General features: G+C 52.6%; 10 protein-coding genes, 1 long non-coding RNA gene and 4 pseudogenes across 41 annotated transcripts in view; 6 read left to right on the forward strand and 9 right to left on the reverse strand.

Annotated features, from left to right (window-relative positions):
* The window catches only part of GIMAP2 (GTPase, IMAP family member 2), a 4,111-nt gene extending 2,611 nt beyond the window's left edge, over window positions 1–1,500 (reverse strand). The window contains exons 1-2 of one of the 3 annotated variants that reach the window (XM_016129730.2): window positions 1,136–1,500; window positions 89–124 (exon numbers count right to left, since the gene is read on the reverse strand). In XM_016129730.2, coding sequence (XP_015985216.2) covers window positions 89–116 — 28 coding nt within the window. In that variant the 5' untranslated portion in view covers window positions 117–124; window positions 1,136–1,500. The other 2 variants (XM_016129731.2, XM_016129733.2) reach the window with 2 other exon arrangements.
* Window positions 1,501–2,502: 1,002 nt separating this feature from the next.
* On the reverse strand, window positions 2,503–4,237 carry LOC107502460 (annotated as a pseudogene).
* Window positions 4,238–9,726: 5,489 nt separating this feature from the next.
* On the forward strand, window positions 9,727–15,958 carry GIMAP6 (GTPase, IMAP family member 6). 2 transcript variants are annotated; one of them, XM_036230687.1, is made up of 3 exons: window positions 9,727–10,425; window positions 11,543–11,630; window positions 13,682–15,958. In XM_036230687.1, exons 1-3 carry the CDS (start codon window positions 10,243–10,245, stop codon window positions 14,419–14,421), a joined length of 1,011 nt encoding a protein of 336 aa, XP_036086580.1. In that variant the 5' UTR covers window positions 9,727–10,242; the 3' UTR covers window positions 14,422–15,958. The 2 variants fall into 2 exon arrangements, with proteins under 2 accessions (XP_036086580.1, XP_036086581.1); XM_036230688.1 differs by having other exon boundaries at window positions 9,732–10,407.
* Window positions 15,959–19,931: 3,973 nt separating this feature from the next.
* On the reverse strand, window positions 19,932–27,095 carry GIMAP4 (GTPase, IMAP family member 4). Of its 4 annotated transcripts, none has more exons than XM_036230692.1 (3): window positions 27,075–27,095; window positions 24,823–24,885; window positions 19,932–21,734 (listed from the first exon to the last, which is right to left on the reverse strand). In XM_036230692.1, exons 2-3 carry the CDS (start codon window positions 24,869–24,871, stop codon window positions 20,818–20,820), a joined length of 966 nt encoding a protein of 321 aa, XP_036086585.1. In that variant the 5' UTR covers window positions 24,872–24,885; window positions 27,075–27,095; the 3' UTR covers window positions 19,932–20,817. The 4 variants fall into 4 exon arrangements, with proteins under 4 accessions (XP_036086585.1, XP_036086582.1, XP_036086583.1 ...); XM_036230689.1 differs by lacking the exon at window positions 27,075–27,095 and adding an exon at window positions 25,486–25,613; XM_036230690.1 differs by lacking the exon at window positions 27,075–27,095 and adding an exon at window positions 25,187–25,303.
* A 5,897-nt stretch (window positions 27,096–32,992) lies between these two features.
* LOC118610821 lies at window positions 32,993–33,111 on the reverse strand (annotated as a pseudogene).
* Window positions 33,112–35,980: 2,869 nt separating this feature from the next.
* On the reverse strand, window positions 35,981–78,069 carry LOC107500556 (GTPase IMAP family member 7). 7 transcript variants are annotated; one of them, XM_036230681.1, is made up of 7 exons: window positions 77,986–78,069; window positions 77,715–77,903; window positions 77,175–77,283; window positions 76,875–77,077; window positions 72,025–72,697; window positions 69,124–69,169; window positions 66,116–67,746 (listed from the first exon to the last, which is right to left on the reverse strand). In XM_036230681.1, exons 4-7 carry the CDS (start codon window positions 76,931–76,933, stop codon window positions 67,097–67,099), a joined length of 1,428 nt encoding a protein of 475 aa, XP_036086574.1. In that variant the 5' UTR covers window positions 76,934–77,077; window positions 77,175–77,283; window positions 77,715–77,903; window positions 77,986–78,069; the 3' UTR covers window positions 66,116–67,096. The 7 variants fall into 7 exon arrangements, with proteins under 7 accessions (XP_036086577.1, XP_036086578.1, XP_036086574.1 ...); XM_036230682.1 differs by having other exon boundaries at window positions 77,743–77,991; XM_036230683.1 differs by lacking the exon at window positions 77,986–78,069 and having other exon boundaries at window positions 66,116–67,743; window positions 77,715–77,981.
* LOC107500562 (GTPase IMAP family member 1) lies at window positions 51,546–55,818 on the forward strand. 3 transcript variants are annotated; one of them, XM_016125948.2, is made up of 3 exons: window positions 51,546–51,785; window positions 53,525–53,573; window positions 54,533–55,818. In XM_016125948.2, the coding sequence occupies exons 2-3, from the start codon at window positions 53,531–53,533 to the stop codon at window positions 55,396–55,398; spliced, it is 909 nt and encodes a 302-aa protein (XP_015981434.2). In that variant the 5' UTR covers window positions 51,546–51,785; window positions 53,525–53,530; the 3' UTR covers window positions 55,399–55,818. The 3 variants fall into 3 exon arrangements, with proteins under 3 accessions (XP_015981434.2, XP_015981435.2, XP_015981436.2); XM_016125949.2 differs by lacking the exon at window positions 51,546–51,785 and adding an exon at window positions 52,993–53,262; XM_016125950.2 differs by lacking the exon at window positions 51,546–51,785 and adding an exon at window positions 53,263–53,351.
* Window positions 78,070–81,066: 2,997 nt separating the features above from the next.
* Window positions 81,067–84,346, reverse strand: LOC107500557. The gene is made up of 3 exons (XR_001594557.2): window positions 84,165–84,346; window positions 83,610–83,754; window positions 81,067–81,507 (listed from the first exon to the last, which is right to left on the reverse strand). It is a non-coding gene; the product is annotated as an uncharacterized LOC107500557 (long non-coding RNA).
* Window positions 81,802–81,920, forward strand: LOC118611083 (annotated as a pseudogene).
* Window positions 84,347–85,709: 1,363 nt separating the features above from the next.
* On the reverse strand, window positions 85,710–93,249 carry LOC107500559 (zinc finger and SCAN domain-containing protein 2). 6 transcript variants are annotated; one of them, XM_016125945.2, is made up of 3 exons: window positions 92,797–93,249; window positions 89,659–90,561; window positions 85,710–88,045 (listed from the first exon to the last, which is right to left on the reverse strand). In XM_016125945.2, exon 2 carries the CDS (start codon window positions 90,531–90,533, stop codon window positions 89,922–89,924), a length of 612 nt encoding a protein of 203 aa, XP_015981431.1. In that variant the 5' UTR covers window positions 90,534–90,561; window positions 92,797–93,249; the 3' UTR covers window positions 85,710–88,045; window positions 89,659–89,921. The 6 variants fall into 6 exon arrangements, with proteins under 6 accessions (XP_015981431.1, XP_015981430.1, XP_036086590.1 ...); XM_016125944.2 differs by having other exon boundaries at window positions 92,704–92,805; XM_036230697.1 differs by lacking the exon at window positions 92,797–93,249 and adding an exon at window positions 92,634–92,780.
* Window positions 93,250–99,291: 6,042 nt separating this feature from the next.
* Window positions 99,292–113,303, reverse strand: ZNF775 (zinc finger protein 775). 8 transcript variants are annotated; one of them, XM_016125941.2, is made up of 5 exons: window positions 112,757–113,199; window positions 110,000–110,742; window positions 107,879–107,945; window positions 105,500–105,576; window positions 99,292–101,657 (listed from the first exon to the last, which is right to left on the reverse strand). In XM_016125941.2, exons 2-5 carry the CDS (start codon window positions 110,016–110,018, stop codon window positions 100,057–100,059), a joined length of 1,764 nt encoding a protein of 587 aa, XP_015981427.2. In that variant the 5' UTR covers window positions 110,019–110,742; window positions 112,757–113,199; the 3' UTR covers window positions 99,292–100,056. The 8 variants fall into 8 exon arrangements, 7 of the variants coding, with proteins under 7 accessions (XP_015981427.2, XP_036086592.1, XP_036086593.1 ...); XM_036230699.1 differs by having other exon boundaries at window positions 110,000–110,149; window positions 110,488–113,199; XM_036230700.1 differs by lacking the exon at window positions 112,757–113,199 and adding an exon at window positions 111,590–111,613 and having other exon boundaries at window positions 110,000–110,149.
* On the forward strand, window positions 103,437–103,555 carry LOC118611041 (annotated as a pseudogene).
* A 3,536-nt stretch (window positions 113,304–116,839) lies between the features above and the next one.
* Window positions 116,840–121,979, reverse strand: REPIN1 (replication initiator 1). 3 transcript variants are annotated; one of them, XM_016125947.2, is made up of 3 exons: window positions 121,860–121,979; window positions 120,960–121,145; window positions 116,840–119,570 (listed from the first exon to the last, which is right to left on the reverse strand). In XM_016125947.2, the coding sequence occupies exons 2-3, from the start codon at window positions 121,102–121,104 to the stop codon at window positions 117,847–117,849; spliced, it is 1,869 nt and encodes a 622-aa protein (XP_015981433.1). In that variant the 5' UTR covers window positions 121,105–121,145; window positions 121,860–121,979; the 3' UTR covers window positions 116,840–117,846. The 3 variants fall into 3 exon arrangements, with proteins under 3 accessions (XP_015981433.1, XP_036086598.1, XP_015981432.1); XM_036230705.1 differs by lacking the exons at window positions 120,960–121,145; window positions 121,860–121,979 and adding an exon at window positions 121,146–121,596; XM_016125946.2 differs by lacking the exon at window positions 121,860–121,979 and having other exon boundaries at window positions 120,960–121,585.
* LOC118610747 (uncharacterized protein DKFZp434B061-like) lies at window positions 121,250–124,981 on the forward strand. The gene is made up of 2 exons (XM_036230706.1): window positions 121,250–122,038; window positions 123,570–124,981. Exons 1-2 carry the CDS (start codon window positions 121,273–121,275, stop codon window positions 123,716–123,718), a joined length of 915 nt encoding a protein of 304 aa, XP_036086599.1. The 5' UTR covers window positions 121,250–121,272; the 3' UTR covers window positions 123,719–124,981.
* A 7,433-nt stretch (window positions 124,982–132,414) lies between these two features.
* On the forward strand, window positions 132,415–135,658 carry RARRES2 (retinoic acid receptor responder 2). 3 transcript variants are annotated; one of them, XM_016125935.2, is made up of 6 exons: window positions 132,415–132,507; window positions 133,496–133,693; window positions 133,931–134,035; window positions 134,883–134,978; window positions 135,248–135,375; window positions 135,539–135,658. In XM_016125935.2, the coding sequence occupies exons 2-5, from the start codon at window positions 133,520–133,522 to the stop codon at window positions 135,362–135,364; spliced, it is 492 nt and encodes a 163-aa protein (XP_015981421.1). In that variant the 5' UTR covers window positions 132,415–132,507; window positions 133,496–133,519; the 3' UTR covers window positions 135,365–135,375; window positions 135,539–135,658. The 3 variants fall into 3 exon arrangements, with proteins under 3 accessions (XP_015981421.1, XP_015981422.1, XP_015981420.1); XM_016125936.2 differs by having other exon boundaries at window positions 132,433–132,507; window positions 133,487–133,693; XM_016125934.2 differs by lacking the exon at window positions 132,415–132,507 and having other exon boundaries at window positions 133,358–133,693.
* The last annotated feature ends 21 nt before the right edge of the window (window positions 135,659–135,679 follow it).

Here is a 135,679-nt window from a genome sequence, read left to right on the forward strand (position 1 = left end):
ACAGCTGGGAGCTTACACGCGGCTTTTTCCATGAAACAGGCACAGAATGGGGCACGACAGCTGTGCGTACCGGAAGTCGCGTTCTTACCCGAGTGACTGCATGCATTCTGCTCCATCGCTGCTCCTGGGGGACAGAGAGACCAGAGACCAGTAACACAGCAACGACAACCCCGGAAATCGATTATCGTTTAACTCTGAATCGTGAAAGACCCTGACGTTCCTAGCACGTCCTCAACCCCGTCTCCCGTGTCCCCACAGAGCCGGCCAGGTGGGGAGAAGGGGAATGCCTGTGTCAGTTTCACAGAGGAATCGGGTCACTCGCCCAGAGTCACGCGGCGAGTCGGGAGAAGCGTTTCGGTTTGTCGGCCCTGCCTGCTTCTCACCTCCACGCTCACCCCTTTGCTGGGTCCCTTCCTTCCTCTCGCGGCCGCCCTGCCCCCTTCCCCTGCTGTCCCTGGTCACACGCCTTGACTTCCCTCCACTTCCCTTCCGGACCTCCCTCCCGCATGTCTGGGGTCCAATCTCCTCTTCCCTTCTCTCCTTCTCTCCTCGCCTGGCTGCCTTCCTTCCGCCTCTCTCCATACTCCTCCTCCCATTCTGAGTCCTTGCTCAAACACTCGCTGAGTTAAGGATGGGACTCTGCAAACACACACTGCCCTGGAAGCCAGAAATCCACATCGCCTGATGCCTCGATGGCGCACGCCTTCCCCATTGCTCACCAGCCGCCAGGAAGGAACCCTGCCACCTCGTCCCCTTTCCCACGCAGGGAGAAGTACTGGGTAACTTTCATCAGACACGTTTTTCTCTTGCTAAATCTGGCAGCATAGCCAAAGCAACAGGCACAGAAAACTCACGGCCACATGTGAACTGCCAAATTCTTCCCCGTTTGCACTTTTTTATTGGCTTCCTGTTAAGGCAACTCTCTTTGCCAGTGAGCTGTAAACTAAATTATAGGAAGTTCATGGTCCCTGTAAACTGGCTACACTTAAGCCAAAGGCAGTCACTCTAAATCGTTTCCCGTAAAATACGGCACATTTGCTTTAAAAAAAAAAAAAAAAATTTTTTTTTTTTTTTTGGAGCTTAGCCAGGGAACTAGAGATCAACAGTGCGGCACTCTCCCCAAATGAGGGCGTACCTGATTTCCTGATGAAGGACACAGATGGCTCCGCGTTCAAACCTATGACGGGCCAGCTTGGCTCGAAGAGCAAAAGAAAATGAAACACACAGGCACCTCTGGCTCCTTCCCGTCTGCAATGTGCACGCGTCTCCGCCCCCGCCACCTCCCGCCTGCTGCCCTGAGCTTTTTACTTCTTATTCTCTGCGTTCAAGTCTGTCTGGAAAAGAACTCGGTTTCTGGGCGCGCGTGTGTGTGTGTGTGTGTGTGTGTGTTTTGCCAAATGTGAAAAAAAAAAAAAGAGTTTCCGGTCAGGCAAGCTCTGCCCCCGGAGGGCCATAAACCGTCCTCGTATCCATTTGGGGGAACAGTTTTTCTGCTGTCCAAAGGTATAAGCAAGACGTGGCCCAGGTCAAACCAGTGTTGCAGATAAGATACCTTATGCTTCATTGGTGTGACGGTTTGTCCACTCAGCCAGCTTTCAGGCCTGGTCTGGAGAGCATAGTTCAGTTTCAACGACAGACTGTGGGCAGTGTTCATGTGCACTCGGCACGTCCTCAGGAATTCCGCGGCACACAATCGACGTCAGACCGTTTCCCAGAACTGCCTCAAATGATGAGAACGAAACTCCGGTTAACTGATGCGTGTGAGCACGGCACACCCCCTCCTGTTTCCGCAAGTCATTTTCTGTCTCTCCTCCTCCACCTTTTGTCTTCCCTGTCACTTCACGGGATAGAGTTAGAAGGTTGGGTCCGTGTCCCTGATCGGAACAGAAACTAATAAAATGTGAATAAGAGAGCGCAAAGGAGCATGGCGAAATTTAAAAGCCAGAGTTGAGTCTTCGGGACGACCGCTAGAGCCCTGCTAATACTGACCGAAATAAAAGACGACAGTGAACATAGGAAAAACACCGTTAGTTTTCAAAGGAAGACATTTCATATTTTAAAAAGAATCCTATGAATAAATTATGCCAATAAATTTGAAGGTATAGATGAATGGATAAAAAAATATGAAAATGACAAAAAGAAAGTATAAAAAATACAGATGAATGGATAAATAGAAACAATGAAATTTCAGTTATCGAAGAAAACGATGGAATTGTTATTCTCATGAGAGGAAATAATTTCTTGCTCTTTCCCAAATTACGTCCTTTAAACATTTGATCCTTTTAACTTTTTCTATAAATATGACCTATTATAAACGAGACCAATGTTTTCAGAGACCACCGACACTATGCGCCCATGTTCAACAATGACTTAATTTCAACAAACTCTTGTTTTCGTGAAATTATTACTATCCCTCAGATTTTCCCCCTTTGAGCCAAGGTGCTCATTTGACAGTTTATCCAGTTCTCACAGGTTATCTGGAACTCTTCCAGAAGCTTCGACCTCGGATTAGGAATTCTGAGAGAATCGGTCTTTATGTCGATTTCTTATTGCTTGTCCATGTACCCCCAATTACCAGAGAATTTCTGAAAAACAGACTTCATTCTCAGATCAAGCCGTGATCCCTGGAAACAGTCAAAAGTTTTGGTGCTGTCACGCCACAGGCGTGAGGAGAATCCCACCCACACAGGTGCACTTTTACCGTGCAGATCTGAGAGCCGCTGGTGCGTGTGGCGGGACCCTTGGCGGAGGGTAGCGGATGGTCAGACCATCAGGCAGAGAGGGATCGGGAGACGAAACGCCTCATCTGATTCTCTAGGTCCCACACATCCTCTGCTGGGCTCCCCAGTGGCGGAGCTCGAGCAGAAGTCAGAGGACGATGGAACCCACGGGTGTGGTCCCTACAGGTCAGCCTGGCAGGGCGGGAGGACGGCCAAGGATGGAGAGTGAGTATGCGGGGCGCAGGTGGGCGGGGGAGGGAAGCGTTTGGCACGGAAGCTGTTTTAACTCACAGTCTGGGCAGTGTTCAGTTAGCACGTAGGGAAGGACGGAGGAGGAAAGGAGGACACTTGGTCAGCTGGTAGATCTCCAAAGCCACAGGAAGGTGCTGCCAGAGGTGCCTGACGGGAGACTGACGGTGACACAATGACGGTCGTGGGCGGCGCCAACAGTCAACGGAGGATGCGCTCTGGCCTGGTGTTCCTTACAATTGGATCCTTAAACCACGTGCAGTGAATTACGGATCAAACATAGCAATTTTGCGATTTCTTAAATGTTTTGGTGTTCGTGGGGATGGGCTGGCAAGGAGAGGTAGGAAGGGAGCTGCAGAGGTGCTTAACGAACAGTAGTAAATTGAGAAAAATTATGACTTTGTGAAAAAACGTCATACGTTTGAAAGCCGTATCCTAATTCTATCAAAAATTTGGCTAAAGACACTCCTCTTGGCCCCTTCCCTGACATTTCGTAGTTTTAACTCATATTGCGGCTTTAGCGATTGAAGTTTTCTCTCTTTCTCCTGCACAATCTTCTGGCATGGCTGAGTACGCTCCTCTCTTCAAATTTCCTCTTCTCATTTTCCTCAATTGCTCTGCCTGACGTTTCGGCCTTTCCTCGGCGTCCTTGTAGATGGCATCCGAGAAGCGAGCTCCTCATTTCCCTGCACCATCTGGTCTATCAGCCCCACCAGCTCCTGCACTGGAGCATCTCTCTCAGGCGGGCCGGCATCCCCTGTGTTAGAGAAGGCGCAGCAGCGGCCCCCGCACTCTGCCGAGATGCTCTCCAGGTGCACATCCGCACCGTCCATAAAGTCACTCAGCCCCCGATCCTCCAGATCATCTTGGCGAGTGAACAAGATCGTCATGTGCTTCATGGCCGACTCCCCAAAGACACCCTTGAGCAACGGAACGGTGTTCTGGTCCATCTCCGTGTAACGGTCCAGCCTCAGAACCAGGACGATGGCGTGAGGCCCCGGGCAGGAGAACAGGACACAGCGGCTGATTTCCTCACAGGTGGTCGCCAGGGTCTCCCCGGTGTCAAAGAGCCCTGGGGAGTCGACGACAAGAAGCTCCCTCCCGTTCCAGTCCCGCGGTGCTTTCTGACAGTTCTTGGTAACAGCGTGAGCAGCAACTCTAGAATGAAATGCTTTTCTCCCGAGGATGGAGTTTGCTGTGGCACTTTTCCCGTGTCCCCTTGTCCCCACCAGGACGATCCTCTACGTGTTGTCCCATCGGCAGGTCATAATCGTGTCAAGAGGTCCTGTGTGTTCCCACCCCTCCTTTTTTTCCCTTCTTACCCTCCCAAGCATACCAATCATGGAGAGTCTTCCAGGCCAGGCGAAGTTTTTCTTGGTGAAGGGCGCGTTATCCCGACATTCTGCCGACCCCCTCTGATCCTGCTGTGACCAAAGCAGCATTTACAGTCTAACAATCTGGGATTTTACTATTTTTTCCCATTTGTGTGATCTGTGTCTTGTTCTAGAACAGATCCACATTGTTTTTTAAGATACCGGCTCTGAGGAATCCTGGTGGAAGCAGTTAGCCTTCTTTCCCGTGAAAGATGCTCATTCCGAATCATCGGCAGTCTGGACACGTACAGAAAGAAGTCCACGACTGCATGGAGGCAGGTGCACGGCCGGGTCTCATTTCTGCAGCCGACCCAGCAGGCGGTGAGAGACGCGAAAACGGTGTTTAAACCGGCATACGCCATACGGACCAGTGAGTCTTACTTCCTCAAGCTGCACAGAAAAGGGAAGACAGACCGGATGTCGTCACCTTAGAGATACTTTCATACCTAGAAACAATATTCCGTCTCTTATGATTGATAACATAAAATGTCGGAAGTTCAGCAGTCCTCTGGCTCAGTATTTTAGAAGATCGTTCTCATTGATTGGATGAGGAAATCGATCTGCTCACCATGTCTTCATTCTAAATTATACGTCTCTATTGTAGGTAAATACAGTTTATCAATAGTGATCCCAGTGGAGACATAAACATTGAAATAGACCAAAGACCATGGAAGAAATAATAGAGGACACAGTCGAGGCGCTCCCCACAGGGCAGTATCAGCAGAGCACTCTGTTCTGAGTGTAAGGCCCGCTCTCGGGAGAAGCTGGTTAACCAGAGCCTACCCTGCTGGGGTTTATCAGCGCCTAACTGACCTGGAGAGAAATACCCAGCTACAGTCAGCTCTAAGCCTTCCATACAGAAGCGAAATACCCAACCGCAGTCCACGCTAGCTACCTCGTCCCCTAACGGGATGTGGTGAGGCGCCCTGTGCAGAGGCACAGGTTTACCAGAACCAACGCCTAGTCTCGGAGGCAGGGAATCTCTCCCCCTCCGTATCCTGTTGCCTCGTTATGAAAGTTTTATTTACAATGGTTCCTTTCACCCGGTACATCGTGTTCAGCTACCAGACATCCTAAAGAGCAAAAAAACATGCTTCGAAGAAGACAGGGCAAGCGTCAGAACCTGACAAGGTGGGAACGTCGGAATTATAGGACTAGGATAATTTAAAACAACTTTAATTAATATGTCAAAGGCTCTAAAGGGTGAATTGAACAGAGTGCAAGGATGGATGGGCGAGGTGAGCAGAGAAATGGAAATTCTAAGAACAAAAATAATGAATGCTCTAGATGAAAACCAGTGTACCAACAACAGAGATGGCCTTCGGTGGGCTTATGAGACAAGCCCCAATTGCAGTTTCAGTACCATTTTCTGCCAACAAGCAAACAAACAAACAGAGGGACGTTTGGAGAAATTCCTGATTCAAAATTTGGGGTAGGAAATGCATAACATGACCTGCGATCATCTGATTAGACTTTTTTTTCCTTTGCATCCCGATTCAAACAAAATGAACTGTAAATAAATTATAGGATGATCCATGAAATCTAAACACTGATGACAGGATGCTTGATAAAATTAAAGATTTATAGCACCTTAGGTATTGTAGTTACATTCTTTACAAGTAATCTTTACCTTTGGGTGATCCGTACTAAAATATGTACAGACGAAATGATAGGATCTCTAGCATTTGCTTCCACATCATCCGGGGTGGGATGGAGAGTGGTTGGAATACACGCGAATCCTCCCTTTGTCCTGCACGTTCCCGCTGCAGACGCTCCCCACCTGTTGGTCACATAGCCCTCTCCATTGCCGGATCCACTGTCATATCACACGCCTGTGTTCGAGTCACTCTTATCTGACTTCATCACGGCCCCAAAGCGCAAAGCATAGCGGTGCTGGCCATTCACATGTGCCAAAGGGAAGCTGCGAAGTGATTCCTTCCAGTGAAAGGATATCTACATATAGGGATAGCGTAGTGCGTACAGGGCTTGGTGCTATTTGTGGTTTCGGGGATCCCCTGTGGATAAGGGGGTACGACCGTGTAGTCCCACCATCCAATGTTAGAAGCTGTTTAATATGAACTCATTTCCTTCATTTTATGTGTCTTGTTTGTCAGATGGTGCTGTACCAATGATTTTACATTCTGATTTTCACGTCCTACTTATATCATAAAGAATTTATACCCAATTAAAACTTTCGGAGCTGTTCTGTAAAGGTGAGACCTGTGGAGATCTCGCTGATAAACCTCAGCCGCCCACAACCACTGCCTTTCCATGCAGATGCGCTCTGGCTGTGACCCCTGCTGTGTGCCCCCCCCCCCACCCTCTTCTCAGCCCTCTTGCCTTCTCTTGCAGAAGTGGTGAAACCTCAAGCTCCCGGCAAGAAAGCTGCCTGCACTGGTACTTTTGCGAATCTTTGTTTACACAAAACCTCTGGGTCTGCCAACAGGAAACTGATTAAGTAGAGCCGATAAAGAGGGCATTTTGCACTTAAATAGGAAAGAAACCATTTCCGTGTAATTTGATGGGTGCTTCAATTTTGCTAGATGGAACCTTTTCCTCCGAAGTGCCTGCTGTGCCCCCAAAACTGCCAAAGTTGCAGCCACGACTTTGGGTTATGAGTGGGTTCTGGAAGGTCCTGTGAAACAGCCCAAATGTCACTCCGTATAGTATGTGTTACAGTATGCCCCGGAGAACCGCCCGCCACCGAAGCCCCCAGTCCCCCAGGGCTGGCAGTGTGGCTGGCTGCCAGCTCGCAGCTGACTCCCTCCCCTCGACCTAAGCCACCCTCTCACAACCGCTTTCAGCGGAAGGGGTCCCCCTCCTCCAAGATCACCCCCCATTTCCATTCCCAGGGCGGCCCCCGTCTTATGACCGACCGTGGATGTGAAGGTGTTAAGGCCTGACCTCCTGCTTCACTTGCGGACGGCTCTACGGGATCACCTGAGCTCGAGCTCCTGCAGGGGGACTCTTCACAGCCCAGGGTCTCCTTCTGCCAGTCCGGCTCCCTTCAGTCGCCCCCAGGATTGGGTCCCAAGAGCGTTTCTAAGTAAGTTTCAGGCTCCCGTATAGGCATCTCGGATTCTGCCTTCTGGAGAACTCAGGCGCCCACACCCTGAACGCGCTCAGGCTAATCTTCATCCCTGAGTTGAGTGGGAAGCTGGGGCTTAGCACCACGTGGGTCACAGAAGGTAGAGGTTGGGGACATTTCTTAGAGACTATCGTGTGAGATTATTTTGGTCCTTCTAGAAGCTGGCTCTACTTACGGGTGTGTTCACATTTATCTGTACTTTAGAACCAAGTTCCTTCTCCAGTATAAAAGAAAAAATACTGGGGCTTTTTAAAAAATTGACTTGAATTAAATCCCTTGGTACACCTGGGAAAAATTGACTGACATTTTTACGATAGCTTTTCTCTTCAGGTATTTTGCACACTTTTTATTTTTTGGTGCGAGTGCCTGTGTGTGTCCATTAGTCACTTTCTTCCTTTTTTTCAATTTTAAGTTTTTGTTAAAGTATAATATACATAGAGGAAAGGGCTTATATAAGTTTACGGCTCACTGAATTGTTCTTTTTATAAATGGAATCATGTACTATGTATTCTTTTGTGTCTGGCTTTTTGAGGGCTTATCATTAAGTTTTGAAGTTTTTCTGTATCTTAATATATTAGTAATAAATTGTATATTCTCACTGCTATATACTATTCTATTGCGTGGCTGTAACCCAATTTCTATATATAATTTATGATATGAATATATAGTTTACATAATTAACCCAATTACTGTGAGCAATATGGTCTTTTCCTTTTCATTCAAAATTATTTTCCAGCAATGTCATTTTCTGGCTTTGCTGAGGTATAATTGACCGATAAAAACTGCACCCATTGAGGACATGCAACTTGACGATTTGATGGAGGAGTGCATTGTGTAACACTCAGTCCAGCAACGAACATATCCGCCACCTCGCATGGCTACCTTTTTCTCGTCCCTCTTTCTTTTTTGTGTGTGTGGTGAGAACACTCGTTGTCGATGGTCCTTTACATTGCTCTCAGACTTCCTGCTTTTCTGAGTGTCGCCACCATGGAATATTACAGACATTGTGTTTTGTTAAACACGCACACGTTTCCGTTGGGTAAGTGGCTGGATGTTGAGTCTGTGATACTCGGGCTTCCTAGATCAGAGGGTGCACCTACACGAACCCAGATGGTCCAGCCGCTCCACGCCCAGCCTCCCAGGGATGGTCTTTTGCTCCTAGGCAACAGACAAGCCCGTACAGCCCGTTACTCCACGGAATACTCTAGGCAGCTGTGACACAGTGCTGAGTACTTGTGCATCTGAACACGTCTGCACACAGAAGAGGTCCAGTGACAATATGACACACAGTACTTGTCTACAACTGGCAGTGCAGCGGGTGTGTTTACAATGTGTCGTGACGTCATGACGGCCTCAAGGTCACTAGGCCGTGGGACTTTTTCAGCGTCGTTATAATTTTGTGGGACGTCAGTTACATATTTGGGCCGCCGTGGACAGAAACAGTGTGCGGCATGTGACTACATTTCCTCCAGAAAAACGTTTAAAATAGTGTTCAATGTGAAAAGTTTAAACCTCCAAACCTCCATTAAACCTCCAAACTTTTTATCTAACTATTTTTGTAACAGAGCCCTCTCCCTGGGGAACGAACGTCTCAGTTTCAGCTCTTCACGGCAGTTCTAGAGAAAAAAGAGACGGGATGAAGCATTCACGTAACTGAAGGAAATCCAAGGCCGGAGCGTAGAGAAGCAAGAGGCGGCGACAGAACAAGGAGGGAAAGCCGGGAAGGGACCATGTCCGGCCTGTGGCACCTCCAGGCGGAGGGGGAGGAAGAGCTAACAATCTGGTGATCACGGTCCAGGGCCACAGATCACTAAGAGCGTGCTGTGATCCCAAGACCGCACGTCCCCACGCCTTCCCACCCCAGCGACAGGGCTCGGGGGTGGGGGGGGGCAGTAAATCAAGGCTTCGAGAACTGCATTTGAGAGGGCTCCTTAGGGAAGCCCGTGGACAACAAGCGAGATAGAACAGCACAGGCCTGTTTGCTTCAACTGTTAATATATCCAGTAGAACACATCCGGCTTTCAAGAACATTGTCAGGTAATGTCTGAAGACATAAAGCAAAAATTAGGACTGCTCAGATGTGACACGGGTCTTGGGATTGCCAGACAGGATACGTGTGCGCACGTGTGTGTTTGTGTGTGTGCGCGCGCACACACACACACATATAAAGAAATTTATTTATTATAGAGAATATTTATTTATTATAAAGAATTGGCTCACGTGATTTATTAGAAGGACTTGGCTAATGTGCTTACAGAGCTGCCGGCCCCGAGTTCTACACACGGTCGGAAACCCGAGCCCCAAGATTGCTGAAGGCGCCGTTCCCGCCCGAAATCATGCGCCTTAGGACTTAGAAAGAACCGACACTTCAGTTCAAGTCCAAAGGCTTCATCCCGAGAGAGAATAAAGGAAGAGTTAGCGGAAGAAAAGAGACAACGAATGTCCGTCACCGTGGTGCAGGAGTGGGATCTCTGCAGGAACTGGGCCCCCCTCAGAAAAGGCAGGCCATGAGTAAAATACCATTTTCCTGACACAACGTTTCCCAAAGGGCCTGCTGCCTTTCTTTTAGCCTCCGAGGTCTAGTTATGCAGGTTCAGGGTAAAAACAAAAGTCTCGTGTCCTGTGTTTTCTTTCTGTGTGCGGTACCAGGGCTGCAGACAAAGTGCCTATGACAGGCTCTCTGACTCCCGGAGGCTTGGCCCCGGCTGTCCCCACCCACTTCCTGTTTCCTCCTCTCAAGGCCCTGGGCTCTTCTCCGGAGAACAGTTCTAAAGCGGAGCTTTCAACCACATTTTGCCAAAAATTGTAAGAAATGTCCTTCTTGTATTCGTACACTGAGGAGGCAGTGAACTGCGCCCTTGCCCTCGGCTCATGGCTCCTTGGAGCCGGTAACCCAGCCCTGAAAGGAGAAGCCAGGAATATTCCAGAACACACGGCACTGGCAGCTGGGAGCCACGGCTGTTCATCCTACCCGACGGCAAGTCCGAGGGTGTGGGTGAGTGTGTGTGTGTGTGTGTGTGTGTTTGTGTGCGAGTGTGTCGTGGATGTGTGTTCGTGTTCGTGTGTGTTGCGTCTGTGTTCCTTGTACTGCATGTTCGTGTCTGTGTTGTGTGTGCGTGTGTGTCCGTGTGCGTGTGTTGTGTGTTTGCGGTGTAATAGAGAGAGCTGTGACTAAAACGTCACGGCGACTTCGTGCCCTCTGGGCCCTGCCTCAAGCTCACGGCCCAGTCCTGGGGAGAGGCTCCCGTGAGTGTCACTTTCATGCTGAGAAACACGGCAAGGCGACGCGTGTGCTCTGTGTCTGTGCCAGAGACACAGACCACACCAGGTGGCACAGTGTGAGGCAGGGAGGCTGCATCTGGGGACGGCCTCTGACTGAATGTCTCCGAGTGTCCTACGTGTTCAGGAAAAGAGTCTCGGGGCCGAGCCACCCCAGGAGGACACGGAGCGATACGCCGGCCCGGGCTCCTGACGCGGAAGTAGGACAGTCCGCGGGGCGAGGCGGGGTGGGTCGGAGCCAGGACCCACTGCTTTCTCAGCAGAAGGATGACAGGAGTTCCCGGTTGGGGTGACATGGCCCTCTTTGCAAAGAAGAGTAGGAGTTGCTCTAGAAAATGTCATAAAATGTGTTGGAATCTCATAGAGGAAGAAACCCCGGGAACATCTCGAGTAGTCACACTTGTGGGGACACTGAGGCCCAGGCAGTGTGACCCTCCTAACGGATGTTGTGGTGGTCTCCTGGCTCCCAGAAGACTGTCCCCCGCACTGGGAAGTCCCTGTGCGGAGGCCGTTGGCCTCCTCAACTCAGCACCGGCTGCCCGCCTCTCGGCCCTCTGCCCTTGGCACTGCTGTGTCTCGCTCAGAGGTCAGTCCTAGACCCCTCTTTCTAGCACGAAGGCAGACTACAGAGCAGACAGAGACAGAGACATAGAGACAGAGGGACAGAGACCCCGAGAGACAGAGAGACGCGAGGTCCCCGAAGGAGGTAGACAGTGCCCCAGCCCACTCCTGCCCAAACCCACGCAAAACGCTTTCTTCTGACAAGAGAAAAGCAAAGTCGGGCGCCTCTTAAAACTCGGTGGGAAAGTCAGCGAGACGTTTATTCTCTTCAGGGGGAGGAGGAGGAGGAGTATGAGCAGATCCTCCCAGACAAGGTCGCAGAAGCGCTGCCCCAGCAGCCGGAACCACACCTGTTGGAAGGTAAAAGGAGCTTCTCGCATTAGTGACCTCGAGAGAGGTGGCCAGGAGGGCGTTTGACATACCGGCGCAGCGGAGAGTTCAATCCAGAGCCGCGCCCCGTATGGGCGGCCATGCGAGGGCCTTTGGGCACAACCTTCTCTGCTCCACCCCCCTCCCACCCCCCACCAAGTATAAGGGAAAGGCCCCAGCAGGCGCGAGGGAGAAAGGAGGCCAGAGAGAGTCCCAGTCACCCCCGTTACTCCCTCTGTGCCAGTCCCAAGGGAGCCGTGTGCCCTTCCCCGCTCCGGGGGTGGGTGTGCAACGCGAGTCGCCCGGCCGAGGCTGGGCAGCCAGGGGACCGTGCGGCGCTCGGCTGGCCCGGATGTGGGAGGCTCAGGGTCACCGGGGCTCACAGCGGCACAGGGACAAGCGGGGTGCGCTTGGCCGCCGGCTCACACCTGGCCCGGGCCTCCTCCAGGGGGTCTGGCCCGCGAAAGCTGTTTCATCAGGCCAGGTGCTGAACTGTCATGGGCTCAGCTCATCTTCCGACCTGGGGAGGCAGAATTTAGGAATGCTGAAAATCCGTCCATTTTCCTGGCCGGAGGAAATTATCTATGATTCATTAAGTATTCTAACACGGATGATTTTTTTTACTACGTGGACTTTGATGGCCCAAGCCATTGGGAGAAAGCCATATTGGTACCCTGTATAGGAAATTTTCCAGTACGACGGTGGACGCCCGATTTACCCCTCTCACAGGAAGCAAGGTCAAATGTTACTTTAAAAACCGCTTCCCACAGCCTGGGTGATGTGCTCACCTTGAGAGTCCAGCGGTGAGCCCTGGCTCCAGCTTCCGGTCAGCGGGGAGGGCAGGGCGAGCATCACGCCTGCCGGGCCACCCCGAAACCCTGCCGTTCCCTCGCATTCCTTTCGAGCCCCCCAGGGACAGCTGGAGAAAGCCAGAGTCCTCCCTCAGGATAGGCCGGGGGCTCAGCCAGCCGAAGGTCCCCATCCCGCCTTCGGGAGGCTCGGGGCTCTGTCACTGGACACCTTGGTGTCTTCGGCATGTCTTCAGGGAGTACGACACCCGTGTGCCCCTGAGCCATTGAGGCACGGGTCTGGCTGAAGGGCCGCATGCTCGCAGCATTCCCTGTTGAAAACCGAAGGAGGTGATGAGGTCCGTCACCTCAGGGGCAAAGTGTAGATGCGGAGGCCACACACTTTTATCCTCGTCATTCGGGGACACCCAGGGAAGCTCAGGGGCCCATATCCATGACGGGCAGACTCCTCTGTGGGGGAGAACAGGTGACCCTGAGAAGAAGTTTCAAAACCTAAACATAAAAATGTGCTGTTCTACCATATGATCCAGCAATTCCGCTTCTGCTATAGACCCCGAAGAATGGAGAGCGGGACCTCCAACAGGCAGCTGTGCGCTAATGTTCACCGCAGCATTATTCACGCTAGCAAAAGGGTGGAGACCACTCAGGTGTCCCTTATGTGAATAAACTAAACATGGTCTGTCTGTCCGATGGAATATTAGTCAGCCGTGAAAAGGGAAATTCTGACACGTGCTACAGCACGGATGAACCGCAAAAGCACTATGCCAAGTGAAGAAAACCAGACACAAAAGCTCAAATATTGCAGGATTGCACTTTTCTGAGGTCCCTAGAAAGGCGAAATTTGTAGAGACGGAAAGTAGAGTAGGGGCCGCGGGCGGGGAGCATGAGGACTTTCTGGTTCATGGGGACAGAGTTTCGGGTTGGGATGACGGAGACATTTTTGAGATGCACCACTGATGATCATGCAATGACGTGAAGGTCATGCCCCTGAAAACAGCTAAAACAGCAAGCTTTATGCTACGTATGCTTCGCCACAGTAAAAAAAAGAAAGAAAGAAAGAAAAATATTAAACGAAAAAAGGAGTGTGCGCCCAGGGCAGGTCTCGGCCGCAGATGTCGTGTTCGTCCCTCCCCAGGACTGCGTGTCCCCGAGGTCGCGGAGCATTCCCGAGGCGGGTAAGTGGGTGGGGTGGGCTCTGAGCACAACCTCTCTGAGTTCTCGTGATGGTTCTAGGTCTGGGGGAGGAGGAGCAGCCCCCGGGGCCCCTGAAGCTCATCCTGGTGGGCAAGTCCGGAAGCGGGAAAAGCGCCACAGGAAACAGCATCCTCGGCAGGAAAGCGTTTGAGTCCAAAGCCAGCGCCAGGCCCGTGACCCGGGCCTTCCAGAGGGAGATGTGCGGATGGGGCGGGACGGAGCTCGAGGTGATCGACACCCCCGATGTCTTGTGCCCCGCGGTGCCTGTGGAGGTGACAGCCCGTGTCTTCCGTGAAGCCACCGGCTTCGGCTCCCCAGGGCTGCGCGTGCTGCTCCTGGTGACGCAGCTGGGGCGCTTCACGGAGGAGGACCAGGAGGTGGTCCGGCGGCTCCAGGACGTGTTTGGGGAGAGCGCCGTGGCCTCCACCGTCCTGGTGTTCACGCGCAAGGAGGACCTGGCCGGGGGCTCCCTGGAGCGGTACGTGCGCGAGACCGACAACCGGGCGCTCGTGCGGCTGGACGTGGAGTGCGAGCGGCGCCACTGCGGCTTCAACAACCGGGCGGAGGGCGCCGAGCGGGAGGCCCAGCTGCGGGAGCTCATGGACAAGGTGGGCGTGATCCTGTGGGAAGCCGAAGGCCTCGGAGGCGGCTCGCGAACACCCGCAGAGCGGGCGCCCACCGGGCTCGCGCCAGGGCCGGCCGTGCCGCGTGAGCCTCCCGCGGCCCGCGTGCTGGGCGCCCAGGCCGCCGCTGGCCCCGGCTGGCCCGCGGGCCACTGACCACCCCGCCTCCTGCTCGTGAGTTCCCGAGCCCCCGGCGCCCATGCGGCTCCTTCCCCGCGTGTCCCGGAACGCGGGGGTCTCCCCGCGCGCAGCCGCCCGTCGCACCGGCCCGCGCGTCCCGCAGTTTCTGCGTCTGCTCCGAGGGAACCGAGGCTTCCGGGGGACAGGCCTGCGCCTCGTCCCTCCGCGCAGCCCCTCAGCGTCCCGGTCGCTGCGCTCACCCCTGAAACGATGGCAGCGAGTCAGCGTGGGACGTCGAGCGGGCGCCCTCGCACCTCTTGGGCTGTGTCCTGGCCTGTGGAAGGGGCGGGCGCGACGACTCTAAAGTTGCGCGCTGTGCTGCCGGGTCGGGACCCCGCGACGGCTCTGTGGCATGTGCAGAGGGACAGGTGCTGGGCGGGGAGGACAGAGCGAGGGGAGCGGGGAGGGGGCGGGGGCAGCAGCCCTTTAACGCACCCCTGAGTGAAGCCAATGAGCCCCGGGGGACCTCCTGGGAACGAAGGGCAGAGTGGGGCGGGGGGTCCCAGAAGCCAGGCGCGGTCAGCAGGGCGGGCTCCGGACCAGGCTGCAGGCCTCGGTGGCCCCAGGAGGTGTCCGGTGGGGCCTGGGCAGCGAAGCAGCGCCTCCCTGAGTGGGCGTGGCTTAAGGCGCTTACACACCTGTCGCTCACTGCCGCTCTCATTGTCTCTGCTGTCAGGAACCAGGTGGTTTTCAGCCCCTGCTCAGCCTTATCTGCATGTCCCTCCCTTGTCCCCTGACAGGGGTGAGCGCCTGGGCGTGTGACTGGGCCCCCAGCAAGGGGCTCGGGGGTGTCAATGGAGGGAGCCAGAGCAGAAGCGGGACCAGAGAAGGTAGCGGTTGAATGGCAGATGCCGTAGGGAGCAGCCCGCCGGGTCCCCGGGGAGGGCGGCGTCTCATGAGGGTCTCCCAGGTGGCCGTGAGGAACGGGACCGGGATGGCAGTACGCCGGTCTGCTCTGGCCCCCCTCACAAAGGGGCTGATGTGCCTCGGGCGCACCCTGGGGACTTTGACTGCCTGATGGTCACAGGGTAGGAGGGGGCAGGGAAAGGCCTGGTGACGGACCGCCCTTTCCTTTCTCTAAGCTGTGTGGCAGAGGGTCCCTAGCTACCTTCCCCTGGGACGGTGGCACGTGGAAGTGGGGGTGACGGTGCCGGGGGACAATCAGAAATCAGAGACCCTCTACCGTCAGCCGCGCCAGCAGGACCTCCGACCCCCCTGACTCGAGGCCATCGCGCCCTACCCGGACACGCGGGACTCCTAAGGAAGCTGGGAGCATTTCTTTTGCTAAAAGGCTCAGTGAAGTGTCTCGAGGTAGAACAGAAACTTGTTCTGGCATATACTTACGATGGCCATCATGACAGAACTGTTTGTCAAGGAAGCGATTCAGTCCCCACAAACTGAAACACAGCATTTGGCATCTATTAAATTTTCATATGCAGATCCATGTCAGGATTCTTAATTCTCCTTCGACCTTCTACTCCTACATGAATAAAATATTGATTTGATTACGGTGGCTTTGATTTCCTCATTTTTATATTTCCTTTTTTTATTTTCAGGCATTTTTCTTCTCTGTGAAAATTAAAATCACTTGTTTAATTTTCAGAAAAGAATCTTACTGGAAGTCCAGTTGGATATCTCACATTTAGGTTTTAAGTTTGGGAGAATTGGTGACTATTTCAAGGCTATACATGAATCAAGGACATTTTATTTCTAAGTGAACAGGCTCACAACTTCGGAGCTATTGAGTAAAAGGTAAAAGCATTTGCATTTTCATTAGGATAAGAAGATAAATATCTCTTTGAGTGTCTTTTAACTCTGTTAGCTTAATGAGTTTCATAATAGAAAATACAAGCTTTTCACCAAATGACACTCCTTTGGTGTCTCTAAATGGCAAGTCACTCCAAACATGTCGTTCATTAAAAATTCTGAAGGAATAACGTTTAATTATATCAAATATGATATTTTCTCTTCTTTATTACTAGTGCTCCCCACTGCATTTCAGGGGCAGGAACAGACGCGGCCAGGCCGCCACTCCGTCTGGCTGGGGAGGAGGGGGGGCCGGGAATGGCACGCGTGGGTGTGTCCTGTGATGTGGGCGGGGTCGGGGTGGGCAGAGGGCGTTACCTCAGGCAAGGCTACGAAAATAGCCAACTTTAGCATTTGCTGTTTCCGAAAAATATCTCCATACTGGAGCCCAACATGAAAACCAGAGATTTGGGCAATTTGAAGAGTCCAAATGAGTACAAGCTTCTTTCCTCCTTGGTGGGATGAAGCAACTACTAAAAGCTTCAGGGAAGGTTGGCAGCTCCCACTTCTCCTGGGATTACATTGATGACCCATGCAGAACGTACAAAGTAATAATGACTTTAGAATAACTGTCGGAAGGCAAAGGGAAGTGACCGCAGACCGACAGACACGATAGGGAACTGGACCCTTAGTCGACATCCTGTGGTCGAGATCGGGGGACCACACTGCCGCCACGTTTGTGTGATTTGCCCCTGGGAGCACTTCTTGTTTGCTGACACAGGGCCAGGACACGGGCAGAAAGCCACGGTCCCTAAAAGAAAGAGGACGGAGCAGGGGGACTTCCTGGGCTCACTTCCCCGTGCCTCCCTCAGCTTTCTCAATCATGTGTCACTGTCCTCTGTCTATTTTACTCCTTCTGTGTAAACCTGAAATTCAGTTCTTTCGCTGATTTCCACAATGACAACACATAGGACGCATTTTGTAGGCTTTAGCTTCTTCGCCGGAGGTTTCGGAAGTCACAGGGAGGGGTCCCACAGGCAGCACTGGGCATGACTGCACCAAGCGGACCTCTTCCTTCTGGAAAGAGGACGTGCTTATCCCACCACACCCCGGAGGAAGTGCCGGAGGCAGCCCGCGGAGATCGAACAGCACCTGAAAGAGGGGGGTGAAGCCTAAGGACAAAAAGAAAAGTTCTTCGGGAGAGCACGCAGTCAGAGCTGCAGCCCCCAGTTTATGTAGCGTAGCCTTTTTATATGCTTTTTGAATACCATAATCAATCACAACGTTACCATAGCAAAGCACACCATACACATCTAAAACAATGCTTGTCGACTACATGAGATCACACACATCCATGCTTCCATGGTTGTAAAACATTCTACTCCCTAAAAAGGGTGACTTTACGAGGCTCACCAAGGTAACTCGACATCTTGTTTCCTAGAACCATTGTTTGCAAACTCAGCAGCCATGTTATGGCTTCTAGCTACGTGACTTCTTCAGTGCCTCATAATGGCTTCCAACATGTCTCAAAAATGGCTCCTGACAGGGAAGCTACTCTGGGTGACACTTCACAAATTACCCCCTTCTTACAGAAGGCAGAGGGCTCAAGCTCTTTTGGGATGCGAGGCCCTTAGGACATCCATCCGAACACTTCCTACTATTATTTTTACTTTTAAAAACAGGAACAGACACTCTGCTTTCCCTTTTGGCCAGTGGTGACCAGCTATGACCTGCCCTTTGGTTCCTTGTTTCATTCTATAGACAGACCAAAGAAGTTCTCTTTCTGGAAGGTCCACGTGAGTCTGACTCTTCTGGTTTCCTCTTCGCAGACTGTGCCTCTTGGTTGTCATGTGGCCCTGTATGAGCCACTAGCCGCCTTCCATTCAGACAGAATCATAAAGACCCCTAACTTGGTACCTGCTCTGGTCCCCACTCCATCTTTCCTAGGGAATCCTAGACTTCTGTGTGTTTACCTGCCCTTCAGAATCCTGGCAGGGAGGGAGGTCTTCTGTGCCCTAGCTGTACCTGCTAACACTCAGAAACGCCTCGGACATTACGAAGCGACGTTCCCTTTTTCTTTTTCAAACACAGGATATCTGCCTCGGTACAGTCACTCTCAAAGTGAAATCCCAGACCAGCAGCGTCTACAACGCCCGACAGGAATGCAGATTCTCGGGCTTCACCCCAGGCCCATTGAATCAGAAACTTTGTATTTACACGAGCCTCCCAGGTGGCTCTGACGCGTGTTAGTGTCTCACAAAATACAGGGAAAACCCTGCATAAGCAGCTGCTAAGACTAAAAAACTATGGATAGGATTTTGTCAAAAGATGACAGCCCCTGACCTACGGCTTATTTTTGGATCCAGACTCAAGCTCTAAGGTTTCACTTTCCTATCTTTCCCTCGGTTCGTGTGTAGAATGAACAAGAGTTGAGAATGAGTGAAAGGTCGGTTGGGTGATTGCCAAGAGCGCTCCGCGGAGGATGGTGACGCGGCCCGAGGCGGGAGCGGAGCAGACTGCCCCAGGCGGCTGGAGGCACCTGCCGCCTGTCATCTGCTTCCCGGCCACCTCCCCCTTCTTCCTTCCTAGCAAAACTATAATCTCCCTCCCAAAAGCAAGGGGCCCGGGTGAAGTGCCAGACTGCACGGTGTCTCTTACAGCTGGGTCACCCACAGGCCCGTGGGAGAGGAGCGGAAGTCGCTTGGGGACTTCTGGGCTGGCTTCGCCTTTGAGACAGAGGTGCCATCTGTCTCCTTCATTGTTTCTATCTTCTTTCCGTCTGTAATTCGGACCTGAGGCTGAAAGTAAAGCAGTCATCTTGACACTGGGAGGACAAAAGTTACTTGGAGCAGGAAGGGAGAAAAAAATCAAGTCCTTTGGAGAGTTACATTGCTCTGGGCTTAACCACCGTAAACTGGTTGAATATTTAACCTGTATTTACTTCTCCTTGTAAGGCATATGTGGCTCTTTGGTTAAATATTTGCTTGTAGAAGGTCGTGATATAATAGAATGCTAAATTTGTATCTTACATTTTGTCTAAAACTCAATCAATCACAAGAGTCGCAAAGTGCACCTGTGTCCTGCAGAGGAAAACCAAACCCATCACACTCTTAGTGGCTGTTTCTGAAGGAATCGTGAGCTTCTTTAGGTGCCGCTTCTCTTATTCATGGAACTTTGCTAACTTTTATTAAATGTACGGTCTAAAGTCCTTTGTGTTTTGGAGAAGTAATGGACAGTTAAATGTTCTATTTGGGGTAAAACGGTATGAGGCATGGAGAAGCCAATTTCAAGATGGCGGAGCGAGAGCTGGCATGAAACACCAGGGCATGCTGGTACCACATGGAAGAGCGCTTTGGGAACTCCTAGAAATTTTTAGGTCAGGAGTACCCGGTGGAAAAGTAGAAAACGGACAGACTTCAACTATGGTTATCCATATCAATGATTTTTTTTTTTTTTTTTTTGGCACTAGGAAAACCGCAGAGGTCTCAAAAACCTTGGATACGCAGAATTTCTATGAGCACATAGTAAGCGAATCTGTGGAGAACATGGGTTTTGCCAGGCAGAGGGGCTGAGAAACGTGGCTCAAACTTCCAGCGAAAAGGAGAAGCAGAGCTGTCCTGAGGGTAGAGCAAACCCAGCTCCATCTTGAACTTTTACCAGAAAGTGAGATTCCTCCCTGTGTTCTTAGAAGTAGGAGTGGGATTTCCTAAGGTAAAACAGATTCCAGTGTCACACAAATGTGAGAGAACAGAAAAGTTTTATTACAGTAACAATAAGCAAACAATTCAAGTGGGCGGGGCAGCTCTGTGCAAATGACCCACCACCCAGTAAGCAATCAAGGTGCTGGGAAGTTTGGGGGGATGGAGGTGGGGTCCCAACAGAAAGGGAGAGAACTGGTTATTCAGCGAATTGGTGACCTTGAGCTTGGTCAAAGGCTCCCTATAGAGACCTCTGAATACAGCATTGTTCTCTTATCTGTTGAACCTCTGCGTTTTGCTTATTCTGGAATTTCAGTTAGTTGAGTTCTGAGAAATCTCTTTTCCAGGAAATGCTTTGTTCTTCAGAGAGTGGGCAGATGATAAGGAACAATTTGAGTACTTCCATAAAAATTGTCATTAGACAAATTTACATTCATCTAGAAAGATTTCTATAAGTCTGTTTATAGATTACCTAATAGATATAAGTGACTTTTCTAACAAGCCACATGGGTAAAATGATCACAGAGGTCCTAAAGGCAAAACTAAAGGAGTTTCAGAAGCCACGGGGGGAGAATATTTGCCAAGCTGGAAAGAACCTAGAGGAGAAACTTTGACTAGAGATAAACAGAGAAGGCTCAGGGTCATCTTCATGTCTCCTGCATTCCTTTTCTCTGTGCTTTTGAGAAAGAATTCAACAGATGAGGAGCAGCCATACTTTCTGCTTTGGGGTTTTACAAACTTGAGAAGTTGTCCCTCCCCTTTTAAATGAATCAAGTGTCTACCAACTGCCAACCTATTTACTACACTCGCGAGCCCCGAGAGCGCGACAGACAGAATCGGATAGCTCTGACTTTAGTGAATGAGTTATATGCGGCAGGGGCACCAGGAAATGAGCAGGAAATAGAGAATAGACAGATTTTCATTAAGCTTATTTGCCTTTAAACAGATGTGAGAAAATATCAGAGGCAATCTCTAATAGATCCAAGATGAATTCCAATATCCCACTCTGACGCACAACTTCATCTCTGACGCGTTGCTGCCTTACAGTATAGATTTCATCCTTTTCTGCCAATGCCGCCATCATCCTCCCTTTTCTCTGTTCCTTCTCCAGCTCGTCCTGCAGCTTTCTGATTTCCTCTTCATACTCCACTCTTATCTGCCTTTTCGCTTTCTCCAGCTCTGTTCTGTAACGCTCTTGCATGATGCGGACCTGTTTCTGAATCTCCTCCTCAGCCCTTTGGTACGTCTGATGCGTGTAGTATTCTCCGTCGTTTTCCATCAGCACACGCTGGACCAGGGTCAGCAGCTCTTCCCTCTGGTTCTCCTGCTCGGCTCCTATGGCCTTATTGTTGAACGCACAGTAGCGACCGCGAAACTGGCTCACGAGCTCTCCGATGCCTTTGTCGGCTTGCCGTAAGTAATCCTGGATATCCATGCCATCCAGGTCATCTTTCCGGGTGAATAAGAGAATGATGTGCTTCCTAGCGCTGGGCCCAAACATTTTCAGCATCTCTTTCGTGGCCCTGTGGTCTTCCGGTGTGTAGCGGCCCACCGGGATCACCAGGAGCAGAGCGTGAGGTCCCGGGGAGGTCAAGAGGATACAGCGAGCGATCTCATTGCGCGTTTCGGCATTGGGTACCTCGGTGTCGAAAATGCCAGGCGTGTCCACGACGACGATCTCTCTCCCGTTCCACGTGGTGCTCTCTTTCTCACAGACCTTGGTGATGGATTTCGCTGAAATGCCAGAGCGAAACACTTTCTCTCCAAGGATGCTGTTTCCTGTGGCGCTCTTTCCTGCTCCAGTCTTACCTACTAAGACGAGTCTCAGCTGCGAAGCTCCGGGGTCTTGGTTTCAGGAAACAAAAGCCACAGTGTTAGGATTGACCTCCAACTGTTTCCCCCGCAGCCCCGCCCCCCGCCCCCACCCCCCACCCCCGTTTCCTGTTCCAGCTCATCTTCCAGAAACTGGAGCCCTTTTCTCTTGCCTGCTGGGGACCTGAAGCCCTGGGCCTCTTGCCGTTCTAGAGGAACGGGGCACTTTTCGGGCTTTTCTGGAGCTGTTTGCTTTGACCGTTGGTAGCTAAGTGCCCACAGAGGAGGGTAAAATGGTTTAAGACTCTGAGCTGACGCTGGTAGCTGTTCCTCAAAAGCAGAAGCGGGAAGTAACACATGATCTGACTTCAGGACATCACCGTGCAGAAGGACAGACTGTCCCTTTATGTTTCACACATACAACCATGTCATCAGGGATTATGACCCAGAGGAAAATAAAACGCCTTACATTTAAAGTTACCACCTCAGTGTAGACACCTAGGGAAGTTTTTCTCTTTTAAACTAATATGTTGAAGAATTATAGCCGGAAAGTATTGGCAGTTCTGTAGAGTTACTCTGAAATCCCCTGCTACATAATAAATAATAATACTAACTCAAATGGACCGGCTTCAGTAGAGGTATACTTTCTCAGTTTGATTTGGTTAAGCATATCCACTTCTTAGGAAAGTTGAGAGTTAATAACAGGACAGCATAGCATAGCACCTAAAATGATGTTTTCAAAATAACTGTGTCTTAATTTAGACACCAGGTCATCTACGTAGCTCTTACCATATCTGTATTCAGTACTTCTCTGCTTATCTGTTTAATGTGTCTAAAAAGTTGAAGTCTTCGGGATTTGTTACACACAGAGCAAGCCACGGAAGACAACTGATAGCCGCCTCTGGGGGCACATTTCTCCGAGAAGGCAGACCCTTCCAGCACAGCCTCTGAGCGAGACTGTTTGCTGGAGGAGGACTCGGTTACAGCCATCTATCTCTGCTTTGAGATAATGCATACGCTACCACACGGACAATATTATAGATGCTGTTGCCCACTCCACGTGATTTTTCAGAGATATCATCACCATTCATACCCAGTTCCTCAGCCCCCAAATCTGAGGGTCGCCCTTGATTCCACTCTTCCCCATATCCAGCCCCTTAGCACGTCTCGGCTCCACATGCAAACCTGTCCCTTTCCCTCCATGGCGAAGACCGTTATCACCGCCCGTGCCTCACCGGTCTCCTCACTGGCCCCTCTACTTTCATTTTGCCCCCTCAGCCTAGTCTACAGATTGGAATAACCTTTCAAAAATACCCATCAAAGAGAAGAGAGATTTTACAGAACCCACACTCTAGCTTCCACAAAATCTGTAGTCAATCCCCTTCTCCCAGACACCTGATGCGGAAGCTTTTACTGATGCAGGGATTGGTAAAACCGTCCCGAAGGCAGAGTTTCCCACACTGGATAACCGGAATTGGGGATGAAGAGCAGTAAGTTTCCAGGGTCTGAGAGCACTGGATACGGGATGGCTCAGATAAAGGGAACATGTGAGTGGGAGTTCAGATTATTATTTAGTCAGCATCACAATGGAAGACCCGAGCCTGAGGATAACCTGAGAGCATTAGCCGGCCACAGAGAGAGGGAGAAGGAAACTCATAGGAAGTGAAACCGACAGCCACCAACGGCCAGCCCTGACACTGCGACAATTTGCTAACGCTGATCGTGTATGGCAATCTATGTGATGGATTACGGATTCGGCCATGAATTATTCCCCCTCTCTGAACTTGTGCCTCTTTGGGACGTGGATCGGCAGCTCCTCCCATCGGTATGCAGACCCTGTTCCTCCAACCCTGAATCTGGCTAGGCCACGTGACTGCTCCAGGTAGTAAAACGGGGTAGGAAAAGCACGGTGCCGGCGGAGACTCCTAAAGAGCTGAGCGCGGAGGCTTGCTCTATCTTTGGACTCTTCAGAACCCTGCAACTGCCCCATGAAGAGGTCTGGACCCACCTGCCTGATGGGGAGGGACACAGGACCCAGGTATCTCTGTCACCCTGAAATGCCCAAGGGCCTGCTGACTACTGGACGTGTCCATGGGGCTAACTAAAATTATCCAGTTGCTGGATTTTGAGAGCATCATGCTAAGTGAAATATGTCAGACAGAAAAAGGCAAGAACCGAATGATTTCACTCAGATGTGGGATACAAAACAGAAAGCAGCAAATGAGCCAACAAAACAAACGAACTCATAGTCACAGACAACAGTATGGACATTACTACGCAGGAGCAGGGGCAGGATGAAGAGGGCAAAGGGGGTCAGACACATGGTGACGGAAGGAGACTATACTTTGGGTAGCGAGCACACAATGAAATATATAGCTGACGTACTACAGAATTGTACACCTGAAACTTATAGAATGGTATTAACCAATGTTGCCCCGATAAATTTAACTTTTTAAAAAGGTTATCCGGTTGTATACTGAGCCACCAGCTTACCACATGAATGAGTCGGGTTGAGATGAGCCAGGTTGGCCCGGACCCAAGAACTGTTCAGCTGACTCACAAAATCTAGAACCAACGCGGCGGTTGATGTTTCAGGCCACTAACTTGGGGGGCATTTTGCTGAACGGGCAAAAGTCCCACTGCCAGGGCCAATTTCTTCGGACAAGGAAGTAAAGGGAGGACTGCGTGAGAACCCGAGTGAGTCTCCTGTATTTGTTGGTTATGGCGAGGCCACCAGGAGCAGGGAGATTAGCGACCTGAATGACTCTCCTGCCCTTCCTTCTTGAGCCTCTCCCAGGGGAAGAGAGAAGCAGAAAAACAACCAGAGAGGCTATGGCCGGCCGCGCTGGTGTGTCTGCATTGTGGGAAGTGGGAAGTAAAAACATGTCGTCCGGCCTGACTCAATCAGGATATTTTTACCTCTCTTCTTATGCTGCATCACAAGGAGAAAGTGTTAGAGGGTCGAGCGTGTAGAAGGAACGGAGTCGATAAAGGAAAAATAAACAACGGGGATGGGGATATTTTGCTCTTGCTCAGATGAGAATGGCAGACAGGACAGGAGATCCACCCTGCCGGGTCCCCTCCCTCCAGCCTGGTCTGGGGAGCCCGAACACCATCTCACCAGAGGAGGTCCTGAGGCTCACTCTCATGTCGCAGTCTTGAGCTGCCATTGAAGTTTGAATTCCTGCAGATGGAAAAACAGAACTGTCATTATAAGGAAATAGAAAGTAACTGCAACCCGAAACCTCATGGAGCCAACAGCCTCTTATTTCCCATGAACTTGCTACTTGATTTCTCTTTCCCTACTTCCCAAAACTTCTCTACAGTTCCCCATTGTCAGTCCTGTTTCCAAACGGCTGTTTTTTCCTCTGCGCAAACAGAAATACTTCAAGTGCTTCCTCGGCACCGGTTCCGGGTACCCTTTCCCCATCCTCTATTCTGTGAATTACGGTCCCCAGTGCTGTCTGCCGCAGTGTGTAGCCTACTCCTTCCTCACAGTTCTGAACCATTAGATCCAGTCAGCTTCTCCGTCTGGCAAGTTCATGGGCATCTCGAACAGAACTCAGCCAGAATGAAAGCCTCCTCCTCCCCCTTCCCCACAGCCTGGTCCGCCTCCAGATCACATGAATGACTCTGCCCCCATTTCGATAGACGGCAATGAGAAATATCTACTGAGAGCAAGTTTGCTGGGAAGTTCAAGGTATAGGTTTAAGATATAGTCTCCTCTCCACCAAGTCACACATTTCCCTCCCTCACCTGCCCCCCAACTCCTATATTCCTTTACCTGGAAAATCTGGGTCCAGCTCTCTTTTCTAACTCTGAAGGCAATGTTAAACAAGGACACTGAGAAGGAGCAGGAAAGACAAAGTGAGGGGAGGAGCTGTCCAAACTTGCTCATGTCAGAGACCCGCCCACTAAAGGAACTTTTTACCAAGAGGAATTGCTTTGTGAGGCTCAATATGGTAATCATTAGCCACATGGGCAGTTGAGCACATGAAATATGATGAGTGTGATTGGAGAATTCGATTTTTAATTTTTATTTCATTTTAACTAATTTAAAGTTAAAGACTCACGTCTGCCTAGTGGCTATTATATTGGACAATGCAAACTCTCTGCTGGGAGGGAAGAAATATGGGATGTACTGTGAGACTCTGGAAGAAACTGCTGGGTCAAAACCAGAGTGGCCAGTTCTTCTGAAAGAGCCGCTTCTCAGCACAACCGGCCTCCCAGCCCAACAGTGGCCCCTAATGCTTCAGGCCTGTCTCAGTGTAAGCAACTCCCACCTCCTCTCCTTCTTCCCAATTACATGGGAGAGGGAGGGGGCTGTTATTTCCAGATGTGTTGCCTGAATCATCTGCTAGAAGCAAGAGGCTCTCGCTGGTCTTCATCTGACTAATTAGGATGAGCCCAAAGTCACCTTGTGAGATGGTACTAGAACCATCTACAATGACCTAATCATTGATTTCTGACACTAACCGCCATGAAAATGGAAATGATGAGAATATTGTAATGGGGGTCCCGCTTCTCTAGAGACATGGATCTCACTATAAAAGGGATTTACAGAGGTCCAGTCAAGGTGTCGTAGAAGGAAGACTCTGCTCTCACTTCCTCTCACGACCACACCAAAATCATAACCAAACTACAGAACAACCATCACTGGGAGTCGCCTTAGGTCTGGCTGAACGAAAGTCCTACAACTGGGCACAAACATAAGAGGTCACCTCGAGACTGGTAACAGGGATGGAGACGTAAAACGTCTGAGTCCCGTTCCCACGTTGGCGGTTGAGCATTGGGAGGGACGTTTTGGCTGCAAAGCAGACTGAATGAACGAGAGATCCCAGCTCCACATTGGGCTCCGCAGCCTAAGGTTCCAGTGCCGGGAAAAGAAATCCCCTCGACCTCCGGCTGTGAAAACCGGAGGAGATGCTGGCTGAGCAGGCCACGTGAGGACTATACTCACTGATGGACTCACTCTGAGCTCCAGCGCTGAGGCAGCTGCTCGAGGAGCGTCAGGGGCATGCAGGGTGACTCTGAGTTGTTGAGCTTCAGGTTGAGGGCTGGAGAGGCGGCTTTCTCCCAGGCAGAAGTGCTGGCAGTCCCCATTGTTCCTTCGTTGAGCCCTCCCCGCTCCCAGCCTGCAGACACAGGCGGCCGCCATGTCTGATTCTCCATCAGCCTGATTAACACAGGTCACTCTGCCCAGGTGATTCCTTGAGACCCCGCCTCTCCCAGCTTGCTGGCCTGCCCAATCCACCTCCAGGGGTTTATTCCATACAAATGGCCTGACTTGGCTCTTTCTGCAGACTTTCCTAAAATCTCTCAAAGGTTCACAAAACCCAGAGACACAGCATCTGGCCTCGGTTTCCCCCGTACCTTTTGCTGAGCAGTTCCAAGGCCGGCACTAGTGGCAGCCAGCCTCAGTTCCTGGCTCAGCTTCTCAAGATGCCTATAAGCCCAGCACGGGTGGCAGCCATCTGCTGATTGCTTGGTGATGCTCACCAGATGGCCGCAGAAGTTCACAAGCAGCAGCTGAACTTGGCCTGCAGCTGGACCCCTCCCAGGAGGCCCTCGGGCTTGGAGCTGGAGCACCACCCAGGGCCGCATCTGGGGAGGAAACCCGAGGGCAGAGAGGGCAGGCACCAGAGCCCAGCTAAAGCTCTGTAGGGTCAGCCCGTGCACAACAGCCCCTCTACTGATCTCCGCCAGTCCTCACGACCAATGAGCCTGAGGGTCAGTCACTCCCACTGATGAGCAAACAGCAACCAAGGCTCAACTGCGGTAGCAGGGCACACACAACCCACACAAGGGACACGCCTGGAGCACCTCGCTCGGGTGACCGGGGAGACCGCGCCACGGGGCCCGCAGGACACCTACTTCACAAGGCCACTGTACCATGACTGGGAGACTTAGGAGCCCTACATAATACATAGAGACAAGCAGAGGGAGGCAGCCAAAATGAGGAGACAAAGAAACATGTCCCACATGAAAGGGCAGAAAAAGAACTAAAACGGGAAAAGAATTAAACAAAATAGAGACAAGTAATCTATCAGATGCAGAGTTCAAAACACTCAGGATAAGGATGCTCAATGGTCTTGAGGGACGAGTAGACGAACTCAGTGAGAACTTTAACGAAGAGACGGAAAACATAAAAATGGAGATGGAAAACATAAAAGCGAACCAGTCAGAAAGAACTTTGGTAATGACACAGAGTGCTAACAACCTTAAAGGGAGGTATAAGACAAAAATTTCTGAGGATGGTGTGTGTTTAACCAAGTGTAACTCTCCTTAAATAGAGGACCTGGCATAGAATGAATCAGGCACTAGCCCTAAGGATAAGTGACATTCCAGAAGAACGTGACCTAAACGACAAGGATGGCTATGTCCCTAGGTGAGATAGGGGAACAAAAGCCAATCGAAAGAATAGGCATGGTGTGAATGCATCTCTGTGGTTCTGAAGCCAGTGACTTAAAGAGAGAAAGGGTCGGGTTCTATTGTGTCTACAGCTTAAGCCTGGCTAGGCTTGGATCATCCTCTAATTAAGTGTGGGAGTGAGAGCAGAGATTGCTGTGAAATGCAGCAGTTATTTTAAGGACTATTATGAGCCCCCAGCCATTACTTAGGTATTCTTATCTGGATTACAGGGTTCAGTGCATACAGGATCATTCTGAGTTACGGCTTATTTTTGTAGTGGCACCCAGGTTTGGGCTGAATGCTTTCACAATAAAGCGATGTGTAGAGGGAAGTTTCCAGTTTTAAGGGCTTCTATTAAACATGAAAAACAATTTTAAAATAATCCTGCAAGATACCACATTTAAAAATTGGAAAAGAAACAGCAAATTGAACCTAAAGTAAGGAGAATGAAGGAAATAATACAGGGGAGGAATCATTGAAATAGAAAACAGAAAAACGATAATGAAAACAAAAGCCGAGTCTTTGAAAATAATGAGATTGACAAGCCTCTCCCTATACGAATTAAAAAAAGGTAAAAATATACAAATTGTCAGTATCAGGAATGGAAGAGGGAAAGTCACTGTAAATCGTACAGATACCAGAGAGAAACAACCGACAGTAATGAGAAACTTTATGCCAATAAATTCAACTGTGTAGGTGGATTAGACAGGTCCCTTGAAAAGCACAAGCTGGCAAGAGCGACCCAAAAAGATATAGAAAATTGGAAAAGCCCTATATCAAAGAAAAAATTAAATTGTGATTTAAAGCATTCCCACACACACACACACCGGTACAAAGTAAATTCATTGGTAAACGTCAATAAACGTTTAAGGAAAAAAGTTGTATATTAACCTATCACAGACTTAGAAAATAGAAGACAAGGGAACACGTCCCATTTCATTTTAGGAGGCGGAACAGACCATGAGAGCAGAGCAGACGTCCCAAGAAGAAAGGACTACAGACCAGCATCCTTAATGGACATTGATACTTATGACCTTTCTTACCTGTAGAATCTAAAAAAATAACAAAAACCAGCTCATGTAAATCCAGAAAGCAGATTGGCAGTTGCCAGAGGTGAGGGGGTGGGAGAAATGGTCAGAGGATCAAGAATCAAAAAATAAAATATAAACTAAAATGAAAACCTGTCGCAACGTGTACACACACATGCAAGCTACTGGGAGATGCCGACGCTTGTGGGAATCACTTTAAAAAACTGATCCCTGGCTCTACAAGAAAAGGAGTGAAGTGTATTTCAGGCAAATAAAATTTAATAAAGCACGAAATTCGCCGTCATTCAGGTATGACTGGATGTGGACATGGTCATCGGTGATGGCCGATTGATTGTAAAGCTGGCCACGACTGTCACAACACTTCACCGCGACGCCCTTTCCCACCGTGAACTTCTGTCTCTCTCCATCCAGAGGCGGAGTCTGTACCTGCACCTTTCTGACCCTCAGAGCTTCAAAGGCTTTGCAGTTGGGTTCTCAACAATTTCTGGTCTTTTCTGCATTTCCTGTTTTTTCTTCACATTTTGAAAACCCTTTTTCAGCCCATATATTTATTTTCTCACTTGAATTTGGTGGTAAAGAGACCAGAGGGTGGTGTTCACACGTATCACAACACGGTCCCCAGGAAGTCTGTGGTCTATCGTCACCCATTTCTCAGAATCTTCTCACATACTGGGGAATGGAAGCATCGGCCGAAAGAGGTGTCAACAAATCTCTGGAACGCAGGTGACAAAGGGTGAGCCACGGAAGGACATCCGCAGTCAGCAGGACCCCAGAGGGGGTGCAGCGGAGGTGGCTGCAAATGCTGACCGGGGCTCCCCGGTGGGGTTCGGCTTCAGACACCTCAGCGACAGTGCGGCGGGGCGCTGGGACTGACAGCACCCCATGTTTTTCACATTTTATTTCCTGTTTATTAATTAAAATCATGGTGTTTGTATACATTTTTATTTATTTTTTTAAATTTTCCAATTTTGTTTTCATTCCCTAGGTGCTGAAATCCCCACCACCCTCGCCTTCCCCAGGGCAGCAGTGCGGACATGGGGGGCAGGCCCTGGGGAGTGCAGGGCGCCAGTTCTTGCCCGGGGCCTCCACCCTGGGACCTCAGAGGCAGGGACATTATTTAAAAGTCATTAAACAAACAAAAGAGAACATATGTTTAAATAGGAATCCAAGACAGGTGTTCAGGTTCGGTTGAAGATGCCACCATAAGAGAACTGACTCCATAATCCCCTCGCTTCCCCCTAATCCAGAGCCCCACACTTCAAGAAGACGGGTCTTCTCCAAACATTAGCCCCTCTCCAAAGAGAACCCTCGCATTCTGGCATAGGGGCCTGTCCCGCTCTGTCTGTCGCCTCAGCTGAAGCCTGCGGTCACAACCCGCACTCCAAGTTCCAGGCCGCTTTTCTAATGACTTCTCCCGAAGCTGGAAAAGGCAACCAGGGAGAGCTGGCACTTGAAGAAATGCGACATTTTGAAAGGGAAAGAGAGGAGACGAAAATCACGGGCAATGAAAATAACCTAGTGGGAGCCATCAACTCAGGAAACCAAAACGCAACCAGAAAAGGAAGGAAAAGATCCTAACCGAACAAATAAAAGCATTCTTCTCTTAGGTACCTACGTAATTATCCCTCCCACTAAAATCGACGAAAAATTCTGAAACGTATTACAAATACGGTCTCTAAAGCACGCGTGAGCAGGCAAGACAATCAACGTTCACGGAAGCGGAGCGAAGCGCGGGTGGAAAGGGAGATCGTAAGGACAGGACAGCGGCTGGCCGGCATCCTGAGGGTGCATCGCGGAAGCTGGAGGACTTCGGCTTTGCTTCTCAAAGCCCACCGACGTGAGAATCAGAGGCGAGGGCTGATTCAAGGCGCGTCTCATAAACCCCGAAGGGCTACCTCCTCCGAGAAGTTAGTGAATTCTAACTGGTGAGTGGATGATCGGTTTGAAAAAGAAAAGGCCAGAAAGCCATTGAAACTGGCAAAAGGTGTGTATAAAGGGAAAACAGAAGAGACAAAGGTACATAAGTCTTTCAGGAAGTCATGCTTGAGTGCTTTTCTGAACCGATGACATACACCCACCCAGTCAGCCACGGCATCTAACGAATCCCAAAGAAGACAATCAGGAGGGAACTCACACTTGGATAGGGGACGGCGCAGTGGCAGGGCATCGAAACAAAGAGAATGCCTTAACGGTGGCTGGGGAAACGACCTGGGCAGGGGAGAGGACAGGGGAGCCGCTGAGGTCTGACTGGCAACGAAGGCAGCCAGAACACAGCGGGAGCGGACTTGCCGCGCGTCCAGAGACGCCGGCAGGCGCCCCGCAGCTCCAGACTCGGGGGAAACCGCTGCCAGGAAAGAGGGCGAAACAAGCACAGTTCATACAGCAAAGGGGGAGTTTCTGCTATCGCTACAACCTCATGAAAGACATTTCTAAAGAACGTACTTGAAGCAAGAGGAAAGTCCCAGATGGTAAATCAGAGGTTAAAGAAAAAAAACAAACAACTAAATTTAAATGAAGATCACCAATACAAAGTAATAGAAACAGACTCTAGGGTTTAAAAAGAAAATTAAAATACACAATAATAAATACATAGATTGAGATGGAGGATGGAAATGGAATTGAAATGTTCTAAAGTAATTTATTGCATAAGAGGAATACAAATATATAGATTACCATTAGACTTTGATAAGTTAAGAATATGTGTTACGACCATTGAGTGGTCACTACAAAAGTAGGAAAAGTTATGCAATTTCCAAACTAGTAACGCGAAAATAGCATGTGAAAAGAATACCCTCAGAATCAAAATTCAACCACGGTGAAGAAAAAAAATGTATTGTGAAAGAGGTTAGAGAAGTAGAAAGCAAAATATAAAATCTTATAGATGTATCCACACAGATCAGGAGTTATAATTATGAGAAATGCACCAAAGGTTTTAGTCTAAAAAAAAACAAAAAAAAAAAAAAACAAAAAAAACCCACACACACGCAGCTGTAGGAATGGATTGTAAAAGAAATTTAAATCTAAAACATAGAATCAGAGAAAGTTTGAAAGCAGAAGCAGAGGCAAATATAGCATTCGAATTCTAAACAAAGAAAAAGTTTCACATGAAACAGGCTTCATTCAATATTTATTGAGAGCTTACTCTGCGCCAGGCACTGTTCTAAGCACTTAGACACTTTGGCAAATAATAGCAAGTGAATATCCTTGCTTTCTGGATCCCCCGGTGTTCCTTGACAGGACAGAAAATAAACAAAAAAAGGAAGAAATTTATAAATTCGAAAATATATGGGAAGATGTTCACTTACGCAAAAAAGAAAACCACAGAGTGAGTGCGGTAAAAAGGGATTGTGCGTGGAGAAGGCAGGTGAGTTCAGTAGTGCGCTCAGGACACAGCTACAAAGTCCCACGCGCCGCGCTCAAACATGGCTTTGTATTTACACGGGCCCCGTAAAGAGTCTCACAGTTACACAGAGAGTCACTGAATCACAAGAGAAAACACACAGATCAACATCTCTCTGTCATTGCCAGAACAGGCAGATAAAGATCCAAAAAGGACACAGAAGATCGAAGCAACAGGATTAATGACCTTGATCCGAAAGACACATACAGACTATTTCATAAAATTGCAGTCAGCTGTTTTCAAGCACACAGGAGACCCTTCACTAAACTGGTGTTATGTTTGTCCTAAAGAAATACTCTCAAAGTTTTATACGATCGAAATGACATAGGCCACATTTCCTGACCCCAACGTAATTGAAGATATAGAATCAAAATGCCTTATGTTTGCAATTGGAGAACAAAGCTTTATTTTTTTGTGTTGTGTTGTTTACGCCACGACGGCACCTGGTCTTCCTAGGTGGTCTCCCATCCAGGTACTAACCAGACCCGACCCTGCTTAGCTTCCGAGATCAGATGGGATCAGGCGTGTTCAGGGTGGCGTGGTCGTAGGCCAAAGCTTTCAATAATGCCTGAATCAAATGAGATGTAACAGAAATTGACGTTTAGAACTGAAGCATAATTAGAATACTTCCTTTTAAAGCTTACAAGATGCAGCTAAAAGAGTAATTACAGGTGCAATTTTAGCTTTAAATGTATATATGAGGAAGACAAGAACGCGAAATACATCTTAAGCGATAAGAATATGACAAAAGAAGGGTAAGCGATGAACTGAGAGGAAGCGTTTGTTTCTTTCACATATCTGACAAAGCGTTTGTAAATATATTTGATAAAGAGCTGACAAAGGACAGAATACATAAAGAACTCTTACAACCTATTAATAAAAACACGACACAATTTAAAATGGGCAAAAGTTATGAATAGGAATTTTTGACATATAATGAGCTGCATAAAATAGGACATAGAATCGAATGCATTTTTGCATACGTATCCACCAGTAAACCATCACCGCCACCAAGATGCCAACTCTGCGCATCGGCCGCCAACATTTCCTCACGCCCCTCGTCCCCACACCCCCGACAACCGCCTGTGGACCGAGCCAGCTACACAGGGCGACCGTCCGCTGACGTGGACGGGGGAGTGGCCGCCACCCAGGTGCGGCACTGAGAATGCTCCTCTGCGACGGAGAGGACGATGGCGACGATGACTTCCTGCGAGGGGCAGCGCGTTCATTCCACATCCCGACTGGGAAAGAACTGTCGAAAACCTAGCGCTTCTTAAACGAAAGACAGAACGCGAGGACCACTGCGTTAGATTCTACATCTTTTATATTTGTTTCCAAAGCCGAAACCTCTAGGGCGTAATCTGAAACCAGCCCCGATAGGAAGGGCAGGGAGAACCCCAGGAAGAGGAGGACCTCCGCAGAGGGGCAGGTGGCAGTTTTGTGAGTGCCTGAATAGACATGGAAGACCTGCCTTGGGTGGCCCTAAGGCAAGGAGTGTTCCCGCCTGCCTGCCAGATCCCAGGAGTTTATGCAGAGGCTTGAACTAGGCCGAGTCCCATTAACATCCTGACAGTGTCAACAGCACCTTAGGCTGTGTCCTTCGGGTGGCTCCTGGCAACCGAAAGGGCAAGCTGAACACGCACTCCAGGAAAGAGTGGGGGCGCGGGGACAAAAAGGGTGGGATTGGGAGGGAGCCTCCGATCCCCCAGGTCCAGCTTCCAGGTCGATTGGAGGTCATGTCCTCTCGAAACCACCTCCCACACCACACAAGGTAACTGAACACCGTGGGTTCCCCTCTGGGACTGTCTAAGCCAAAGGAACACAAGTCTTGTGGGCAGAAAAAGTTTCGTTTTTGCGGTGACAAGTAAAGGTGAATCGTGGCGAGGCTCAGCCTCCTGAAGGGAGGGCAGCCATGGCTTCCGTGCAACACCCGGTCCATGGCACGTTGGGCTGCAGCTGGCTACGCTCACGAGTCGTTCGCTGCTCAGGCCAAGTTCATCCCCTCCGAGCTGCCCCTGGGCACGTCGCGCTACATGTTAGCATTGAGTGAGAACTGCCCAGACCTTGAGACTTCTGTCATGCCCGCCACCCACACTCCTCCCCTGTGACGGGCTCTCTCAGCTACAGAGAATTCTGCTCCTTGATGTGCCCTGAGGGCTCAGCAGAGGATTTCACTCACAGGAAGGGGCCTCCTTCGTTGGCTGGAGGCAGTGGCCACGGCAACAATATGCCACAGACAAGAGAAAACTCAGGTTAATAGACCCCTCCCCACCCCGAAACCAAGGACGTCTGATTTCAGCCAGAACCCCACGACCCAAACCATTGACTTAGCAAGTACCCTGGGCTTGTGTCCTCATTGACTCAGTAAGATGATACACACTAGCAGACTCCTCGGGTATGAACACCAAGCTACCCGCTTGATTAATGACAAGAAAATCATTCTTATCCTTGAGGGAATTGAAAATAAAAACAATAAAAAAGACCAGGGGATGTCTGAAAGACAGGAAAGTGGGCGTCATTTCGACGTATCACTCAGGATTTAGCAGAGGAGATGGCCCGCTCTAATTAGGTCCTTGGAGAGAGTCCCGTGTGGGGGCCGCCTGCAAGCCGTGGACACAGGGTATGGGAACCAGGACGAGGGGGAGTGTTAGTAACGGCAAGAAAGTCACATCCTAACCCTAGGGGGCTGGTGAGAACCGCATCCCTGAAGGAGACTTGGGCGGAGAGCAGACCGAGGAGAACCTGGGACCTGGGACCCGAGGCTTAGGGGCCTGGCTCATCGCAGATGACCCTGCCGGAAGCGAAGCAGCCGGCCAAATATCCTGACCGCTCTGCCACCCCCGACTGACCCTGCTTGGACTTCCCGGCAGCAGAGGCCAGAGATGCCACTGACGGGGCCCACATTCATCAGCCTCCTGGGGCGATGGGGTAGGGGATAGAAGGGCCAAGTGCGCACCTGCGAGGCAAGCGAAAGTGTTTGGCCCAGAGGACACTGTTAAGTTACTGGCCGGGGCATTTCAAGGTAGAGTGGTACCCAAACAGGAATCCAGAGACCCGGTAAGAGATTTTCTCAACTCCCAGACCCCCGTGAACCACGGAGCCATCTTGCAGGAGAAGCCGGATGCTTCACCAGCGACGGGCCCACAGACCTGGACTGAAATGACAGGCGGCCCCAGTGGGGCTGACACCTGACGTGCGCGGGATTTCTCATTCCGATTGTCCTCGACGGAGTCTTTGGACTCTGCGTGACAATCGTTGCTGCTCGGGCCAATTTTGTAACTTCTTACATCTGATGGGCTTGAGGAGGGGGGTGGGCGTTTGGGTGGGGTGGGCGGTTAGGGGGATGGGGGGGTTTGGGGGCGATGAGCTGGGAAGATGTTTCCGTTTAGCTACGACCGCATAACAAACCATCCCAACGCTTAGCGCTTAGAAACAACGGCAGTAATTTATTTTTCCTCGCGAATGTGCAGTTTGGGCAGGACACGCAGTGGGGATACCCCGCCTTCGCTCTTGGCAGCTTTGTGCGCCGGGGCTCGACTGGCGGCCGCGGAAGCCACGTCCGAGTCGCTGAACGTGTGCGGCTGGCCAGGAGCTCCGGCTGGCAGACGCAAGGCCGGCCAGGGGGCTGCGCCAGCCACCTCAAGTCCTCTTCACGTGGCCTCCCGGTGGGCGCCGCGGGCTTCCTCACATGGCGACCACGGTGCAAGGGCCGGCACCCCGGGAGAGCAGGGCCGTGCTGCCTCTGTCCAGCCTTAGGAGTCACGTGGCATTGCGTTGACCGTCTGCTGTGTCTCAGAGCGGTCGCCATGTCTACCCGGCGTCAGGGAGGGGACACACACGCCGAGACTCGACAGAAGGGTGAGAAGCCGAGATCTAAGCAGAGCAAGTGGTGCAGAAGACACCGCGGGAGCCGCTTTCGGGAAATGCAAAATGCCACACTAAGCACTGAGGGAGAATTAGGAGGGACAATACGGGTTACTTAACTACCAAAAACGATGCCATATTTTCAAAATTATGTTCTTCATATAGTTGAAAAGACTTTCAAAGACATTCTTTTCAGCTTCTTCCCTTATATTTTTAATTCGTTCTTCATAGGCTATCTTTAGGCGTTTTATTTCTTTCTCCTTTTCTTGCTGTGTTTTATGACGCATCCCCTCTACCAATTTAATTTGCTTCTCTAATTGATCTGCATAGATTTTCTTCAATTGCTCTGCCTGACGTTTCAGCTTTTCCTCGGCGTCCTTGTAGATGGCATCCGAGAAGTGAGCCCCGTCATTTCCCTGCACCATCTGGTCTATCAGCCCCACCAGCTCCTGCACTTGAGCATCTCTCTCAGGCGAGCCTGGCTTCCCCGTGTTAGAGAAGGCGCAGCAGCGGCCCCCGCACTCTGCCAGGATGCTTTGCAGTTCCACACCCGCATCTTCCATAAATTCTCTCAGTCTCCCACCCGGCAGCTCTTCTTTGCAAGTGAACAAGACCATCATGTGCTTCATGGCCGACTTCCCAAAGACGGCCTTGAGCAATGCAACAGTTTTTTGCTCTTCCTCCGTGTATCGGCCCAGCCTCAGAACCAGGACGATGGCGTGAGGCCCCGGGCAGGAGGCCATGACACAGTGGCTAATTTCCTTACAGGTGGTCTTCAGTGTCTCCTTGGTGTCAAAGAGCCCTGGGGTGTCGACGACAAGAAGCTTCCTCCTGTTCCAGTCCCGCGATGCTTTCTGACAGGTCTTGGTAACAGCCTGGGGAGCAACTCTAGAATCAAATGCTTCTCTCCCAAGGATGGTGTTTGCTGTGGCGCTCTTCCCGTGTCCGGTTTTCCCCACCAGCACAATCCTCAGCATGTTGTCCTGACAGCCAGCCCTGTTCGAGTCAAGAGATCTGGGGTTTAGGTGCCCACAAACCGTTCAGGAAGGGAAGGAGAGGGAAAAAGGGTCAAATTAGGTAACTGTGGAAACCATTCCAGTCCTCTTTTTTTTCCTTTTCCTCCTTGAACGTTTATAATAATCTGTTATTCATATTGATTCCAGTAGAGACAGAAAGGTGACACAGTTAAATTATTATGGGAAAAATAATAAAGTGGTTACATCTCAAAGATTCTTAGACTATTTCTGATCATAAAGAAGAGAAAGAAATCTTTCCAATTTATTTCCTATGAATCAAGTATAATATTGATCCAAAAGACTTCACCAATAACTAGAGCTACAGATGTATCTCATTTGCGAATATTGATACAATAATTCTAAATAAGTCATCGCACACTACAAAAGTAATACACCGTGATTAAGTGTGATTTATTTTAAAAATACTAGGGTGGTTCGACATGAGAAAACTGGTTGTTACAACGTGTCCCATTAATAGATCAAGAAGAAAAAGACCCAGGTGCAGAAAATACATTTGACCAAATTCAACAGTGACTCATGTTTACAGCATTTCATAAAACAGCAATGTTTAGATAGTTCTTTGACACGCTTTGCTAGAATATGAATGTAAAATTTTGTCATCACCTTTTTTCTCCGACAGTGAAAATAATGGATTATTATAAAGTTCATTGGATGAGGAGGAAAAGATTAGCCTGCGCCGTTAAGAGAAAGAACAGAGGGAATGCTAGCTTTCCTGGAGAGTCAAACTTTGTGGTTTCCATCATTAAAGCGTGTGATCCTGGTGCCTGATGAGCGGGAGCAGGGAAACCAGAACAGAAGATGCAGAAATCCACCCAATCAATCACATTATATTCGCTTATATTCAATTCAGTTATATTATGTTACATTTATATTCGATAAGGCAGCATCTCACAGTAATGGGGAAAAAAGATGGACCGATAAGCAAGGTCGGGGTAGCTATACAACTATACAGAAAAAGATAAATCTGTATTCATTACCTCACGTCATTCAAATGACGAATATTAGAGATTTCAATGTAAAAAATGAATCCATATAAATAATAGAAAAAAACCATGAGTCCATTTTTTATAACTGGGGGATGAGAGAAATATTTCTGAGATTCAAAATGGAGTAAGAAAAGGACTAATAAATTTGATTACATGAAAATCTAAAAGGTAATGCAAGGCAAAAAAAAAAAAAACACCATAGACAAATTAAAGCACAAAGGTCAAGCAGGGGAAGAAAAATTTTCATAAAAAAATTGTCATTTGCTTACAATTCAACTCTATCTGGGTAGGTAGATTCACCAAAGAGGGTGAATTTTCCTATTATACAAAGAAAGTCTAAAAGTAGAGAAACAAAGATCGACAACTCAATAGAAAACAGAGCAAGAGATATCATTAAACATTTCAAAGAAATAAAGCGTAAATATGCCTCAAATATATAAAAAGATATTAACGTTTATTCATAATAGAGATGAAATCAAAACACACACAAAAACAAGCAAACAAACAAATAAATAAAATGAAAATGACACCTCTGTTTCTGAGATAAGATACTATTTCTCACCTACACGTGTGGCAACACCCCAAACGTTTGCTGGCACAATCTGTTGGTAAAGGTGTGGGGGAAAAACAGGTCGTCTCCTGTGTCACCATGAGAATGGGAAAAAGGTCCAAAACCGACAGAAGAGATGTGTGCAATGTTTCGCAAAAGTACAAATGCATTTTCCCATTGTTTATCAATCCCAGTTTTAGAATTCATCCCAAAGCTACACTGACCAAAAACAAACAAACAAACGAAACAGAAAGAAATGATGCATAGGGCTATTTATCGCATCATTATTTAGAACAACATGAAAGACCAAAAACCTATCGAATGGTCATTGGGAGCGGACTGTCGAATAAACAAACTAAGGTACATTCGCACGGGGAAGTACTATCCATCCGTAAAAAGGAATGAGATGCATTGTTCTATACCAGTATGGAGAAAACTTCAGATTATATCTCAAGTGAAAATTAGTGAAGAAAATAACGTGGAGTTTGCCTACCATTTCTCCAATAAGGAGGAATATGAACTACACATATTCATATATATGAAAAAGCAATGGCAGGATAATCTGAAAACTAAGCCAACAAAAAAGTTACTTATATGGGGATAAGAGAAATGGGTTGGGGGCAAGACAGGGCTAGAGCTTAAAATTGGATGTCTCTAAGTACACTTAGATTTCATAGAGTTGATCTTGGAACCACGTAGACAGTTACACATTTATACAACAAAATTATATTTTAATTTTATATTAATACTAATATTGAAATTTATATTTCAATACTAGTAAAAATTAAAAGCAAATAAAACAAACACACTTTCATTTTGTGTGGCAGATGAACCACAGAAAGAATTGGTCTGAGAGATTGAAAATGCAATAATTTCATTGTCCAACTTTAGTGAGAAATATCTTCAGGACAAAAACGAAAACCAAAAACCTCCACAGCACCCTCCTTACCTCGTAACCACGGGTCGCACTGTGAGGGTCGCAGCGTCTCCCTGTTAAATATTAGGGGAAAATCAGCAAGCCGACTTCTAGATTTCCTGCGCCATTAATGACATGAATAACCCCCAGAGAGTCGCCACACTCTGTGGGATCCAGCTTCTTCTGTAAAACGAAGGCTGTAGACTGGGTGGTCCCTAAATGACTCCGGGGACCTGCTTGAGGACACTAATTTCTTGCGAAGGGAAAAGGACGGCTTATCAGGCAGCCCTCCGTGTGTCTGTCACAACAGCAAATGCCTGGAAAGTGCGCTGCTCGGCACAGGTTTGTCCTGTCTGGGACGAGACCTAGGGACCTGGTGCTGCGAATGCTCCTTGCTCCCCTGCACCACCACCGCTCTGCGGCATCGGCCCCCGGGTGCAGCTGGCACACACCTCGTCCCTGCTCAGACCAGAAGCCACCCCCGGGCACACTCCCTGCACCTTACTGGCCTCACAGCTCTGTCGCTCGGCGGACCTCTTCTGGGCCGGGCTCACTTTTGCTTCGGCGAGGTGACGAGTTGTCAGGTTTTCTCCAAAGAAGCTGTTCAAGCTGGTGCTTTGGCTTCACGTGTGAAGAACACAGGCTTCTGCTCTCCAACTCCTCAGAGCCAGCAGCTCAGAAGGCGTGGGGCCAGGGGAGGAACCGCTGGTCTTTAAAGAGCCAGGAAGCTCGCCCTGCCCTTTGGTGGTGGCTGCAGTGTGTCAAGGTAAAACCTTCCCTTCCATGTGCCTTCCGACAGCATAAACACCTCCCAAAGCAATGTTTGTTGTTTTACATCACGGTGGTGGACACAAAAGGCACGAATCTTGCACAGTGTCCGAGCATCGTCCCTGGTGCGCGGGGAGACTGCGGGTGATTCTGGAAGAAGGAAGCCGGGCGTGTGACTCGGTGTCCCCCGGGCAGCTTCCTACTGATTGAACAGTGGACGCTGTGTGAGGCGGGGCTGGCTGTCAAAGCTCTCACACTGGACAAGATGTTCTAGTTGTCACTGTAAATTGTGTTTATTATATATTTTGGCTCACTAGATTGAGAAACTAGATTGAGAAACCAGATCAGTCGCCGCGTAAGCCGGCGGCACCGCCAGGGCCAGACGCAGCGGGGAGTAGCGGACAGCGGGCTGGCCACCCACGGCGGGGAGCGGCTGGACTTCGAACGACGGGGTTCAGGGCAGTTTCCATGGGCCAATTATTGGCATTAATGATGTGGGTCCCTGGTGACAGTTTTCCGACTTCCGCCAAAGGCACAGATTGGGACCAGCTCCAAAATTCGCGAGATCTGGCACGGAAGGGAAATACGGGGCCCTTTGCTTAAATATCGTTAAGAATTTCAAGACGACATCAACGGGGCGCTCGACCAAGCGAGGGGCGCTTGTGAGCACACGGCCCCAACTCTACAGCTCACAACCAGTGAAGCTCAGCTTGACCGGGCTGCCCATGTGGGAGTCTACATGTGGGAGTCTACAGCAGAAGCAGATCCACGTCTCCCGCTCGAAACATCTCCCCCACTGCCCGGTTCCATTTCATTCTACCTATCCCTTGAAGGGAACGGGTCCTGCCGCAGGTGTCTTCCATGTGTTCCTGGGCAGCTAATTGCTTGTCCAGGTGCTACGTGCAGGTACACTGTTACGATGCCCAACGGAGGGAGGAAGCGTTGAGATGGGGGGAGGATGCAGGGCTGGGACGTTGACAGCCCCGAGGCCACTGGCCACGGAGGAGCACCTGGAACACGGCGGTCCCACCAATGAACCCTAGCTTAGGGGGCGATCGACCCCTGGAAGATTCGTGATGAATGGCGGGGTGCCTCGTACCTCTCCTGGTTTGCCCACCTGGGCCTCATTGCTACGAGCTCCTTCCCCCCTCAGCCCCGCTGCGAGCCACCCGTCTCCCTGCGGCTGGTCCCCACCGGCGGGTCCGTGAAGGTGACCCCTCCGCACGATGCCGCTCCTTCCACGCAGTCAGAAGCAAGGACAGGAGCGAGGAGACAGCCTCGGCTTCCTGTTTTACATTGTCCTCTTACTCTGTGTATCTCACACTCACAGCCATATGGATATGTGTGAATCTTCTGAAAGGTTGGAGGTAATTAAAATACATTTCTTTAAATCCTACAGGAGTCTGCCTCATGGAAATCAGGGATTTTCCTGTGCTATGGCCTAGATAAATTCAAAGCTCAAACTTATTAAGATATTGGAAAAATAATAACAGGAGAATGAAAGCGAGGGTTCCTCACCATCTCCCGCCTCTTTCACAAATTAACAATCACCCTTGGCGTATCAGCCTCCTATTGCTGCCACGACAAAGCCCCAAAAAGTTAGTGGCCTTAGACAACACAGATGTATTCTCTTACGGTTCTGGGGGTCAAGAGCCTTAAGTCAGCTATGCAAAAATAAAATGAAGCTATTAGCAGGCTGGGTTGTTTCTGGAGGCTCCAGGAGACAATTCGTCCTTTGCCTCCTCCAGCTACTAGAAGCTGCCAGAATTCCTTAGCTTGTGGCCACATCGCTCCAATCTGCTGCCATCATCCCATTCCCTTCTTCTTTCTTGATCTTCTCGCCTCTCTCTTATAAGGATCTTTGTGATTACTCAGATAATGAAGGACAATCTCCCCTAATCTCAAAATCATTATTTAATCACACCTGCAACGACCCTTTCACAATAAGGTAATAATTCACGGGTCCCAGAGATTAGGACATGGCTGTCTTTGATGCTGGCCATTATTCAGCCTCCCTCATGTGGATAAATTAATCTCTCTTGCAACTCACCCTTTCTTGCCTGATCTGTAAAATGGAGTACTTACTTCCTGGGGTTATCGTCAGTCCCAGGAACTGGGATGCTGCTGTAAAAAAAAAAAAAAAAAAAATGCGGAAATGGTTTTGAAAGAAGGAGATCTTTGAGCACATGATGGGATACTGCTGGATTGCCCTGAACAGACTGCTGCTGGACATCTGAACGTTACGGGTGAGATCTCAGACGGAAGTGAGGAGCGGACACTGGAGGACAGGTGATCCTTGTTACAAAGGGGAAGAGGAGTCGCTGAATTATGTGCTATTGAGCATTTAGCTGCGGAGATTTCCAGGCACGTGTGGGAGGTGCAGCCTGGTGTCTCCTCGCTGCTTATAGGAAAGTGCAAAGGGCAAGAGTTCGGAGCGATGCGTAGGAAGCAAGGAAATCCAAGGATCGGCAGAAACCACGAGACGTTAGGAACCAGCAAGGAAGGGTCCTCCCCTGGGCCCTCAGAGAAAGCGTGACTCTGCTGCTTTCCGAAGTTAAACGCCTGGAAATACGAGACAGTACACTTTGTGGTTGTGGCTGCACGGCGTGCGGCGGTCTGTTACGCCAGCCCTCGGGGCCTCATACTCGCCTTTCTCTCTCCCTCCACTTTTCCTCTTGCCTGCCTTTCGTTCCATCCTCTTAAGCACCCCGAGATTCTCCTTCTGCGTTACATAGTCTGAGCAGCCCGCATTTACTAAAAAACAAAAAGAAAAATCTTCCCCATTCTCCACCCATACATGAGGCCAGCATGGACCAGGGGACGCTCGGTGACATGCAAAGTGGTGCCTTTCCCAGAAAGGCATCTTAAAACTCTGTCCGAGCCTGTTTTTTGGTGACTGCTTGTTGCCCGGGGTTCCCAGAATCTATAGCTACCCCCAACCCATCCTCTTTCTCAACTCAGGGACTTTGCAGGAGAAGTAAGCATTTGCCAAAATTTATACAACACCAAAAACAAATGCCCCAAATTGCCTTTCATCAAGAGAGACAGAGGAAATGAAGGCCTCTTGAACCCATAAGGGGGCCAGGCCAGCTGCCAGACTGGTATGGGCTTCGTAGGTTGCAACACACCTCTGCCTGAAAGCATGGCCGAGTCCCGCCTGCAAGAGTCCATTTCACACTCTTACAGTATACCAAATCCACACAAAAGAATAGCGTTACCTGAGAAACAGGGAAGGGTGTTTCCCGGAAAAATAAGACTAAACAAGCTTGAATGTATTTAGATGTGCAGGAGACACCAGCTTGGGCTGCACTTGGCAGCACAGGTCGACTGACTCCCGCTGACGGCTTGGATCCTCGTACCTCGCCGACACCAGTTTTGGTCCGTGAGCTTCGGAGTAGACCCTCATCTTAGCACATCAGCACTGGGGGTCTGCCATCGACACATGGAATGTGGTCAGGAGGAGCATGTGGGTCTGATTCTGCCACTATCAAGGTCTGTGGCCTTAGACAAAGGGGAAAAAAGGCCAAACCTCTCCGAGCCCCAGTATCTTTCCAGATAAGAAAATAGTGAGGGGAGGCATTACATCGTCTAAGCCTGATGCCTACTTATTACATCACACAATATTTGGGCCTCACCCAGTGAAAACGAATGCCCAGCAGCGTGAGTCATGAACCCTGGCTACGTACCCATACGACTTCTCAGATGTTGGATGGTCATGTTACAGTGAACAGGAGACCTCGAAAGGAGACCCTAGGGATGGACCAGTACGGGGCTCTTGGCTTAGGGGGTCTGGTGTGAGAGAGCAGTATTACGATAGGCCCTCTTCTCCCAGTGCTCTGCATCCACATGGTCATCAGAGTGATAAACAGTTACAGATGGTGACAGATATCAGCTCTGTTTACCACTGGGCACCAACAGCCGGAGGAAGCAGCAAGCGAAGAAGCAGGTGCTTTTCTCTCTCCGTTTTCTCTCATTCTCAGCATGCCTACGGCTCCCTGCCTTATTCATCTTCCAAAGACCTTGTCAGCTTACAATCCCTTCTCTTTTTTTACACCTACAGGCATGTCAGACGGGATTGGGCTTGTTCAGTGTGGCATGGCCACAGACCTTTCAAGACTTTTTAGTCCCCTCCCCACAAACCCACAATGTTTGCTTGGCTTTCCCTGGAATGCTTAGCCATTCCGTGATGCTAGTGGTAGACGAAGAGGCTGCTTAGGAAAACGGGATGGGAGAGAAAATTCAGAGGCGGCCATATCTATCTGGTAGCATTCAGTAACTTGCCTTTTTTCTGGGATTTGCAATTTGGTTTGCACGATTTCTGCTATTATTTGCACTTCTTCCTTTTGTTTTCGATTCGACATCTTTTATTGCTTCATTCCAATCCTCTCATGAACAGAATTTTCTTAAACGCTTTATCACTAATGATAAGAGCTGTAATAAAATGTTAACGAGGAGCAAAGAAACTCTTTTATGTCGATCTCAGCATGTCATAGCTCAAAACGTTTTTTGTTGTTTTTCATAATCCCCTGTGTTTCCAAGAAATGAGCTAAGTGATTTATTGTAAATTGTCTTCTGCACAAGAAAACATATTTCCTGCTTTGACCATAGCCATTTCCTGCTTGCTGTGTTCTACTCATGACCCCAAGTTGTGGTTTACACCACAGCGTAGAAAGGCCAAGTTCCAGGGTCAACGTTGCCTTATTTGTACCTGCTGAAGTGTTCAGAGGGATGAGAGGAGACAGGTAGGGCTGAGAAGAAACCTCGCCATGGAGATCGTCACACTGAACTGTGCTCAAGATCCAGTTCAGACCCCTCTGCGGGCGGGTGCTGGCTGCAGATGATTGGGGAGGGCTCTCCTCGGACTCTCCGAGGCCACACCAGAGCCTCGTTCAGCGCAGACGCAACACTTAGCACAGCGATTCTTTTGATTCCAACATGAGCCAAACAAAATGGACTCTGCTCAAAGTTGGAACAGGTGCTTACAGGTGTCGCCATCTTTCAAATCCTAACAGTGAAGTAAGTTCTGGAAGGTTAGGGAGCTAATGAATAGCTAAACAGCCTGACTGTTTTTGAATATCATTTATCATGAAGAAACATCACTTGAAAGTTAGGACTAAAGGACTCATTTCCAGGCTGTGAAAGACTATAAATGACTACTTAAGGTGACGTCAGCATTCTCCCTATCTGTGCAAACATGACATGTTAGCTTTCGGTGGAGAACCGAGGGTTCCAGATACAGACAGCAATCTGGAAGACTGGCAGCTGTCACCTGGGTCCCCAGTTAGCGATATTTCCTTCAACCCCACTAAAGAACAGCAAGAAGGGAACATGACACTACACACGGAGCTGCACAACTACATGAAACTACACACACGGCAGCAGGGCAGACAGGGAGAGCGCGCGCGGGGCCGAGGTTCATCCTGAAACGCTGACGGGGTTTCTGCTGCTCGAGAGCCTCGTGAGGAACCCTCCAGATTTACTGCAGCTGGAACAATCATAACTGACAAAAACTATCTTTTAAAAAATTAAAGTCTCTAAAAGTTGCCCTAAGGACAAATATCAAACACAGAAATATACTCTTTTAGCCTGCTAAATTGTAGTAAGAAGAGTGGAGTCTGCATATGGTACTGGAGCCATGATTTACTTCCTCCCTCCCAACCCTCCTCTTCAGCTTGGCTTGAAGGAAATTCCATCCTGGGCAGGTATGGTCAAGAAAGGGGCTTCCCCTCCCCCCGACTACCCATCCGGAGTGTGTTCCCTCACCAGCTGGGTCGTGCCGGCAGGACTCCTCCTCCCCTGCAACTCTGAGTTGCAGGACTAAACTCCTGGTGCGGGCAGCCGGCAGCCCCTGCTGCTTCTCTGTTTGCAAGACAGAGACCCTATACCAGGAGGAACGGGCTAAGAACGTCGGGACCCCGACTGCTCACGCTGCAGCTCCCTCATGTGACGGGGGTTCCACACGGGGAGAGGCAGAGAAGACCAGAGCTGAGCCCTTGCTCAAGGCCCCGAGCTGTGGCTCAGAGATTTTGTCAAGAAGAAACACGGTCTATAATATCAAAGAACTCCAGAGTTCTCCTCAAAGAAAATGACTTTATTTGAAACAGACTGTGGGAAATTCAAAGGGTTCTCTTGAAAACAATTAAGATTTTAATGGTACGTGGTATAGAGGGGGATGGTAACACTATGAGAGCTACAGGGGGAACCACAGGCCAGCAGGTTTACCAGAGAGAAACAGGAAAAGAGACAAGTGGAGAGATCCTCCTAGGGTCAGAGAAAACCTGAAAGACTGGCCACGAAAACCACCCGTGCAAAGGAGACCAAAGGGGCATTGTCAAAAACGAGAGAGCCATGGATTAGCAGACCTAGCAGCTGGATGTAAAACCAACAGAGACACGTGGATCAACAGAGAGATGTTTGAAAGGGCCCACAAAACAAACTTTGATAGATTTAAGAGGCTTAAAAGCATTCAGAGTATGTTCTCCAGCCAAACATAAAGTAAAATTAGAAATTGATAGCAGAAAAAAATTGGGAAATTCAGTAATAAGTGGATAGGAAACAACATGATTCTTAATAACTAATGAATCTAACATGATATCAAAAAAGAAATTATAAATACTTCGAGATGAATGAAAGTGAAATTAAAACAACACAGCAAAACTTATGGGGTGTAGGTAAATCAATGCTTAGAGAAAAATTTATAGCTATATGTAATATAATAATTTATATATGATATAATCATTTGTAGCTATATATAATATATGTTAAAAACAAAGAAGAATGATCTCAAACCAATAACTTAGTATCCCACACCAAGGCAGTGAGAAATTAAGAACACACTAAACCTAAATCAGTGAGAAGTAGAATGTATTAAAGAGTAGAGTGGAATTTAACGAACTAGAGACAGAAAACCAACAAAACCAAGATTTGGTTCTTCGAAGACATCAACAAATTGACAAATTTTTAGCTAGTTTGACCAAAAAATGTGGAGGAGAATTAAATTACTAAGCTCAGGAATGAAGGAGGAGACATTAACACTGAATTTACAGATACAAAAAAAGTATACGAAAATATTATGCCTAGGAAGATCAGGTGCTGTAGGCATCAAAAAATAAATTAAAAAGGGATTGTAAGATGACAATGTCCTTGTAATCTGTGAGGTCAACCAAGGGTTACCTCGCCTAAAATAAATAAATAAATGAATGAATGAATGAATAAATAAATAAATAAAATGAATAATTTTATGCCCCAAATTAGATGACATAGACAAAACAGACAAATTCATAAACCACCAAAATTGACTCAAGAAAAATTAGGAAGTCTGAATAGACCTATCACGCATAAAGGGATTTAATTGTTAATAAAAAGTATTACTTACAAAGGAAAATCCAGCCCAGATGGCTTCACTGGGAAATTCTACCAAACATTTAAGAAGAATTAATACCGATTCTTCACAAACTCTTTCAAAAAGTAGAACAAGAAGGTTTCCCAGCTCATTTTATGTTGCCAATACTGTCCTGATACTAAATCTGAAAAACATATCAGAATGAAAGAAAACTGCAGATCAATATCTCCTGTAAACACAGATGCAAAAATTCTCAATGAAATACTAGCAAAAAGGATCCACCAATATATAAAAAGCAGCATATACCATGACCAAGTGCGACTTATCCCGGGAATGTAATATTGGTTTAACATTTACAAATTGATTAACGTAATCAACCATGCCAATAGAATAAAGAGGAAAAAATGATAATCTCATTAAATTTAGGAAAAGCATTGGACAAAATTGAACACCTTTTCATAATAAAGACACTTCCACAATTTGCTAAAAGGCATCTGTGAAAACTCTGCAAGCACTACCGCGCTCGGTGATAAAAGACTGAAAGCTTTCATGCTAAACTCAGGAGGAAGGCGAAGATGCCTTGTGGTGTCACTTCATTTTAACGCTCAACGTTGTGCAGGAAGGCAAGGAGGCAGGGACAGGTAAATCGGTCAAGGTGACACACATTAGCAGGATCACAGAGAAAACTCATTTAACCACCCCAATGAATACAAAAAAGCATCTGACAAAATTTGACATCCTTTCATGATAAAAACTCTTGACAAACTGGGTACAAAGGGAATGTACCTCAACATAAAAAAGGCCGTATATGACAAGCCTACAGCTAACATCATACTCGATAGTAGAAACATGCAAGCTTTTCCTCTAAGATCAAGAAAAATACAAGGACACCCACTCTTACCTCTTTTATTCAACACAGCACTGGAAGTGCTAGCCAGAGTCAATAGGCATGAAAAACAAATAAAAGGCATCCAAATCAGAAAGGAAAAAGTAAAATAGTCTCAATTTGCAAATGACATGACATTATTCATAAAAAATCCTGAAGACTCCACCAAAAACACTGTGAGAACAAACAAATTCAATAAAATTGCAGGATACAAATCAGTATCAAATACCTAGGAATATATTTAATCAAGGAAGTGAAAGATCTGTACATTAAAAATTATAAGATGTTCATGAAAGAAATTGAAGAAGACACAAATAAATGGAAAGACACTCCGTGCTCATGGAGTGGAAGAATTAATATTGTTTCAATGTCCAAAATGACCCAAAGAGACCTATAGATTTAAGACAATTCCTATCAAAATTCCAATATGGTTTTCACAGAAGTAGAGAAAACAATCCTAAAATGTGTATAGAACCACAAAAGATCCAGAATCCCCAAAGCAGTCAAGAATGAACGAAGCTGGAGGCATCGCACGTCCTGATTGTTAAACTGTATTACAAAGCTACTCAGAACAAAATAGTATGGTATCGGCATAAAGACAGACATATAGGTAATGAAACAAAATAGAATCCTCAGAAACAAACCCATGTAGAAATGCTCAATTAATTGACAACAAATGAGCCCAGAATATACAATGGAAAAGGAGAGTCTCTTCAATAAACGGTGCTGGGAAAACCGACAGCCATATGCAAAAGAATGAAATGAAACTCCTACCTTACACCATACACAAAAGTCAGCTCAAAATGGGTTAAGACTTGAATGTACGGCCTGAAACTTCTAGAAGAAAACGAAGGGGGTCAACTCCCTGACATCGGGCCTTGGTAATGGTTGTTCGTATTTGACACAAAAGCTTCTGCACAAAGGAAACCATCAGTAAGATGAAAAGGCAACTTACAGATGGGAGAAAATATTTCTAAATCATATATCTAATAAGGGGTTAATATCTAAAACACACAGGGAACTCATACAATTCCATAGCAAGAAAATAAGCAATCCATATTAAAAATGAGCCGAGGAAGTGAATAGACATTTTTCCATAGGATATATATAAATGGCCAACAGGAAAAGATGCTCTGCATCACTAATCGCCAGTGAAATGCAAACCCAAACCTCAATGAGATATCACCTCACACCTGTCAGAACAGCCACGATCAAAGAGAGAAGCCACAACAACGGCGGGCGAGGACGTGGAGCAAGGGACCCCTCGTGCACTGCTGGCGGGAATGTAAATTGGTGCAGCCACTATGGAAAACAGGATGGAGGGTCCTCAAAAATTAAAAACAGAACTACCATATGATCCCTATGGACATCTATCGAAAGGAAATAAAACCAAGATCTCAGAGAGATTTTGTAGCATTATTCGCAGTAGCCAAGATATGGAAACTGCCTAAGGTCTGTCTATAAATCAATGGATAAACTGTATAGATATGTGTATATATATAATGCTACATGTCGCATTTGACCATCAGAGGACAATAAATGCTATATGATATCACTTTTTTATGTGGAATTTTTAAAATCCAAACTCGTCGAAGTGGCGAGTAGAATGGCAGTTACCAGGGGTTGGGGGTGGGGACACGGGACATGCTGGTCAAACAGTTAGATTGAGTGAGTTCTGGGGATTCTAATGTGTAGCAAAGCGATTCGAGTTCAGAATACTGTCTCATAGACTTGTAAGTTGCTATATAACGAAAGAGAGTAAATCTTAAGTGTTCTCAGGAGAAAAAAGAACCTGTAACATGTGACAGGATGCAGATGTTGGCTAACGCTGAGACGGTAAGTAACCATTTTGCAAATAGATAAGTGTATCAAGTCAATACACTGTACACTGTAAACGTACACAATGTTATATATGTCAATTAGGTCCCAATAAAGCTGTGGGGGAACCTCGGTGGCCTTTAGGGGGAGTTGAGTTCTTCACTGGAGATAATGAGCTGGTAAGAACGCCCGAAAATCAGACTCCAGCCCATAAGCATCAGATTAAGTGAATCCCCTCACTACATAAGGGAAAGTCGACTCCAGAGAGTTTGAATTAGGCAAGATCACACAGCTTGCTGATGACCTGACCGGGCCCAGGGCCCATACGCCACAAGCCTGTCCTCACCTCTGCACACCATGAGTGGCTCTTTTATTCACCTTTCTCCTGTCACTCTTGAAAGGAGAACCTGGAAATGGAGCTGGAGATACACGCAAATGACCAATCTTAGCCAGACCAAGCCTTGTATGGAAATCTCCATCCTCTCCCTGCTGTCCTCTGTTCAATAGCTGGAAAAGCCTTCTTCGTCTTACACAATGGTGAGACTCTGCACGCGGCGTTCCTGGCACATAGGACCACATTGATGGCCCTGTCCACCCTGACGACCAGTCAAGGAGTCCTCGACAGATTCCTGTCCTGGGGACAGAGACTCTCAGGAGGCTGTCTTATAGGAAAATACCTAAAAAAGTGAAAGGAGTTCAGATTTGTGATCAAGGCTAGAAGTGAAACCAAAAATGCTCTTCTCCTCTGAGGTTATAGCCCCTGCTGGGGACAAGCTATTAGTGTCAGGTCAAAGGACCTTCTGAAAACATCTCTGTAGTTCAGAGCAGCTGGGTGGGCTTCCCAGAAAAACTTTGCGTCCCCAGGGCCTCACTGGCCAGTGCCTCTGTCTCTTTAAGTCACCGCTGGGAGTTTCCTGCACTCTGAGGTTTGAGAGGCGTGGACATTCCGTGCCTTGGGGCAGACAACGTGCTGAACACACAGCCCAAGGGAAAGCAGCAGGTCTGGGGCTCTCATCTCGGGCAAACCTCAGAGCCTGTCGCCAAATCTGCAGGAAAGGTGAGCCTCAGCGTGGGGAGGGAGCTGGCCGCAGAGTCGGAGCCGTGAGGACAGGGGAGAATTCAGCGCAGGGACGCAGCCGGCTGAGTGAGCGCCTGGGTTCTCGGTTCTCCTAGGCACCAGGCAGGGGAGCGGGAATGCAGAGAGTGGCTTAGCGCTCTCAGGTGTGTAAGGACGTTCTGACTTTCACAACCAGTAAGTCCGGAACAAGCGGTAGGCATCTTTTCCAGCATCTTCTCCAGCCCCTGAGGCTCATACGCTCATGTAAAATGGACTGCTCTCCCCTACCCTGTTCCCCTAATACATTTGCTGGAAACAAAACACACTTCAGAAGGCAGTAAACACTCCCCAAAGCATAGTCAGCACCGGCAAAGGTATTTCTGAGGTCTCACCACCAGCGTACCCCCAGAACAAGTCGCAAAGTAAAAATGCCGTGTGCCCCTGGGCTGACTCCCCCAGCACACTCCACTTTGCTCTGAGCCCACAGTGCCCACTAGAGGGTGTCTCAGGAGCCATGCAAGGTCATAAGTATGGTCTGCAAACCCTTGCTATACCTGTGCCCTTAAACGTGTGCTTGCCAAGCCCAGCCGCCTAGGGCTGCGTGGGCCCCTGAGTCACCTTGACCCCCTCACCGCCCCTGGATGATGAGTGTTTGGGCCAAGACAACCGATCCAGAAACTCGGTCATGGACCGAATGCGTCAGCATCACGGGCGGGGTGGGGAAGGGGCCTAGTTACTTTTTAAAAGAACAGATATGTGAAGCAGAATCTCTAAGAAAGAAACATTTTTAAAGAATCCCCAACATAATTAATTCCCAGAGGGAGCAGGTTCAGAATGTGCTGGACTAGGTGGATAAACTCGGGTGCTTGGAAGTTTAAGATCGCCCCATTTTTCAGTACTGTGCACCTGCTGTGAAGCCAGACGTAAAAAGGACTTCAAACCCTGCTGCAAACTCTGTGGGAAGTTCTAAAGGGCCAACCAAGGGCCCACGTGTCCCCAGTGCTTCCTCAGCTCCATGCTGGACACCGCCTCCTGCTTTGGCTAAATTCTTGTTCTAAGTCTGCGGCTGTCTGTCCATTCGGCTGTGCTGTCAGTCGCGGGAGTGTGCTGGCTTCTACGCACGACATCATCTCAAAGGCCCGGGGCTGCACTTTACGGAAGGCGTGAGGGGATGGCGGGGCGGGGGGGGGGGGGGGGCGCTGCGGAAACGCCAACGCCTTCGCACGGAGGACCAGGGGGCCTGTCGTCTAAGTCCTTGGGCCAGAGACGGGTATTCGGCCAGCCTCTCCCTCTGCTTTTGCCTGTGTGGCTCCAGCGGGAGAGAACACGGTGTCACCTGTGCTGAGCAGGCTGACGACAGGAAGAGGGAGAACCGGAAAGGAACGGAGCGGTGCAGCACGCGCGGGTCTCGGAGCGAGGGGGGCAGCTCTCATGAGGCTGGAGAGAAACGAACATCTAACGCTGCTCGCCACATCCTGTTAGTCGCCCTCTGCCCTTTGCATCTGGGTCCCTGGACAGACACAACTCAGCTCACGGGGCGCTCTCGCAGTGTCACCCCAACCCCGGGTGGGTCCCTCGATGTTCCTCCCTCAGCTCCGGTGTGCAGGGGAGCAGGGACCATGACGTTCTCACTGTGGCGTCACCAGCTCCGTGGGGATGCCTGACCCGTCGCCCACGCTTATACCATTGATTCGTGTGAGCAACGAATAAAGGACCAACTGTGTTTGGGACTCTTTCAGGCGAGCATGGGAGGACGCAGGATGGCAAGAGATGAAGAAAGCGCCTACGGTAAGAACGAGCCTTGTGCTGCGCGCTGCCCCCAGGAGTGAGCTCGCGGTGCTGAGGGGACAGGCGGCCTGGGGACTGACACGCAAGCCCCAGACGCGTCTCCCAGCTGCCTGGGGGAAGAGCGGGAGCCTGACATGTGCATCTGAGCTGGATCTCTGCCTCCGCCCAGCTGTGAGATAGCAGCTGCTTTGACCTCTGCCCCCAAAATGAGAAATGAGGGTGATGAGCCCACTCTGACCCCTCAGAAGAGGGCGTAGAAGGCACCAGATCATGCCCTAGAGGGAGTATGACTCACCACGTAGATGGAACAGAACCAGGACGTGGGGTTGAACAGGCCTCTTATTAGGCAGCAGGTTCAAGAGGGAGGAGCGGGAGGAGGAGGGAGGAGGACAGAGATGACGTCATCTAATCCCCTCAACAGCCCTCGGAGAAACAACTCCGTGTTTTTATTCCCGGGTTTTGCACAAAGGTTTAACGCTTAGATTGAGCAACTTCCAAGGCTGCACGGCTGGCGATGGCGGAGCCCTGAGTCCAACCCAGGGCGTCTGGGACTCCGTGCGGCCCACCGCCCCTCCCGCGCCTCCTCGGGGGGATGGGATCTGGGAGAAGCGTGGCAGAGGCCGCGGAGCCGGCACGCGGCACAGCCCTGCCCGCTGTGCACCAGCAGCGTGGCGGCAGCTGGCGTCCCGTCTGGCATTTTGGAGGGGCGCCCTCTGCAGAAGCGCTCGCCAGGTGCTAAGCGCCTGCAGGTGCTCGCGGTGAAGCCCAAGACGAAAGACACCGGAGGGACGATCCCCCTCTCAGAAAGCTCCGCCCAGACCAGACGACCCGAGGGCGGGTGGGGTTGGAAGAGCAGAGCCGGGCAGCACGGCTCTGCCTTGTTCCAAGGGCATCCGGGGGCCCAGGCAGCCAGGACCCGAGCCGTTCGGGTTGGAGCTGACGAATCGCTTGTCCTCCAGGTTCCGAGGACACCATGCAGGAGGCCAGGCTGAGGCTCGTCCTGGCGGGGAAGACGGGCGCCGGGAAGAGCGCCACCGGGAACAGCATCCTGGGCCAGAAGCGCTTCCTCTCCAGGCTGGGCGCCACCTCGGTGACCAGAGCCTGCGAGGTGGGGAGCTGCCGGTGGGGCCACTGGCATGTGGAAGTCCTGGACACGCCGGACCTTTTCAGCTCCCAGGTCAGCAATACAGACCCGCAGTTCGAGGAGCGGACCAGCTGCTACCTGCTGTCGGCGCCCGGGCCCCACGCGCTGCTGCTGGTGACCCAGCTGGGCCGCTTCACGGCGCAGGACCAGCAGGCCGTGCGCGCGCTCAAGGCGCTGTTCGGCGACGGCGTGGTGGCGCTCACCGTGGTGCTCTTCACGCGCAGGGAGGACCTGGCGGGCGCCTCGCTGCAGGACTTCGTGCACGACACGGACAACCGCGCGCTGCGGGAGCTGGTGGCCGAGTGCGGGGGCCGCGTGTGCGCCTTCGACAACCGCGCGGCGGGCGAGGAGCGCGAGGCGCAGGTGCAGGAGCTGCGGGTGCTGGTGGAGCGCATGGTGTGGGCCAACGCGGGCGCCCCCTTCTCCAACCCCGTGTACCGCCTGGCGCAGGAGCTGGCCGGCGCGGACCCCGAGGCGCGGCGGCGCCGGGTGGCGGAGACGCTGGCGGACTTCGTGCGGAGGCGGCGGCGGCCGTGGGACAGGGCGCTGGCCTGGCTGCGCAGGCGGGTGTTGGCGGTGAACGTGCGGATGGCCTTGGGTCTGGGCGCTGTGTTCGTGTGCTGCCTGATGGTCACCTGGCTCTCTCGCCCGGGTCCAGTCGTGAGTGACGGCCGTAAATAGGACTTGGACTCCTCAACTGATAACGGCTGCATCCCTGGTGTCTGCGCTCCGGGGGGCAGGCTCTCCTTGCCTCCCTCCTCTGACCGTAATCTACCAACGACAGGTCCCTGCTGGTCTCATGTCCGGCCCCCCAAAACCTTCCCGTGTGACCTCGCCCTCCCTTAGTGCTCCCCTCGCCGAGGCCCAGCACCTGTTTTCACTTTGCCTGTTTCCCGCCCACCTCGGGCTGCCCTTCCCTGTCACTGAATCGTCTTCACTCCTGAAAGCAGACGAGTTGCATTTGTCCACTCACTCATTCCTGGTCTCCCCAGGGGACCGAGGGCGAGAGCCAGCTCAGAGCTTCCGTCCAGACCCGTTTGTTCGAATAAATCTGAGTTGAATGAATAAACTATGCTGGACAATAGCGCTGTGCTAAAGGAAGTTGATACTCACGGATGTTTGTTTATTTGCCTTATGTGCCCATTGAACAGAGACACTGCTGTTCCAAACCCCATCTGCAAAATCCACACACCCACGCGAGACAGACACATACGCACACACTGGCGTGTATTCTCGTAAGATGAGAACACACTGAAGTACCATCCATCACTCCCAGAAGGGGACATCTCTCCCTGCGTCCCCATCCGTGCCCCACAGCGGCTTGAATGCAGACGCTTCTACAAGTCCAAGGAAAATATAAGCAGAGACTGGAGTCCCTCTAGCATCCACCCAAACCCTGCAGAAAGTCTGCTTCGAAAGAAGAGTTTTCTCACTGGCTGACTCACACTCACAGGGTGGGGATATGCTTTTCAATGCAGGGATGAATCAAAAAATTTAAGAGGTTTGGAAGTTTAGTTTCCATCTCAAAATAAATGCCAAACGGGCCTTCGTGGGCTGAGAACTGGTGATACAGGGGTGGAGTGGTCATCCCCTCTGTCCCGGGCAGGCCTGGAGGAGCCAGCTCTATGGTCCAGGTCAAACGAGCCACCAACCTGTCGTTGTCCTGTCTCTGCACCCACACTTGCTCTGGCCCGGCACCTCCACCCTCGCCCGTGAACTCAAGTGCATCTCTGAATCGACTGTGTAATCCCAGACCTTCTCCCTGCAGTTTCCTCTGCCCGTTGCCTTCACAGCCAGGATTCCCAGGTTACTGATGACCTCAGGTCACCAAGGAGACACGCAAGTGGAAAAGGACCTGCAGCCACTGAGCTCATGTGGGAGCAAGAGGCCCACAAGCTCTGCATGAAACCATTGCAAACACTGACAGGAGCTCAATGCAAAACGCTGAGACTTGAAATTTCAGTTTTGGTGTAAGGGCTGTGAACAGATCCCAGCGGAGGCACGCACTGGGCATCTTGAATTTGGTCTGGTTCACTTTTCAAGACACTTCTGGGGTGAACGAACAGGATGACTCTGCCGTTGTCACTCTGCTGAGGAAGGGGACGGTCACTGGTGAAAGCGAATCTGAATAGAGAACAGCCAAGCGCCTGGTGTGAGCAATGAAATGTTTTAATCCATGACGCAAACAGTGAGAAACATTCGATTCTTGCTCTTTGTTTGGGGAGGAATGGAGCAGAGAGCAGTCCCAAGGGACAGTGATGGAGCTGGTGGGGATGCGAGATGCGAGAAAGAGCCCCCAGAGACGCCAGAGGGCAGGCACACTCCCACCCCCCTGAGGCTGAGATGCAGGACACCTGTGTGGGCAGTGTTTAGGGGCCACCTGTACGTGTGCGGCATAGCTGTAAAAGGAGAAAGGATCCCATGAAAAATATCTAATGGATAAGACAAACTAGTGGATAAAAACAATACACGGTGTTGGGACAATTGGTTATCCACATGGAAAACGATAAATTTGGATCTGTATCTCACACTATATACAAATGTTCATATACACGATGGATCAAACAGGTAAATATGAATGAAAATTATAAAACTCTTAAAACAGGTGTAAATCTTCATGATTATGGATTAGGCAATAGTTTCTAATATATGACACCAAAATCACAAGCAACCAAAGAAAGAGAGATCAACTGGATTTCATCAAAATTTAAAACTTGTGTCCATTAAAGAATACCATCAAAAAAGTGAAAAGACACCACACAGAATATGAGAAAATATTTGCAAATTATACATCTGATAAAGATCTAGTATGCAGAATACATAAAGAATTCTCACAAGTCCACAATAAAAAGACAAATAACCCAATTTTCAAATGGGTAAAAGATATGAATAGACATTTCTCCGAAGAATATACACGAATAGCCAATAAACACATGAAAAGGTGATTGCCATCATTAGTCATGAGGGAAATGCAAATCAAAACCAAAATAAGGCATCACTTCATACTTACTGGGATGGTTGTAACTAGAGAAATAGAAAGAAAAAATAATAAATACTGGTGAGGATGTGGAGGAATTGAACACGTTCATTGCAAGTGAGGATGCAAAATAGTGCAGACCCTGTGGAAAAGCATCTGGAAGTTTCTCAAAAAGTTAAACATGGACTTACCATGCGACTCAGTAATTCCACTCCTAAGCGTGTATCCTAGAGAAATGAAAACATGTGCATACAAGACTCCTACATGAATGGTAACACGGCATTGTTCACAATGGCTGAAAAAGTGGAATCAACCCATACGCACATCAACTGATGAAGGGGTAAATCGAACGTGGTATATCCACGTGATGGAAAATTATTTAGCCATAAAAAGGAATGGCACACGGATACGTGGTAAGACGTGAATGAAACTTGAAAGCATTATGCTAAGTGAAAGAAGCCAGGCATGAGACCACATAAAGGTGTGACTCCATTTACATGAAATGTCCAGAAACTGGGCTCATGAGCGCATCCTTAAGACGCGCAAAGCTTTCATCTCCTGTACCCTCTCACCGTTTGTTTTCAGCTTCACTTTTTAAGCTTTTCTTCCTTTTCATGAGTTGAATTGTGTTCCCCCAAAGATACATCGAGGTCGTAAACCGCAGTTCCTATGAATGTGACCTTATTCAGAAATAAGGTCTTTGCAAGACTTGTTAACATAAGGCCATTAGGGTGGGCCTTAATCCGTTCTGACTGGTGTCATCAGAAGAGGGACATTTGGACAGACAGACACAGAGGAAGGACAGTCATGTGAAGACGGAGGCAGAGGGTGGCGTAGTGCTGCCACAAGCCGAGGACTCCCGGAGGCCACCAGAAGCTGGGAGAGGCAAGGAAGGACCCTTCTCCACGGTCGTCAGAAAGAGGCAGCACAGCCCTGCCCACACCTTGATTTCGGACCTCCAGCTTCCAGGACTACGAGAAAATAAATTTCTGTTGGTATAAGCCACCCAGTTTGTGGAAGCCCTGGAAAACTAATACACCTCCGCGTCGTGATTCCCTCTCCTCGCCCCGGGCCACACACAGTAACTCATGTTGGTGCCATTCAGGGAGAGGAGACAGGTGAGCAGGGCAGTAAGGGGGATGTAGGCCACCCCCATGCAAGGCACAGAGGTGGCAGTAGTGACCTGGGAGGACATCGGTTCTGGAGGGCCAGCTGCTAACAAAACAAAAACAAACAAACAAACAAACAAGCAAAAAACGAGCTGAGGTCCACTGTGGAGGTGAGTGACATTCCAGCGCCAGAGCAGCTGATGCACAAGGACAGACCCGGAAGAGCCCGGAAACCTACACTCCTGACCAGACGGACAGCGCGCCCCACCTCCACAGTGGCGCAGGGTCATCTCTAGGTTGTTTGTCAGACGCTGTAGCAATCGGAAGGCAGTGACACAACATTTTTCAATTTCGGGCAAAAAAAAAGGGGGGTGGGGGAGTTGTCAACACAGAATTTTATGGCCAGAGAGTTTCCTGCCAGAGTGAAGGTAATCACGGAATTCTAAGATGGAGGAAAAGTAATTAAGGGAATTTGCTGCCAGCGGACCTGCACCGGTCTGTGGCCTGTTCGGGACCGGGCCTCGGAGCAGAAGCCAGCGAAGCTTCGTCTGCATCTGCAGCTGCTCCCAGCACCAGCATCGCCGCCTCGGCTCCGCCTCAGGTCACCAGGCATTAAGTTCTCATAGGAGCACCGGTTCCTGGTCCCACAAAGACTGTGGACCACTGTCCTGAATGGTCATCAGAATCTGAGAAAATGCTGAGTTGATGGCCCTCCATGTAGAATGCTAAGTCTAGAAAGGGACTTTTCTAGACTTGGAAGATACTCGTGACACTGTTGCTGTAGGATGGAAAAGTAAACGGTAAATGGCCATTTCCCCTGCATTTCTACCCATTGCTGAGGCCGATCTCCCGTACTGTTGAACATGAGCCCGGGGGGATAATGTCCCCCGCCACACATCCGTCCCCTGGTCCCACCACTCACTCACTTCTTGCATGTCTAGCCCCAGCCCACCAGTTATGGCATAACTAACCCTGTAGGCGTGATTGACTACAGCTGGTATCATTTAGCCTCTTGGTGACAACTGCTGCCTGGTGGGGCAGACATCTTCCAGGCCGTGCTGCGGAGCAGCATCATGGAACCCTGGGAATACACAGGTCCCCTCCCCGCAGCCTCGTGCACAGCACCCTCCTCCGTCCACTCATAGTGACGTCAGGGACTCCAGCTTTCTTGTGAACAGGAGCGAGGAAATGGGGGGCACGCGCCGAGCCACCCACCGCACGGGGCCTGGAGCCATCATCTGAGTCTCAGAGGTCATGCTCTTTCAGTCCCTCCAAGGACCTCTTCAGATAAGACTATGGGAAACGTGGAAACAAAACTGCAAGTCAAAGTTAAACGGGAAGAAATCTGAATAATTATGAAACAGTTTCTCTCCCCTCGTCTGTGCTCAATTTAGGGGGAAAAAAAAGAAAATAACATAATATAGTATTGAGAAAGTGGTATCGAAATATCCAACTTTGCATGCGGATTTGTCAATTTCTCCATTCATTTGTGAGAGATTTCACTTCTTTTTTTTTTTTTTTTTAATGCCTACAGCACCTGGGCTTCCTAGATGGTCTCCCATCCAAATACTAACCAGGCCCGACACTGCTCAGCTTCCGAGATCAGCCTGTTCGGGGTGGCGTGGCCTTGTTCCGGGTAGCATGGCCGTCGACAGCTTTCACTTCTTAAACTTCGGAAGTCATCTTGTTTGTTTTGAAGCTCAGTCACTTAGGAGGCATATGCACATTCAGTGTCATTGTGTCTCCTTGATGAACTGACTTATTTATCATGACAAAAGATCCTTCTTCATCGCTGGAGTAGAGATGGCACCCTTTTAAAGCCTGCCTTGTCCGATATTAATGCAGCCACTGTGGGTTTCATATACTTAGTCCACACGATGTATCTTTTTCAATTCTCCTTTAACCTGTTCGTGTCTTTATGTTGAAAGTGGGATTTCCTTTAGATCGCAGACGGTTGGGTCTTGCTTTTTTATCCAATCTGATTATCTCATAGTTGGAGCACTTAGAACATACCATTGATATGATCGTGCTTAAATGCATTACCTTGCTATGTGGTTCTCTTTGTTTTGTCTGTTCTTCCTTTTTTCTGCCTTTTCGGTGAATTTCCAAAATTCCGTTTTATTTGCACCATTGCTTTATGAGCTGTACCTCATTTTATTTTCTTAGCGGTTGCTCTACAATGTACAATATGCCCCTTTAACATATCACATTCTGCCTTCAGTGACTATATGTCACTTTATATATACTGTAAGATCCTTACAACATTATGCTAGTACTTCCTCCCATCTTCTGCATTATCGATGTTATACATTTTACATTTACATAAAACATAAAGTCAGCAATACAGCGTTACGATTTTACTTTCAAGAGTCAAGTGTTTTTTGAAGAAATTTGTAAATGATAAAAAGAATCTTCAGTGTTTATCTAGTTATTTAAGATTTCTGGTTTCTCATTGCTTTGTGGAGATTCCAGTTGTCATCCGCTTTCCTTTTCCACACACCTGACCGACTGTAGGGATTAATTCTGTGCAGCCTATTGTTCAATGTCTGCAAACTACACACACACACACACACACACACACACACACGAACATAAAATGAGTCTTAGCAAATTTTAAAATATTGAAAAAACATCAGTTATGTCTTCTGACCACAACAGTATGAAACTTGAGAAATTAGTGACAGGAGGAAAACTGGAAAATTTACAAAAACCTAGAAATTAAACAATGGGCCAAGGAAGACGTCAGAGGGAAATATTAAAATATTTTGAAATAAACAATGGAAACACAACATACAAAAACGTATGGGATGCAGTAAAGATAATTTTAAGAGCAGTTATAGTAATAAATGCTTACATTAAGAAAGAAGAAATATCTCAAATAACAACTTAACTTTACAATTCAAGGAACCAAGAAAGAAAGAAAGAAAAAGCCCAAACTTAGCAGAGGAAGGAAATAACAAAGAGCAGAGCAGAAATAGAGATCAGAAAAACAATGGAAAAGATCAACAAAATAGAGAGCTGTTTTTTTGAAAAGATAAACAAAATTGATAAAACTTTAGCTAGGCTAATTTTAAAAACACAGAGAGAAGTCTCGAAATCAGAAATGAAAGAGGAGATATTATGATTGATACCACAGAACTACAAAGGATCATAAGAGACTACTATGAACAATTTAATTATACACCAACACATGGATAAACTAGATGAAAAGGATAAAATTTCTTCAACCTACCAAGACTGAATTCTAAAGAAATAGAAAATCTGAACAGATCAACAATGAGTAAGGAAATTAAAGCAGTAATCAAAAATCTTCCATTCAAAGTAAAACCTAAGTTTTATGGGTGAATTCTACCAAAAATGTAAAAAAGAATTAATGCCATTCCTGCTCAAACTCTTCCAAAAATCAAAGAGGAAGGAACAGTTCCAAACCTATTTTATGAGACCAAAATAACCCTGACTTTGAAACTGGACAAGGACGCTACAAGAAAACAACAGGCCAATATCTCCGGTAGGCATAGAAGCAAAAATCCTCAACAAAATATTAGCGAACCGAACTCAACAGCACATTAAAAGGATCTTGCACCCAATCGAGTGGGATTTAAATAGGGTGCACCTTCTTTTGTTAGAGTCAATTTGTACCTTACTTTGATGGCTATCGTGAAACTTTAGCCACAAAAAGTGTCTACGGCCAAAAAAGATTCAGAGCCACAGGATCTAGCACCTTCTGGCGAGTTGATAATAGTACAGGTATCAACCAAACCATAGTTTCCTGCTGTGGATAACAAACATTCTTCTACATTGCAAGAAATGAAGAAAGCTCTGACATGCGACAACCCCAAAATGACCTCAATTATGATGAGTTTGGCCTTGTAGCTAAACTCTTGTCAAAGCTTGTTGCTACTTGCTGTTCAATTGCAGATGTGAGACAAATAGAGGTGTGGGAGATTAAAAAAAAAAAAAACCACACACAAACTTATTTCCCCGAACAGTGGCCTCTAATTATGCATACATTACTTGGTGGTTAGATGAAGGGGAGCTCAATGACACCAGTACACCTGTCACCATGTTATGCGTTAATAAGGGACACAATAAACTTAATTAAGTAAATTTGGCACACACAAAAAAAGTTACGGGCACAAGATTTTGCATTATACTAGTTTTTTCCTGCATAAGATTAACATGCCATCGAATGCAGAAATATGGCTGCTTTCTTAGCAGAAATTTTCGGACATAGTATTTCAAATAAACTTGGTAACTTATCGAGCAGTTTTCTAAGTGAAGTACCCAACGAGGAGCCCACACCGAAATGATCTTTAGAACCCCAGCCCTAAGGAACAAACAAGTCACCGACCTCACGCTGCACGAGAAGCCACCTCCGAATTTAAACCTCAAGTGCAAAATAATAAGCCAATCTCAAATACAACCCCCTAGACCACAAAGGAAGAATGAGGCGAAAGCTGAAAAACAGGAAGCACATCAGTAACACTTTTTCTCCTCCAGCCTCATGAGATGGAGAGATGGAGGGGGAGAACAATCAAGAACCTAAAAAGGAGGCAAAGCAACCAGACACCCGAAAAACATGCGGCCACCAGTCAACAGCTGGCACAAGCCAGCTGCAGAAAATTCAAAAACAGACACCCCTCCCCTAGGAGCTGGAAGACTTTGAATTGAGTCTTTTAAATATTCTTAGAAAACAAATTGGAAACCAGATATAAGCACAAATATATCTTCTCGTTAACCCTGACGGAGTACCCTGAGCATTCTTTGGTCCACACTCGATGTTCGACTAGAATTTATCCAATGTTCTGAATGTGTGGGACATTTCTTAATGTTCGTTAAAGTGATTTTTCCTACCTTTCAATATAATGTGGAGAGAAGGAGGAGTAAGGGGGATTTGGGTTTTGTTTGTTTGTTTGTTTGTTTTTTTTGACCAAAGCTGGACAGACTGTTATTACCCACTAAGGGACAGGACCTCATACACACAAACAAAACATCTTACAGTTTTTTAAAAACAGGGGACGGCAAAGAGAAGAGAGTGATCAAAAAGAAAGAGGAAGGCTACATGCTGACTCTTGCACTCTGCAGACTCTCCAGTAAAATTCCCGAGACTAAAAAAGAGAAAGAAAACCTGCATATAAATAATCGTGTATGAATTCCCGTTTTGGGTTTTTGTTTTTTTTTTTTAAGTGATAATACTGCATTTTAGGCTTTCAGAGTTATAGTCTGGACTAGAAAGGCTGCATAATTTCACAAGAATGAGGAAACAGAGAAAAGGCTGAGGAAGAAGGAAATGAAACTCTTAGAAATCTAGGGAAGGACTTTGAACTCCTACGCAGTGTAAATTTATTGTTTAGACCTAATTTCGCCAAGTCATCAAGGAGTGGGGACACTCGACTGATAAATGACTGACAAATTACACACTGAGGGCCTTGGACATGTCAGATATTGGGATGTAACTTAACGACAAGGATTCTTCTGTCACCAAGGGTTTTATAATACACTTGGGGATACAAACAGGAAGTAACGAGCACTTGATCTGGGTAGGCATAGAACGTGATAGAAGCAAATAGAAGAGCAGTTAAGTCAGCCTTGGTTGGGGCAGAAAGATTAATTCTTGAACCTAAGTGCTAAATCGGAGCGGTCACCCACAGCATATGTGCATGTCCGGGGAGGTGAGGGAACAGTCGGACATGGGGACAGCTGCCGGAGGAAGCCATGTGGGCAGAAGGGCAGGACCCTTGGGTGCAACGCTTTGAGTGTGAGTCAGTGATAAATGAGCAGATACATGGATGCCACAATATGAAGGGCTTTGCTTGAAATACCCAGGAGTCTGGAACGTGTGAGGAGGGTTGAAAAGCATAAAAAAAATAAGTCGAAGAACATCACAATTATATTTCTTCATTTATCGGGCATTTTCAGCATAAGTGGGTGTTGGGTTTTATCAAATATTTTTTTCTGCATCTTTTGAGATGATCATGTGATTTTTGTCTCTTGTTCTATTAATATGATGTAGTACATTGATTGATATTTATATTTTGAAACAACCTTGCATTTCTGGGATAAATCCCAGATATACTTACACCTGGTGCATACTTCTTGTGGTATGTACCTCTGCTTATGAGTTGCTGTATTTTGATTTGCTAGTATTTCTTTGAGGATTTTTATGTCTATATTCATAAAGGATATTGCTCCAAAGTTTTCTTTTCTTGTAACATTTTTGGATTATACTGACCTCATAGAATGAATTGTGAAGTACTTCCTCCTCTATTTTTTTTTTTTTTTTTTTGCAAGTATTTGCCAGGTACTGGTGTTAATTCCTTTTCAAATGGTTAGTAGAATTCACCAGTAAAGCCATCTGGCCCTAGGCTTCTCTTTGGGGGTAGTTTTGTTAAATTACTACTTTCATCTCTTTACTTGTTATAGGTATGTGCAGATTTTATTTCTTCTTGAGTCACTCTGAGTAGTCGTGTCTCTCACATTAAAAAAAGAAGAAACAAAAATCTGGCATTGGGAGCAGTCAGCTGATAGCCTCCAGCTGTGACAGTTGTGACCACCTTTGTTCTGGGGAGTAGGGGGCTGAACACAGCGCCACCAGTGTCTGCCCAATGCAGGATGTGGCTGTTGGTCAGGCTGTGCCCCAGGACTCCCCACTGAGTTGGCACAGGCTTTGTCAGATCTGGGGCCTCCTCATCCAACCCAGCTTCCTCCCCCTCCTTTTGCAAAAATCAGACCTGCAGTGAGATCCGAGGTTTTCTCTGCCCAGGTCAGCTTCCTCCATTTGTCTTTAACAGACATTACTCCATCCCCACCCCCAATAAACCTCTGTGCTCCTCTTTTTCAGCAAGTGTTTCCAGGAGGAGCTGACACAGAAGTACCGTCACCACCTCCTCCCACCCTCATCCCTAAGGAGTCCTCCTCGAGGTGAGCAGCAGGTCCTCCTGGGGAAGATGCCCTCACATCCCCGGCCTCAGTCAGCTCCCATGGCCCCTGCTCGGCCACGGGTAGCAGGGTCTGTTCCTGCCTTTGAACAGAAAGAGGAGCTCTGGGGAGAGGTACGCACGCCTCCTGGGCTGTCTTACCCCCCTGCGCTGGTTCCAATCCCAGTGGCGTTTATTTGTCCTCACTCGCGTGAAATGTCCAGCGTGGTAGAAGCCCAAGCTGGTGGATGTCCACTAAAGTGGCTGTCACCCAGTCTGAAGGTCATCAGGCACCAAAGAAACAAAAAACTCACCAGAGTCGAGGTATCTAAACACTTACTCTCCGTGAAGGCACGTTCTTCCCCCAAGTCAGAAAAGTAGGAATCAGGGGGACGTAAACTCATAACATAATACATCTTTATTATTTCATTCAACTGAATATATGTACACCCACGTCTTCCAGAATTTGTCACATGAACAGTGATGTAGAGCATGGAAGTATTAATGGCGACAGCGCACGCTCTTACGAACGAGTTCATCTTGAAAGCAGCCTGACACTTTCACAGATCAAAGGCATCCTCAATGCATCTATAAAGCGGTTGACCTTGAGAACATCCGGCCTTGCACGGACTAGGTGCCGCTTCTGTCATTCTCATCTCCTGCAGCACCCACACCAGGTGGCTTTCAACTTAATCTGCTTGGAACCAGGAAGCGACCTGGAGCACGGAGGTGGCCGGTGTGTTAGGACAAAGCTGGGCATTTGGGCGCGAGACACTTTAAGCCTCTAATGCATGGAGGCCGTTATTATTTGAGTTCTCTGAGTTTGACCCTAATTCCTAATCTCTAGGGATTAAAAAAAGAAAAGAGAGAAAGAGGAAAGGGTGGAAGAGTTTTCGATAACCTTTTCTAGGAGAAATCTAGGATTACATTAGAATTTCAGAACTCTGCAAGGTTGTTTGATCGTGGCCATTTCACTGCGTTCCTGGATTTTGTTCTAGTCTATTTCATGGTGACAATTAGCAATAAAATCTTTGGCAGCCTCACAGAGTCACGTTCATTTCCTCAGGGGCAGCGAAGAAGGGTTGGCTGGGGCCCACTTCGCATTCAGACTAAAAACATGCCACCACCATGTGTAGTGGGGCCAGGTCAGGAGGCCAGCAGGCAACCTTATTATGTCTGCTTCCTCCTTTCCCATCCCCTACAACCTGCCCCGGCGTGACGATCTATTCAGCTACGAAGAGCAGAGCAGAAGCTTCACAAGGTGCATTCATCTCTCGACCCCTCATCCACCCCATCTGCTCTACGAGGCGCCCGCAATGCAACCTGAAGCTTTTGAGAAGTGAAAGAGACCTTAGATATTTTAGGAGCCTTCTCTTTTAATTCCTTACCATATTTTCAACTTTGTTGGCACTCTTGTGAGTCTCATGCCCCTGGATATATCCTTTTCGCCCACGCCTCTGTATCAGCTCATTGGCCATGCTCAGAAGTTTCAATGCCTGGTCTTTCCTAGCTTGGCCAGTTTCGTTGTTATTGAAAGCATAAACTCTCTCCTCACACTTTTTAACTATCTTCTTAAGAGCGTTGTTTTTCACGTTCCTGACGTACTGTTCAATGCTATGGCCCTCCAGGTCTTCCCTCCGGGTGAACAGCAAGATCGTGTACTTCAGAACGACCTTCCCAAAGACAGTCTCCAGCAGCTTCACCACCTCTTCATCCTGCTGAGTGAACCGCCCCAGCTGGAACACCAGCACCAGGATGGTGTTCCCATCCTTACAGCTGGACACATAGCTCTTGATCTTCTCCAGCTGGGCTTCTTGGCCTGCAGCCCCGGGACCTGGGAAGAGGCCAGGAGTGTCCACGACCACCACGTCCTGGTCAGCCACCTTCTCCTTCCCTTTCTGGCACGTCTTGGTGACCAGCTGTGAGCTCAGCAGAGACACGAAGTCAGATCTCCCGAGAATGGTGTTCCCAGTCGCGCTCTTTCCGGTCCCGCTTTTCCCAACGAGGACGAGGTTCAGGGTCTCTGCTAGGAGAAAGCGGGGAGGACTCATGACTGAGGGCTGACCCAAACACAAGAGGAAGAGAAGAGGAAACCAACGGCCCAGAGCGACCTCGCGCTGGCGCTGAGCACTGAGCCCTGAGCATCAGGTATACTGCGGGGGGAAACGAGAGTTTTGGAAAAGGTCGCCCCCTCCTGCAAGACCCTCTCTATCCAGTAGGAGAGATGAGATCAGGGTGGGCGCGGTGTGCCCGGAGAGGCACGGAACTTGAGCAAAATTGCAGAAGACAGTTTCTGGGAGGAGGAAAGAACGTGGCGCTTAAAGAAAGCAGCCGAAATGCCAGCGACACCATGTCCTTGTCATACTGCCTTTGGGTGGTTACTACGTTCCCCAAAACCACCTCGCACAAGCCCAATCCTATAAAAAGTCCTTTCCAACACCTCATCCTGAGACACCCCATGGTTCCCTGAGACGCGCTATTCTCTTGGGGCCACGAGTCAATTAACCCAGTTTCATCTTGTAACTGGTATGTCCCTGGGGGTCTTGGCCAGAGGGTGGTGACAGAATTTTAAGTCCCTACTGCTGCCTGAGTTCGCATATTTCTGGCTAAGTTTACTCATCTGTACAATGAGAGCAACGATACGAATGTCTCCTTTATAGGGTTGGTACGAGGATGATACATTACATTCTAGGAGGACTGACTGGTTGGCCCATGTTCCATATAATTTTCCGGCCCAGAATGTCAGCTGCAATTATCATTATTCAAATTTTAGTAGTTCTTTTGGGGAATCCTGTGGGGACAAAGATCTCATTTATCTTATTCACTGTTGAATATTCAAGTTTTTGCACAGAGCGGGCCGGAAAACACTGAATGTCCATCCATGAAGGGATGGTTGAATTAGTCACGTATGCCCATCTATGGGCCAGAATGCACCTACTACACAGAACCAGGTCGATTTGTAAGTACCGATGTGTGCAGAGGGCAGGATGTATCATTAACGGCAATCACCATGTGCGTACTGAGAGCTCCGTCACTGAATTCTGAAAGTTAGTGCCTTCCCAATAGGGGTCAAAAATTGGGGTGCACTGGGTCCAGAGCCAGGAAGAAGGGGCCGAGTCAAGGGAGAAGCGCGGGAGGCCACTTTTGCTCCGTAATATTTCAGGGGAAGTCAAGGGACACCCACATGGTGTCCGGGATCTTTGCTGGTGCCACACCTACTCACGTGTGCTGGAGTTCCCTGGGAGACAGGCTGTCAGCACCGCTCTGAGCTAGGTTTCCAGGGTTTTCCAGGGTGCATTTTTGCTCCGACTTATCTAGATATTTTTCCCACTTCACTTTGATGCACAGTGCATTCAAAAGAACATGAATGTGAGCTTCACAGTTTTTTTAAAGATCATCTTACCACGTGGATTGTCCCCCTTCTGAGACGGAGCTTCGTCCTCACAGTCCTAGGAAATAAAGGGGGGAAATGATGCGCACAGATCTAAAAATCTCATCTTCCACAAAGTAGAGAAATGTAGGCACAAGTATATGATCCGGGGTAATTATATATCGATGATTAGGATGTGTCCAATCGAGGCCACGGTCGTGGTCCTTTCTGGCTTTCGTGCCACCCCACGTCTCCCTGCCTCGCTTCACACCTCGTGTACAGATGGAGGAGGAATCCAGTCAGTTTTGGAACCTGCCCCACCCAGGCGAGCAACAGAAGATGACAGAGGATGGAGAGCTATGCAACTGATGTCCTCTTGACCTGCCTGGCGAAGCCTCAGACTCGCTCCCAACATTTAAACTGTCATGGAATGACAGAGAAAATGAAAACGATCATACATAACCTCGATGAATCTGCTGTTCTTAGACGCTTCTTATACTTTATTTTTGCCGCATCTTTGTTAAATCTCCATGTCAGGCAAGGAAAGTTTCCCTGTGCTTTCTTACCGGGTCTTACCCCAAACCCCTGACGCCTTCGATCGCCTCTCATTGGGCTCTGATCATCAGGCCGCTTCCGCCTTACAGAGCCCAGCTCAAAATCTTCCGTTTTTTAAAATCTAAAGGATTGTTACAGTGCAAATGTGTACAATTGTAAAATAACTTTCCATCTCTATTCCACCAGAAAAGTAACAGGTGCTAACTCATATATATCCTTCTATGGTTTCCTATGTTTGTACAGACACATAGAAGCAGATATGAACATAGAGAGAGACTTTCTAGGCTTTCTGTTCTGCAATCTGCTTAATAATATGTCCTGTACAACAACACAAGTCAATACATGTAGACATAACTCCTTTTTTTTTTTTTTTTTGGTGGTGGATGCGATTTGTTCCATATATAACATTTACAACTAATGCAACCATTCTTCTATTGATATATCCTCATCTTATTGCTGGTTTTGCTATTTCAAAATATGTAGTGATAAATATCCCTGTATATACACCTTTATACATAGTAATATTTTTATTTCTGGATGATAGAGTCCTAGAAATCTTGCCCAATCTCTGGATTGTTAAAGTCCTTGGTGTCCCCATGATTTACTTGGACCTCAAACGCTTCCATGATAACAACAGTCACAATGGTGGCTGATACTTATTGAACATTCACCCACGCTCACGTATTTGCAAACAACTTTGTCAGCATTTCATTCAATACTCACCACCATCCCTGAGATGTATATTATCTCCATATATACTGTGGTCAACAAAACAGATCTGAGTTCCGTCTCGAGAAATTCGTAGGGAGGTGACCATTGCAAAGACAGTCACAGGAATCACTCGGGGTGACGAAAGCCGTGGGGTGATGACAGGGGAGCTGCCTGAGCTCGCTCCAGGGGCGATCAGGGAGGAAGTGAGCTTAAGCTGAGACGGATGGATAAATAAAAGCTGACCCAGTACAGGTGGGACGGGAGAGGGGAAGTGTCAAGACAGAGGAAGTCGCACATTTGAGGCTCTAGAGAGGACGTGAGGATAACTCAAGGAGCAAAGGGAAGGCCAGCGAGACCAGCGCATTGAGAGCAGAGAAGGCTCTGGTGAGGTCAAGGTTCCGAACCCCGTCTGAAGATCAGTGGGAAGTCACTGGAGCATCTTAAATAAAAGGGCGTTGCGTTCAGGTGACATTGAGAAATACTCCTTTTGTGCCCCTCTCCTTTCTGTTCCATGCAGCCTTTAAGGGACAGACAGATGGCCATAAAGGAGAATGAAAGTGCTCTTTCTTATCCGACCTGCTCTGACCAGATGGCCCCCAGGGTGGATCCCCGCTTGCTTTACAGTCTTTGGCACTTACATTTACAGAATCCTCTATGCCAACATTCAGTTACACCGAACCTTGGCTCTTATGCATAAGTCACTCCAGCTGAAGCGTAAGCTCCTCAAAGCAAAGGTGGATATTTTTGTATCTTCCTTAGTTACAAATACATTTTCCATTCAACTTTTAAAAAATTAAATAAAACATCACCCTGTCTGTCGTGTGTGAAGTGGACCGGGCTGTAAGGCACAAGAACGAATGAGGGGAAAGGTTGTTAGCAGATCATGCATGAACTAGCACAGGCTTAGGCTCAGGTGGAGAGAAGCAGGTGGGGTCCAGGTCCTTGAGGATTTCTCGGATCGCAGATGCAAACTAGCTGTGCTATGGCAGCTGGCCTCTGGGCTCGGGTTCGAAGGGCATGGCGAGCGGCACACCTGTTTACCAGATTGAGAGGTAAGCAGAAGTCTAACAGATTTAAGAGGGGAAACTGGATGTCTGGACATGTTAGGTCTGAGGTCCTCTAAGACAGCCGAATGGCGGTGTCGGGTGGTAGTTGGACAAAGGAGTCAGAGCTTGGAGGAGAGACCTGGACCAGAACGATGAATGTGGAGACCACTAGCGATGGATGGAGCTCAGCGCCGTGAAAACGTGAGATCCCCCGAGGAGAGAGTGTCAAGTCCCGAAGAAAGGCGAGAACGAAGGCCTGCAGACACCAACTCTTAGTGGTCATCGGAGGGGGGCTCGGCCACCTCCGGAGTGGCCAGAAAGAGGGGGAGAAACAAAAAGACGGTAGTTTCACTGAAGCCAAGGAGAGGTGGGGACTAATGAGTCACTTGTGTGTCCAAAACTATGAGGAGTAAAGTTAGACAAGGAAATGGACCCACTGATTTACCAATGAAGTCCAAAGGGGAATACTCAACGGAACCTACCGTCCGGAGCCTCCTCTTCCCGGACAATGGATAAGTAGCCCCTTACATGAAGCGCGCGAAACCTTTCGCTTGTCTGAGCCCATCTGCTTCCCGCTCCGCCCCACACAGGGACCCTCGGAGACCTTAACGAGGACGCTCACCTGGGATGCATCGCCCGCCTTCCCGCAGGACGCATACAGTTCTTGGTTCTTATCCACCACTCGCTGGACCTTGCGGAGCAGCTCCCTCACCTGGCTGAGCCGCTTCTCCTCACCTGCCTTGTTGTTGAAAGCGCAGTACCGGTTTCTATAGTCTTCTTGCAGCTCTTTAAGAGCCTCTCTGCTCTTAAAGATGAGTCCATACATGTAGTCTTGTATGGACTCATCTTCCAACTCATCCACCCGGGTGAGGATGATGAGGGTGCGCCTCCAGGCTTCAGCTCCAAACGCCTCCTGGATGCCCTTAATCGTTGCTCTGTCCTCTGCCCCCCAGTAGCCAGCGGGAACCACCAGGAGCAGGGCGTGGAGGAAGGGAGCAGACAGCTCCAGGCACTGTCGGATGTGGTGCTGCTTGTCTTCGGCAGAAGCCATCGAGGAGAAAATGTCGGGGGTGTCGATGACCACGACCTTCCCCCATGGTGTGTCGATACTCTCCCTCTGGCACATTTTCGTCACCATGTTCACACTGAAGTGGGACGGGAACACAGCTTTGCCCAGAATCGTGTTTCCAGTGGCACTTTTTCCCGCTCCATGTTTCCCCAGGAGAAGCAGCCTCAGTTCCCTGGGGGGCCACTCCTGCTGGGATATGCCCTGCAGGTGCAGGCTCTGGCCGGTTCTGCGGGGACAGAAAGCAGCATGTTGGTGTTCGGCTCCCGCGCGGAGTGAACGAGAGAAGAGCAAGAAAGTGCGTTCTCTTTCTGATCCACGTTTTCCCCCGAGGAATTAGGCTAACCAAGTCTTAGACTCAGACCTGACTGCGACCAGAAGCCCTGTTTGCCAGGACCCTCTCTGCGATCTGCCCTGTGAAATAAACTCGTGTCGGTAAAATGTCGGACACTGTGGATTGGCTAAACCGACAGCCCCTCTCTCTACACTCATCACCCCCTGGGAGAACTCTCCACTCTCTATGACACTGCGGTGATCACCCCCGCTCCCCCAATGCCCGTGTGCCAATCCCAGAACATGTGACCACCTTACCGTACGTGGTAATAGGGACCTTGCCAATGTCATTAGGAGCCTGGGGGTGGGGGTGGAGGATCATAGCTCATCCAGGGGCCCAATGAGAGGGAGGCAGGAACGTCAGAGTGAGGAAAAGGAGGTGTGAGAAAGGAAGCAGAGGTCAGAGCTCGAGAGAGCTTTGCAGAGGCTCCCTGCCAGCGCTGAGGATGGAGGAAGGGGCCAAGAGCCAAGGGGAAGGCAGGCGGGCACCAGAAGCAGGAAAAGGCAAGAAAATGCATCCTCCCACAGACCCCAAAAAGGAGCACGGTGGTGCCCTGCACCTTGATTTCACGCCTTCTGGCCTCCAGAACTGCAAAATAATAAACTTGTGGTTATTTGGCCACTAAGTTTGGGGTGCTCTGTTACAGCAGCGATAGGAAGCGGATACACTCTGCCAGCCTCCCTTCCCACTAGGGGCGTCCACGTGACCCGGCTCTAGTTGATGACAGCCCAGACGGCAGCCCTTTCGCTTGGGCCTCCTGCAAACACCGCCGTTTTCTCGAAGACAAGGGCGGACCTAAGTGGGGCGCTCCTGTCGTCGCCCCTTGCCCCTTCTTGCACGGAATCCCAATGTGGTGTCTGGAATTGCGGTTGACATCCTGGGGCCGTGAGGTGGCAAATAGGAAAACGAAGAGTCAGCATGCGCCACCGAGCTGAAGCCCTGGCAGAGCAGAAGGATGTCAGGGTCCCTGAGGACATCGCCGAGCTGAGGCCACCTCTTTGTTAAATAAACACTCGATATTCTTACGATTTGGGCTGTCGCTACTCAAAGTGTGACTCACGGCTTAGCAATACTGCCAACAGCTGGGTGTGTGTGCGAAACGCGGGCTCCCAGGCCCCAACCCGGACCCTCCGAATCGGAACCTGCACCCTCACAGGTGACAGGTGTGTGGAAACGTGCACGTTCGAGAGGCTCATTCGTGACAGATGCGCATTCCTGAGTCGGAGTCCACACAGAGCCGAGGTTCCCGCCACCGTCCTTTCTCTGATGACTCTGCCACATGCCAGGCGCCCATATTCTTAGGAGCTTGTCCCCAAGTTCCCTGTCATGTCCGTCGAACTCTTAATCTATCCCTGAACCAGAAAGCCTGCAGTATGAAACCGATATGACCTAATCGGCGTGACTTTAAACAGTGCTCCCTGGTCTTAACTACCCAACGGAGCAGGTCCTATTACCTTGCCATTACTCAACACTGTCTCACTATTCTCAGCTTTTTAATCTTCTAGAGGGCTTTTGGCATTCTCTGGAGGGAATCGTGTTGAAATTTTAAATTTATAGCTTAGTTTGAAAAGAACTGACATATTCGTAGTATTGTCTTCAAAAAGATAAAGGAAAAAACTAATTTTCTGTTAATCAGTTTTAAGTAGGCTCTAATTCCAAAGATGATTCTTTTCGATCTATAAATTGAGAGCGGTGATTATGAAATTTAAAAACACATCAGGAGACTGGCTTCCTTTTTATTTATTTCTCATGTCATTGCACTCTGGTCCGAGGACATCTGTATCAAATATCTGTATCAAATACTTCTTGGCCCAATAACATTTTCGTGATTGTTCCACGTGGGCTTGAGAAAAACGCCTGGCCTGTGATGGTGGGCGCGTCTCACCTCCAGGGACCCCCAGCTCATCTCTGCCACCTCATCTCCAGTTCCCCAGGATGTCCCACATGCCCTTCCCTGCGCTCCTCTCCTCAACTCCCGTCCGCCTGGAACATTCCTCTCCATTCTTCACCGCTCGGCTCAAGTGTCACCTCTATGTCACGCCTGCCTTTCCTGATTTGTCCAGGTGGAACTGACCATCGGCTCTTTTCTGGACTTCTGCAACAACATTATCACTGGTCTCCCTGCTTCCAACCTTCTCCCAGGGAGGCGATCACCCAACAAGAGATGGCTAATATCACCCCTTAGTGCAAAGTCTCCTCAGTGTCTTGCCACCCACTCGAAGGGGGTGACAAAGGCGTTGTCGCGGTCTGAGGCCTTGGCCGACCCGGGCCCGGCCGCCCCTTCGCCCTCATCCCCTTGCTTTGCCTCAGCCTCCCTGCTGTTCCCCAAACGTGCATCCTGGGGGCTTCGCGCTGGTCGTTCCTCTGAGCTAGAACATGCCCCCCCCGGACGCGGGCAGGTTCGCTCTCCTTAGGGTCTCTGCCATGCTGTCCCTGGAGCGCAGGAGGCCGCCTGGCGTCACCCTAGATTCAGAGCGGCCCCCCTCTGCGTCCCAGCAGCACTCCCCGGCGCCTGCTCCCAGCTCTATTTTTCTCCCTGTCACCCACGGCCACCATCTTCCGCGTTGTGGACCTGCTTGCTTACTGCTTTCTTTTTGGCCCCCGCACCACTCACCGGTAAATTCCACGAGACCAGAGACCGGTCCCGTTTGGTTCAGCCCCATGTCCCCCCTCTATCCCCATCATAACGCTGTTTCTACTCGATATTGTTCACTGTCTACTTTTTGATTTTTCCCTCCCCTGCCCTTAGCATGAAATTCCATCAGAGCAGAGACCATGCCTGTCTGGCCCTGGGTGCCGAGCCCCTGACATGCAGCCTGTGCTCAGTGGAGGGCCTTAAGTGAGTGATCATGGGGGGAGGAGAGAGAGGAGGGGAGGGAACAAAGAAAAACAGTTTTCAGAAGTGCAGAGGGAGATAAGAGAATTTATATTGTATCCCAAGCCAGTGAAATGCTATATTTTTGTCCATTAATTACAAAACAAAACAAAACAAAAGGGTGGGTAAATAAGCAGAGATTCCAGCAGTTCTGAAGAAGAAAGCGAGTTTTTCCCAGGTAAACACCATTATTTGCATGGTTGCCCATCACGGTGCAGCTAAATTGATGAGCATTTGCTAAACTTCGGCAGAGCACACAGTATGGAATCAGGGTTCTAAGCTGGCTCTCTCTCCCCTCCCTCCCTTCCTCCCTCCTTACCCCCAGCCTCCTCCCTCCCCTCTTCTCTTTCCCCCACCCTCCCCGCACACATAAAATCGCCCAACCTGCCCCATTTTCTCCCGCGCATATAGAAAATACTCTCAAGGACACAAAGAAACCAGGCCCGCCCCCCTCGCTCGGTCTCCTTCACCAGCCCACATCTCCCTCCATCCTCTCCCAGACCCCTCTCCAGACCACAGAGAGAACAAACAAACAAACAAACAAACAGGAAAACTTTCTCTCCAGGGCTCTAGTTCAGTCCCCAAAGCAGCCTCCACCCTCTCGCAAGACACAGCCCAAGGGGGACACGTTTCAGGCTTCCACGCCAAGCCTCCGGTGACCAGGATTCCTCCCATGGGAAAAGGGGGTCAGAGACGCCCAGAGCCGGCCCGGGGAGGGCTCCGTCCCAGCAGGGCAGGAAGGGGTGAGGGAGTTCCCAGGGGGACAGCCCAGCTGGCAAAGTCAGACACACTGCTCCTGGCAGCCTGGACCGCCTCCCCTGCTCAGTTACCCGCACCCCAACTGCGCCGAGGCTGGGAAATATTTGAAAATGCGGGAAATCGGGGTCCAAACTGTCAGGGTCCGGGGTTGGGGGGGCACTGCTGGCGGCACAGTTGTAAAACCCGGGTTTCCTGGGTGTGGACCCCCACCCGCCTTCTTTGCCCTCCCTCCCGTCCCCCCCCACCCCCGCACCGAAGCCGTCATCTCAGCCCTGGGCTCTCCCCCCCCCCCCCCCGCCCGCACCGACCGGAAGCCTCTGTGGGGCCCCGGCGCCAGGCTGCGGAGGCCGGTGCTGGACGCGAGCAGCTTCCCAGAGACCCCAGGGAGGGCGCGCCCCCGCGGGGCCGGGTACCTGCCAGCCCGGCGCGTGCACCTACCCTGGTCCTGTTCCCCAGAGGATCTCCGTCTCAGAAGCTTTTGCTCCTGCCTGCCCCATTGCCGTGCCGGGCGGAGGCCCCGCTCCTCTTCCTCAGGCAAACGGAAAGTGGGTGCGGGAGCCCCGAGGCCGGGAAGGCGGGGCGCGTTGGCTGGCGGGGCCTGGGGGGCTCTGGCAAAGCGCGTTTCCCCGACGAAGAGGCTTCTGCGAACGGGTGTTCACGACCGATTTGTCCTCCCCCAACCCTTTTTCTCCCAGACCCCAGCCCGCCGCTCCCCACTCGCCGGATCGGCCCCTGTACCTGGAGCCCGTCTGCCTTCCGTTCGCGCCTCCTGGTCCTTAATTCCTGGCTGTGCGCAGAGCCGGGCGCGTGGAAAACTGTGTAAATGTCTAACCAGAGTAATATGCTCCTGAAACCGATAAAAAATAAATAAATAAATAAATAAAAATCGAGGCCCAAATACAGCCAGAGGGGACGTTCAGAGTTAGCGCTGGTCACAGGGTGAACGTGAAGGGCGGCTGGGCTTGGGGGGGGGGGAGGCGGGGAGCGGGGCGCACACTTTCCTGGGGTTCGCTCAACCATGCAGCGGCAGAAAGGAGGGAGGGTGGCGGGACGGTGTGGCCCCGGGCCCGGCTTCAGAAGGGTCCCTAGAGACTACGGCCGCGTGGAGGGCCCGGGAGGCCGCGGCGGCGGCTTCTCGGCGCCGAGAACAGAAGCAGGGGCGCCTGCAGGGGCCTCGAGCGGGGCCGCCGGGCTCTGCCACCCCTCTCGGCGCACCCCACACCCTTTCCGGCACCCAGCTGGGGACGCGAAGGCGACGGGTCTCTCGGCAGCGCTCACCTCCGTGTGTGCCCCGAAGCAGCCTTACCGGGTCCTGTCACAGTCCCTCGCCTCCCTCCTCGCTGGGAGACACCCCAAAGCCCGGCCTGAGAAACCCGCAGACTAAGCGCTGGGAACTGGGAGCGCGATGCTTTCAAGCAGCGGGCGGGACCGCCCCCCTCTGGTGGGACACGAAAGTCCAGCAGCTTCCTGTGACGAGGAAGTTGAACACTGAGCAAGACTTCTGCAAATTTAATTTATTATGGTAAAACACACACAACATTAAATTTACCATAGTAGCGACTTTCAAGGACACAGTTCAGTAGTGTCGAGTACACTCGTGCGGTTGTGCAAAGGTGTGCAGAGCTCGTCCATCTCGACACTGGGATCTCTGCACCCATTAGACATTAATTCCCCCTCTACCCCTCGCCCCCGCCCCCACCCCGGGGAACCCCGTTTCTACTTTCTGTCTCTATGATTTTAGTGACTTTAGATACTTTCTACTGGGGGACTCAGACGGTGTTTGTCCCTTTGGGTGGGACTGGGTTTTTTTCCTTTAGCGTCATTTCCTTAGAGTTTACCCGCATGAGAAGACTTGTCATTGGGATGCAGAGGCCCAAGACCATGCGATGAATTGAGTGATGAACTGAGTTCACACTTTCACACTGAGATTGGTCTTTGAAATGTCCTAGGTGGTGCTGAGCCTTCGTGAGACCCCACAGGAAGGAGGAACTGTGTGTGTGTGTGGGGGGGGGGAGCACCAGGCTTTGAGGGGCCGCCCCTCTGCTCAGCCTTGTTAAGAAGCTGAAGGAAATCTGGCTGTGCAGGCACTGCCCACCAAGGGTTTGGGGGCCAGGGGCTACACCTCGGTGGGCAACTGACAAAGTCTCTCTCGTCCACCACCCTACTCACCCCGTTAGTAAGGGCCTCTGATCCGGGAAGCCTCCCACCCTCGGGCTCTAGTTCCACTCATGTCAACTGGATCCATTGAAGGATCGGACAAAGACTTTGTCTGGCCAGCGGGGTTCGTCCCAGCTGTGCCTGAGCCAGAAGCGAAGATGGGTTCAGGCGCAAACTCACAGGCTAAGCTGTCATTTCCCCCAAACGGAACAGAACATTAAATTTACCATATTAGCCACTTTTAAAGACACAGTTCAGTAGTATCGAGTAAATTGAGTGGAGAAAAAGCTCTCTCATTCTTAAATAGCATATTAAACCCTTGGGGAGCACCTGAGTAAAACCAAAGCTTCAAATAACAACTCGATGACTTAGGGAGTTGATTATTTGCTGAGTTGATGGTTTTGCGAAATGATCCTCCGGCTGGGCAGGGATCTAGGGAAGGATGGGGGCTTGCTGCCCCCTGGTGGCTTTGTGGCTAATGACAAGGGCAGAGGACTGACAGCACTCAACTGCCGGTAAGAAACACTGGGCCTCCCTGTCCCCTCTCAGACTCTCCAGGTAGGGGGAGAGAGGGCCCTGACTTCCAGAGGCAAACAAGCCAGGAAGGCACAAGTTATGCCAGCAAGGTGCAGGCTACCAGGGACTTGCAGTGTAGTGACTCAAGGGCTCCAAGCCTCACAAGGCAAATGCCCAAGTCGAGGAGCTTGGTCAAAGATGGGAAAGGAGACTAAACCAATGGCTGTGAAATAGTGTCACGCATCATGGAGATGGGTTTGGGGTGCCGTGGGAACACAGAGGAAGCTTTATACACCCTGCAAGATGGAGAAATAACCGCAAACAGGCCGCTTACTGTGGCGGGTCCTAAGATGGGGGAGATGATAAGATGCACAGGGAAGCTAAACCCGGGAGGCCACGAGGAAGTCTCCCAGCGAAGGACACTCCCGCAGAGGGAGCGTGGCAAACACACAGCCTTCGGGTGCCGAGAGCAGCTGGGACATGGGGGAGGCGCAGGGGGAGCAGGCCGGAGGCAGGAGGACCAGTTAGAGGCTACGGCAATGGTTCAGGCTAGGAATAAAGGACACGAACTAATACAGTGACAGTGGAAACGGACGGTGGAAAAGAGAACAGATCTGTAATGTGTTTGGAAACAGTAAAAGGATTTTAGAAAGACAAATTCAGGGCCGCTATTATAATGATGCAGGTTGCCGCATCGAAGGGTATCAGTCTCAGCCTGGACATTTACTTACTTCAAAAAAAAATGTCATTATATGTTGTTTTAGTTCAAAGACAGGAAATGCGTGTTTGCCACAGTTTGGGCAGATGGCAGTAAAGTGTCTTGTAACTCAATTTGTATATTTTGCCAATTTTCTGATGGAATTAAATGTCTTACTCAGAGTCTTTATTTGTTACAAGAATTATTAAGAAATAATATGCTTATTTTAAAACTTTTAGCCTGAAGAATGGACACCATTTTCTGATTTCACATGCAGGCTGGCAGTGACCCGGGCTGATGGGCTGTGGAATAGTCTGGAATCACAGCACTTCCTAACAGCTTTCCTGGAGGCAGGGCTGTGAGAGGTTGGTGGGTTTTTTTTTGGGGGGGGGGCAAGCACTTCAGCATGGGGACACTAAGTCTGAGATGCTGGGGACAGGACAAATACTGAGGGTGGAGAAGCCCGAAGGTCCTGACTCATCCCTGCTTCCTTTACGTTATCACACTAGCCCTCTCCAAGTCAGGTCGAACAGGATAAAAATATGTTCGCATCTTCTCAAAAGTCTCCAAGTCAGGCAAGGAGAAACCACCAGACCAAAGCGAGATCCTGAGCTGTGGGCACGCACAGAGAGTTCTTTTCCCTGAGGTAATGAGAACCTTTGCTTTGCAGGACTGAAATCAAAGCCCAGGGGCAGGTGTCAAAGCAAAGGGGTGCTCTTAGCTCCTCCCCCTCTCAGCCATCAGCCTTTGGTCCTTCTGGACCAAAGGAAATGGCTCAAAACCAAAACTTTAAATCAGCCTCAAACACACAGGGATGTAAAGTATGGCACAGGGAATAAAGTCAATAATATTGTACTAACTACATATGGTGCCAGGGGGGCGACTTATTGGGGCGATCGCTTTGTAAGGTAATATTAATGTCTAATTATTATGCTGTATACCTGAACCTAATATAATATTACATGTCAACTGTAACTGGAAATTTTTTTTAATTTTTAATAAAGATTAATAAAGCTTATATCCTTCGATCCACACATTACTCTTTACTTTATCTAAAAATAATTTTTTAAAGTTTGTTTAAAATAAATAAAATACATAAATAAGCCTCAAACGCTCCCCTCCTCCTAACACCTAGGTTTTTTAGGAGTATCATAAAGGAAATTTTTGAAAAGCTAGAAGGATGAGGTACGAATATACTTTAACTTGTTATCATGGAAATTTCCTGACATAGGACGATGTTAAAGAGAAGAGTGTATCTTACGGGCTCTCAGTTTCCTCCCCCCTAATTTCAAATTATCAACATGGGGCCAATGTGTTTCCGCAGCTAGTCCCAGCCTCTCAGGCCACCCCCTGGACCATTTCGAAGCAAATTCCAGATACCATTTCAGTCTGCATGTATCTCTGAAAAGTTAGAGACTTTGATTAGCATAAGCACGACAACCTAATTATAACTAAGAAAAAAAGTAATTCTGCATTGTCAAATATCCAATAAGCGTTGGAATTTCCCCAGTAACATCCACATTTTGAAGACTTACTTGTAGATGGTGGCGGGCATCTCTCCCGTCCACTGCGGGGCTCAAAGTTGGGGTATTACCTCATCGCAGGCCTCCTCTCTCGGGTTAGGCTTCTGTGAGTAAACCTTCAACACCGGTGTTTTGGCTGATTGTCTTTGGAAAGTTACTCTATGTTTCTTTTTATTTCCTTTTGAAACCCAGAAAAGAAACACATGTCAGATTTCCTTGCCTCCAATTTCTTCTCCTCTGTGGTTGCCATCAACCTTCATTTCATCTCTAAGGGGACGATTTACTTTCGCAAATCTATTATTCTGACTCTCTTCCCAGAGGGTACTTCGAAAAGCCTCGTGGTTCCGTTTATTCATTGAACAAATACTTACTGACAAGCTAGGTGGTCCCTGACTTATACATTCCAGTAGGAAGGTGGCAGGTGGGCCTCAGGACACCAGAGAAACAGCCCTCCTTACAAAGTCTGATTCATGTCTACCGCCATGCCACCCTGAACAAGCCCGATCCCGTCTGATCTCGAAAACTAAGCAGGGTCAGGCCTTGTTAGTACTTGGATGGGAGACCACCTAGGAAGACCAGGTGCTGCAGGAATAAAAAATAAGAGAGCTCTTAAGCTGATAAGATCTTTGTAATCTGTGAGGTCAACCAAGGGCTGCCTTGCCTAAAAAAAATTATTAAAAAAAAAAGTCTGATTCACTAGACATCAGCTCTCCAAATGTGCACTAGAGGGTGCCACCCTCTCATTGGCATCTGCTAAAGTCTGGAGTCAATATGCAGCCAGCCTATTTCGGTTTTTTTAATTGAATAAATTTGACATATAGCAGTGTATAAATTTGAGGTGTACAACGTATTACTCTGATACATTTATATATTGCGATATGACTGTCCAGACTCATTAGCAACTTCGGCCATGCCTGGAGAAGAATGCCCTCAAGGGACAGTGACTGAGACAAAGAGGGTACGTACACACAGAGCAGGTGGCGAGGAAGCCGACGGCAGCATCAGGAAAGAGAAGAACAGGCCCTAACCACGAGGCAGCAGCACCAGGAAGAAACGCAGGCGGGGGGTGGGAAAGCAGCGGGCACCGCCCGGACACCTGGCCCTCACGGTCACGTGAACACTGAGCCTCCCCAGCCCCTGGAACTCCGCCTGCCCGGCCATTCTTCCTCCAGGAGCCCCATACCTCCCTCCTCCCGCCCAGCGATTTCTGGGAGCGCTGGCATGCAGGGGGCTGGCTGTCCCCTCTGTCCCTCAGCCGGTGCCTCTCCCACCTCTCAGGTCCCACGTGCGCTGTCAATGCCACCCATCGCCAGGGTCCTTCTTGCTCCACAGTTCCCGCTGCTCTATAAACAGGCTCTCTGGAACCGGCATGCTTTAAACCCAACCTTGGGGACACCGCCTGTCCCTTAGCACGTTACCACAGGCCAGGGGAAGGACCGGCTCAGCCCGTCACCAAGGAGAGCATTTCAGGTCTTGCTCGCATCTCAGGCCCTTGTCCCCAGGTGCCCTGTCTAACAACAGCCTTTTAAAAAGCACCATTATTCAACACAACAGCTAACACACTGGTCTGAAGCATCCACATTTGAAATACCTCCCTAACCCAAGGCTGGTTAGAGAGTAATGAGAATCCTGCTGGGTATTCGTTTTATGTGGGTTTAACAGAAAGGAAGGGATGACCTTCCAGAATCAAGGAAAGTCCGCCCCAAGGTGACTTTCCGTCTCTGCGGCAAGAGACCGCAGTTCTCCTGCATGAAGAAAAAAGCATCCAGCTCCAGTCCTCGGAGCGTGTGCCACAGAGCAGAGGTAGTGGCAGCCGTAGGAAGGATCGAGGCTGGCCAGAGGGAGGGACCAGGGATGGGGGTGCCGTCCCCGGGGCGCAGCTGCACACGGGGGCTGGCTGCCATCTCATGAAGCCTTGGACACAGCTTGTCACCAGCCTATGTGATCTCTGCTCCTCCCCTCCTGAGAAAGCCCACACAAGCCATGGGGAAGAAACTGCGGAATTTCAGACCTGAGAGAAACCTCAGCGGGCGACCCATCCACACCGCTCCCTTCGTGATCGAAAAACTGGGGTTCGAAATGGTGGGGACCTTGGCTAAATGGTGGGGACATGGTCAGATTAGGTCCCGACTCTTGAGCCTTGAAGTAGATTTTTGTGCCTCGTCGCCCACTGACAGGGACCTTAGAGTAGTCGGTGAGGGGCAGCCACGCCGGCACTTAGGTCCTCTGGCCTGGCCTCTCGCAAAGGAGATGACCACCTCGGACCGTTAATCCACGTACCTGAGAGACTACAGGTAACCAGCACCACACAGAACTGCCAGAAAAAGGACTCTAGTCACGACCTCTTCTATGTGCAAGATGCTCTGAGTGTGTATTCTTCAGGGACACTGCCTTCGGTCCAGGTCCCCAGAAGCAGAGCCTGAGACTGTTCAAGGAGAACAGGAATGTGGGGGAGCGCTCTCCAGAGAAGGGGAGCGGGAGTGGGTGAGGGAGGGAGCCAGGGCTGTGGTCTCAGCTGCAGACCAGTGTCATCCGATCCCTGGGGAGCTCTGAGCACACTGCCCCCTCCAGAGCTGGCCTAGTGCCAGGGTGGGGGCGGGGCACGGGCAGCCTGGAAAGGGTGCCCGCAGCAACCACGGCAGACATCCTCTCCCTTGGCACTACTAGGGTGAGGAAAGAGAGGCTTAGCGGTGTTTCGAAAGGGGTCAGAAGGAGGGCACAGAGGGGCCCCGGGGCATCGGGGAGGGTGCGAGGACGGGGGTGCGAGCCGGGGGTGTGGGCACTGCTCCGGTGGGCTGCCTGCACCCGACTGGGCCTTTTCTGGGCCTTTCTTACCTGTACTGTTCTGTAGTGACAGTAAATTCCCACAAAGCCGGGCCGGCCCAGGCTCCGGTCCCCAGGGCGTGTGGCGGGGGCTACCGTGGCCGGCTTCCTGGACCGAGGTGGAGGCAGCATCTTGCCTCTGCGCCCCAGAAGCCTGCCTAAGGAAAACACCACATTCCGTCCTCCTTCCTTTAGGCAGGAGGGGTCGAAAAGGAGGTGGAAAGGTGACGACAGCTCGGAGCGCCTGCCTGCGCGGACTGCCTGGGCACGTGGTTCAAGGGCAGCTTCCGATCTGGAGTCCGGAGTGGGGCTGCGTTTGCGTTTAGGACGAACTCCCATACGGGCAGTAGCAGGGCGTCGCTCTGCCACCCTGGACGCCCTCCCCGACCTCCGACCCCTGGTTTTCCCCTGGCCATCGCCACTTCCCCACACTCAGACCTCCGGCTCCGGGTGGAGCTGGCCCCTCACTGGCAGCAAGCGCCCAGGCCCGGCCATTCAGGAGGCCTCGCTCCCCGGGCCCGCTGCGGCGACTGGTCTGGACACCGGCATCGTGTCCAACCAGAGCGGGCCGCGAAGCTGGTTCGGACTGTTCGGGGAGGAACTGAGCCCCGGGCAGGCAGAGGGCCAGCTGCTCCTGCTTCTCCCAGCATGAGGGAGAGCCGAGCCCCAGACGGGCCAGGGCCCGGGTGTTGCCACCAAGTCACTGAACTTCTCAGTGTCGTGGGCTCCCCAGTTCCCCTTTCTGCTTTGTCAATCTGAGTTGAGCGAGAGTCCTGCCAGCTTCACCCCCAAGAGCATCAGGTTCCAGAGGCCCCGTCCTTGAGTTACTACCTCTCGGGATCCTCCTTGGTTGGGAGGACAATTAATGCAGCCCCAAACCTGGGCCAAGAGCCAGGCACAGAAGGCAGGTTCCGGAGTGAGCCTCCGCCAGGATCGGGCCCAGCCCCCTACCACCGACAGGCGGGAAATCACTCTCCCAAGCCTCGGCTCCTGCTCACAGGCCTGACACAGCCGCTGGCCGCGCTTCCTGCTGGGAGCCTCGTGGGCTGAGGAGTGCGGCCATCAGCTGCAGGTGCATTACCGGCAGGAGGGGGTGGTGACGGCAAACCGGGGCCTCTCTGCTGGTCACAATTTATGCATTTGCTGGATTCGCGCAGCAACTCCGTAAAGCAGAAGGAGCGTGACTTACTTTCCCTATGTTACAGACAAGATTAAAATCAGGAGGGACGTGACTGGAGATGGCCTTCGAACCTGAGTGTTCTCAGCAGCCCACCTGTCAGGTACCAAGGGGAATGGCCCGAAGGTTCTCAGCCGTGGGCTGAGCAAGCAGTAAGGGCTACTGCAAGGGGGCCCCTCACCTGAGGCCCAAGTTCAAACAGCCGTCATTATCCAGATGGGGCGGGGGCCAAGCTAATTCATTGCTGTGCCTTTTGAGCTATGCTTCCTACAGCCGCCAGGTTACCTTGAATGTGACTCTTAAAGAAATGACAGAGGCAGAGCTAGAGGCCACCCCCCCTGCGCCCAGCCGAGCCCCAAATGACCACTCCTCACGCCAACTGATGTCAACAGAACATTTATTCCACCTGGTCAGCTCTGGGGGGGTGTCGCTGACCTAAGGAAATATCAAGCCTAGAAGGATATTTACGCACAATTCTGCATGGCCTTGGGGCGGTCCCTCCTGACCCACTGCCCCAAGTTAGGGGGACCTGAGGCCTCCTATGGTCCACAGCCCAATGAAATGCCTCCATTAGTGAACTCACATGCCCTCTCCCCTTTCACACCTGCCATCGCCAGCCCCCCACGGCTCCCAGCATCAACCGCCCACCAGTCGGAAAGTTTGTCCTAAGTGTCATGAATCCAGCCCTGTGCTAGAGCCTGTGAGGTTCAAGGAGAAATGACGCGTCCCTTGCCGTCAGGGGCTCATAGTCTTGTTGGAGATTTAAGATGCACACACGTGCTCATGCATGCACACACACATGTGCATGTACGCACACACAGGAAGCTGGAGTACAGGACTGCTGTGTAAACACAGATGCTGTTCAGATGAGAAAGGGGAGGATTAGGGAAGCGAGGCCTGGTGCTGTGGGGGGCTTGGCGGGGCAGAGGCAAAGAGGTGTGGCCCATAGGAGCAAATCCAGGGGAGGCAGGGGCTGGAAGGAGGACTCCCGGTTACAGGGGAGGGAGGAGACGAGCCAACAATCAGCAGGGGAGGGGCGAGTCTGTGAGGTTCCCTCCATGCTGGCCAGAGCGAGCAGGAGCTCCTGGCGCACAGACCGCCTGCTCTCTCTCTGCAGCCCCAGAGCAAGCGGTTTGCTATCCCAGGATGAGGGAGAGGGCGGATGGTCAGCAAGACCCCGTGCACCTAACTGCATCGGAGACAGGACGAGCAAGACCCCAGCTCGGGAAGCCCAGGGCCTCCCAACACCCCTGACCAGACCACCCCTGGGACCCCCACACACCTAAACTCGACTCCTATGTCCCCCGTACAGCCTGCATTGATGGCCTTCCATCTAAACTCCGTGACTAAAGGCCTCTCCCCACCCCCGAGGGTTTCGCTGACCGTAACCAGCTTCGTGACGTCTGGCTGCCATCAAGAACCCAGCCCAGCCCTGGCGGCTCATGCCGTTGCTGACTGGTAGTTCATTCTAGAGAGGCCGGCGAGCCAGCTCCGGGACAGCCTGCTTCGCTGTGGAGACCAGGGGCCCTCGCCCTGCTGCTGGCCTTGTGCTGCCCAGCCGCCTATTCTGCGGGACGCTCAGAACACACAGAAGCTTCTCTGCCCGCCTCTCTCTCGCTGCCCGGAGCCACTGGCTCCAGGAGTGAGGCTCCGTCTCCCCCCTCCCCGGCCTCCTCCACCTCGTGCCTGGCTGAGGATGAACACCCGGGTGTGGCTGCCAGACAAGGGCCCCTTCTCCCCAGGGCAGGCTCAGCCCCACTCCTGCCCCCACCCAGCACCCACAGAAGGTCCAGCTTTCCCTGCAACCTTTGCAGTGACATGGGAGCCCAAGCCAGGAGCCCGGGATGCACTGTGAAGCCGGCAGCCAGGGAGCCAGAGCCAGCAACCCCAAACCAGGGCGGAGCGAAGCCAGCCCAGCGAGCCTCCGGCAATGTCTGGGGAAGGCCTGCGGCTCCGGGCGCCTGATGCACTATTTCCTAGGTCTGCGAGAAGACAGTACTAACAGGGTCCCCTCCTCAGAATTCTTTATTCCTGAACAAAGGATGGAGGACCGGTGTGGGGGATGGGGTGGCGGAATGCTACTGGTTTGATGGCCCATCAGCTAAGGAAAGGGCGGCAGGTTGGGTCCCCGAGCCGAGGTTCCAGCCCAGAGTCCAGGAGTCCTGGGAATTGCTGGTTGATTCTCGCATCTACGTGAGGACGTGTGTTTTCTTGGGGAGAAGGTTCATAACCTCCCTCAGGTTTTCAAAGGGCTTCACGCCCCCAGAGTGAAGGGAACCACTGCTCTGAAGGGCGAGGCCTGCGAGTACGGTTCCCCCGGGGGAGGCGGCGCCCGCAGAGCTAGGTCTCCACCGATGTGCTATGTCCCCCTAGGCCAGTCACTTCCGGTCCCTGGTGGGCCAGGCGGGAGCGGAGAAGCCAGCTCTCCACACAGGCGCGGGCCCTGCTGCCAGAGGAGTGGAGGTCCGTGGCCAGGCAGCCAGGACGAGCCGCCATGACTCCCAACAGGCCCGGGGAGTTTCTCCACCAGGGCACGGAACCCGCCTCCGATCCTAGGCTCCACTGGTCCCCCTTGCTGTCACTCCCAGGCACCTCCCGAGGTAGGTCTTCTTAGGGCACATGTCCTCATGCCAGGGTGCAGGCCCCCAGGGGCATTCCTAGTCCCTGTGCCCAGATGTGCCTTGCAAACTGTCCAGGGGTCCTGCCCAGTCCGCATCTGTTCAAAGAAACAAAGAGATGAGGGAAGGTTTGGCATGTGACACAGCCCTGCCCACCACCCCTCTGGGGCTGGGCCACCTGCAACTCCCCAGGGTTCTTAGCTGGTCCTCTTAGCCCCCTGCCACACGCTCAAGGATCACTAATCCATGTACAGATGAGACGACCTGGACGACCTGGCTTCAGGGCATTTTGGTGACTGGCTCCAGATGCCCCAGGTCTCAGTTTATCTCTTAATCTCTGTCACTAAGTACTAGTCCACAGGGCGCTAGCCACCTAGGAGCAGGAGACAGTGGGCAATTGGTCCCTGAGGAGCCATGGAGCTCTGAGGAAGGGCAGAGGGCAGGACCAGGTCTCCAGCTCCAAGCACAGTACTGGGCATGGCGCCTGTGGCTTTAGGTCCTCTCCAAGCCCCAGCTTCCTTCCTCCCAGCCCGCCCCTGCGGACGCCCCATTCCCTTCAGGCAACCACACCGCCCAGCGACACGCCTGCCCAGGCTCCTGCCTCATGGTCCCCAGTCACGTTCCTACATCTTATAGCTCCATCTTCCCACCAGTAAGAGGCTCTCTTAAGACGAAGGGTCTTGGGGTCCAGAACCCAAAACAAGGCACACGCTTGTACCGCTGTCCCACTCAAAGTGTCATTGGGGGCAAGCCTGGGTAAGCCTCGGCTTCCTCAGTGGCCGAGTGGCTGAAGCAGCCCATGCCTCAGAGTGACAACCTGAGCTCAGAGGCCTGGGGCAAGTCCCAGCTCCCCACTCTCTCACTGCATGACCTTGGTCAAGCCTCTCGGCTGGGGGCCTCACCTCCTCCTGCCCTGTATGACCCCAGAACCCTTGAGGCTCCTGCTTGTCTCACTTTGCTTTGTCCTTACAGAGCCTCCAGGTCTTGAACTGCACTTCTGAGGTCAATGTGCTCCTCTGGGTGTCCCCTCTCGCCAGCCACGAAGTCCTCCGCAGGGCACGTATGAGCCTCTACGCTCAAGACTCCTGCCTCAGAGTCCTCCGTCCACCCTTGCTCTCCCTGGGTCACCTTTCTTCATCCCCAGGACCCAGTTCCAACCAACGAACAGCCCCGGGTGATGACAGTCACCTCTCCACCAGCACTTTCTAGTCTGTTCCGTATAAGGGCCCCTGTCACCCCGAGTGAGTACCAGGCATGGCACCCCAGAGGACAGGCCCTGTGTCTGCCTCCGGAGAGCCCAGCTCAGCGCAGTGCCTGGCACACGACACTCACTCTGGGCCAGTGACGTCACCATTTCCCATCCAGTGATGGTAATTACAGGCCTCACAACATCCCTCATCTTTAGCCCAATTTACAAATGAGCAAACTGAGTCATGAAGTGAAATGTCCTCCCAAGGGCACCAGATAGTAAATGCTGGAGCCAGGAGACCTTGGGGGGTTGGGAGGGGGGGATCGTGGAGTGTGGCCTTCTCCGTGTCGCTTTCCATTCTGACAAACTCGGAATGAAGATCCAAAAAGCTGGTCATAGAGAGACCTACGATAGCGCAGTATGCCCCACCTCCCCCACCTGTCCGCGCCAGACATCGCTCACCCCACCCCACCCCCATCCTCGCAAGCCTAAGAGGAGCTCGGGCCAGCCCTCGGGTCTCACCTGCTCTAGGCCAGGTGAGCCCAAGGAGGAAAACCATCGCAGGCGCCCAAAGTAGCTGTGCGCTGCCAGCCAGAGCATCGTGGCGAGAAGCAGCAGGTGGCGACAAAGCCAGGCAGCAGCCCACTCCTTCGAGGCCCCCAGCTGGCCTTCCCTGTCTCCCAGAATCCCATCCAGAGGGGGCGCTGCAGCCCAGCGCCATCTCCGGGGCTCGCAGCCGCCGCAGCTCGGGGGCGGGGAACAGCCGGCGTCCGGGCCTGAGCATCTCATAGCACGCGGCCTAAATGGGCCGCCGGGCCGTCGGGCCCATGGCCGTGGCTGCGCTGGTGGGTCTTGAGCGAGCCCTCGCGCGCGAAGCTCTTGCCGCAGCGGGCGCAGAAGTAGGGCCGGCGCTCCCCGAAGACGCCGGGGCGGCGCGGGTGCGGGGCGGGCATGCGCGCGTGGGTGCGCTGGTGGTTGAGCAGGAAGCGCGGCTCGCGGAAGCAGCGGCCGCACTGCGCGCACTGGTGAGGCTTCTCGCCGCTGTGGATGCGCTGGTGCGTGAGCAGGTTTTGCTTGAGGCTGAAGCAGCGCCCACACTCGGGGCAGGGGAAGGGCCGCTCGCCCGTGTGGGTGCGCTGGTGCACTTCGAGGTTGTGCTTGACGCTGAAGGCCTTGCCGCACTCGGGGCACACGAAGGCGGCCGCGCGGCCCGCCCCGGCGTGTGCCTTCTGGTGGCGCACCAGGCTGGGCTGCTGCGAGAAGGTCTGGCCGCACAGCGGGCAGCGGTGGGGCTGCTCCTCCGCAGGGTGGTGGATGACCAGGCCTCGCTCGTCCCCCAGGCCCTCCTCCCCGTCCCCCGCAGGGGACCCGCCCCCGGAGGACGCCAGCTCGGTCATGGGCACGTCCAGCTGCAGTCAGCAGCCCCTGGGGAGGCAGAAGCAGAGAAAGGAGTCAGGAGGGACCTGAGGATTAGCCAGCCCCAGGGTCAGGGAGGGACGCTCCACTGTCCCCGCACAACGTCCATCCTGTCCCTCTACAGTCTTGCTCAAGCCAGCGTCCCCTGCTGGACTCTCTTATTTCTCCTCTTCCTCTCATCACACCCGGCCCCTCCTTCAGGCCCTTCTCGAGTGCCTGGTGGAAGCCTTCCCTGACCCCTCCAGCCCCTCCTGAGCCACATGGCCCAACCCTGTGACCTTCAATCATCACACTGCAGGCGGGTCCATACCCAGCATCAAGCATTGTGCCTGCCGTACGAGGCCATGCGAGGCCTTGGACAAATGCCAATGGGCAATATTCAGGGGCTCCTAGTATGGCAAATTCATCCTGCACCTGGATACGTCTTATCTCTCCAACCAGAGCCTCATGGAAGGGGTAGGTAGGTGCATCCCCAATCTGACGGGAAGGGTGGGATCACGGTGCTTTAAAGATATTTTTGCAAAACTTAAATGAAGAAACAAAACGAAACCCTTTAAACGTGAAAGTAGCCTCAATTAACACTGAGGGCAGCAACCCTTTGTTTATCAAAACGAGGCATGCCTATGAAGTTTGCGAGTCACTGAACCGGGGCATGAGCTCCTAGGCTCAGCTCAGCTTCATTCCTCTTGGCGTCCCCACAGCAAAGCCTGGCCCAGGCCAAGCAGCACACAGTGTCCAACAAGCATCCTCAAGTTCAGCTCCATCCAGTCCTCACTGGTTTTCCTGGGGATCCTCTCCCCAAGGCACTGTGTTCCTCTTAAATTGCTTTCTGTTGACCTCACAACAGCCCTGAGCAAGGGGCAGGGCCGAACAAACCCCACCTTATAGATGGGGAAACTGAGGCTCAGTGAGGTCAACTTGCCCAAGGTCACACAGCAAGGTGAGCCAGGTCTAGGCCCTCAGTTTCCTTACTCACCGTTGAAAGCTCTTCTCAAGGTACTAGCTGCTCACCAGCTTAACTCCCTTGAAAACACACTTGCCCACGAGACCACCGCCATCAGCCCAGCAACCGCAGGGCCATCCATACCGGAAGAGCCACTGTTCCTGTAGGGTACTGTCGGCTGCTGCCACCCCCATGCCACCGAAGCCTTGGGCTCCTGCAGAGCACTGAGGCCTGCTCCCGAGGGGCTGCACCGCCCACTCCCCTGTCCCCCCCCCCATCCCCCCACCACTGCCATCAGGGAGGCTTGCTGGCTGGTCCCCTGGACCTCCACGCAGGCCTTCTCCACACTTCCAGGTCTCACTGCTTACGACAACCTCAGTCAATCTATCTGCAGAGTGGGGTCTCAGGAGTACAACATCTGTCTCCTCCTACCCTCAGGCCAGGATGGTACACACTCACCTGGAGAAGGGGACAAGTACTACTTGCAGTAGACCCCACCCACAAGTCTTTCCTGGGGCCACTGCATTGACGATTGCAAAGACATCATCATCACAGACCCCTTGGCCAACCTCAGCCTGGCCTTGTTACTGGGCAGCCTCTCCGCTCTCCCCAGCTATACTGCTGACCAAGACCCCGCAGAGGCGAGGGTTCAAGGCCATGGCCTCCCTCGCTCCCCCAGGTACCTCCGCCCCATCCCACACTCACAGCCCAGGCTGCGCCCCTGCGCCTTCCTCTCCAGCGGTGGCTCTTTCCTCTGGAGTCTGCGCTGCCCAAGGCAAACACGATTAACTCTCCTGCAGCGACTCCCGCGCCCCTTCTCCCTCGCCCCCATAAAGACCACCAGCCTCCTGCGCCGCTGTTCTTATCGAATAGCTGCTTCCATCAGAAGAGCTGACCCCACCCACCGGACACCCCACCCCGGCACAACCTTGCCAACTCCAGGGGCCAGAGTGACCCTGGAGAAATATGGTAAACTCTGCGTCGCAACCCCACCCCTATGAAAACACGTAGGCCTCCCACCCTGCTGCCGCAACCCGCCCCACCCCGCTGCAAGCCCCAGCTCCCTTGGGGAATGAATGCAACCCACCCCCGGCTCCCGCAGCGCCCCTGGGGGAACCACGCGACCCTGGGTAAATACGTAATTAAGTCGCGGCGCTTTCCACTCCCAGAAAGGGTCTGCGCGGCTCCCGGAAAATACGGTAGCGCACCCGCAGTGACCCGCCCCCAAGGGTCCGGCAGGGGCCTCGATAAATACGGTAATCTCCCGCTGCGGCCCCAGCCCGGGCCGGCCCGGGACTCACATGGCGCCGCCTCCCGAGAACCTCCGTCTCCTCCGCAGCGCCGCAGTCGCCAACGTCGCTGCAGCCGCACAGCAGCCCCGTGAGGCTGGGAGGTCTAACTCGCCAACAACCTGGCTGGCGGAAAAACGGCTGCTGGACCCTGCGCCCGCCGGGCTGGAGAGGGAGCCAGGAGAGGGCCGGTTCCGGGGGCAGAACGCACGCCGAGCGGGTCGCCCCAAGCTCCCGGCACCCCTGCTTCGGCCGTTCCCATTTCAGGATTCCTTAGGCCCCAATTCAGCAGTTAGCGACCGCCTCATCCTGAGCCAGGGCTTCCCTAGCCGGGCCCACTAACTGCCCAGAGCCGGGGAAACAGAATCTAGGGGCGCTGGAGGCACCAAGCCTTCCCTTGCAGAAGAGAGAAGGGGGTGAAGCCAGGAGCCCCTGCCGCAGGGCCTTTCTGAGCAAAGGGGGGTCGTTGGGGGAGGGGACAGCAGTGGAAGGAACAGAATCAGAACTGCCGAGGTGACAGCTTTGCCGAAGCCTGCCTTCCTATATGGCCCCCTTAAGCCACTAGGACGCCTGGAGGGATGGAAGAAGAAACTGCAGCCTTACTGTCCCCTCCTCCTCAAAAATGAACCCAAAGATATCTCATGAAAGAGCCACTTGCTTATAACGCCCAGGGAAAGCAGCTGGTGTGGACAGGGCTGGGCTCCGTGCCAGTTTTCAACTGTCATTTAATAATAATACTCCTTACATACACCTTACTTCTCTTCCTGCAAAGCCCTTTCCCATTTGTCTTCCCTTGGGAGCCTTCCAATAACCTTGTGCCATCGAGGTGATACAGGTGTTATCATCCCATTTTATAGATGGGAAAATGAAGCTGAAGCACAGAGCAGCTTCGCCACAGCTGAGACCCACGGCTGTAAGCGGCAGAGCCTGGACGAGAAGGCAGGCCCACCACCCGGCTTACTCTCCCTGCACCACTCTGGTACCTAGACCCCTAGACTTGGGTCAGAAGTAACAACCTCGCCCAGAGACAGTCCCTCAGAATTCACATTTCTCAGGCGCAGAAACTGAGGCTGGAAGGGAACGTGACCTAAGGTAAAAGGGCCAGAGGAGCATTGACTAGCCTTTTTCTCCGTGGCCCCTCCGTAGCTGCCAGGTCGGGGAGCAGTTGGGATTCCGCGAGGCCCAGGCAGTTGGGGTTCCGAGAGGCAGGGCTCCTCACAGCCAGCAGTGGATGTGGCTGTTGGGGCAGCACTATCCCGGCTTCGTGAAGCCTCCCCGCAGGTGGCCACTGTGCCTTTCAGAGCCCAGAACCAAAGGATTCCAGGTGGGGTCCACTGGCGGCAAAATCAAACCCTTCCCCCCAACACCAGACCTGAAGGTCAGCGTTCGCAGCTCACAATGTGGACCAGGCTAACCCGGCAGGTCCACCCGGAGTCGCTCTCAGCCTCTGGGGGACCCCTGCCCCCGTCCATGCTGCTCCAGAAGCATCCGACTAAGGCATTTGGGACTTCACAAGTCAGACAACTCAAGGAGGTTGGTGTTTGAAATAGAAGCAACAGAGAAGGAGTTCTGGGAAGTCCCCCAAAATGAATCTACCAGCATAGATGGTCCCTAGAGCCAAAGCAGTAACAACAGGACCCCTAACCACTGATGATACCCTACACCCCGCCCCCGCTGCCCAGGCGCTGTAGCCCTGCTCATGGGATAGCCACACCTCCCAGCGCTTCTGCTCCGGATTGCAAACGTCGTCACCTGCCAGAGAGACCCGCTTTCATCTCTCCTGTAGGCTACAGGAGAAATGGGGACACTTGTAAACTGCCCAGGTTTTCAAAAGCAAAATCAGTAAAATACCTGAGGATGCCGCCCATATTTTTAGCAGCATTGTGTGGGTAAGCTGTTCCAAACCAGAAAGAAAAAGGGACACAGCTGGGGGAGGTGCGGCGGGGGCGGGGGGAAGGGGGCTGGCACCTGAAGCTCATCACCTCTCAGTGGGAATGCCGAGGGCCCGCGACATCGGGAGGCCTCCGTGCTCTGCTCTGCCACGGCGGGAGCCCCCCCGAGCCACTTCATCTCTGGGGTTTCATACACGTGCACCCCCTCCCACATCTCCCTGCACAGTTGTCACACGCTGTGGCGAACACAGTGGAATGGCAATGTGGAAATATTCCGCAAACACAGCCACACCTCTCTGTGCAGGCGGGGCCGGTGGCCAGCATGTCGATCACCACCACTCCGCAAGGCTCCTGTGACAGCTGGACTCTGGACCCTAACGAAGGCCTGGGCTGCACACAGCCGTGGTGTCCCAGAGGACAGCTGACCCGTGGCCCCCTTGTGGGCAGAGGCATGTACAGCTCTGTGGAGCCTAGCCCAAGGCCCTGCACTGTATCCCCTACCCCATTCCCAGGGGCAGCCAGATGGACAGTCATCACCCCGTGTGTGGCCCTGGACAGCTCCAGACCGCTGCTCTCACAGACAGAAGCCTGGTCATCCTCCAGCCCCTCCTGCTCCAGCCCTCATCCCTGGGGCTTTGCTCAGCTGCACAACCACCTCCCATGACCAGCTCCTCCCACGTCCCCGGACTGGATGGCAATCGATCACTAACGTCCCTCTCCTAATTAAGCACCTTGTGCTGGCTTCAAACTGGGATTCAGCACACCTCTGCTTGCCCACAAGGTGTGAGCCTCCAAGGGCCCGGACTATGTTTTCAGCATCTCTGGATCCCAAGTGGCCAGCACAAGGGAGGTCCTCAGCCCATGCCTGCAAGCAGCCTCCGAGAGCTGCGGCTGGTGGCCGGCCAGGGTGCTGAGGCCGTGGATATGGCGAGGAGCTATGGGCCCAGCTACAGCCCCTGCCACAGCTTCAGGCGGGGAGGCCAGCAGAGACCCACCTGGAGAAGTCACATTTGCTCCAAAGTTCTCTGTACTTGAAATTAAAACCCACAACGTGACTGACGACATCAATTTCCCCAGGTCCCTAAACTTGTGGGGAGCCTGCTTACCGCTGGGGCGGGGTCGTTGCCCCCGGGGACAGGGACAGGGACAGGGATGGGGCTCTGTCTGAGAACACTTTCCTCCCCTCTGCACAGTGCCACCGCCCCTGCCCCAGATGCTGTGTGGGCAGCCATGCTCGGCGCTGACCCCGGCGATGACAGCCACCACTTCCTGAGTGCCTGCCTGCTGTGTGCCAGGCCCCACACGACATGCTTCGCATAGGCTCCTCACCCAAGTCCCACGGCTTAAGTGACAAAGCCAGGATGATTTAGCCCCAGTACTACCTGTCCCCATCTGCTGTTGCCAACAACAAGGAAAGCTTTTTTTCGTTGAGGGGAGGGAGTGGCCAGGGAGAGAGCCAGCGTTCGACTTCTCCACAGGAGGACAATCCTCAGGGCTGGACTGTCCGATGGTCGCGTGTGGCTCTTTGAATTTAAATTAATTAAAATCGAATACAATTTAAAATTCAATTCCTCAGCCTCACTAGCCACATTTTAAGTGCTCAGTCGCCACACACAGCTGTGGCATCGGACAGCACAGAGGACATGTTCATCATCACGAAAGTTCTACTGGACAGCGCTGGTCTAGGACACCCCCTTCCCCCTGGATCGGAGTGACCTAGGAGACACCTTTCTCGTGTTACCCCGGGGGACAAGCTGAGGGATGCCATTCATTTCCACCTCTTCGGTGCTGGGATCTGACATGAGCGGCGATATGTGGGAGCATACTGTTTGGGGCCCCGACCCTCCTCCTCTTGTCAAAAGGTCAGGGGCGTTTCTTTACCAAATCGACTACGTAAAAAACGAAAGGTCTCGGCAGCATCCCCCACTCGCACTGGGTGCTCTCTCCTCGCCTGCCCCTCCGGCCTCATCCCCGTCTCCTCAGACAGCTCCCTGGGGCTGGGCAGTGGGGAACCAAATCCCCCCAAAGAGGCTGAACCCCCGCCCCCCGGTCTCTGACTTGAAGCCTATGCTGCTTGTCCGAGGACGACCATTTTCTGAGGACCTGAGTCCTTTTTCTTAGCTCCCTGCCTGTTCCTAACACTGAAACACAGGGATGATGCGGGCAGTTCCCGCAACCCCAGCTCCGCCGAGCTCACCTGGCCGGCTGGCGGCCTGGCTGCGGGGTCGCACTGCCGCCCCGCCCTTACCTGGCGGTGGACGGCATAGAAGTCCTTCAAGATCTTGATTTATTTACTCACGGTGCTTTTCTGTTCCCCTGGGCCACCCTTTAATCTCAGCGTGCTCTGGAGCATTTTGAATTATAAACCACCAGGATGGGTCTGACCTTGGCTTTGATTCTATAGTGTGCCTCTTCTTGAATACTCTCTGACCTAGTTTTATTATTTTAAAAGGAAGGGGAATGGAAATCGAAGTTGACAATGCCAGGCGTCCCTTGGGGAAGCCCACGATTGTGACAGTGGAAGAGGCGCGGGCTCACGAGAGGCCTGGGACCTGCCGCCGATTTGCAGCACGACCTGGCAGACAAGTCCCACCGTCCCCACGGCCCTTCCCTGTCTCACCGCCCACCGAGGTCACTGACTCGTGGGGAGACGAAATGAGATGGTGAACAAGGAAGCCTTTGCGAAGAGAGCCTTGCTGGGACAATCTATACAGACACTTCGAGAGCTGGCTCTATAGACTGTTCCCAGCCATGTCTTGGAATGATTTTCCATGAAACTCCACGAGCTCCTCAAGGGTAGGGACTGTGACTGCTGTTGACTGAATTGTGTCTCCCTGCGAATTCATAAATTGAAGCTCTGATTGCCAACATGATGGCATTTGGAGACGGGACCTTTAGGAGGCAGGTTTAGGTGAGGTCATGAGATTGGGGACCTCCTGGTGACATTAGTGTCTCTATAAGAAGAGGAAGAGAGACCGGAACACCCTCTCGTGCCCTTTCCCCCACCATATGAGGACACAGAGAAAGGGTGGTCATCTGCAAGCCAGGAAGGCCCTCGCTGGGAACCAACTGGCCGGCAGCTTGATCTTGGCCCGTCCAGACAGCGCTGTTGAAGCCCGCTGTCTGTGGTACTGCGTGATGCAGCCTGAGCCGACTAAGACGGTGGCTTGTCCATTGCAGCTTCCCTGAATCCTGCCACAGTGCCTGGTAGGCTTGTTCAGTGCTGTGTCATCCCATGACCTGGTCACTGGGGCATGCACCTCAGTAATCCTTCACTCTGGGGGACTTAGCCCTGTCCCGATCATGACCCGAAGCACCCAGTCGTGAGAGCATTGGTCACCTTGGGTCAGCGAACAGGCATTCTCATGACTGTGCACAGGGGAAGGGGGGACTGTAATTAGACTCCATTAACCCCAAGTCCTACCAACACAGCTATCTGACTTGATCACTGAACATGGGCCCCTTGTGGGCGGTAACACAGCTGTGGTCCAGAAACTCCCGCCCACCTGTCTGCAGCCACCTGCCTTGCCCCTCGGGCACCTGATTCGACGGGCTCTGGGGTTTCTGTAGGTCCGTCCTTGCAGACGGTGGCTCTCTAACGCAGGCATGGTGGTACTCCCGGATGCCTTCCTGGGGGAAGTGGGCTTGCTTGAATTTGTCTCAGGCTTTGCTAAGTGGCAAAGAGAAAGAAGCGAATGACTCGAGCCTTTCCCATGGTTAAAGTAGGTTTTGGTGAGATCCAAGGCCCTTGGCCTCCCAGAGCAGGGTGGGCTGGGGGAGGAGCTAGAGGAGCTGGGCAGGTTATAGGGAGACAGGGAGCATCTAGGGCTGGTATGGGTTAGAGAGAGGACCTAAGAAAACCCTTCTCATCTGGCTTCCGGCTGGTCTTGAGAACTAAACTCTCCAATGGGCACAGCTCGCCCAGTTGTGAGAGTTCCCATAGCATGGCCGGTGATCAAAGACCACGAGTCGGCAGCCCCAGCAGAAAACCAACCATCACCAGTGCGGTTACCGAGGTAAGCTGGATCACTCCCGCAGGTGCTTTCGTGATGGTATAAATGGTATAACAATTAGAGCTCCTGCCAGATGAAAGGGATTAAACAAAATCCAAAGAGAGGGGTCGCTGGAAGCCGGGGTGAACGCGGCAGCTCCTGGACAAGGCAGACGTCTCTGAGTTCAGAGAACCCGCCCCCACCCCGCAGGCCCCTGGGAGGCCCGCAGACACGGTTCATCCTCCCACAGGATCAGCCAGCGTTCCCCTTTATCCCCCCACCTCCCAGCTATGGAAGCCCGGCACCCCAACACCCACCCCTCCTCCCGGGGAAGACAGCTGGGCTGGAGTCTGGGGTCACCCGTCAGCACCAGGGCTGCGGTCCCCCTGCTTTGGAAGAGCATGAGGACTGACCTTTGGGGCTACAGGTTGAGAGGAGTATGTAGGAACAGATCAAATCATCTTGGAAGAGAGGAAAGAGAATGGCGGGGGGCGGGGGGGGGGGGTGCTGCCATGCTCATGGCTGAAGTCCCCTGTCCTGGTCCCGGGGATAATGGATCAGGTGGAGCACACACAGACCCGGAGCTCGGGAAGGGAAGCCGGGAGAGGACAGGCAAGACCACGTGAGTTCATCGATCCTTCATGTTTCCCTTCTGTGACGCTGGGTCCAAGTCAGTGACAGCCACCGGGTGAGCCCAGGCCCACAGAGCAGGAGCAGCACCCTGGGCTCTCTTCTGCACCAGGTCCCTCCCCGGCTGAGAGCACACCCCTTGTGTTTTACTCCCCCAGCCCCACGCCCGCCCATCGCACACATACCAGTCCCAGGGTCAGGTCCCCGGGGTGGAGAAGGACCACAGAACCATTCCTTCCTTCTAAAAATATGTATTGAACGGCCAGTACGCGCCAGACTCTGGCCTCGGCGCTGGGATAACCCTGCCCCTCCGCAGCCGCAGCTTCCTGCTTCCATCCTCGGAACCGCTGCGACCGGGCCATCCCGCAGTGCAGCCTGAGTGTGACAGGCTGGAGCTCCGGCTGACCAGGCCAGCCCCGGGCCATTTCACACCTGGGAGCCTCTCCCAGCGACCCTAGGCACCCGCGCCTGGCGCCTGAGGGCTGCGGTCCCACCTGAGGAGGTACACAGACTACACCCTGACACCTCGGCACCTGGGGTCCAGGTGAGGAATGTCTGAGCTCGCTCGCTCGCCCCCTCAGGCCACGGGGGACCTTTTGCAGTCCCCCTTTGGGATGCTTCTTGAATTCCGTTCTCAAGCCCTCAGAGCCTTTTGATAGGGGCTTACGCTCTGGGGTTCTAAAAGCCACCATTTCTGGCCATTGCCCCCAGGCACCCCCGAAAACATCCCCCCCACCACGGTGCACTTGGGTCCAGGCTCACTCCAGCGCGTCGTCCTTGGCGCCAGGGGAGGGCGCCAGGGCCGCCCGGTGCACGCGCTGGTGCTTGAGCAGGTGCTGCTTCTGGCTGAAGCCGCGGCCACAGGCGGCGCACAGGTAGGGCCGCTCGCCCGTGTGGTTGCGCCGGTGCCGCGTGAGGTTGGGCTTCTGGCTGAAGCGGCGGCCGCACTCGGGGCACGGGTAGGGCCGCTCGCCCGTGTGGATGCGCCGGTGGATGGTGAGCGCCGACCACCACGAGAAGCTCTTGCCGCACTCGCTGCAGATGAACTGGCGCTGCGCCCCGGGCCCGGCCAGGCCCGCCCGCGCGCCGCCCCACAGCACGTCCCCAGGCCCCCGGGCCGGCGGGGCGCTGCGCGGCGGGGCCGAGCGGCCCGGGGGGGCCTGGGCCTGCTGCTCGGCGCCACGCACGGCGGGCCCGGGGCGCAGCAGCTGGGCGGCGGCGGCGGCGTGCGCGCGCTGGTGGGCCCGCAGGGCCGCGCGGCTGGCGCAGGTCTGGCCGCAGCTGGGGCAGCGCGCCGCCTGGGCGCCGGGCAGGTGCGTGCGCTGGTGCTTGAGCAGGTGCTGCTTCTGGCGGAAGCTGCGGCCGCAGTGCGGGCAGGGGTGCGGGCGCTCGCCCGTGTGGTTGCGCCGGTGCCGCGTGAGGTTGGGCTTCTGGCTGAAGCGGCGGCCGCACTCGGGGCACGGGTAGGGCCGCTCGCCCGTGTGGATGCGCCGGTGGATGTTCAGCGACGACCACCACGTGAAGCTCTTGCCGCACTCGCTGCAGATGAACTGGCGCTGCTCGCCCGGCCCCGCGGTGGCGGCGGTGGGGGCTGCGGTCCGGGCCCCGGCCTGGCGCCACCAGCCCTGGCAGAGCCCGAGCCAGGCCCACTCGGGGCGGCTCCGCGGCGGCGCGGGCCGCAGGCGACAGCCTCGGCGGGCCGCGGCGTCCCGCAGCAGCTCCGGCAGCCCGGCGCGGGCGCCCTCGCGGTCGCGGGCGTGCGCGCGCTGGTGGATGCGGAGCCCCACTTGGTGGCGGAAGCAGCGCTCGCACTCAGGGCACGAGTGGGTGGCGGGCCGCGAGTGGGTCTTCTGGTGCTTGAGCAGGTGCTGCTTCTGGCTGAAGCGCCTGGCGCACTCTGGGCAGCAGAAGGGCCGCTCGCCCGTGTGGTGCCGCTGGTGGCGCGCCAGGTTGGGCTTCTGGCTGAAGCTCTTGCCGCACTTGGCGCACAGGTAGGGCTTCTCCCCGGTGTGGGTGCGCTGGTGGATCTTCAGGGACGACCACCAGCTGAACCTCTTCCCGCAGTCCAGGCACACGAAGTGACCCTCGCCGGCAGAAAGAGCGGGGCTCAGGGGACTGGGGGCTGTCCCTGGAGCCCGGCCTGCCAGCCCTGTATCCTGCTCAGTGGGAGGAGTCCACCTGGGCCCCCCAGTCTCCTCCTGTCCCCCCAAAGCTCGAGGTTTCATGGTCTGGCATGGCGCGAGGCCCCGACGCTGCTGGAAAATGTTTTCCTTATCCTTGGAAAGGGCGGCCTGCGATGCCAGCGTCTGCAGCAGCCACTCTGGCTTCTCCTGCTTGACCTTCATCACCAGCCCATCTCCTGCCAGGGGCGAAGGAAGAGAGGACAGCGAGAGTCAGTCACTGCTCTGCGGGGTGGAGGCCGGGCACAGCAGGAAATAAGGCAGGAGAAAAGAATGCAGAAGGAAAGGTTTAGAAGTGGAGAAGAGGGAACCGGAAAGGAGAAAGAAGAGAGTAAGGGAACGTGGGAAGGACAATGAGGCAGAAGGCGGCTGAGGCGTGGAGAGGGCCAAGGGAAAAATGCGAGGCAGGACAGCCAGGTGCACAGGCCGCCTGGCTGGCTCTGCCCCGGGCCCGGGCGATGCAGAGATGGTCAGAGACACGGATGCTGTGAGAACATCGAGGAGCAAGCAGAACATGGGCCAATTTCTGACTCTCGTTCTCCAAGAGGCTCCTCCACATGCCGGGAGCTCGCCCGGCGAGGGCATGCCCAGTCCATCACTGCCAGGCCCTCTCCAGCGGAGCGGCCGCCGTGCGTGAGCCCCTCACCTGCTTGGACCTGGGCTGTTCGGCAACCTCACCTTTCTTCAACAGAACCAAGAACAAGAAAGTCAGCCACAAAGGTCTTGGCATCCAGAACAGGTGTCGCCTTGTACTAAACCTAGTACCCTTTACTTTTGAGCGGCCTGAACACAGCTGCTCAAGTCTGCGGGGGCCGCTTTGTCCCTCTAGCTCAGTAGGTACCAGTCAGTGGCCTGTTAGGAACCGGGCTGCAGAGCAGGAGGTGAGCAGCTGGCAGTGAGCAAAGCTTCATCTGTACGTGAGCCGCTCCCCAGTGCCAGCATCACCGCCTCAGCTCCACCTCATCATAAGGCATTAGATTCTCATAGGAGCACTGGTCCCAGGTGCCAGAAAGGCTGGGGACCGCTGCCCTAGGTCATGGACATCAGCCTGATGGAAAAGGTCTGCTACAGATACTAAACAGAAACGATTCCATTTACGTGAAGTTCAAAGCTGGCAAAACTAATCGATGAGTCAGAAGTCAGGATAATGGTCCCCTTATACAGGGCACTGTGACTAGAAGAAGGCAGGAGGGGACTTCCGGGGTTCTGGCAGTGTTCCCTCTCTCCATCTGCATGCTGCTGCTTACATGAGCATGTCCTTAAGAATTTATAAGGCTTGCGACCTACGCATTTTTCTATGTGTTACACTTCAATAAGTTTAGATTCAATAAAAAGTAGGTGAAATGAAACGGTTATGAACAAAGAGGTTCTGAACAATAGGTTCCAATATATAACAACAGAATCAACCCAAAGGAAGTAGGAAGGAATTAAAAGATAAAAGCTGAGATTATAAGATAAAGGGAACATATAGATTTAAAAAGAATTACTAAAATACTGTATGTCAATTTGAAAATCTATATAAAATGGAGGATTTTGTGAAAAAATGTAAGTGAACAAAACTGACTCGAGAACAGGTAAAAACATATCTATATCGTCAACTAGAAGAAATGGAAAAGGAAGCTAAAGTTCTACCTTGAAAATGAGACACAGGCCCCTCAACTGTATAAACAGGTTCTACTAAAACTTCAAGGGAAGGATTATTCCCAGCTCTCATAAACTGATAGTGACTAGGAAGAGAGGGAGGGACGGAGCCTACAAGCTGCCATAATCCAAGATCAAAACAAGACAAGGGCGGGGCGGGCAGGAAATTATAGGTTTATGATTCTCTGCTAGACGCCAAGAACACACGCAAGACCATCAGCAAAGCAGGTTCAGCAGTATTAAAAGAACAGTGCAGCAGGACCCTGCAGAAATGGCTCAATATAATCTGTGACTTTAAGTTTTAAAAAGTGGAAAACCACTACGGCCACGCCACCCTGAACATCCCCGATCTCGTCTGATCTCGGAAGCTAAGCAGGATGGGGCCTGGTTAATACTTGGATGGGAGACCGCCTACGAAGACCAGGTGCTGCAGGCAAAGGAAAAAAAACAAAAGTGGAAAACCTTATACCATCTCCACAGGTGTGAAAAGTCATATGACAAAAGTCAACAGCATTTCTGGAGGGAGAGAAGGAAGAAGGGAAGGACGAGAGAGGAGGAAGGGAAAAGAGGAAGCTCTTAGTAAAGTAGGAGTATAAGGAAACTTCCTTAGGTTGACAAAGGAGCTATACTAGAAATTGTGGCAAATGTTCTAACCAAAGGCAAAAGGTTAGAAGTCCATTCAAGTTAGGGACAAGACAAGGGTGCTCAGTGGCACTGCCACTCTTCTACATTGTCCTTGAGAAATTAGACAAAGCATAGAGGGAAAAAAGAAACATATATATATATATATATATATATATATATATATATATATGAAAAGAACACTATCACCTAGAATGTACGAGAGAGCCCATTGACAAAGTATTAGAGATGAAAGGGTTTCAACAAGATTGCCAGATAGAAAAACATATAATAATTTGTAACTTAAAAAAAAATGGCAATAAAAGCTAACTGGGAATAAACCTAACATATGTGTAAAGCTTATGTGAAGAAAACTCTAAAACTTTATTGAAGTGATAAAGAAAATATAAATAAAAGGACAAATACATCATGTTCCTAGATGAGAAGAAGCCCTTTACGCCAGAACAATGTTTAAATTCAGTGTAATCCTAATTACTCATTAAATTTACAATTTGCACAAATCGCCCAGAAAATTCTAAAAATGAGAAAGGGAGATTTTGGCTTCCACACTAACAGCGAGAATACTACTGCCACCTACTAGAATGGCTAAAATCCCAAACACCAATGACAAAAAAATGCTGGTGAGGGACGCAACACGGCGCAGCCACTTTGGAGGACAACTGGTCAGTTTCTGACAAGACTGAACACTCTGCCCGTGTGATGCAGCAATCACGCTCCTCGCTATTTGTCCAAAGGGGCTGAAAACTTACGTCTACACAAAAACCTGCACGCAGATGTTTACAGCAGCTTTATTCGGAATTGTCAGAACTTGGTGCGACCAAGATGTCCTTCGGTGGGTGAGCAGCGGTACACCAAGCAACGGAGTATCATTCAGCGATAAAAAGAAACGAACCGTCGAGCCACGAGAGGACATGGAGGCAATGTAAACGCACACTGCCGCTGAGTGAAGGGGGCAGGCTGGAAAGGCCCGCGCACTCTGCCATCCCGCTCACACGGGAATGAGCACTCCACTTGTGAGTTTACCTGGGAAAAAGGGCCAAAATGTTTGGAACTGACTCTCTCCTAGGTTTTCCTGTAATTACGGTAATGTCACGCACACGCGCGTGTGCACACACCCAGGGAATGCTCTCAGCATTCAAAGCGACAGCCCACATGGAGCTGGGGGACAGACTGGGAAGGGGGTGGCATCAGGACCCAGCCCAGAGCGTATGGTACCAGACAGCACGCCGCCCCCCTCCGGGCTGTTTCCTCACAAAGGGCTCTAAGTGGCTCAGCTGACACAGACCATGAACTCTGAGTGACCCCAGCACCAGTGCCAGTTATGGTGAGGACGACAAGGACAGCTGGGCTTGTTTTAACCCCTCGTCCTACCCAGAGTGCTGGTATTCAGTTTGATTGGCATGGCCACCATAAACTCTGCAGCAGCATTTAAACATCTCGCTACCCAAAGCCCCCCCGACACCCCGTACCCCCGCACATTTCTACTGGGGGGCGGGGCATGCATGTTCTCTCGCCTCGCAAGTCGTAGGCTGTGCTTTGTCATTTTCTTAGCTCTCAGAGTCTGTTTTGTTCCATTCTTTGACATGACCTTCCACAACCTGGTCCCACCCTGCAACTTGACACTCTCTAAGCCACTGTGAGAGCAGCAACTCGCCCCGGGCTGGCTTCAGAAGGACAGGGGGGACAGGCCTGGGGAGGGGGCTGAGGCTGGCTCGCTCCTTGCCAGCTTCTCTCTTACCTGTGCTGGCACTAGCCAGGCCACGCTCCATCCTGGAGGCCCCACGCTGGCATCGGCACACGCTCCCCGCCTGCGCTCTGCGGGTGAGGCGGGGCAAAGAGAATCGGTCTGTGAGACAAGGACAGAAGGGGTTCCCAGCCCTCCCGCCACCTCGCAGGTGCAGCCTGGCTCTTTCAAGAGCTTTCCCACCCAGCGCCTCAGTGGAAATGTGCAGGTGTTTTTAATAGCACATATACCTGCTAGACAGGTAAAACAGACACAACTCCTACTTTATGAAGAGGAAACTAAGGCCAGAGAGGGTTGCTGAAAGGCCTGGAGTCACAGAGGTGGCCGAATGGGGACACTGGGCAAGGTCACAGGCCTTTTAGCCCCCAGACTGGAGCCCTACACCTGCAGAGCAGCGTGTGAAGGGCTCCGCTCCCACGCCCCACCCCCCGGCAGAAACTCAAATAGGTTATGGAGGGAGAGGTTGTACAGACACCCCGAAAGGCAGAGTCCCTCCAAAGTCACCGGCCCCTCCTCTCTCAATGTCCCCATCCATGTCCCAGCACAAGCCCCCCCGCCGCCCTCCCCAGGGAGCTCTCCGTGCCAGAACACACACGGCCCAGCTGGGGTACCATCGCCGATCTGGGCTCATCTCTTTTTTTAACGCTCAGGTTGTCAGGACATTTCCTGATGGGCTCACTTATTGCCTGAACACTACTGGAGACAGGTCACGATACTCGGATGCCTCAGGCTTTTGCGCTGACTGCCCCCTGCGTGGGGTGCTGCTCCAGACCTCTGCATGGCCCCCCTCATCTCTTTCAGGTCTCGGCCTAGATGTCACCTCCTCAGAGCGGCCTCTCCTGGCTCCTCTGGGTCAGGGCGCAGGCCAGCGCCCTCGCACACTCCTCCGTGACACTTGGCCCCCTGATGTAGTATTGACTTGTCTGCTTATCCCTGTCATCGCGAGGACAAGATCTTTTCATGCCCACTGCGGAGTGCCTGGGGCCTGGGACGGAGGCCCCGCACAGCGGGCACTCACAGGGACTCAGGGCACAAACGCTGCCGGCCGACCCACACTCAGAGGGGGGCTGCGGGCGGCCTGTGCCGTGGACTGCCTCTCTAAGGACGGGGACCTGGTTTCGCACCCCTGTATCCCCTTCCCCCCCACAGTCCCAAAGGCCCAGCAAGGACCTGTGGCTGTCGGCTCCGCTCCAACAGCTGTGACCAAGGGGCTTTTCTGGGCATCAGTCAACATTTTCTCTGGACCCCTCAGCTCAGCCCCATCACAGGAAACCCAGTTTACCTTGCCCCCCACCCGGGGCCCTCAAGAGCCCCACAGAGACCTCATGCTTAGGGTCCCCGCTTCCCTTTCCCAGGTCCCCTTCCAGCAGCCACTCCTGGGGCAGGGACCCAGGCTGGCAATCTAGACCCTGCCAAGAGGGCAGGTGGGAGGTAGAATCTAAAATATAGAAAAATCATTTTCCCGGGTACAAAAATGGGAGAGACACCCCGCCCCCTAGCGGACTGCCTGCGACCTGCGTCTCTTTCTGGTATGAGGCTTGTTCAGTAATAAATCGTCTTCAGTAGGGAGCCTTTCTGAGTCGGCAGATTTTGTTCTCACTTGTATTTCGCATTCCTCCTGTGGTCTCCTAGAGACGCTAACGCCTGCTGTGGTGCAGAGAAGGGGGAGGGTGGGGGGCCTCAGGCAGAGGGGGGGAAAGGCCCCGGGGGTCCCTTGTGCCGCCTGTCCCCTCAAGGTTACTCTGCATCCTTCACCTTGGGGAAGCCTCTCCCCAATGTCTGCCTAAAGAGGCTCAGGGGACTAGAGAACAGGAGAGCCACCTCAACTCTGGGAAACCCAGTCCGGCAGCAGGATCCACAATTCAGCGTGAGGATGGTGGGCGGGGCTTGGCCTTATTCACAGAACGCCAACCCAATGCAACAAGAGGCCCGGTGAGCCCAACCAAGTCAGTCCTACTTGATCCATTCTGTCTTCCAAGAGGCAGTAGGGCCTAAAAATCGCCTCAGATGCCAGAAAGGCTCCAATTCACAGCGAATTACTCCCGTGTCCCTGGGAACTTCTGTCCTGGCCACGGCAGGGGTCACGGGGCTCCTGGTCCAAGTAAGACAAGCAGACATGGAAGGAAGGGGACCGTCATGGCTCCCAAGAGAAGTAAGACATGAGAGGGCCGGAGTAGGGGACAGAGGCCCTCCCCCGCCTGTGTGCTCAGGTGGTGCATCCAGAAAGCAGGCCGGCAGGTGGCCTGAAGACAAACCCTGAGACGGCCGACCACAGAAAAGTCCCTCTTCACGGCCAGGTCTCTTCAGGTCAGCCAGGCCACCAGACACATCCCCCTGCCCCAAGCTGTGCCCTTTCCACCCTTCCCGCCTCACCTGACACATCTGTCAGCTGAGCCAAGATGCACAGGAACCCAGCGAGTAAGCTGCCCAGCGGAATGCCCTGGCCAAGAAACAGGAGGCAACGGAGGCCGATCTGCCACCCCCAGCAGTCCCTGCAGGCCACTTGGCCCTGACGCCAATCTCCGCTGACCTTTCCCCTCCAGGCCCAGCAGGCTCTGTGGAGACCAGGACACACGTCCCCCTCCCCAGGTCCTGGCTCTGAGCCCTGCCCGCCCCACGACGGTCTGGCTGCAGTTGGGATAAGAGCCCCCTCAAGCGGAAGGCCTCCACCGGGGCAGCTGCCATGACAACTGCCGGGCCACACAAAGCCGGGACTGTGGCCTGTGGCAGGTGGTGAGGTCGGGGGCGGGAGAAGGTAACAAAGGAGCTTTGGTCTTAGCAGAAACTTGGGGGTGGAGAGCAGCTGGGGTAAGGAGAAAGCCACGGGCGGAGAGGCAGCGAGGGGACATGTCCGGTCTCCCCACGTCCTCCCGGTCTCAGGCCCTTGAACTTTTCCTCCAGCCAAATCCATCTCCCCTCACAGACTCAGGCCCCAGATGGAGGAGAAGCGGATGGTGCCTCCTGTGTCCTTTGTCATCAGCGGAGCAGGGACTGGCCACATGCCTCCCACCGAAAGCTGAGGCTTTGAGGGGTGGCATCTCCCCAAACCCTGGCCAAAAGCCCAACTCCCAGGTCCTGCGCAGCCATGAGCCCCGACCCAGGCCTGCACCCAGGGCCCCAGTCTGCCGCTGCTCACAACCAGGGAACGGAGCGCAGGGGTGGTCCTCCCCGGGTGCCCTCTGAGCTGCCCCTGCTGCTGCCATGCTCCCCTGCCTTCCCGTTAACCACACATGTCCCAGCCCTCAGCGGGTTCACCCACCCGGTGCTTGGTGCATCGCCCGCCCCCTCGGCCTCCTGCCCTGCCCCACGCGCCCACTCCCTGCCTCCTCTCCTCAGCGCTCCCGGCCAGCAGGCCCTGCTTCTCGTTTCCTCGCCCTGACCCACCCGTGGGCGCTCAGGCAGGTCAGGCCCCAGGGAGCGGGGCTCGAGGCCGTGCCCGGGCCAGCGCGGGCGGCCCTGAGGCGTGCTCTCAGAGTGCTCCCGAGGTGCAGGGCTCTCGCTCTGCAGCCTCACTGGTGATCACCTCGATGTTGACGGCTAGGGGAAGGAGAGGGGGTGGTCAGCCAGACAGCAGGAGGGACAGGGGCACGGCACCGCCCGCTGCACACCGGCCGTGTGCCAAGCGCTTAGCAAGCAGCAGCATTTCACCCCTGTAGCCATTTACCACAAGAACCACGGCTCCAAGAAGTGCAGCTGCCTGCTCCAGGCCGCACGCTAGTGAGTGCTGGAGCCAGGACCCAGCTGGCGTCGGCCCGCCCCGGGACCACGTCGCTTCCCACGAGAAGGTACGAGACACGCCAGAACCTAAAGTTTGGTTTCTAAACCCACGTGCAGTTAAATTCATATAAGTTAAATTAAAAATCTATTTCTCAATCACAACAGCCACATTTCCAGCGCTCAACAGTGGCCTGTGACTCGAGCTACTGTAATGGACGGCAGGGAAGAACACGTCGCGAAGTTCTGCTGGGCGGCCAGCAGCAGACCGGACACTCCAGGAAGGCAGGCCGGTCCCTGACATGCAGAAGGGACTCAGTTTATATTGACTGAATGAATGAATGAAACAAATGAAGGACTAAAGAGGGGGCACCTCTAGTCCATGCCGGATCAGCCGCTCAGGAGGAGTCAACGTTCTCCGCGTGCGAAACCAAGTTTCGTTAGCATCAGTGGGTCTTTCATGCGAAATGGACCATCATGGGCACATGGGAAGAAACTGACATGGACACTAAATCACACACACACACACACACACACACACACACACACACACACACAGCCATTCACACCTCTCAGCTACCACAGCTGAGTAAACAAAAGTCAAAGCTGCACAAGCACAGAGATACCCAAACACGTGAGAACACCTGCACGACCGTGCGTGCAAAGTACAGAGAAGCTGAGAAACTTAACAAGGCCAGATCCAGAGACTCAAGCATACCCACTGAACCACGTCGGCACAAACAGCCCAGCGCACTGGTGGAAACGGAAACGCCCACCTACCCTCACAGGGCCACGCCATCCCCACCGGCCCTCTGCTCCAGGGACCAAACCCAGGAAGGCGGGAATGGAAGCGAAGCGTCCACAGTGAGCCAGGAAGCTTGGCGTAGAGATCAGAGGTAGTATGACGGGGACAGTCACTTGCTGGGTTACCTGTGCTGGGCAGAGGAGAGGCATGAGGCCAGCAAGGCTGCAGCTGGCTCAGGAGAAGCTGGAGGGACAGAAAGCCCTAGAAAGAGAACTAGGCTCTGCCCAGCTAGCCCAGTGCAGCAGGAGCCCCCCCCCCCCCCCAGACAGGCCTGTGGGCATCCAGCCCAGGAGGCAGCAGCAGGCCCTTCCCCCATCCCTGGGAACCTGGGCACCGCCAGGCCAGGCTCCTCAGCCCGGTCTCCCCTTGCAGGCTGGGAGCCCCGAGTTCTGGCCCACCTGTCCTTGGCAAGTCACGTCCCTTCTAGGCCTAGGTTCCTAATGGCGACGGAGATTGAAAGTACCTGTTCCACAGGCTGGTTACAAGCATCAGGTGAAAGAAGTCTGTGGGAACACTATCACTTCTGACCCTTCCAGACCATCTCCTACTCCCGCACCCACACTGTGGTCCTCAGTCCCAGGAGAGGGCACAGAGGTGAGGAGCAACGCAGAAGGGCAGCCCATCCTCCCACAGAAAGACCGGTGGAAGGGGAAGGTGTCGAATTAGCCGTGTGACCCCAGGCCAGCCTCTTTCCTTCTCTGGGCCTCAGTCTCCCCATCTGCAAATGGAAATAAGGCTTGCTCCTGTGTATAGACTGTTATATCAAATGGGGGGGGGCAGTAGGAAAGGACTCTGAGAAATATTCACAAGGTGAGATGAATTCTCTCTAGGTCACTGCTGTTGCCACACCCCCTCCCCACTCCCCGCCTTGTGTGACTGTACCGCAGGGCTGCCTGGTAGGAAGAGCCGGGGTCAGTGACCTCGGTTCGCATCCGCCAGCCTTCCCTAGGAACCGGGCCCGTGGACAGCCAGGGCGGCAGCTCTTCATGCCTGGCCTCCGCCCGGAGGTCCCAATTCGACCCGCGGCCCATCCCTGAGGCACCTCCTTCCAGGACTTCTGTCTCCGCCTGCCTGACATGCACACCTTTGCCGGAACTGTCCCACCCTCACCTCCCTGCCGTGCACCTGTCCCACACACGGGCACTACCATCCCAGTCTTTGCTCACCCATCTCCCGTTAGAGGAGAGAGCAGCACCCACATTCTGCCACCCCAAGACCAGGACTCAGGAGCCTGCCAGGGCCTGGGACCCCCATTACCTGATACACTTTGAATGGGGGGGGGGCACGTTTAATCTATAAACACTTTTCCACTCTTTGCTGCATTCGAGGAGCTTAGAAAATAGGGAGTGTTTCCCCCTTTTCAGATGAAGAAAGCGAGACCCAGAGGTGACACTCCTGCCTCAAAGAGTTAGATGTCAGGTCTCCTTCCGCCCACCCTGACCACCCCCTTCTCTCCTGGCCACCTCACCCCAGGAAACCTCGGATCTCTCAGTTTAACTTCCTTCAGGGGCAGGTGCACGGACCAGACCACCTCTACCACCCTCTGCCCTCTGCCCTGGGCTTACCTGGCCTCCCAGGGGGGACAATGAGTCTTCATCAGGCTTCTCAAAAACGCCACCCCCTTTCACTACCACAGAGCGCGAACCCTCACAATCCGTAGGTCGCTAAGTCCTACCAGTGTTACTTTTTAATACCTCCGGACCTCCTGCTGCTGCCTCCCGCTGCCTCAGTTCAGGCCTCGCCCCTGCGCTACCGGAGACTGTGCCTCCAATCCATCCACCACTCTGAGCAATTTTCCTAAAACTGCCATTTGGACACGTTACCACTTCGCTTCAGATACTTTGGTGGATCCTCAACACTCTCAGGTTCAGCTAAACATTTTTTGGCAAGAACATTTTGAACCTGGCCTCTGCCCACCTCTCCTCACTGCACCCCAATCCGCCCCATTGTCCCACTCTGCGGCCCTGGGACCTTGCCTAGTTGTCGCATGCCTGTGGCCAGTCCTGGAATATTCTTGTCCAACTCTTTCCTGCCCAGTGCGGATCAGGGACCACCGTGACCAGGAAGCCTTTTTGGATATGCCAGGCTCAACTGGGGGCCCTTCTCTGCTTAACCTGTGCGCCCACCCAACCCAGCACCATCCACATGGCGTAACGGTAATTAGTCTGTCTGCACACAAGGCTGCAAACATCTTAACACAGGGAGTGTTCTCCTCTCCCCAACACCCAGCCCAAGGTCTCGCATGCTGTAAACCATTAATAACAATTTTAATGAAAGAACATTTGAATAAAAGAAATGTAAGTCCAAAACAGATTATGGAATTGTGGAAGCTCGGAGTTGAAGGGAGACCAGTACTCTCTAATCTCTTCATTTCACAGATGAACACAGGGACCTAAAAAGAACAGCCTACACATTCTGCCCCCCAACTTCTGCGGCTTTGACCACACCCAACCCAGCTCTAGCTGACCAAGACCCACTCCAGGCTCCATCCTACCCAAAGGGCTGCAGGGAGCAGGCGGCATCTCCATACCCTCCGCCTTTACAGAGGAAGAAGCCCCCAGCCCCTACACCAACCCTACTGAGATCTTGGCTCCCATGCCCATTTTCCTGCAATAAAAATTTCGGGGAGACCTCTACGCACACACTTCCAGTTTCCGTGGGGCTTCCCTCTCATTGTTCTCACCCCAACCCTTAGCCCCGCTCATATGATGATTTATTAGGTAGGTACCTACTATGTGTCACTCTGCTGCGAGCACTGGGGTTCCTGCCCTCCAGAGGCTCGATCTTTCGGGGATATTGTCACAACTCCCGAACATCGGGACAGCGCTGTAGCGGAGCGCGCCTGGAGGGCCGTGGGGGAGGGAGGGGAGCAGTCCCGCCCCCCGCACCACTCACCACCCGGTTCCTCCTGCTCTCACCGGCCCCCTCCTGCTCTCTGCCCTGGCCTGAAGCCCCTCCCACGCATGACCCCGGCCCCACGGGTTGTGTGGGGCTGAGGAAAGTTCGGCGCCGGAGGGTGGGGAGCTCAGGGGACGCCGAGGTCCCCAAGGCCGCCTCCAGCCCGCGGCTGGGTGGAGGCAGCGCGAGAAGAGCGGAGCTGGGCACCGGCCCCACAGCACGGTCTGTCCCTCCGCACGCCCCACCCCGCCTGGATTCAGAGGGACTCGGAGGGAGGGGACGGGAATAAATACCTTTGACTTTGTGGCTAAGGTTAACGGGAACTGCCACCCCGGGGCGACTTGGGCACTGGGCTCCCCAGCCCCGCCAGTCCCGGGGCAGGCAGGGCGGGCACGCGGCCCTGATTGGCTGGCGAGCCTGGCCATCCCCAGGGCCGCCCCGCCACCTGATTGGCTGTGCCGCTCAGATGACCAGCTTGGCCCTATCAGAGGAGCCCGCGGGGCGGCCCCTTTGTTCTCTGGAGCCAATGGCCTGGGGGGGCGGGCCGACCTCGCCTCCCGCGGGGCCTGGCGGGGGCGGGGGCCCAGCGGTATTAACGCGTTGACCGCCGGGCACCGGACCGGGTCGAGGGCTCAGAGACGGAGGGACGGGGACGAGGCCGGACTGTGACCGGTGTCCGCACGGGCCGCCGCTCGGCTCTCCCGTCCGGGCCCGCGCGCTCTGAAAGCGATCTAATCGCTCGGCCACTCTCCGTCCGCCGCTTGCGACGCTCCAGCCTCGCTCTTGGTGCCGCGATCCGAGGAAACGAGCACGAACCCCGCTCGGATGCTCACACTCGAGTGTGCACGTGACATGGTGGTGCTCGGCACTACGCCACACCCGGTGTTGGAGTGAGATGTGCGTGTCTCGTGTGACAGGAGAGAAATCGCCTCCGCACCCGCAGGGCTCGCCTCCTCCTTGAGGAAACAGTGACATGCGGAGGTTACTTTCCTAGGCCAAGTGTCACTGCTGCTTTAGAGGCAGGGTCCAGATGGCCAAGGCGGGTCTTCTGTTCCCAGAGACTTCCTCCTCTACTCACCCTGATTGAAGGAAAGGCTCCTTTATGTCAGTAACGTCCCTCACACTGCCACCTCACAGGGACCAGCTACATCAGCTCCCACCGAACAGGACGCTCTCCCGAGCTGCTTAGAAACCGCCTTTGGGACACAGGTTGACACAAACAAAAGCTGGCATCTCTCAGCTTTCCTACAAACCTTACCTAATTCAGCAGGTGGATCTTATTCTAATTAATCAGTCAGCAGCTGCCTACCAAGCATCTGCCATGGGTCCAGCTGCTGTTAGCCTCCCTGGGCGAGATTCTAGCAGTTCAGCCACAAACTTTGTGTGCACTTTTTACAAAAGATGCTTTGTCCCTAGACTTTGACTTATTTATCTGTAAAAGAGTTGATAAGTTTCTAGTTACATACTTGCCTTACTGGATTTTTGCAGGACCCTAACTGGATCTATTGTCTACGGATGTGTTTGTAAAACAACCCTCCAGGCATCACTAGGCCATCGACTCTTTAAAGACTCATTCGTGGAAGTAAAGTCATTTCCAACTCCTAGGCTTGTATCCTTCTCTACAGAGTGAAAGACTTCCTCCAGATTGTCATTTTATAATCAAAGGTATCTCAAGGGTAGAAAGAATGAAGCATATCTGGGATCCTCTTTCCATTAAGCAAAAACAAACAAAAAATAGGTAGGCTACATATACGTGTCGCAAATGCACAGGAAACAAAAAGGTCTAGGAGAACAACACCCTCTAATACCCTACACAATGTAAAGACATGGAGGGTGGAGTGGGGGAAACCGAGGACTTCCACATTAAAAAATAAATCTAAGTATGTCTGAATTGTTTAATTTTGACGAGATAATACTTTTGTAATTGTAGAAGGAAAAAAAACATACATAAAACCTTGGACTCTTCAGAACAGAAGGGCGGCTCCTGTTGTAACAGTGTAAAAGTGCATTTCAATAACATCTTCCTTGTTCACATCTCCCCTCTTTATTCCGGCCGTGACTACTTTGGAAAATATGTTGTTATGGTTATTGGTATCAGTTCCTCAGTAAGTCAGCCTCAAGGACAGGGCAGAGAGTAATATCTCCAGGCGCCAGCTGCCTAGGAGAAAATAGCTCCCAAGGCTTCCAAGAAGAACAATAAAACAATATTGCCGCCGGAGTATAGATAACAAAACTAACCGCCAACATCTGCTTCTCTAATCTGCTTGCTTGCGTAATCAAAGCCCACCAGGATGTGGGTTTAGGCTTCATAATCTGTCTCTTCTGGAAGCTCAGGGCTGATTCTCTAGTGGGGAGAATCAGTCGCCGGCCGGCCAATAAAAGCTCATAATTACTCTCAATTGGCTCGGTGGGTCTTAGATTTGAATGCGCCACAACACTGTCAGCCAAGCTCTCATCCCTCCGACCCAGGAATTTCTTCCTTCGAGACTGCTGTCAGCATGTGCCATGATGAGCAGGCCTTGGGACCCAACCCAAGGGACTCCAGAACCATGGGCGAGTTCATTCTATCCCTGCCTTACCAGACCCCTCAGGGCCACTTCTGTGGCTTTCCCTGATTTTTGGACCTCCCTTCACCATCTCTACTCGAAGGCAGTGGGCAGCATAGCACGAGGGGACAACGCCCACCCTCCCCATACACCAGGCATTTCCTAAAAGGTGATTTTCATCAAGTCAGGAGCTCTGGTCAGATTCCCTCTCATCTTTTTCCCCCACCCCCAATACTAGGCCCAGATGCCTGAGGACCTGCCTCCTGCTCCCTGCCCATCGCCCTCGGACATTTACCTACTTTCCTGTTCAACACTCTCCCCACCGCCCCCACCCCCGCCCCCAAAGCACTGCTCCCTTCCCTTGAAGCCCTGGCTCCCTTAGGGAGATATATTTAAGTGAGGCTCTCTTGACAGCACACCCCCAGGCTCTACAAGATAATGTACCATCAACTACACAGGTTTTTAAGTGACCACACAACCCCATAAGCCAGTGTGACGCTTTGAAGCTGTCTGCTCCCTTCCTACACACTTAAGAGACTCACCCGCCACTATCCCTCTCTCTCTCTACTCGTTATTTGTATACACATACATGTCCACCCCAGACCCATGCCTCCTAGAGGGAAGGATTGGGGCTTATCTTTGTATAAACCCCCCATTTCCATCCCAACATCAAGCACACAGTAGGTATTTAATACTTATCTTCACTAAAAGCAGCAACATACCCGATAAACATATGGCCGTGGTCAAAAGCACAGGTTCCAGGAGACAGACGGACCTCTGGTGATTATGTTACATGACCTTGAGCAAATGCTGTCATCTGTAAAAGAGTACCTACTGCACAGGATTACGTGTGATATTTAGGTAAACTTCTTTGCAAGGTGCCACTTACATAAACTAATCATGGCTGCTATTGTTATGCACCAGACTATGCTAGGTGCTAGGGATCTACAGAGATGACTAAGGCTGGTAGGAAAAGGGCCTATAGACACCTGTCAAACATAGACACTGCAATTTGTATGAAACAGCAGTGCAGGGAAGCATCCATAACAGAAACGGGGACCTGCAGCAGGCCAGCCGAGGAGGTACTACGAGACAGACGGAGTCGAATCAGACCTTTCCCCCTAACTGGTACCTGACAAGTCTGCCTTGACCCCACAGAAGGCTGAACCCCTAGAGAAGTAGCCCCAATCGTTGGGTGTGCCTGGCCTTCCCCAAGGAAGAACTGGAGGCAGGGCACAGAGAGGCTCAAGTCGGGGCACCTGGCCTGTGACTGAGACCCCCACATTCCACAGCCTCCTCTTCCTCAGGACTGCACCACACCTACTCCCCCAGATGCCACGGCTCCCCAGAGAAAGGAACACTTCTCAGCCACCAGTTCTAAAACCAAATCTTTATTCTCTAGTTTGAAAAGGAGGGTAAGTGGTTGTTCTGTTTGGTTCCAAAGAACAGAACAAGGCCCAGTAGGTAGAAATGATAGGAAAGCAGATTTCATTCATTTTAAGGAAGAACTTCTAACAATTAGAATTATCCTACATTAGAACCAGGGCCTCAGCAGGCAGGGACTCCCTGTCACCTAAGTGTCGCAGAGGATGGGCATCCAGGTGCTAGAAATGCTGAAAAGGAAACGCCCCTAGCCTCCCGTCAGTGGAAGCTGTTATCGGGGGGCAGTCCTTTCCACAACGTGGGGTTATGGAAGGAGTGAGGGCGGCTGGGGTGCTCAGGGGTGCTCAGACGAAAGCCTGGACACGGGGCTGCAGCCAGCCAGGGGATGCTCCTGGTGGGAACAAAGCAAGTCAGGCAGGAAGGGAGTGCCCTGGGGCCGCTCAGAGCTGAGACCAATGGCAGACGGGTCTCTCCAAGTCTGGGAGCCAGTGCAGGGGCAGGAGGGAGGGCAGGGGGAGCAGGGGTTGGAGATGGGTCAGACCAGATCGGCTTCGCTCCCAGCGCTGCCCAGCAAGGCCAGCAGGTTCTCCTAGGCGCACTAGGCCCTGCCGCCCACTTTTCCTCCCAAGCGCTCACCCACCCCCTAAGCTTCTAAGGACTGCAGGGCACCTACTCCAAAACAGAGCCAGAAGAATTCATGAAGGACAGGGACATTAAGGCGTTGACACCAGCGAAGAAGGGTCTTCCTGTCCCCTGGGGCCCCTCCAGGCCGATGGTGAGTGGAGCTGCTATTGCTACTTCTGCAGGGCACAGGACAGTGAGGACAGAACCTCAGCAAACGCCAGCTGGAGGCCGGCTCCCGGGCCTGTGGGGGGGGTGACCTCCCTCTCTGACAGGGCCCAGCTCGCTCCCCGCCTCTCCCACCCCTTGCAGCAGCACAGGCCCCAAGGCCCCCTGCAATGCCCCTCTGTGGGAACGACGCGCAGGCCACCGCCTCAGACATCATGCTTCTTTTGATGGGTCAGGAGCCTCTCCTCGTCGTCGAAGGTCTGGCCACAGATGGCGCAGCAGAAGGCGCCGTCCCGGATGTGGCTCTTGCGGTGGGTGATGAGGTTGGACTTCTGGCTGAAGCTGCGGTCGCAGTCGGGGCAGGCGTAGGGGCGCTCGCCGGTGTGGATGCGCCGGTGCGACACCAGGTTGGACTTCTGGCTGAAGGCCTTGCCGCAGTCGGGGCAGACGTAGGGCTTCTCGCCAGTGTGGATGCGCCGGTGGGCTGCCAGGTAGGGCTTGTGGCGGAAAGCCTTGCCGCAGTCCGGGCAGACGAAGGGCCGCTCCGGCGCGTGGTCACGCCGGTGGGCTGCCAGGTGGCTGCCCTGGGAGAAGCGGCGCCCGCACTCCTCACAGGCAAAGGGCCGCTCCCCGGAGTGGACGCGGGAGTGGCCCACCAAGTGCGACTTCTTGCCAAAGTTCTTCCCACACTCGGGGCAGGTGAAGGGCCACTCCCCCGTGTGCTGCCGCTGGTGGGCCCGCAGGAAGCGCTCCTGCCGGAAGCTCCTGCCGCAGTCCCCGCAGCTGTAGAGAGATGGGGGCGCTTCCGCCTGTTCCCGGGGGACCTCTCCTGGGGCGTCCGGCAGAGGCGCAGGCTCCTGAGCAGGTCTCAGTCGGGCCTCTGGGGTGGGCTCTGCCGAGGGCTCCAGGGGCCCGGCCGGAAGCTGGGGGCTCCGCGAGCTGGGGGTGCCCTGCGCAGACCCCTCGGATCGCTTGTGGATCTTGCTGTGGGACAGGAGGTTGGGTTTGTGGCGGAAGCGGCGCCCGCACTCGGTGCATGGGTAGGGCTTCTCACCAGTGTGGATGCGCCGGTGTGAGGTCAGGTAGGGCTTGTTGGTGAAGCGCTTCCCGCACTCGGGGCACTGGTGGGGCCGCTCGCCCGTGTGCACGCGGCGGTGGGCGATCAGGTTGGGCTTGTGCCGGAAGCGCTTGCCGCAGCAGGTGCACTGGAAGGGCCGGTCCACGGCGTCTCCGCCAGGCCGGGGGGCTGTCACTGCCGGGCGGCCCCTGGGCCGAGGCCCCAGAGCCTTGGCCGCTGCCTCCTCCAGAGCTTCGGCGACGTGAACCCGCTTGTGAGCGACCAGCTGGTCCCACTGGGCAAAGCTCCGGCCACAGTTGCCACAGATGAAGGGCCGGGCCTCGGGGGCAGGGGGATGGCACCGCCGCAGATGCACTCGAAGCTGCTTTTGTCGCCAGAAGCGTCTCTCGCACTCGGGGCAGGCGATGGGCCGCTTTGCGGCCGAGTGGGCCCGCAAGTGCAGCACGAGGGCCACCCAGCCGCGGAAGCTCCGCCCGCAGAGGTGGCAGGCAAAGCCCAGGTCGGGGGTGGCGGCCGCGTGGACCTGGCAGTGCAGCGCCAGGAAGGGGGCGTGGCGGAAGCGACGACTGCACTCAGGGCAGGGCAGGGGCAGCCGGGCCTGGCAGTGCCGGGCGTGAAGCCACAGGGCCACCCAGCCGGGGAAGTGCCTTCGACAGTGGGCACAGCGGTGGACCCGGCCCGGGGCTTGGCCTCCCGACTTGGCCACAGAGGTGCCTTGTAACCTCAGCCCGCGGGGCTCCTTCTCCAGGGTCTGGGGTGACTCCTGGGAGGGCCCCGAAAGGAGTTGGGGCTGGGCCGGGCCCATGGCCAGGGGGCCCCTGCAGCGGCGTTCCAGCATCGGCTCTTCCTGTGCTGTGGGTAGAAAAGCACCATCACTCTAGAGACCTGCTGGCCGGCCCGGGCCCGCCCTGGCCGCCCTGGTCCCGCCCTGGCGGCCCTCACCCCTCTGGACTCCGAGAGCCCCTGAATCTGGAAGGCTCTTCCGTTTCCTTGTAGGTTCTAAATTGTGTTAATCTGGGTCTTCTAGACATAACATTTCAAGTATATTTGTCATCAGCCTTTAGTGACCCTGGAAACTACCAGAGGAACTTCTGACACTTCTTGGGATCCCCGCATGGCAGCCATGCGTCTGGCATAAAGTAAACACTCCAGAATTGGCAGCACACACGGTCCTGCCTCCCCAAAAGTGCAGCGCCTCCCCCTGCAGGCTTCACGCCTTTGCCCAGCCCTGCCCTGCTGCCCTCTCCTTGCTCCCATTTCCTGTTGCCCATCTGAGCTTCAAGGCACCTGTGAGGCTGGACGAGCGAACGTTAAGCTCCCAGCTTGATAGAGAAGCAACTGTGAGGTATAAAAGGTGACAAGGCTTGCCGAGGGGACACAGTAAGTCAACAGCAGAACCAAGACTAGGGGGACAGGTTCTTCTAAACCCCAGGCCAGTGTGCTTTCCTCTTAAACATCTGGGTTTGTAAAGACCTCGCAGAAAGAAATTTCTATAGCTTTTTATTCCTATTACCCACCCGGCCCTAATCACACCACGAGAGCTACTTTCGGCCTTCCTCACCTCAGGCTCTCAGGGTAGAAGCCTGGAGAAGGAGCAAGAACAGCCCTTCCGGGAACAGGACCGGGGCGCTGGTTGCTACTCCCAGCCCAGCACAAAGCCGGGCCACCGCCTGTCCAGACTGTGCCCACGCTCTGCCCACCTAAAACCCTTTACCCACGCATGCACGATCAGGACATCACAGCAGCGAAAGCTCTCCAGAACTCGGGAACACCCACAGCCTGCTGCCCTCCGGGCGAGGGCCCTGGCGCTGCCTCCCCGGGGGTGGCAGGGATTATCAGGGCATGAGAAGCAGAGGAAAGAAGAGACCGTAACCTCTGTCCCCTCTCCGGTTCTGCCCCAACCCTGCCAGGAGCCGCCCCACATTCGGCAACTCCACAGCGCCAGGGAGCCCAGAATCCTGCAGGGCAGCCTTCGCCACTGGGCGGTGAGGTGGCAGTTAGACCCCTGAGGGACCCTCACTGCCTGCCCACAAGCTCCTGCACAACCTAAATTCCCTAGTGTGCACTTCGCCTCAGAGCAGACATGACTCACTCCCAACTGCCAGACTGAGCACAGGGGAGGCTCCAGGCTGCGAGAATGGGCTCCTTCCCCCACAGGCGCCTTCCTTCCCCAGGATGGGAACCCCGAGCACTAGGGCTCTGGGAGGAACTGGGAACCCAACAAAGAAGGCCGGACTCTACCCTGGAGACTGTGGAGCTGGAGACGAGGCTTTTTCCAGCTCCTCCTGGGGATACTCCTGCGACTGCAGCGCCTGCTTCGGCCCACACTCTGGCAGCCCCCAGATGTCAGAGAAAACTGCAGCAGTAAAGACACCCCTACCCCCATGGCAGAGCTCAGGCCCCGGACTGCAGAGAGGCCAGCCTTACCTGCGGGGAGGGGAGAGAAAAGAAGCATGAGGCTCGGAGCTCCTCCAGGGCAGTCATCTTTGTGTCCTCGCCAGCCACAACCCCCGCCCCCACCGAGGCCTCACACCCGGCCGGCGGAGTGACCTTAATGGATATTGGATTTATAAATGAACGTGTCCCCTTCACCAAGGAAGTACACGGCTGCGTTTGCGGGTCACTTCCTCCACTGGTAAGGTCACAGCACGAATGCCCCATGCTGATGGCCAAAGGCCGGCCTATGGCAGCGACTCTGGAGTCCCGGCTGAGTCCCCTCCCCCCACCCTCCTCCCAACAGGCATTCCAGGCCCGTTTCCCAGGGGGGCTGCGCAGGCGAGCTAGTGTGACCAGGACTCGGGCAGAAGCCCCTTGCGCGCCCCGGAAGGCAGAGGGCCGTGGAGATCCCACACCCCCTTTTGTATTCGTTCGCGTGCCCCCGACCCCGTGCGCGGACGCACAGCTCCGCGCTCCCCGAGTGGGCCCTTTCGGGTCCCCGAGCAGAGCGCGCACCTCGCGGAGCCTGTGCGCAGGTGCGCAGGCTCGCCCCCCAATTCGGTCCGCACGCCCCCCCCGCCACACACACACACACACACACACACACACACACACACACGCAGCGCGCACTCGGTCACGCGCCCGGCAGGTCGGGCCGCCCCGCCGCGGGCCCGCGTGGAGCCCCGCGCCCTTCCCGGGACGAACCTCTCCGGCGGGGTGCGCGGAGGCGCGTCGCGCGTCCATGAGGCCGGAAAGCCGGCGCCGGCGACCGCGCTCCGCACCCCGCCGCGGCGACAGCAGCAGGTTCGAGTTCGCCACCGCCAGGCCCGTGCCCAGCCCCCCCGCCGGTTCCCAGCGCCACGTGACTACAGGAGCTGCCGAGGGTCAGTCGCGGGCTCGGGCCGGCGGCCGCGGCCGGAGGGCGGGGCGGGCCGAGCGGCCGGGCTGGCCGCGCGGGGTCCCTGCGCGCCCCCAGCGCCCCCTCGCGGGCCGCGCGCCGGGAGGCAGCCGAGGGCCCGAGTCCGTTGCCCTGGCGACCAGAGCCTGGCTTTTCCCGGACGGGCCCGGCTCAAGTTTCCTGACCTTTTGTCCCTATGGGGGACGCGCGTCCCTGGCGACCGCGTGGCCAGACTGGTCACTCTGTTGGACGCGGCCTCGCTGGCTCCCTAAAGGCACCAACTCGCCGGAGCCTTACGAGAGGGCGCTCCCATCCCGGCCGCGCCCTCCACGCTCCGGCCACCTTGACCTTGGGCCGCGCTGCGAAATCTCGGTGCTGCAGGGTCTGAGCCACGGCCGGCCGGGGAAGGCGCGCCTGGCCCGAGCCCGGCTTCTGTGAGGAGACAGAAAGGGCCCCGATCGCGTGAACTTTGAAAAGGGAATGCTCTCTAGTCGAGAAACTAGCGGAAAGCGGGCGTCCGGGGGCCGTGCGCGAGGGGCGCGAGGCCATTCTCCCACGGGCGCATTTCGCTGGGACGCGCGGCAGCGAGTTGGCGAGTGCGAATTGCAGGTGCGAGCCTGCGCCGGTGACTAACCCGCTAGCAGGTGGCCTTGGCTTTCCAAACGAAACACTTCCTGGGGTTTCCAGGCTAGTGCAATTTCGTATACTTTTATACTTTTCAACAGAGGCCATTTTTTTACCGTACGCGTATTTTTAAGCACTTTTAAAAATCTATTCCATAAATAGGAGATGGAATAGAAAAACCTCTCATACGTTTACCTCCTAGAGTGAATTCCGGGTAATATTTTGGTCTGTGTCTGCCAATGGTTTTTCTGTGCTTATCCATGCATGTTGGGCATACTTGGAATAAGGCCCTACAGGGATGTATTCTGCCCTTTTCATGTAACTCTATCATGAATGTTTCTTCTGTAACAGTGTAAAAGTGCACTTCAATAACATCTTCTTTGTTCACATCTCCCCTCTTTATTCTGGCCGTGACTACTTTGGAAAATATGTTGTTATGGTTATTGGTATCAGTTCCTCAGTAAGTCAGCCTCAAGGACAGGGCAGAGAGTGATATCTCCAGGCGCCAGCTGCCTAGGAGAAAATAGCTCCAAGGCTCCCAAGAAGAACGATACAACAATATTGCCACCAGAGTATAGATAACGAAACTAACCGCCAACATCTGCTTCTGTAATCTGCTTGCTTGCATAATCAAGGCCCACCAGGATGTGGGTTTAGGCTTCATAATCTGTCTCTTCTGGAAGCTCGGGGCTGATTCTCTAGTGGGGAGAGTCAGTCGCCAGCCGGCTAACAAAGGCTCATAATTAATCTCAATTGGCTCCGTGGGTCTTAGATTTGAACGCGCCACAACACTTCCATTTTATTAGATATTCTTTTACAACATGATTCTTAATGGCAGCACAAATGTACAAATAAATTGTCCACATTTTTTTTTGTTTTTTATATCGTGGTAGATTCATTTTCACATCTCCAGAAGTCCTCTGCGAAGACGCCCAAGTATTGTTTAGAAGCAGCCTTGTGTCTGCAAGAGGGAAAACCCAGCCAGCCACCTGTCGCAGTTAGCCGGTCCCAGGCCTCGCTCATCCGTCCAACAAATATTTAATCAGCGCCCGCCATCTGCCACTGTGTGGTTCTGGCCTGCTCGTGAGCCGGGCAGAAATGGTCTGTGCTGTTTTTTCCGCAATGTCTTTTAACCCTGGTGCAGCGATGGAAATATCTCTTAGGGTCGTATTTAACATGAAGTAAAATCGAATGCTCGATGACAATTTCTGAATGGATGGCTGTTGAAAAGGCGGAGGAGACTCGGGAGCAGGGAGAAGAGCAGAAAGTTCCATTCTAATGGAACTTACGTCATCGATCCTTAACTCCTGCTGCAGAGCGTCCTGAAGGCAGGTTCGGAAACTCTCCTCGAACTACGTCCACGTGTCTGCGGGCAGTGTGAGGAGAAGGTGAGAAGCGCATACCGCTGACCCTGACAGAAGCCTCATGCCAGCGCAGTCACTCCCGCATGCTCACACAGACCTCCATCCCGCAAGCGCTTCCAGCATCGGGACCCCGAGCAAAAGCTGCCAAGGCCCAAACTGAGCAAGCCCCGGACTCCAAGGTTAGCATCTCCGGTGAGAGGTGGCTTCCTGGGTCACGTGGAAACTCTTCAGGAAAAGATCGGAGTGCTCCTACTTCTGCAGTTCTAGAAATATCCTTAAAGGCATGAACACACGCCAAGTGCCTGGAGAGGACAGACGCTGTCAGAGGAACCCCGGACGGGGATCACGTGTCACCACCCAAACTCTGCCGCACCAGGTGCTTTTCCGCTGCATATCTAAAAGGAAGAGAACGTAGTTGCTCAAAAGAAAACCAGGGAGAGATATCAGATTTCCTGCTTCGGGTACCGGGGCTCGGGCACGCCAAGGCCCTTAGGCCCTGCTCACCGCTTCTCGCCTCTCGCCGCGGCCGCTGCTCCCACTGGGCACCCCCCCCGCCCCCCGCACGGCCGCCATGGAGTCCAGCCTCTCGACCAGATTGACCCGTTTAAACATAGATCAGGTGGCTCACTTCACATTTCGAAAACGTGTCAATCCACTGCCACAGCCCCTGAGGTTCCATCTGGACTGACCGTGCCTGCCTCGCTAGCTCCGTATCACGTGGGGTCCTGCTGGACGCTCCCCCCTACCCCCCACCCCACCCCCGCTGCACACACAACAGCTCATTCCCCCTGAGGGCTTGGAGTTGCTGTTCCATCTGCCCGGGACGCTCTACCTCCAGGCCTTCCTGGGGCCAGTCTTCGACTTTATTCAGATTGGGGCCCAAGTATCCTCCCCCCAGAACACGCTTCCCGCTGAACCTGCACGCACTTCCCACCTGTGCACTCATCACGTGTTTCCGTGGCTGCCGTGACAAAGTCCCGCAGGCTTAAAACAACACACAGGTTGCCCCTTACAGTTCCGGAGGCCAGACGTCCAACGTCGGTTTCACTGGGCAGAAATCAAGGTGTCAGCAGGGCCACTTTGTAACTAGCATCTTGCTTCAGTGGCTGCACCACCTTCAGCCTCTTCTGTGGTCAAGTATCTCGCTGTCCTCCCTCTTGGCGGGACACTTCTGATTACACTCAGGGGCCGCCTCAGTAACCCAGGGTCGTCGTACGGGCAAACACGAATCAAAACTGAGAAAGTTTTCATTCTTTCTGGTGCAAAAAGGGAGAGACTTCCCCCTACAACCACCACCCTTTCCTTAGAAAACTTGTCATTGTGAATTTTTCTGTCTCTTGGAGATGTAGATATAAATAAGCCTCTTGCCAGCTTTACAACCCAGGACTGTCTCTCTCAAGGACCTGGGAGCCATCTGTTTGAAATCTAAATATCAAGGGAGATATAGCCCTGTCTCCCAGTACCCATGGAAGGGTGCGAGCCTGACTTGGGAGCCTAACCTGGCTCCAAGCTGCAGAATTACCTCCTGTCGAAGATAGGAGTGTGGGGTTTGTTTTTTTTTATGAACTCTGTGTGACAAATGGTCAAGTCCTCTGACCGGAGGCCTGGCTCTGATTTATCTTGAGAACTCGTGTGTGCCGGGGTTGCATCCGCTGAGCTGTACAACTGGTGAGGTTTCTTTCTGCCTTTTGCCACCTCTTAGCGGAGGACCATGAGGCTTGAAGGTGACAGTAGGAGTGGGTAGTGGCCTTAATGTCCTTCATAGCACTTATCGCCTACTCGAAATTACTGAGGTATTTATTCCTTTAGATGGTTTTTGTCTAGTTACCCAGCACAGCATAAGTCACACAAAGGCAGGGCTTTGGCCCGTCTTTTTAACCACCAAGTAGCCTAATCAGCTCCCGGCATGCCGTCAGGCCACGGTAGGTACTCAGTAAGTGTCTGTGGACCAAACGAATGAGGAAACATTGAGAGGTTGACAGCTAGCTCTCTTCCCGTGGCTACTGCTTCTTAAGCAGGCGTGAGGGGTCTGGCAGAACTTTCGGTGAGAGAAAATACCAGTTTTTCTTATAGAGAAATTCAAATCAGTATGCGAATGAGGTAAAGAACAAGGAACTTGGAAGAAAACTTGAGTCGAAAACTCTCCCGCTTGAACATATTCTTTTATCTGGAACATTATTCCAGAATAGCTGGAATCCGAGAACCTGTAAGGAACCTCTGGCTCCAGGGGGGCCAGTGGGACCAGAGTCACACCCTCTACTCGCCAGCAGCCATGCTGACCACCGGCTGGCGATTCGGTCCTAGGACCAGATGCTGGAGGAATCGCCTTGGTGTCTCAGCCTGTGTAAAAGTGGAAAATTCTCCAGTAAGCTAGTCACGAGGAAAAGGCAGGGAGTGATATCTTCAGGCACCAGCTCCCAAGAAAACAAAAACAAAAACAAACCTCGCCGCCAGGAAACAGATAACGAACCTGTCTACCAAGCCCTGTTTGCTATAAGATTTAGGAGTCCCCCAGAAACAATATATCTTTGTACTAGACGTTAACAGCCAACTTCTGCCTTTTGCAATCCACTTACTTGCTTGATCGAGGACCCACCGGGATGTGGTTCTAGGCTTTATAATCTGCCTCCTCTGGAGGCTCAGGGCTGATTCTCTGACCCTGCGTGGAGGAGAGAGTCAGTTGCCGGCTGGCTAATAAAGGCTCTGTTGGTGGCGCATTCAAATCTAAGACCCACGGAGCCAGTTGAGATTAATTGTGAGCCTTTATTAGCTGACCGGTGACTGATTCTCCCCACTAGAGAATCAGCCCGCAGCCTCCGGAGGAGGCAGCTTATAAAGCCTAAACCCACATCCTGGTGGGCCTTGATTACTCAAGCAAGCAGATTACGGAAGCAGATGTTGGCAGTTAGCATCTAACACAAAGAAATGTGGTTTCTGGTGGACAGCTTTGTTATCTGTACTCCAGCGGCAATATTGTTTTATTTTTCTTCTTGGGAGCCTTGGAGCTATTTTCTCCTAGGCAGCTGGCGCCTGGAGATATCACTCTCTGCCCTGTCCTTGGGGCTGACTTACTGAGGAACTGATACCAATAACCATAACAACATATTTTCCAAAGTAGTCACGGCCAGAATAAAGAGGGGAGATGTGAACAAAGAAGATGTTATTGAAATGCACTTTTACACTGTTACAGCTCATAATTAATCTCGAATGACTCCGTGGGTCTTGGATTTGAACACGCCACAACACCTGGAGAGAAAGCATCGGAGCGTCCCTAGAAATCTACGGTTCTACCCTTTTGAGGTCAGAGCTCATCTACTATTGTGGCGCTGTCTTTTTTTCTACTCCAGACAGGCATCCGATTATATCTTCTTCAGCTTAATTCAAAAGACGGGTTGAGAAACCAGTGTGTCTCCGTTCTTGGTTTAAAATCTACCAAAAGCCAAGCTTGATTTAGAAACACGAGGACATTCAAAACAGAATCTCCGCAAAGTGTTTGCAGTTTAGCAGAAGCAGGTGTGTTTTCAAGTGTTTTGTTTCCTGCGAGCAGCGCGTGCTGTTGTTTACGAGAGCCATCTGTACGTGTTCACCAGCAACAAAAACGCTGCCTCTTACCTTGGCTATTCCTGTCCAGACGTCTCTCAAATAAAACCACTTGGAGACCTGGAGGGGTCAGACCCCTGGCTTCAACTCGGCACCTTCTGATCGACAGCAAGACCAAACCTAGGTCACAGTTAAGTTCGGTGTCCTCGGAGCTGGCCAGTGAAGTCCAGTGTTCTCAGAACTGGTTTGTTTTCACTGTCTTAAAAGCGTTACAAGAGGGTTTCCTTCAAACAGGGTTTAAGGTTTATTTTGTGAATGTTATTAGAAATTACAATAACATAGCATGTTTACCTACTGTGCAGTCCATTAAATTACTACATTCAACAAATGATATACTAAATAATATTAGTTTTAAAAAGAACAAATGGAAAAGTATTTCATTTCATAGCATCTAAATTGTGCCCAGCGCCTCCTACTGGCTGAGTTAGTGCCTGTGTTGGCTTACGGTCTCTTAACGAAATTGCATCTGGTATATTAAACAAGTTGGCATGATGGAATTAAGAGAAGTTCTTAGGGTTAAACTAAGAACCACAAAGTGATCACGCGCTACCACGGTGTGTAAGAAAAAGAACTCTGCAGCGGGACCCGGGGAGCGTGCTGTTTAAAAGGACAGAGCTCGGGCTCGCCACCTCCACCTAGTGGTCAATCCTTGAGTGAGGTTTAGGGAGCTCGTCCTGGGATCTGCCTGACACTCTCAGCTTGGTATTTGAAAGTGACTTTTTAAAATGCACGTAATACGAATGCAAGTTCTTTTTACTACTCTGCTGAATTTCCTCCAAAGAGCAATTACAAGTTTTAGAGTGTTAATGGCATGTTATGTCAACATCAGGCAGCAACCACGGATGAAAATCCAAATCCAAGTTCCAGCTCCTGCCACATTAAAGCATTAAAAATGGCATCCTGAGCGCTTGTCTTTTTTTTGTTGTTTGAAGATAAATGATAGGATTTATATGTTTATTTTCAATAAGGCAATTTTTCTTTCGGCTCAGCGGTAGCCATCCTAACCTTGTTCTCTTGCTCACAAGTCACCTGTTTATTGTGTCATACGGACACACACACACATACACACACACACACACACACACACACACACACACAAAACCTTTGCTTTTCAAATAATCAGGTTAGTGCATAGAACCAGGTCTTGGGAGAGGATTTCCTGTGTGTGTGCGTGTGTGTGTGTGTGTGGTAACTGAGTGGAGCACTCAGTGAAAATGAACCAGTTCTGAGGGTCGGGGGTGACCTGTGGGAACAAGAGACTCAACCCCCGCCCCGCCGACCACTGAGGAGGTTCTGAACTGGAAGGCACCAGGCACATGGGAGACAGGAACGAGGCTGGGGACATCAGAGGAATATCCCCAGGCCTTGTCGCTGCGAGTGACTAGAGGCTTTAGCCTGTGGAAGTGGAGTCAGGTGAGGGCAAAGGCTCAGGTGCAGGCAGGAGAGTAAAGTCAAGGTCCACACGTAATGGTCGCGCTCAGACTCCTGCCCCACCCCACCCCCGGCACTGCTCACAGGCAAAACCTCGGAAGACTCTTCTTTGAAAAAAATTGTTTCACTATTAAGAAAAGATCTATGGATGATACCAATATTTGGGGTCCTTCAAACAAACAAACAAACAAACAAATCAGGCTTCCTATCTGATGGACCCATGTTGCAGCCCACCAGTTGACAAAGCCCAAACCTCCCATGAAGCTTTCAGTGGGCATTTGAGGAATGCAAGACCAAATCCACAAACCGAAATAAGAACGGAACTTTTTGAAAAGAAATCCTGTATTTATTTACAGGAGGGTCTTGTTAAATAGGAAAGAGCTTTTTCAAAATTACACACAAACACCCATGATTGAAATTTTAATTTAAAAAATTCAAGGAAAAGTTTGGAAGAAAAGGTCAAGACTATCTCCCCACTTACTGAAATCAGAAGTGAAAGGGGCACATTTGGACCAAGTCTGCAGAAATAAAAAATATTATGAGAGCACCATGAACGACTGCACACCCACGAATTGAGTGTGACTTAGGCGAAACAGACAAGCGCCTAGAAACATGAAACCTACCAAGACTAAATCACAAAGAAATTTAAACACCTGAATTAAACTATAACTTAGCAATGGGATGGAGTCAGGAATCAAAAATATCCCAACAAAAAAACCTTGGGACCAGATGGCTTCCCTGATGAACTCTACCAAACATTTCAAAGGTGAATTAATACCAACCCTTGTCCAATTTTCCGAAGTATTGAAGAGGCAGGGACAGTTCCAACTCATCTTACGAGGCCAGTTTAAAAGCCATGTGAAACTGTAACTGTCCCTCTCCTCCCCCACCCCCCAGTGTGGTACCTGAATTTAAAATTTTTATGCTGATTTTTTTTTGTCACGGAGAAACATTTGATAGTCATGTTGTCAGATTCGTCCATCAGTGGTACTTCTCCTAGGTTCTTGCGTTAACACTTAATGCATTTACTTTCATTTTCCCCTTTTTCTGTTTCTTTCTTTTGTAAAAAGAAAGTAATGTTTACTTTTTGAGATGTAGCTCATTGGTTCTGATATACAGTGTTTTCATTATTGTTGTTTTCGGGAATTCTGCACTTCGTTTTATTTCCTCTTAGATCCAATGTGTTTGCTTTTTTTTTTTTTTAATTGCCAAGTAGTAACATTTTTTTGATAATTTCTATTTTTACTATTAATTTTTTTCAACCATCGAATTAATGAAAGGTATAAGATTAAAAGCCGACCCTCAGGATTCAGCGTCAGAAACTATTCCTCTTCAGAGTCTTTTCAGGCCCAACCTGCAGACCGTGGGCCGCTACCCCTGCCAACAGTTCCCAACATGCTCCGGTCACAAAGAGCCGAAGTCTCATCACGGAAAACCAAGGCACGTACTCAATTCCAGAGCAACGCATGGCCGCCCTGCTTTCCTTGGCTCAAGTCCCACCTCTCTGGTCACCCATCCCCAGGACGTCCCCCAACACGGGGCCCTGGGCTGGGAAGTGCCTTCCGGATGCATGTGTTGTCTCTGACCCCACCTCAAGCTGCAGATAGGAACTGGTAGGATTCCGGGCACCAGATTTATCTAACTGCATGAAGCCGAGGATCTCTCTGCGGCTCACAGAGCAAGCACATTGCGAAGGCAGCTCTCAGCTCCATGCGGAGGATCTGGAAAGGGTGACTAGGGAAGGGAAGAAACCTGTGCCAAAGGCCGGGCGTCAACGTGAGAAACGTCCTGATCTGCAGAGAACTTTCATGAGTTTATCTCAGCCAAACTGCCGGGAAGCGAAATCTCAGCGGGCTGAGAAAATGCTTGGGAGAAGGGCGGCTCTGCCGCTCACTCTGCACATGGGGGTCGCAGGAGGGAGGAGAGGTGAGGAGGGTCCCACGAGGTCCATCGTGGTGGATGAAGGAGGCGGAGAAGGCAAAGCGGGACCCCTGGGGTTGGATGAACGGTGAGAGGGAGAGGCACGCACTGCTTCCACGCGGCGGGTGCGGGACGGGCCACAAATCACGTTCACAGCACGGAGAGATGGGACAGTGAGGGTCTGTGGTCTCCTCTGGCGCTGCGGTGTGCCCGAGGGGCCCGGAAAAGGTCCCCGTGACATCCCGGGGTACGTGATCCTGGCTGCAGAAGGACAGTAGGCTCGGTTAAGGCAAGGACGGACCTTCGTCAGGGAAGCCGCAGTTCTAGGCCGTGACTGCCTGCCACGGCCGCGTTTAGTTAGGAACTTGTATGTTCAGACCACCCCGTGGGGCTGTTTTCAGTCTGACTTTGTGGGGTCTGCCAGGCTGGCTCCCCTGACCTTGTCAGGTTTCATATGTGACCCCATTTTCGTCCACATCAGCCGTTTCCATATATTTTCTCATTTTATCCTCACAACAACGCCTCGGGTAGGGTTTCTGACCCCACCATGCAGAACAGGAAGCAAGGGTTTGGAAGGTCAACGAGAACCTCTCTTTCCGGCACTAACACCGGCCCGAAAGCAGCAGTGGTCGCCGCGGTGACTGAAGCATGAAGTCCCAGGGCTGGCTCATGTTTGCTCAGGATGCGCAGGAGTCGAACCAATGTTTAGACAATTTTCCCTGACTCCTCACTGGGCTTATGAGTGTCACCACACCGTTCTGCGATGCCCGAAGGCTCCTGACACCCCCACGTGAGACTCGGAGTCTATTGCCACCAAGAATGGGACGTGCAGGATCGAGACTGGACATGTGCGCTGGTGATGGGGGTGTGGGAACCCAGAGTTGTCTCAAAAAATGACTCCTTCCTTCTCAGAGTGGCCCTGGATGCCGGGGAGGGACCAAACGACTCCTCCAGGTTGCCTCGGTTTGAGGATGTCTGCATTTCTTGAAGGACGCTGGGGACTGGTCACCCAGGAGGGGCCTAAGAAAAGGGTAGCCCTGGCTGGAGGCAGGGTGCGGGGCAGGGCAGTGCCATTTCCCAGAAGAGGTGGCTAAGATCTCTGGGTGCTTGGGGAGGGACGGGGAGGGTGGGGGGAGGGTGGCCTCGCTTCCCTTTTCCATGCTGTCTGGGCCAGCCCGCTGAGCCGCCTGTCTGCCAGGACCCGGGTCAGGGCTGGCGTCAGGTCCGGGGTCAGGGCTGGGGTCAGGCAACGGGACCGAGGGGGGGCCGCGGAGGGTGGGGTGGGAAGGGAAGGCTCAGGAGGGCGTGCTGCCAGGGAGGCCGGTCCGAACTGAGCGGGGGAGGAGCCTTGGACGGTGCTGGGGCCAGGAGGGGGCTCAGGAGGTGGGAATGGGAGGAGATGGGGCTGACTGGAGGGAGGGAGGGAAGGCGGGTGGCAGGGGGGCCGGGGAGAGGCGGACAGTCTGGCCAAGTCACGCTGGGAAGTAAGGAGAGACCCCAAGGCCCAAGAGAGGAGGTGAGGAGCGGGGAGCGGGCCGGGTGGCGGTGGACTGGATGAGAGGAGGGGAGCACCCGAGGGACCCCCTCCCGCCCACCCCCCACCCCCCACCCCCGCCCCCCAGGACGGAAACTGGCAGCCGGTCCCTGAGGCCTCGCTTTCAGGCTTCAGGCGACGCCTGGTGTCTCCCCTCGGAGGCAGTCCCGGTTTCCCTATCTGTGGCTTCTGGGTTCTCAGGTCCTTTCCAGGGTTCTCCGGGTTGACCCCCAGGCAACCCCAACGATGGGCTGGAGGACGGGGTCCCAAGGGCGGGTGGTGGCTGGTGTGGAAGGCCCAGAAAAAAGGCAAGGGAGGGAGGGTCTGCCTGAAGAAAGCCACACGTGGGGCCCAGGCGAGACCCCCGTTTCTGGGTCGGGGGTGGGCCCATGGCAACCGGGAGCCCCAGCGCTGGGAGGGTTAAGCATCCTCCTGGTTCCCACGGGGCCCTGGCCCCTCCTTTGTGTTTGCATCCTTCCAAAAATATTCGGCCTCCAGCGGCCTCTTTCCCATGCCCCAGCCCCCTGCCCGGCAGTGATCCCGGGAGGAGGGGGGCGTGAGGGCCAGAGGCCAGGACCAGGAGCCAGCAGCCAGCCATGCGAAAGGCGAGCAGCTGCCGAGGCCATGGTGGAGGGAAGCAGACAGGCGGTGGGGGGTGGGGGACGGAATGCGCCAGAAAATGGGGGGATGAGGGGCGGGCTGTGGGGGGGGGCCGACAGGACTGCCTCCCTGGCTTTTGGCCAAGGACTAAAGCTGACTCAGTACCTACCCAGGACTGGGCTGAGCTGGACCCAGGGAGCCGCGGGAGGCGGGGAGGGGAGGAGGGAGGACTGGGGAATACCAGGAGCGTCTCGGCGGAGGGCTACTTCCTGGCCCTCGGCCTCTGCCCGGAGCTCTGCCAGGCGTGGCCCCAGTGCAGGGCCAGGGTGTGGTGGCTCCACAGGCTGAGGATCATACACAGCCTTTGCAGGACCAGGGTGACTGAGGCGAACCCATGTGGCGGCTGCTGAGCCTGCTGGCCCTGTGGCTGGGCACAGTGGCCTTGGGCAGGGCCGAGCTCACTGCAGTCCAGCACCAGGGCCTGCAGGTGGCCCTGGAGGAATTCCACAAGCACCCGCGTGTGCAGTGGGCCTTCCAGAAGACCAGTGTGGACAGTGCCATGGACAAGGTCAGCAGCATGACCCACGGCGGGAGGGGGTTAGGGCCACACCCCCAAGAGACCAGCACATTCCCAGGAGGCGGGTGCAAAAGTGCTTTGGGCTCTGTGAGCACCCAGCTCCCTGGAGAAAGGCCGCCACCCCAGCCAGCAAGCCGGGCATGCTGCTCCGCTGTGAGGAGGAGGGGCAGGTCACGTCCTGCCCAGCCCACCGAGCGGCTGCTGGCCTTCCTCTGTCTCTGTCCGTAGTCCTCCCCGGCGGGGACATTTGTGAGGCTGGAGTTTAGGCTGCAGCAGACAAGCTGCGGGAAGAGGGACTGGAAGAAAGCGGAGTGCAAAGCCAAGCCCAACGGGGTGAGTAACGGCCTGCGCGTGCGCGCGCTGGAGCACGCGTTGGGTGTGAGTGCGTGTAACCGGGCTTTGGTCGCACGGCCCGCCGTGGAGCCCGCGGCTGTGACAGCGCGGTTGGCCCGGGCCTGGACAGGCGGGAGGGGGACGTGGGCCACTCAGACGGGGGACGCCGTCCCTCGCAGGTCCTCTCCCAGGCTTCAGGTCCCTGGGGGAAGCGCGTGATGCGGGGCTGGTCGTGCCCCCGGGCCTGGTGAATGCTGTTTTCTGTGAGTCTGAGTGGAGATGGCCCAGCCTGGGCTGAGGCGTTAACACGGCTGGACTGGAACCAGCTACCTTGGGGGCACGAACTGTCATGGCGGAGGACCCCGGGGCTTGAAGCGCAACCATCTGGGCTCCAGACCCGGCTCCCGAGTGCCAGCCCTGTGGCTTGGTAGCTTCTCTGAAGGCCTCGGTTCCCACCATCTGTTAAAGGAAGGCTGGGTTATACCAGTGGTTTTCCAGACTTCCGTGCCAGAATCCTGTGTTCAAATTAAATCTTACAAGAAAATGCAAATAAACCTAACAGACGACAACAAGGTGGGTCTGCGAAGCCACCTTTCCCACCCCCCGTCGAAGTCCCATAGTTTTGAAAACTGCAGGCTGGTTCAACTTCTGACATCTCCTAGTCAGAGGGTGGGCTGCGCCTGAAACCAGCGGGCCTGCATGACCCGCCCCCACCCCCCACCCAGAGCCTGCAGGGGGAAAGACCCCTTTTACAGGAGCCCCAGCCCCCACCCCCCGTCTCCACCCCCACAGGGCTGCAGGCCTCCCCTCAGCCCTTTCCTCTCCTGGCCCTGTGCCCCCTCCCCAGAGGAAGCGGAAATGCCTGGCCTGCGTCAAGCTGGACCCTGAGTTGAAAGTCCTGAGCCGGGTTGTCCACTGCCCCATGGAGGCGCAGGCCCAGCGGGTAAGAGCAGGCCGAGGAGGGGGCGGCCGGTACAGCGACTAGAAGCACAGGTTGCAGGACAGGTGCCAGCGGCTCGTGAGGGGTCAGGTGGGAGGCAGAAGCCTGGACTGGACGGAAGGGTGAGGAGGGGTGGGCAGGGACAAAGAGGGCGAGGGACTGGGAGGGGCGCGGAGGGGCTGCGGAGGCGGGCGCAGCAGAGCGGAGGATGAGGCAGCCCTCCCCGGGCCCTGGGCCCTGCTGCTGGGCCTGAGCCGGTCTGGTGCTGGCAGGAGCCCACGGAGCACCAGCAGGCACAGTGCAACAGGGTGCAGCAGGCTGGCGAGGACCCCCAGAGCTACTACTTCCCTGGACAATTTGCCTTCTTAAAGGCCGCGCCCTCCAGCTGAGGCTTGACCAGGTAGGCGGGGTGGGGGGGGTATGTGGAGCGAGGCCGCAGGAGTGGCTGGTGCTGCGGGCGGGGAGGGCGGGGGCTGCGAGGGGACGACGCCTGGGCCTGGGCCTGGGCAGGAAGCTGGGACGAGGAGCAACGCAGCCTCCCTCTTGTTTTCCGTCTCCTTTAGAACTTCATCAGGCTTTCTGGACAGCTGTGGGAAATGACCAGTGAGACAGCCCCCCTTCCCTGCACCCCGTGGGGACAACCCCATCACCCCTCGAACTAATAAAACTACTCCCTGAGCCGAGCCCCCTGCTCCCTGCGCATC

This window comes from Rousettus aegyptiacus, unplaced genomic scaffold (assembly GCF_014176215.1).
Source record: "Rousettus aegyptiacus isolate mRouAeg1 unplaced genomic scaffold, mRouAeg1.p scaffold_m13_p_13, whole genome shotgun sequence".
Taxonomy (NCBI): Eukaryota; Metazoa; Chordata; class Mammalia; order Chiroptera; family Pteropodidae; genus Rousettus; species Rousettus aegyptiacus.

Excerpts from the sequence above, each read along its gene's own strand:
- LOC107500562 (XM_016125948.2), top strand. The coding sequence starts at position 53,531 with ATGGGAGGACGCAGGATGGCAAGAGATGAAGAAAGCGCCTACG. Across the intron at positions 53,574-54,532 it reads AGATGAAGAAAGCGCCTACG|GTTCCGAGGACACCATGCAG; the intron begins GTAAGAACGAGC and ends CTTGTCCTCCAG.
- LOC107500559 (XM_016125945.2), bottom strand. The coding sequence starts at position 90,533 with ATGACCGAGCTGGCGTCCTCCGGGGGCGGGTCCCCTGCGGGGGACGGG.
- GIMAP4 (XM_036230692.1), bottom strand. The coding sequence starts at position 24,871 with ATGGCAGCTCAAGACTGCGACATGAGAGTGAGCCTCAGGACCTCCTCT. Across the intron at positions 21,735-24,822 it reads GAGCCTCAGGACCTCCTCTG|ACCCCGGAGCTTCGCAGCTG; the intron begins GTGAGATGGTGT and ends CCTGAAACCAAG.
- REPIN1 (XM_016125946.2), bottom strand. The coding sequence starts at position 121,173 with ATGCTTCTTTTCTCTCCCCTCCCCGCAGGTAAGGCTGGCCTCTCTGCA. Across the intron at positions 119,571-120,959 it reads CCAGCTCCACAGTCTCCAGG|CACAGGAAGAGCCGATGCTG; the intron begins GTAGAGTCCGGC and ends TTCTACCCACAG.
- GIMAP6 (XM_036230687.1), top strand. The coding sequence starts at position 10,243 with ATGTCCTTCTTGTATTCGTACACTGAGGAGGCAGTGAACTGCGCCCTT. Across the intron at positions 10,426-11,542 it reads CGGCAAGTCCGAGGGTGTGG|GGGGAGGAGGAGGAGGAGTA; the intron begins GTGAGTGTGTGT and ends TATTCTCTTCAG. Across the intron at positions 11,631-13,681 it reads GGAACCACACCTGTTGGAAG|GTCTGGGGGAGGAGGAGCAG; the intron begins GTAAAAGGAGCT and ends TGATGGTTCTAG.
- LOC107500556 (XM_036230681.1), bottom strand. The coding sequence starts at position 76,933 with ATGGGGCAGGCAGGAGCAAAAGCTTCTGAGACGGAGATCCTCTGGGGA. Across the intron at positions 72,698-76,874 it reads CTCTGGGGAACAGGACCAGG|AACCGGCCAGAGCCTGCACC; the intron begins GTAGGTGCACGC and ends CTGTCCCCGCAG. Across the intron at positions 69,170-72,024 it reads AGGCGGGCGATGCATCCCAG|GACTGTGAGGACGAAGCTCC; the intron begins GTGAGCGTCCTC and ends TTTATTTCCTAG.
- RARRES2 (XM_016125935.2), top strand. The coding sequence starts at position 133,520 with ATGTGGCGGCTGCTGAGCCTGCTGGCCCTGTGGCTGGGCACAGTGGCC. Across the intron at positions 133,694-133,930 it reads TGGACAGTGCCATGGACAAG|TCCTCCCCGGCGGGGACATT; the intron begins GTCAGCAGCATG and ends CTCTGTCCGTAG. Across the intron at positions 134,036-134,882 it reads GCAAAGCCAAGCCCAACGGG|AGGAAGCGGAAATGCCTGGC; the intron begins GTGAGTAACGGC and ends CCCCCTCCCCAG.
- ZNF775 (XM_016125941.2), bottom strand. Across the intron at positions 105,577-107,878 it reads TCAGCTGACAGATGTGTCAG|AGCGCAGGCGGGGAGCGTGT; the intron begins GTGAGGCGGGAA and ends CCTCACCCGCAG. Across the intron at positions 101,658-105,499 it reads CCTGGCTAGTGCCAGCACAG|GAGATGGGCTGGTGATGAAG; the intron begins GTAAGAGAGAAG and ends CGCCCCTGGCAG.
- LOC118610747 (XM_036230706.1), top strand. The coding sequence starts at position 121,273 with ATGGATATTGGATTTATAAATGAACGTGTCCCCTTCACCAAGGAAGTA. Across the intron at positions 122,039-123,569 it reads GACTACAGGAGCTGCCGAGG|ATTCATTTTCACATCTCCAG; the intron begins GTCAGTCGCGGG and ends ATATCGTGGTAG.